Raw genomic sequence first — 144,179 nt, 5'->3', positions numbered from 1 at the left:
GGATCATTGAAACAAAGAGCTGGTTCTTTGTGAAGATTGAAACAAAACTGACAGACTCTTAGCCAGACTCACTAAGAAAAAAAGAGAGAAGGCTCAAAGACATAAAATTAGAAATGAAAGAGGAGAAATTACAACAGATACCACAGAAATCCAAAGGACAATAAAGAATAAACTGAACAACTTACATGCCACCAAATTGGATAACCTAAAAGAAATAGATAAATTATTAGATTCATACAACCTCCCAAAACTGATTCAAGAAGAAATAGAGAAAATGAACAGACCAATCACAAGTAAAGAGATCGAAATGGTCATCAAAAACCTTCCCAAAAAACAAAAGTCCAGGACAAGATGTCTTCTCTGGAGAATTCTACCAAATATTCAATCAAGATTAAATACCTATGCTTCTCAAACTATTCCAAACAGTTGAAGAAGATGGAACACTTCCTAATTCATTCTATGAGGCCAACACCACCCTGAAAGCAAAAGCAGGCAAGGACAGCACAAAGAAGGTATATAACAGGCCAATATCACTGATGAACACAGAAGCAAAAATCCTCAGCAAAATATCAACAAATCGAACACAGCAATATATTAAAAGGATCATATACCATGATCAAGTGGAATTTATACCAAGGATGCAGGGATGGTTCAACATCCGCAAATCAATCAATGTGATACACCACATTAACAAAATGAGGAATAAAAATCACATGATCCTCTCCACAGATGCAGAGAAAGGATTTGAGAAGATCCAACATCCATTTAGGATAAAAACTCTCAATAAAATGGGTATAGAAGGAAGGTACCTCAACAGTATAAAGGCCATATATCACAAACCCACAGCCAACATCATACATAATGGTGAAAAAATTAAAGCCATTCCTCTGAGAACAGGAAGAAGACAAAGGTGCCCACTCTCGCCACTCCCATTCAACATAGTACTGGAGGTTTTGGCCAGAGCAGTTAGGCTGGAAAAAGAAATAAAAGGAATCCAAATTGGAAAGGAAGAAATGAAACTCTTGCTGTTTGCAGCTGACATGATTGTAAATATAGAAAACCCTAAACAATCCATCAGAAAACTATTAGAATAATCAACAACTACAGCAAAGTTACAGCATACAAAATCAACTTACAAAAATCAGTTGCATTTCTATACTCTAATAGTGAACTAACAGAAAGAGAACACAAGAATACAATCCCATTTACAATTGCAAAATAAAAAAAAAATGTCTAGTATCCCTAGAGGTTAAAGAGGTTAAAGAACTATACAATGAAAATTATAAGACTTTATTGAAAGAAATCAATGATGACCTGAACTAATGGGAAGATATTCCATGCACATGGATTGGAAGAATAAACATAGTTAAAATGTCCATATTACCTAAAGTAATCTACAGATTCAAAGCAATGCAAATCAGAATCCCAATGACATTCTTCATAGAAACAAAACACAGAAACCTAAAATATATATGGAATAACAAAAGACCTCAAATAGCCAAAGCAATCCTGAGAAGAAAGAACAAAGCTGGAGGCATCACAATCCTAACTTGAAAATATATTACACAGCTGTAGTAATCAAAATGGCATGGTACTGGCACAAAAACAGACTCATAAATCAATGCAGCAGAACTGAAAGCCCAGGAAAATACCACACATCTGTGGTCAGTTAATCTCTGACAAAGGAGCCAAGATCATACAATGGAGAAAAGAAAGTCTCTTCAATAAATGCTGTTGGGAAAACTGGACACCCACATGCAAATGAATGAAAGTAGATCATTATCTTCCACCATACACAAAAATTAACTCCAAATGAATAAAAGACTTGAATCTAACACTTGAAACCATAAAACTCCTAGAAGAAAATATACACAGTACAGTCTTTGACATCGGTCTTAGCTGCACCCTTCCCAATACCATGTCTACTCAGGCAAGGGAAAGAAAAGAAAAAATATACAAATGGGACTACATGAGACTAAAAGGCTTCTGCAAGGCAATGGAAATGATGAACAAAACGAAAAGACAGGGCCAGCCCCGTGGCTTAGTGGTTAAGTGCACGAGCTCCGCTACTGGCGGCCCAGGTTCGGATCCCAGACGCGCACAGACGCACCGCTTGTCCGGCCAAGCAGAGGCCGCGTCCCACAAACAGCAACTAGAAGGATGTGCAAGTATGACGTACAACTATCAACTGGGACTTTGGGGAAAAAAACAAAAAGGAGGAGGATTAACAATAGATGTTAGCTCAGAGCCGGTCTTCCTCAGAAAAAAAGTGGAGGATTAGCACGGATGTTAGCTCAGGGCTGATCTTCCTCAAAAAAAAAAGAAAAGACAACCCACGAACTGGGAGAAAATATTTGCAAATCATATATCTGACAAGGGGTTAATCTCCAAAATATATAAACAACTCACACACCCAATAACAATAAAAAAAATAATCCAATCTAAAAATGGGCAGAGGATATGTACAGACATTTTTCCAAAGAAGATATACAGAGGCCCAACAGGCACATGAAAAGATGTATAACATCACTAATTATTAGGGATATTCAAATCAAAACTACAATGAGACGTCACCTTACACCTGTCAGAATGGCTATAACTCCCAAGACAAAAAATAACAAATGTTGGAGAGGATAAGGAGAAAAGAGCACCCTCACACACTGCTGGTGGGAATGCAAACTGGTGTAGCCACCAGGGAAAACAGTATGGAGATTTCTCAAAAAATTAAAAATAGAAATACCATACCTTCCAACTATCCCACTACTGGGTATTTATTCAAAGAAATTGAAATCAACAATTCAAAGAGATTTACTCACCCCTGTGTTCACTGCGGCATTATTCACAATAGCCAAGAAATGGAAGCACCCCAAGTGCCCTGCTACACATGAATTGATAAAGAAGATGTGGTATGTATTATATACAATGGAATACTACTCAGCCAGAAAAAAAAGACAAGATCATCCTGTTTGCAACAACTTGGATGGACCTTGAGGGTATGATGTTAAATGAAATAAGCCAGACAAAGAAATATGCATGATTTCACTCATATGTAGAAGATAAACATACACAGGGATAAAGAGAACAGATTAGTGCTTACCAGAGGGGAAGGGGGCTGGGGGTTGAGTGAAAAAGTTAAAGGGGCACATATGCATGGTGATGGAAAAAAGTTAGACTACCGCTGCTAAGCACGATACAGTCTATACAGAAATTCACAAATAATAATGAACACCCGAAATTACACAATGTTAAAACTCTTTATAATTTCAATAGAATAATTAAAAAAGAAAAAAAATTCATTCCTTTTTATGATTGAATAGTATTCCACTGTGGGGATATACCACACTTTGTGTATCCGTTCACCAGTAGATGGACATTTGGGTTGTTTTCCGTTTTTGTCTGCTATAAATAGGTTGTTATCAACATGTGTGTACAAGTCTGTGTATAGACATATGTGTTTATTTCCCTTAGATGGATTCCTAGGAGAGGAATGGCTGGGTAGACGTATGTAATTATTAAAGACGCATCCAAGCTATTTTTCACCAGCACTCGATGAGAGTTTCAGTGACTTGAAATCTTCAACAACAGTTGCTATAGTCAGTTTTTTTAATTTTAGCCATTCTCAAGTGTGGTGGAATCTCATGATGACTGTCACTTACATTTCCCCAATGACTCATGTTGTGAAGGAGAAGGCAAGTCACGCACAGATTGGGAGAAAACATCTGCAAAACATATCCCTATAAAAGGATGTGTATTTATAATATATAAAGAGCTCTTACAACGCAATAAGAAGAAGACAAGCAACATGTCATGGCTTACGAGGAGACAGCAGATCAGGCCTGTGATGAGCACCAGGAGTCCCGCCAAGCAGATGAGGATGAGGGCCCAGAAGGGGAGGTCTGGGGAGACAAGTGGTGAGGTAAGCCACGTCCTGTCATCGCCCAAGGGCTCCTGGTGAACCCACTGTGCCTCAACCCTCCTTGACAAGGGTTGGCCAACATTCTTCATCATCCAAGACACTGTGCACACGGTTCTCTTCAATGAGACATAGCATCAACATACTCGTCCCCTACCATGGGCTGGGGCTTCCTGCAGGTTTACCAGGCTTCCGAGTCAAGGTATCATCTCTGTTGGGAGAATATTCTGGAAGTGAATGAAATGGAGAATGCATGTGAGTGTGTTTCACTCTTGTTAATAAAACTTTTTAGACACAGAAAAATAAAGGGAACAGTCTCATAAACATCCATCATCTAGATTTAACAATGTATATTCCATCCAATTAAAACAATATTTCATCAATGTATAAATTATTAACACTTGCCACCCTTGATTCATCCCATGTTTTCAATGAAATATTAAAGTCAAGTAGACATCATGATGTTTCACCCAATTTTAGTTTTCATTTCTAAAAAGTGAGCACACTTTGCTACAAAATCCAAGACCATTATCACAGAACAAAAGTGTAATAAATTAAACCAAATTCATACCTCTGGGCACAGAGGACTGAATTTGGGCTGGACTTTCTTAGGACGGTCGGGGGGAAAATGGGTCATCACAGTTGGCAAGCCTATGGGATCTCTCTAAATTTGTAAAATCCCACTCAAAAGTGTTCTTCCATGCCTGGAAACACATCATCCCCTTCTCCTTTATCTATTTCCTTAATATTCATTTTCTAGGATTAACATACAATGTAATATCCTGCAGAAAGTCTTCTCTGAATACCGCCTCCAAGTATGAGTTTGTTCACATCAAATAATTGATAAGTTTCAATTCTCTATTCTTGTTATTGCCAGCTACAACATAAACTCCAGGAGGGGAGGACACACAGCACTCAGTGGGCATGGGGGGAGGGGTGCAGGCCCCCCTACTTGTACCTCTATCCATACAAACTCTTAGAGGTGTGCTGTCTGATATGGAGCACAAACAAGTCTCTTTTTGAATTAAAATTAATTTTAGTTAAATAAAATGAAAAATCTGGTACCTCAGTAACATTAAAAATCAGTAACAATAAAGACCAGTCACAATACCATCCTTCGAGTACTCAACAGCCACATGCGGCTATGCACTAGAGAGCACAGATATAGAACATTCCACTACTGCAGAAAGTTCTAGTGCATTGGTGCTCGTCTAGAGTGGGACTTGGCAAACTATAGCCTGTGGATCAGAAACCACATGACACCCAAACCTGTAAGACTGCTTCACACAGAGCTGGAGGCCCTCACTGACCATCTGGCCCAGTGGCTTTCAGTGGAGAGATAAGGAAACAAAAGTCCAGAGAGGGGAGGTGACTAGCTTGAGGTCACAGAGCTGTCTAGGAGAAGGTGACGGCCTCCAATATTACACTGGTGTCCTTGTCTCTCTCTCTATGGTGGGTAAAGACTGGGGGACTATGCCACCTCCTGTCAGCCTGAGAAAGTTCAATGCTCTCTCAGCCCCAGGCATCCAGAGTCCCCAGAAAAGCCTGACTTCCTTTCCCAATGACTAGGGAGCCTTAACCTCCCCAAGGACACTCTTCCTGTCCAGGGTCAAGTTCTGCAGCTGGGTCCATTCTGGGTCAGACACAGGAATTCCTCATAGATGGCAATTCTGTCCAATCTCTGTGCCAAGGCGGCAAGGTACACAAGGAGTCCACTCCAGTGTGGTTACTGTGGGGGACAGACATGGAAGGGCACAAGGGATGAACAAGGGTGTCTAGAATTCTACCCTGATTCTAGATTCCCTGCTTCTGTGTTCTGTCCAAGATAACTTTCTGCAATAATGTAAACATTTGTCTGCACTACCAAATACACTCATTATTAGCCCCATGTTGTTATCAAGCACTTAAAATGTGGCTAGTGTGTGTGAGTGAGGAACTGAATTTCTCATGTAATTTCATTTTAAGTAATTAATTTATAAATAAATAACCACAGGGAGAACATTTTTGAAACATTTGAGAAAGGTTTTCTGCAAATGCATAAAAACAATGAGAACACTGGTAAAAATGGTCAAAATCAACTTTTCATAAGTCTAGAAATTAATCAACGGCTTGTAAGAATCTGAGGAGGGTTTAGTGAAGAAACATGGTGGAATCTTGATAACGGGAGCAAACTTTGTGGCATTATAACTTGCACTATTCCCATCCTGCTCTCACAATATCCTCCATAACTTTGAAAACCATCAGTCTCAGAACCATGGTAGCTGAGACAACCAGCAGCCAAGCAGCCATAATGGGTTTAGAGCTCTGAAAAGACCCATCCCCATCGAACTGTCACTAGCTGACCTTCCTGGCAGCTCCCTGAAAAAGCCCCATGTTCAGAGCTTGACGTTACTTGAGTCAGAGCTTGCCCAGGGAGGAAAGTCTGTCCCCAGGGCACTTGCTAAAAATATTCAGGGCTAATTGTTTTCTATTGTAGTTGCCTGAGGGAGTGATACCAGCTGAGGCAGGCAAGAGGTGAGCCATAAACTTAGAAGAAAAATTGGGGGCATGAGATGTCCACAGGTGGCTTTGAAAAGCTCCAGTGTATTTGCGGGCATCTTGAAGGCCACAAGGGCTCAGGGCTGTGGCACGCCCAGGAAAAACTTGAGAACATCTTAACCTCTCACCTCTAGTTGAAGGGTTGGCTTAATATCTGAAAACTTGACTATGTGTTACACAATATTAATAGAATAAGGGCCAATAACATGCAATCTCGACCCCATATACAGAAAAGAATTTCACAAAATATAACGCCCTTCATGTCTAAAAAAGAAAACACTCAACAATTTAGGAATAGAAAAAGCTTTCTCAACCTATATACAGCATCGATGAAAAACCCACGGCTAACACCATATTCAATGGTGAAAGACTGAAAATTCCCCCCTAAGACCAGGGACAAGACAATGATGTCTTCCCTTATCTCGTATGTTAATCACAGATACTAAAGGTTCTAATGAGGGTAATTAGGCAAGAAAAAGGAATAAAAGAAACCCAGATTGGAAGGGAAGAGGTAAAACTATTTGTTTTGCAGATGAGAAGATATTGTATATAGAAAAACCTAAAAAATACACTCCTCTCCACACACAATATGTGAATCGTATCCTAATAGGTGTATAAAAAATTTAAATTGCCCCATGTGGTTAGTGGCTCCACTATTGGAGAGCACAGTTAGACTGCTGATATTTGTTGAAAGTCTCCAGAAGAGGAGGAGGAGCAGGATGCTGGAGGTTGGTGGCACCAAATGTTAATGCTTTTCTCATCCCCCGAAAACTTATGGAAGGAGATGTTAGGATTAGCTGACAGGGATGTGGGGCAGAATGGCCACGATGTAAGTGACTTCCAGATCAATGATGTGTCACGGGAGATCAGAGTCATCAGCCACCAGCTCAGCCAATGCTTCCAATCTCCTCAACCTACATCAAGTTTGTGACCAGGCAGGAGTGGAATATGTCTCAAAGCTGGCTGCCGCTGTAGAGCGTGGTGACCTAGAAAAAACGCGAGGGAGAGTGGGTGAGATGAAGGTCTCCTGGGGATGCAGGGGGCCACTGGAGCCAGCGAAATATCACAGACCTTGGGACAAGGGAGACCTGACTTCTAATCCTGGCTCTGCCCCTAACTCACTGTGTGACCTTAGGCACAATACTCCCCTTTCTGAGCTTCAGTTTACCCATGTGAGAAATGGGGAAGGCAGATAGGACAACACCCCTGGGGACTGAGAGAACCCAGACATGAAGGGAAAGTGAAGGGTTGAAACAATCACATAACAGATGTAAGTCAGATGGAGGAATGACGGTGCCATCAGGGCAAGGAGAGACGGGAGTGGGAGACGCCACCTGGTCTTGGGTGTCTCTCAGCAGGGCGGAGTACTCCTAAGATGTGGGCTCCGAGATGCTGAGGTTCCAGCTGATGATGCGGAAATGTAGCTGGTGCTCTCTCTTGATGGATAAACTCTGGGCTGCAGAGCCAGGAGCCACCGAGAAGAAGAGCAGACAGGTGGCGACACTCAGCTCCCAGCACAGAGGCATGGTGTCCCACGGGGTCAGGGTGGTGGGTGCAGACAGCGTCCACACAGGTGGCTGACCCATCCTTCTCAGGCCTGGGGAGAGAGGGATGTGGGGACTCTAGAGAGAGGTCCTGAAACCTCTGGGGGTGGGGGCCAGAACAGGAAAGAGGAAATGGGAGGACAGTTGGGAGACAGAGAGGGGTGGTCACATAAGTGGTCATTAGGGGCAAATGCTGAGGGGAGGGTCTCACCTGAGGGAGACCAGTCTGCAACTTGAGTAGAAGGGGCCCAGGCTGCTCTTCTTGAACAATGATCCAGCTGGGGAGGAAGGAGGAGGAGGAGCAGGAGGGACAGGGGTTGGAGGAGGGGCTGGGTGGGATTTAACCCACCAGGAGCTGCTGGAACCAGGGTTTCACCAGGCTCTGCAGGACCCTCTCAGTGAAGTTGAACGTGGCCTAGCCATTGCTCATGTCTGATGAATACCGGAGGGTGGAGATGGTGACGTTGACTGTGAGGGTCTTCAAATTGTGCCCCAAAGCTGCAAGACGAGAGGGAGAGAGATGGCCATCTCCGAAAGCTGGCCTGAGACCAGCCCAGAGTCCTGCACTCATTATAATCTGTCGTCTTCTGTCCCAGTGGCACCACCACCCACCCGTGTGGTCACCCAAGTCAGAACCAGCATGTCTACTCAGCTCCTCCTCCCTCCCAGTAACACCCATTCACCTTGCACACTGGTCCTCACATACACTCCCTCTCTCCATCCCTGTCCTAGCTCAGGTCTTAACTTCCTTCACCCGGACAAACACCCCAGCAGGCTCACTGGATGCTCTGTCTAAAGGATGTTCTTCATGGACTACTAGAAGAATCTTTCTGAAATGAATACCTCACTAGGGCCACCACTGCTCTAGTACCACCCATGGCTCCCTATGGCCTTCAGTGTTTAGTTCAACCTTCTTGACCTGGCACTCAAGGCTCTACTCAATCTGGCTCCTGCTGACCTTTCAGTCTCATTTTATCCATCTATTGACGGTTAAACATTATGCTTCATGCAACCCAAATTCGTTTCTATTCTCCCCATATGGCATGTTGTTTCTGGCCGGAGCCTTTGCTCACGGAATCCTTTCTGCCAGGAAAATCCTTCATCCTCTATTTGCCAGGGTCCCTCCTACACATTCTTAAAGACTTCTGGTGTAACTTTCTCTAGCAAGCTCCTTCCCTCCAAATTATGCCAGGTGCCTCTCCCCAAAATATCCCACATTGTATTATAATGGTGTGTTAATTTCACAAGTCTAGGGGCTCTCTGAGAGCTGGCTTTAGACTGAATCGTTGGTATAATCTTTGTGATCAGCATGATTGTCCTAAAACCAGAATTTCATACCCTGGCTTCCCAGCTCCTGGATCACACCTGGCTCATGGGGAGTGGGGCCAGAGAGCTTCTCTTGGGAAGGAAAAGGGGCACCCAGATACCTGTGGTGGCTTCTGGTGGCACAGGTGATGATCAAGTATGCAGGGACGTGGTGGCCGGCTCGGGAGCTGTGGATAAGGCTGTCATCTGGGAGGGACAGAGTGGGAGGAGACCCGAGGCTCACATGGGCTCCAGCACTGGCTGTCTCAGGACCACCATTCACAGGTGAAGCATAAATGAGAGTGAGGGGACCGGTGACTGTGTGAGTAGAGGGATGAGCAAGCCTGTGGATGAGAGGAGCCCAAGAGAGAGTGATAGGTGAACAAGAGTGACTGAAATCAGAGGAGAGACAGATAGGCAGAAAAATGGGCAGATGGATGGGATACCTGGAAAAGGAGGACCAAGAGCGGGGCTTTAGGAGAATTAAAGTGAAAACCATGTGGGGTCAGAATGTGGTGGAGAACATATTTGTGTCTAAGGCTTTCTCACACTGGGCTGGGACTGTCCACCAGAACCCGGGAGGGAGAGAAGGGATGAATTAGGGCCCTTCCAGGTCCTTCCCTCACTAAGGACAGCAGGTGAAGGAGAACAAGTGCTCCCAAACTACAAATGCAGATGGGACACAGGAGATCAGGGTCAGGAATACTCACTGGTGGTAGTCGGGGCCACGGCTCCATAGGTGTAACCTGTGGAGAGAAGGCGAGAGGAGCTGAGCAAGAGTTGGGGTGAACATAAAGAATTAAGGGAGAGAAAGGATGTAGTGACCTTTGTGGGAAAAGCAGAGGGGAAAGCAGAGGGGACGAGTGGAGGGGTGTTCAGGGGGAAGGCAATAAGTTGAAAGGTGGATGGACCCAGTGATCACACAGTGATGAGAAGACTGAACCCAGAGCAGGAGGATAGAGAGATGGATCATAGCTCACTTTAGAGCAACGGAGGGAACACAGAACAGACAGCATGGCTGTAGCACAGCCCCTCACCACTGAAGTAGAGGCTGTCCCAGTCCAGGGTGAAGGAGGCCAGGTGGGTGATGCGCTGAGTCTCATGGCTCAGCTCCCAGTAGAGTCACTCTCTGTCCAGCCCGGGACCTGCGGGGGTCAGAATGGAAGGTGCAGATGATGTCCAAGCCAGTGGCTACCCCACCCTTCTCAAGCCTGGGGGAGGAAGATCATGGGGATGTGGAATACTGAGCAGGGGTCATTCTGGGTGTGGAAAGTGAGAGAGGGGAAGGGAGGAAGTTGATGGAGATGCTGAAGGGGCTGCTCTGATGCCTGCAGGGGCTCTCCTAGGTGTCTCCCGTGTGAGACAACCCCCTCACAAGTAAGGCCTGACTTCTTTTAGGATGTGGAGGGGGCCTGTGAGTGGCAAAGAGGGGTGAACACACAGACCTGGGTGAGGGGGCACCCGCAGGTCTGCACAGACAGCAGCGAGAACAGTCAGTGCTCTGTGCCATCCGACACATGCAGGCAAGAAAGTACCGTTATGTTCTCTCGGTTCTACACTCCATGGTCTATTCTTTCTACTTCTTTCCTACTCCACAGTCATCACTCAGGCCTAGGGAACAATCATCTTATTCCTAATCTTATTTCCAGCACCTCCCATCTTGCCTATTAAGTCTTCATTCTTAACCATGAAGTCCATTTTAACCCACATGCTTAGACCAAACTCTAATCACATCATCCTTCTACTCGCATCTCTCCAGAGTGTTCCCACTGGACTTAGAACAGAGTCCCAAGTCACTCCTGATCTGGTCCTGCCTGTCCCCCCCCGCCAGTGTGGCTCACACCCCTCCCCCTGTGTTGACTCGGCCCAGCCATCTTTATTCTCAGTTCATGGACACACCAGGCTCTCTGCTTCAGGGGTGTCCTCATGCGGGTCCCTCTGCCTGAAACGCTCTCTTGAACACACTCCCACACCCTCACTCCAGTCTAACCCTCCTACCAGCTAAATCCAGTCCCAACTCTAGCTCTCAAGCTAAATATCAGTCCTTCTCAAGAGGGCTTCTCTGCCCCCTCAGGTTGATTCCCCTTGTGCCATACTCCCACATCACTCTCATCATTAACTTCTCAAAATCCAAATTCCCAAATACAATGTAAATTCCATGGAGGTGGGACAAGGTCTCTCTGGTTCTCCAGGTCCCCATGCATGTGTCCCAGGGCCTGGCTCATGAGATAAGGAATGATCCCGGTTTGTCTAGGACTGCCCTGGTTTGAACACTAAACGTCCTGTGTCCTGGAAAACCCCACTGTCTTGAATAAATGAGGATGGTTGGTCACCATTAATTATACACTCAGAGACTATCTATTGCATGACAAGCACACATTCCCCTGAAGAACATCACAGGAAAGCTAGAAGGAAAAAGGCACACACACATACACACACAATTAGTAGAGGCCAACAACTAAATACAAAATTACTAAACAAGATTCTCTGCAACGTGAATCACCAGACCGTTATTTCAGAAAAGTTTCAAGAAACAAAGTTAATTCCCTTTAAAAGGCAAGGTGGAGAGGACAGTCTTTTTGGAGACTAGTGCCCTTCCCTTCAATCTACAGTGTTGCTTAGTACTCCTCCAAATGATTTGAAATGTCATAAAGAAAAAAATACTCAAAATAAATCTGGATACTGGCAAATTCAATTTTAAATTTGTTATTAATAGAAAGAAGTTCAAATCATCTTCTTCCCTGAATGCTCCTTTATTTGAAATTTATGTGGAGGATTCATAGGACTTTAGAGATCAAATTGAATGGGTCTAAGGAATGTTGTTGAGTATCCCTGCTAATATTTCATAGGATGTCTTCTAATACTACATACACACACAAAACATTTCTGTATTTATATTATATATAAATCCTGACTTTTGAGTATTATGCAATGCAAGTAAATCTATATTTTCTACTATAATACATATTTGCAGTTATTTACGTTTGTTTCATGTGTTTTTATTTGCATATAACTGTACTTACTGAAATATTTACCACACAGAACCACACACAGCTTACCATCTTTCCATCCATCAAATATCAATAATTTTTCTCAAGATACCTTCACTCTCAGTGACTCCAGGTGGTGACAACCCGAGCCCAGGAAAGCTCACTAGCAGGTCTTCTGCACAGCGGAGGCTGCCGGAACCTGTTGGTACCAGGTCCACAGGGTACTCACCTGGTCACACACAAATCCATGGATCAGCAAGGACAGGTGGACCCTGAGCCTGGTTTCACATCAAACTTGAGCTCCACGGATGCTTTTCATGTCTGAGGGGGGATAAAAAGCACAAACAAGCTTTTGAGGCCTTTTATAGGGTGTTGGATGGAAAGGCCAACCCCATTCACTTTTCTATTTTTGTATTTACTGATTTAACTGTAACTGTTGGTTGTGGCTGGATTTTCCCGATTCCTGTCCAGCCACCTGCTGCTCCCTGAGATGGGAGAAAGCAGCTTCGTGCTGTGTGCACTTGAGTCGCTCAACTCACTTGGCTGGAAAGAGACTTTTTGGTGACTCTGGACCCTTTAAACAAGCTTGTCATTTAGGGACCCTGTAAGTGACTCGCTGACTTGTCAACAATTTCCACACTTCATTCAGGGCTCGGGAGATTTTCAGGCCCTGGAGCAGGTTTCCAAACCTTGGCACAACAGATATTTGGAGCTGGATAATTCTCTGTCGGGCCGTCCTGGGCCCTGGAGGATGCTGAGCAGCATCCCTGCCTCCCCCCCTAGATGCCAGGAGCGCCCCATTTGTAACGACCCAAACATCGCCTCCAGAAGAGGCTAAAGCCCCCTGGGGACAAAATCACACGGAGGACGGTGACGGGGAATCAGAGTAGGGGACGGCGGCACCCGGAGCCAGGAGGAACAGCAGCCTCGGGGGCCCTGAGTGAACAGCCCAGGGGGAAACGGGGCTGTGGGGGGATGGAGAGACGCCGAGCCCTGACGGGGCTGCCTACGGCCCAGGCCCCTGGAACGCGACTGGGGCCGGGACCGCCCGCTGCTCACCGAGCCCCGCCTCTGAGGGCGAACGTCCACGGGAATTCGCTCCACACGGAGAAGACGGAACACACCGCGCAGAACGCCCGCTCCATCCACGGCTCCTACCGCGCTTCCGGTTCCGGTCTCGGGCGGGCGTTCGGGGAGGACGAACGTTTGGGGGCTGCGGGTTGAGGTGGCGGGCGGGGCGAGGCCGTGCACCCCAGCCTCGGGGGAGGTGTCTAGTTTCTAGAGTAAGTGAGAAGCTGGAAAGCGGGCTGGGTCAGGCATCAGGGACAGGGACAAAATCTAGGGGCGGGGCAGTGTGCGGGAACATGTTCTAGGGGCAGGCTGTGGGCGGGGACAAGGCTGTGAGTGACAGCAGGCCGGGAAGGCAGTTCTATGGGCGGGAACAAGGGTGCAGGCAGGGCAATGAACCGTGACCAGGCTGTGGGCGGAGGCAGGCCAGAACGTTGTGGGCTGAGACCAGTTCCAGGGGCGGGAAGAGGCGGGGGTGTGTCTGGAATAATTCAGGCAGACTTTACAGGGGGAGGAAATCAACTCCAGGGTCTTGGCTGGAGGCGAGGCTTTCCGTGGACCCCTACACTGTACAGGTAGCTGGATGTTGAACAGCTGTTCTTCATTCCTTTCCCCACCTTTACACAGCCTCATAGAATGATGTGCCCATATTTAGAATTCTAAATTTTTTGTGCGTTTCCTGTTCTTAATTTCGTTAAAAAATCGGATCATATATTCACATTTCTCTACAACTTGCTGTTCCAAGCCAGTAGATAAGGATATAACGCTATTTTAATTTTAAAAATCTGGCGGGAGGGAGGCCTACGTCGTAGGTGCACGTATAAGAAAACTTCAAATATTCTCACTCTACCACTGTCTCCCGGTACTTTTGCACAGAGATAAACATCCTTTCCTCCTCTATCCTTCCAGACATACTGTGTATATGTGGGACTGTGTATATGTTCAAGCCCAAGAGGGATGTCCGCAAGCAAAACCTGAAGCCTATGAATTGTCTCATGCCTCAGAAATTAATGAGAAGAGATTTAATTTTCTGGTGGAAGGAGATGAACCGGTGATGAATCCATAGGAAGACAACAAAGAAATAAGAGAATTTTACCATTTAAAAAGTCAAAGGAAAAAGTGAGAAAGAAAATGTATTCATACTATCTGACGTAGCACATTTCTGGATAAGATTCGTATGCTATAAAATGGTAAAGACTGATGTCATAAAACAGTAGACATTGAATTTTGATTTATCCTAATTCATTAAATAGTTATATTGGGCAAGGGGAATTATGTTTTTACCATATGTAAGAACTCTTTGTGCTGATTTTTTCAGAGGAGAAATAAACTATAAATAGTCAAAAGCTGAAAAATGAAAAAGCTGTATGAGTAGCTAATTTAGAAATATAGATTTTAAACCAGAAAATTAAAGAAGTTGTTTTTGGAACCAGAGTCAAGCGTGGGAAAAGTAGCTTTTCATTATAAGCCTTGGAGTATTATTTGAGAGATGTGCGTATATATACACACACATGCACACACACGGAAGCCTGAATTTGTATTCCAAAAGGATCTAACTCTACAAAGAGTTTGTAAAAAGGATTCACTTTACAAGAGTAGAACGCATTTTGAAAACTACAGACTTCAAGCATTAAAAAAGCTGTCATCATCCCGATGGAAAAATGAATGGGGCATCACTTTCCAACCCACGTGTTGATAAGCATTTTACATACATTACTCTTGAGTATTCTCACAGCAACCCATAAGGAAGATGGTATTATCTATCTCCATTTTGCAGATGAGGAAATTGGTGACAGCATATAGTTAAAATTTTCATATAAGTTCTCAATAGATATTGTTTTATGTTAAAATTGTTTATTGAATTTTCTTTTCATTAATAAAATGATATGTGTCACTCTTACAAATAAGCAAAGGCTGTGTAAAAACAATTTAGCAAAACTACAGTTTTCTTTAGATATAATTAAATATAACAATCACTTTATAATTTTTCTGCTGTCTGCCTTACATCTACGAAGATGCTTTGTATACCAAAGGCTTACTAGAAAAATCTACTAAAAATCAAGAATCAGGGAATACCCATATTATGCAAGGTTCCTGAATACATGCAAAAAAAGCCATTAGAACAAATTTTTGTACAAAAATCTTAGATCATGCATGAACTGATAACGACACAAATCATGATTAGGCAAGGTATTTCTGTAGAATGACAAATATTTAAACTTTAGACATGTAGAAATGTTGGTCATTACAATAACGAATGTGTATAAGAATTTTTTCAAACTCACTAAGTGCCAGGAAATAATTTGACAAAATGCACTGCAATATTATTCACAATAACCAAGAGATGGAAACTGCCTAATTGCGCACCCGTGGGTGAAAGGATGAAGAAAATCTGGGGCATCTATACAATGGAATATTAGTCAGCTTTAAAAAGGAAGGAAATCCTGTATTCACAATTGCTTGCCTGGATAATTTCAGTAGCCATGGGCTTTCTTCCTTAGTCCCTTCTGATCCATTCACCAACCAGGAACCAAGGTGATCCTTTTACAATGTAAGCGCCACAACTTCTAATGGATCCCTAAAAGAGATTTTGGAGGTGGACTGCCTGGGTACCAGCTGTGTGACCTTGGTCAATTATATAACCTCTAATGTTCCTCATCCATACAATAGAGGTTAATATTATTGTCTCCATGGCATTGTTATGAGCATTAAATGAGTGAATATATGTCAGATGCCTAGAAAGTGCCTGGCACATGATAAGGCATCATGAAAAATTTAACTGTAATTATAATCAAATTAAATATTGTGATGGCCTATTAATTAAGTTGAACCATATGAAATTTCTAATATTCAACCATTTTGACCCATTATTATTGTTGAATAAATGATAAAAGTCTAGGCAGGTTTGTTAGAGTCAAAAAGGATTGGATAAATGAAAATATTATTAGAAAAAATGTGCTGAAATAGATTGCTTTGTAATTTACAAAGCAGTTTCTCATACTTTGTTTCATTTAATCTCTATAGAATGCTTTTCAGGGTATTATTAGCACTGTCTCTGAAGGAGTAACTGACTTTCCCCAAATCACACCACGTTAAATAACACAATTAGAGTGGAAACATCATTTCAAGTATAAATCCCATATGATATCTTTTTCCCCTTCATAATATCATTGATCCTCTCAAGAAAGTGATGAAATAATGCTGATTCTTAGGAACTTAATCTTAAAGAGACATACTCTCAGATGATAAACACCATGTCTTTGAAACAGGGGTGTTGTGAGACGAAACTTGGGAGCCATGCTTTCTGGGGTTTTCAAGTCCATGATTAGACTTCTGGTAAACAGTCAAAGAAGGGAAAGGGTGAATAATAGTCCAGAATGAAAAAAGTTTGATGTATATGTAACTTTATTGATCACCTCCAGATTCTCTTTTTGTTTATGGTCTGTGTCACCCTACCAGAATATAAATGCTCTTAGGGTAGATCACTGCTATCATGCAGCAAGTGGAAGGCACTGAGTAAATATTTATTAAAGGAATGAAAGTGGCCTTGAATACATTTGCTCTTTACTCACCAGAGAACAGCCCCATAGCAGGCAAATGGCATCATTAACAAAATTTTAAAAATCATATCCTTATTAGCTCGTAACCATGGATACAAGGCTCCCATTTATTTCATACTTTCTAAGTACTTAAGCATTCTGGTGTATTAGGGAGTGTTTACACAGCCTTGCTGTAACATAAAGCAAGACTTTTTGGCCCATTGATTGCTGTTTCCAGCAGGGCCCATCTCTATACTTACCTCTAAACAATTAACTATAGATTTGTTATCCCAATGAACAGTGATTTGGTATGGAATCTGTTTTATCAGTGTCATGCGAAAGTAGACATTTGATATGTCTTTAAGGGGTGATATGGATAATAATGTTGATGCAGAAGAAGACAACTAAAAATTCTCTCTGGTCTTTGTCAAGTGCATGTGGGTGAAGGGTATCTTGATGTCACTGGATTTCAGAACTCAAAAAGACTCGTCCAACTCTTCATGTTACAGGTGAAGAAAATGAGGTCTAAAGAGGTTGAGAGATTTGACCAAGACTAATTCCTGGGACTAGAGAAAGATCCTCTGATTCTCAGCTGGCCACATTGTCATAATATCTACAGCTCCAAACAGCCAAGAGAAACAATTCTGTTGATTTCCAGGCAGAAATGATTCCCCTTCACGTTTTTACTTTTTCTCCCTTAGATGCCTGCTCTGCCCTGACAAGGAATTTATCTGATGTTTACCCTAAACTTAAGAAGAGGAACGTGCTCCTGGCAAACACTACTGTGATTCAGTGTGGCAATGGAGAGCACAGTCATGAAAAAATGAGAATCAAAAGAATAAGAGGTAAATAATATTAGAGAAGAAGAGAAAATCTATTATTTTAGTGGGACATAACTTATAAAATTTAGAACTGGTATATAAGTGCAATAATGTATAAGGAAGCTCGATTCCTATATGAAACATCGAAAATACTGTTACATGAGCAAGAATTAGTTTAAACATGTAAACAATTATTCCATTCCTAAGAGCAATGAATTATTTAAGATGAGTAGTTAAAATAATTGGAACTACACATTAGTTATATGAAGAAGTTTATAAAGAGATACAAAGCGTGTAAAAGCTCTGATTAAATGGAGAGATATACTATACTTGTGACTGAAAACAGTGTTTCAAAGATATCAATTTTCCAAACATTATTCAGATTCCATGTGCTTCAAATCAACTTTTCAAGTGATGTAGTGTTTGTTTTATAGACTAAAAGATATCCATTTGTAAAATAAAACACTGGACCATCAACTAAAATTATTCACAAGTAAATCATTCCAAATGGATTACAGGACTAAAATTAAAAGTAAAAATCCCCCGCGTATAACAGTGGTGGATGACAATATAGAAGAATATCCATAATCTTAAAATTAGTGAAGATATTCATAATATATATGCTTAAAGATGTCTGGTTGAAAAGAGGAAGGAGAAAAAGTAAAATGGAACGTGATATGGTCTCTGATTTTCTTTCAGAGACTTAATCTAGAGAATAATATTCCAGTCTATGATATTGGATAAAGAAATAGAAATCTGTGATAATTACACAAATAATGAGAGAACATATATAAATGGTAGCATAATGTATCAGTTAGCTTCTGCTGTATAACAAACCAACCTAAAATTTGGTGGCTTCAAATAAGAATAGTTTATTTTTTCTCAAGATTCTGTGGGCTAACTGGGCAGTTATTTTGATCTGGACCTATTGGTGGCTCAGCTGGGATTGGCTGGTCTAGGACGGCCTTACATATCTGATTGTTGACTTGAAGTCACCTGGAGTAATGGAGATGTGCAGTCTATCTAGACTCATTCACATATTGATGGCCTCAGGCGTCCCAAGGGCAGAAAGAGAAGGACAAGTACCAACAATGAGCAAGTGGTTTTCATGCCTTTGCTTATGTCATTTGTTAATGTCCCATTGGCCAAAGCAAGTTACAAGGCCAAGTCTACCCAGAGTCAACGTGGGATGCTACGACCAAACAGAGAGTGGGAGAAGACTAATGTGTGGCCATTTTCGCAACCTTTCACACATAATTTTAGAGGAGAATTAGTATGAATGTTTTTGTATTTGTTCATTTGAATGCCCGAGGAAAATTGTACAAAGCCAAAACAAACGTAAAGCAAAAAATTAAGTGGAGATGTAAGATAAGTTTAGTTGGTACTTAAAGTGGATCTTCAAAAATGTGGTAGTTTATTTTTCAATTGTATGCAAGCTCTTGTGACCTATGAAAATAACCTACATTTCGATTATTTTCTTGCTGAATGTGTATTATTCGTTAACACATTTGATGTGTTTCTCTCTGGCCTTAGGAAAATAACGTAGCACTTGGGAGAAAAGATGCAGCCGAATAGCCCCACACTGGATGCCAAGATGGAGAAGACCTCCACGGCCACCATGACCTTGCCATTGGTGCTGTGGTAGATGGGGAGGAAGGTGACCCAGACACTGCAGAACACCAGCATGCTGAACGTCAGGATCTTGGCTTCATTAAAGGTGTCAGGCAGGTACCGGGCCAGGAAAGCCACAGTGAAGCTGCCCAGGGCCAAGGATCCCAGGTATCCCAGGACACAGTAGAAAGCAGTGACCGAGCCCTTGTTGCACACGACGAAGATGTGACGGTGTTCAGAATGTGCCTCTGTGTCAATGAAGGGAGGAGAGGTTCCCAGCCAGATTCCACAAAGACTCAGCTGGATAAAGGAGCAGATGGGAATGATGAAGTTAAGTTCCTCTGACACCAACCACTGCCTCATCCTTCTCCCTGGTGCAGTGACCTTGAAGGCCACAGCCACAGTCATAGTTTTGGCCAAGACACTGGAAACAGCCACAGTAAATACAACTCCAAATGTGATTTGTTGAAGAATGCAGGTGGCTGTCTTGGGACGACCAATGAAGAGTAAGGAGCAGAGGAAGCAGAGGGTGAGGGAGATGAGCAGGATATAGCTGAGAGTCCGATTATTGGCCTTGACTATGGGAGTGTCTTGGTGCTTCACAAAGACCCCCTGGACCACAGCTGTGAGGAGAGAAAAGCAGAGAGCTGTTTAGGCCAGGACCATCCCCAAGGGGTCTTCATAAGCCAGAAAAGTCACAGCTTTTTCGAGGCAGCAATCTCACCCTCTGTTGGCATACTGATGATCTGGACACTTCACACACTGATCCATGTCTGGGGAGAGATGCAAAGTGTCCTCAGCCCAGGTTCAGTCATTCTCTCTCATTCGCATGCCCCCAAAGAAGACATTGGGTAAGTTTAGAAAATTGTCTTCCTTTGTTGCTGCAGGCACCAAGTAACAGAATGCTCTGCAGAGAACCATTCCCAGTTAATACTGCCCATCTTATTTATGGTTAAGTAAACAAAGCTATTATTCTTCTCAGTATTTATCTTGCATATTCAGGAAAGCACTTTTTTCTCAGCAGAAAACCAAATGTCCTCCCTGTCTCTCTGAGCTATACCCCTGTAAGCTATGGCCTAGATTTACTCATTCAATGAGCAAGCAGTTATTGGAAAACCTCCATGAGCCAGATAATATGCTACATTCTAGGGAAACAGAGATGACCAAGTCATAGACCTCACTCCTTGGGAGTTTCAAAATGAGACCATTTCTACCCTCTAAAATGATCTCCAAAACATTTCATCTTGATTTCACTTCCACCAATTCTGTTACGATTTTAGTCACTTCTCTCCTATGTTATCATAAGATCTTTTTACTCTGGTTCCCTGCCCTTGTCCTGCATCACAAGTGATACTTCTACATGTAAGTGGGATCATGTTTAGCCTCCATTAAAAAATCCGACAAACTCTTAGGAAGACCAAAAAGACTGTATAATCTTGGTCTTGCCTACCTCTACTACCTCTGCTCTGATTTTTAAGATTCCCAAATCTTCATGTGGTTCTGAAACTGTTCCGTTCCCACTCATCCTTGCAGGTATCAATACATGATTTTCCTTTTACAGGGGCATTCCTCCTTCCTCTTTATGTCCCTTTAAATTCTCTCACTTTTGACATTTAGAACTACAATCTGCCTGATAAGGTTTTCTGTGGATGGTGTGAGTTAGGGTTGGCGAGTCATTTTCTTCTTCATGAAGACAGCCAATTTACCCAACATGGTTTATTGAAAAGTCTTTCATTTTCCCACTCCTCCTCAGTGTTTCCTTGTAAATCAGACTTCTATACGTGAGTCCCTATATGAGCAGCTTGTATCTGAACTTACAATTTGGTTCTGTTGATTTTCTTGTTTATCCTCTTGATGAACCTCCTCTATTGTGATGCCATAATACCTGATGTCAAGTAGAGTAAGTCCTCCCACTCTATTCATTGTCTTCGAGATTTTCTTAGCTAAGTTTTTCCTTTATCATTTTCATAAGAATTTTATCAATTGTAATTTCCACAGAACGCGATATCATTTTAGCTGCAATTTTGTGGAAGCTGTAGATTAATTTACACAGTTTTGATATCTGTAGAATTTTGAGTCTGTTCAGTCACGAATTTGATTTATCCCTCCACTTCTTTCAGTCTTCCTCCATTTTTCTAAATGCTGTTCTATAAATTTTGGACAAAAATCTTTTGAAAGTCTCATTAAAGTTATTTCTATGTACTTCATACTTTAAGATGTTGTAAATGTCATTTTTTAAAATTTAAATTTTGAATGCTTATGATGGGTAGATGGAAGCAAAACTTTCTATATTAACCTTGTATTCAGCCGTCAATAAACTCAGTTAATACCTTAATTTATATGGTTTTTACATTTATACCATAATAGCATCTGAAGATAACATGAATTTTACTTCTTCCTTTGAAGTAAATTATTCCTTTTATTTCTTTTCCTGCCAATATTGTATCAGGCAAGACCTCCAGCCTAATGGCTTATAGAGACAGTGATGTTGAACATTCTTCTCTTATCCTTGCTTTCAACAGTGTAAGATAAAGTTCCATTCTGTGAATACTGTGTATGGGAGTAAGAGAGTTTCCTTCTGTTTCTGATTTGGTAAGTGTTGTTTCTGTTTTTGTTGTTTGTTTTAAAATATGAATAGGTGTTTAATTTTACTAGTTTTTCTTAAAGTTATTGAGATTATTATTTCTCTTTTTTCAGAGATTAGTGTACTGAATTACATTGCATGAACCTAATTTGGTCATGATATGTCCTTCTTATAAAATATGGCTAAATTGGGAACCTTGATTTGATTTGATTTTTTTTTTAGTATAAATGAATTTAATCCAAGAAAGAGAGTGGCCTGTAATTTCCTTTCCTGCAATGATTTTGTTAGATTTTAGTACCAATGTTAATCTCGTCTCTCAAAGTGAGTCAAAAAGTTTTCAGATTTTCCTATTCTTTGGAAGAGTTTGAGTAGATGTATATTATTTTTTTCTTGAATATTTGGGCAGATTCATCAACTTTGTACCACATAAATAGCTTACAATAAAATTTTGTAGAAATGTTATAAGGATGGTCTCAATTTCTGTAATAGGTATGGCAATATTCAGATTTTTCATTTTTTCTTGAGGCAGTTTGGTAACTTTAATTTGCCTAGAAATTTGTGAATTTCCTCTAAATTTTCATTGTATCAACATGATATTTATGTTTTCTTCATGTTAAAAATTTTCCATATGATCTGCACAGTTTACTTCCTTTTCAGCCTTGGCATTATTTTGTTGCAATTTTTCTCTTTTTTTGAACACTAGTACTAGGATTTTATTGAGAATATTTGTCATTTATTAGAATATACTTTAGTTTTATTTATCCTTTGATGTCTGTCTTTTATTTTGTTAACACTTCCTCTAACATTTATCATTTTGTGTTTTCTCTTTTCCTTGTGTTTACTTTTCTGCTCTTTTTCTAGTTTGTGATGAATGCTTAGAACTTAGAAATTCAACCTTTCTTTATTTAAATATCCACTATAATATATAAATATATATAATCTAGGATTATACATTTCTCTTTAAGGATAGATTTAATTCCACCCCATAAGATTTGATGAATAGTATTTTTAATTGGAAATACATGCCAATTTCCATCATAGTTTACTCATTAATCATCGATTGTTTACAAGTGTATTTATTAATCTCCAAGCATGTAGGAATTGAAGTTAGTGGATGTAGTGTTCTTTAGATGTGCATATGGAACATATACCCAAACTTACCACACGCCAAATGTGCACGTGGAAGCTTTATCCAAATTGACGATATGCCAGACTATATCATCAATCTCAGTACATTTCAAAAAAATCTAAATTATACAAAAGATGTTGTGAAATTAAGCCTCATATCAATCACAAAAATAAAATTAGATAATGCCACCATTGGGGGGATTCCATCATTGCACCGTTTAATATCATAAATCTGAGTAATTCCAAGATGTTAATTATTGTATGAAAAATCTTCAGTATTGGTTTTCTGTCCCTCTTCTACTTCATGACCCAACTCCCAAACCCACAGTGTCTGTGTTCTAGTCATGTTGAACCTTTTCTCAGCTACCTAGAATATTAAACGCAGGGCTAATTTACCAGTTTCTGCCATTTCTGAGAATTCCACCAAGAATTTAATCCGCCTTCATTAGTCTGATATAATACTAATGCTACTGCCTCTATGAAGAAGACCATGACACTTCCCTCCCCACAAACATGTATACTATCACTTATTTCATCCTATGGGTCTCTGCGTACCTATATTGCAGCCTTATGTCACCACCTTGAATTCACATCACTGCATGTTGTCTCCCCTACTCACCTGTGAACTCGAGGAGATCAGAAACCAAGCTGTACCATAAGCTCATTGTACACCATGGAAATACTTACTTCTTAAATCAAACACAACCTTTCTGATCTCCTGCTCTGTGCCAAGAACAGCACCAGACACTGGAAAAATAAGGATTTGTTCAATGTGATCTAAATGTAGCTTTAAAGAAGATGAAAAGTAAGGACTTACAATACCATGTGTTAGATTCCATGAGAGAGATTTAAGTTAGTTACTGTGGAGTGGTCGTAAAGTGTTTCCTTGAGATCATAATGCCTGCAATGATGCTGAAATGAGACAAGCAATCTAGTTCAAGGTAGAGAGAGAGAGTATCATTTTGGGAGAAAATATTATTGGCTATAAAAGTTGAATTACTAAATGGAGGAAGGCAACATTTTGACCCTGCAGTCCTCATCAGAGCTTTTCCGTTTCTTTGGGAGAAGGGTGCATACAAAAAGAGGTGGAGAGCCAGCCCTGATAGCCAAGTGGTGAAAGTTCAGTGCTCACCACTTCGGTGGCCCATGTTGGTTTCCTGGTCATGGAACCACACCATCACTCTGTGAATTGCCATGCTGTGGTGGTGGCTCACATAGAAGAACTAGAATGATTTACAACTAGGATATACAGCTATGTACTACAGTTTTGAGGACAATAATAAAAGAGCAAGATTGGCAACAGATGTTAGTTAGCTCGGGACAAATGTTTCCCTTCAGAAAAAAAATAGAAGTGGAGAACGTCGCTGCAAGGCATATACTCACCTATCTCATTGCAAATCACATTCTCTTGGCTGGAAATGCAAACAAAACAACAGGCAACATTGCTCTCTTGAGGGCTCTTCCTGAATCCCGGATTGCAACTCTCACTGCCTACAGAGTGTGGAGTCTGGAGAAAATCAGATAACACTTGGTAACAGCTGTGACTTTTACCTAATTTTCAAGAAACTAGAGTGCTTTAGAGTATTGGGCCTTAACAAACTTAATCTTAAAATATATAAATCCAATTCATTGTTTGGACGCCATGTTTATTGTATGATATAAAACACTAGTACACCTCAGAAATACTGTGGGTTTGATTGCAGAGCACCGCAATAAATGAAATATTGCAATAAAGTGAGTCACACCGTTTTTTGATTTCCTAGTGCATAAAGAAGTTATGTTTACACTATACTGTAGTGTACTAAGTGTGCAATAACATTATCTCTAGAAAACATGTACATAACTTAATTTAAAAAAAAATATTATTCCTGAAAATTACTAACCACCTTCTGAACCTTCAGCAACTTGCAATCTTTTGCTTATGAAGGTCTTGTTTCCATCTTGGATTGTTGGCAAATTAAAAAATTACTTCAGTTGGAAGTGAATTGTTAAATTCCCATATGTGGCCCTTTATGAAGCTATGAGGGGACACAAAACCCCAACAAGATTTTGGTTATTCATGTGTGGTATAAGTAATTGTGACTGGGTTCAACCTACCTCAGTAATTCCTGTGTTCCACTCAATCATTTTCTCAGATAAAGACAATTCTTGACCACGTGGAGCATGTTGGGAATATTCTCCTACATTCACCTTAAGTCCAAGACCTTCGGGAAATTTCCAAAAGTTGAGAATGGTGTACTCTGAATCTGATTTTCCTTCATCAACCAAATTCACTGAGTCACCAACAGGGTTGTTAAATTCTATGTTCCTCAGAAAGGGGTGCAGCTAGAAGTGACACATCATCCTGCGGTGAAGTAGGCCCAGATGTTAAAGAGAAAAACCCTGAATTGGGGACAGCCTTTCATTGTCTGTAATCCTTGCTTCATAATGTACCTTTATTACAAGTATCCAATGAAGTAAAGCAAATGAAATCATATGGAGAACTAAAATATCATAATGTTTCTAAAATATCAGTTAGTTTCAAGAGAAAATGCCTAAAGACAAAAATATTAAGATGATCAGTGGTGATAGGATTCAGACAAATCTCGAATACAACGTCCAATCTAGCCACCCTCATGCACTCTCTGAATTTTTCCATACCATCAATCTGCAAAATGATGTTAGCAATAACTAAAGTTGTTGCAGAATTAAATGAGATCATTTTTGTAAAGTATTCACTATGATGTTCAGCCCCAGATAGCCACATAAAGGACAAGTTCTCTTCTTCTCATTGAGGAGATTCATGAGAGAAGACAGGATATTCCCTATTGAAACGTTAGGCAGGCAGCATGTTGGGTTCCTTTGTAACACAAAGCATTGATATTGACTCATAGCTCACTTCCTCGTTGCCACTAGAAACTTCTTGTAGATGACTTACTACCCAGGACTAGATATACCTCCTAGAGAGTGAAATAAGTATAGAAACTCTTGTGCTTTTCTTGGAGAAAGAATCCTAACTGCTTGGTTTGAGCACCTGTGGAACCATAAGAAAGTCACTTTTACGAGTGTACATTCTGTTAAGTCGAAGAGACTTTACCTGCCAGGGACAAAACACCAGACCTTCCCCACTTCACGTTGGCTTCATTTCTTCATGTTGAAGAAACATCTTGTGAAGGTTCCAGGCCAGAGCATACACAGCATTTTACATACTGTAACTCCATTCAGTCATGCTTGTGTCAAAAATCTGACAAGGCAGCCATCCTAAGGAGGCGTTAGGTGGACAATTCTCCAGTTTTTTACAGTAAGACTCAGAAATCGTGCAAGGAATAAAGGGAAACCACAACATAGTGAGGTAAATGTCTTCTGGACATTTGGAAGGGTTAACTGTCTGGATAAAATTTTCAAAGCCAGGGACCTCACTACGGAGGTGTGAAAAAATGAGAGTCCCATGGACTGAGTCAAGGATGAAATCTTTCTCATTGTGGATAAAATCCCACTCTGATGTCGTGACTCAGACTTTCCATATCACTAAATACTCCCAAGTAGAGAAGCTCAAGAATATGAGAAAGTTGACATCGCCATAAATGATAATCATATTCCCTTCTGTTTCCTATACTTGCAAATCGTATGGCAATATCCTTGAGGAATATGACCTTTCAGTCACAGGAATCATTTCAACAAAGGCTGCACAGATTCCATTCCTGTCCATCTCTCCTCTCAAGTCTGAGAGAAACACAACACCTTTCTTGTCTTCCGAGATGACCAGCCCCACCCAGCTCCAACTGAAATGAAGCAGCAAAGAGTCCATGCCAATGGCTAGAGATGTGTCCCTGGGGGCCATCTAATAGAGCGATGGAAACTGCTCATCATCATTCAGGGTAAGATCAAAAGGACCAAAAGGAAAAGACAATTGGAAGCAATATGAGGAAGAGGATTGACAAAAATCACACTCTCAGTCCTGAAGGCTGTTCAGCAACACCTGGAGTGGTAGAAGGGGACAATTACTCATTTGATTTTCTAATCATGTTGCACTCCCTGAAAGCTTTCTATAAAATAATATCAGTCAGAGATCCAAGATACTGCTTTGTCTCCTTCCCCCTTAACCTTCTCTCTACTCCAAATAAAGGAAATGTCATACTCCATCGAGGTCCTGTACGCGGACCCTTTGAGATCATATCCGTTGAGAGATGCACAAAACCAGTCTCCTCCTCTCTTCCTTTTTAGGCCCCTGAGAATGGCACCAAAGAAGACGTGGTTTCATCTCTCCCCATCCCACCCAGTCTTACCTGTGGAAATTTGTACAATTCCAGCAGTGTTCCAATCTGGGCAGAAATTGCCCAGGTGGTTCCTGTAAGGACTGCTAGATACTTACTCTCTCTCCTGCAGTCGTAATTAGGGATGTCCTTGCCCAACCCTGAGAGCCAAATTAGGGAACTCTCCAATGTCCTCCTTTCACTGGGCAGATGATTATAGAGATCAAACCCCAGAGACATATTGGGCAAGATATGAGGGTTCCTGTTGATTTCCTCAATGGCAAAAACCAAGGACAGAACATACTGATAGTTCTTGTACTGAAACCTGCATAGAGGGATAAGGATCCTTAGGGAAAATACTCAAAATGATTTCCTTCAAATGCAATACAATGACTTATTTAAAATGAATTTGCTATTGACTCGAATGTCTGTGGCAACAGATGGCACTCCTGAAGCCTTAGAATTTATAACTAAAGAAAATAACATGACTCCAGCTGTGGAACGTCCTTACTGAATTCCACACTCATGAAAGAAACTGGTTAAATACACAGAAGAAAGTACAATGAATGGAAAAACAGATCACATTCAGAGTAGACTAATAAATGGCTCTTTTGTTCAGGATCCAAAATGCTTGTTTATATGAGCACACCATTAAATCTTTCCTAGAAGAGCAACAATATTAGCATGAGATTGGAGAAATCCCTGGGGAGGAAGAATAATTGCAACTGAAAGATACGTGACAAGCATAGATGCATGACATGTGCACATTGAGAATGGTGCAACAGAAGGCTGTCAATCAAATTGCCTAAACCTCTGTCCCCTCAAACCTGTCCTTCTGCCACCATCAAAACCAGGAAACTAAGGTGAACTTCAGAGATCCAATGAAGGAGGAATCATCAACAGGCAGGAACAATTGAAAGAATCAAGAAGTACTGAGGGACTAGAAACACTTAGGAATCTAAGAAAGAGAGCATTGTAAAGTTTAAAAAGCTTCTCATCCATTTCTTATTTTAAAAATATAAAATTAAAATTACTTATTAACATCTTAACGGTACCTGTTCCTGATAGCCCATATTGTCTTCATCTTTTCTACAGATTTTCTAAACACAAATAACACCTAAGCCAAGGAAAATTCTCTGCATTTCTATCGCCTGGGATTTATAATAGCATCAAGAATAAAATAGAGCAGTTACTTGTACTTATTTCAAGTGTTCTATTATTTGAGGATTGATTAGTACCCTAGTTCATGCTCACTGCTTGTTAATGCTTTCCGTGTCCCTGTGAAGAATAGGTGTTCTTCGCTTGTTGGGTATAGGGTTCGATGTGTATCCATTAAATCAAACTTGCTAATTTGCTTTTCAAATACTCTATTATTAGATATATGTTTTCTTTGTCTCAGAGGAAATTTGAAATTCTTCACTATGATCATATATTATGTCTACCTCTCCTCTTCTTCTGCCTCCTTCTCCTGTATTCCTCCTCCTCCTCCGACTTTTTCATCTTGTTTTCTCCTTCTTCTCCTTCTCCTCCTCTTCCTTCTCCTCCTTCCTTTCCTAGTTGAGGCTATATTATCGTCACATGACATCGTGTGTAGTATAACGACTATATCTTCATGATAAGTTGAACTTATGTACCATTGGGGATTAACCACTTAATTCCTAATGATGATTTTTTCTCATCTGTTTTATCTCATATTATTATAGCTACCCTGGGTTGATTTTTGATTGATATACTCCTAGCATATCTTTATATCTTCTATTCTGTTTTGAATTTCTAGTTTTCCATGTTTATTAGTTTTCACAAGTCTCGTAAACAAGATACAGCTAAATTTATCATTGTCGCATCAAATTTAACAATCTGTATTTAACTGGAGAATTTGTTCCATTTACATTTTTTGTGATTATTTATATCCTTGTTTTGCTCCCACTATCTATATGGTTTGCTTCTATTTTTTCCACAAGTTTTATTATGTTATTTCCCTTTAAAATTTATTGATTTATACTTGTTTTCCATATTCTATTGTATCTCCTCTATTTGGGTGAGAGTTATAGTCTCTACTTCTATTTTACCACCAGTCCACATTGCCTGAAGTGGATATAGTTTCTCATCTCCTGAGAAATTTATAGACCCTTTAACTTTCAGTTTTACCCTCATGACTCTCTTGTTTTTGTTGTACAGTACTTTATTTCTCCTTTTTCTTTACTCTCTCTTCATCTCCATATCTAAATTATCTTTCATGTTTTTTAGTTCCTTGTCTTTCTATGCTGCATTCTATTTCCTTCAGAATTCAAATTTGGTTTTCTATTCTCTCTTCTGTTGTAGAACCCATCTATGAAGTTTTAAAACTCAACAGTTATGTATTTTTCAGCTCTTAAAGTTCTATAAGGCCCTTTGCCAAATATGACAGATCATTTCTAGAGTCTCCTGTTTGATTTTGTATTCCATTTCTTGTTGTTCCATTTTTTATACACAGTTATTTTATATCTTGACGTTGGTAAGTCTAATAGTGAAGGTTTTAGTGTTTAAATCTATGGTTTTTTTTTTAATTTTCTTATTTCTTATGACTCTTATCGACAATGACATGTATTCCTTATTTGTTTGGAGAACTTTGATTAGGAGCTCATATTTGTCTGATTTTAATGTGTATAGAATGTAAAGCTTTCGTTTAGATTCTTTCCTCCAGAGAAGAATGTCACTGGTTTCTGCTCACAGTCATGTGAGATGACACCAAGCTAAGTGCCTTTTTTGTGTGACTCACAACTAATCTGTGACTCCCAGATTCATTCCCTCAAGTCACTGGTGACTCAAAGACAAATCCTTTCATTAGAGGATCATACGGGCCTTTGACCACTGGGTGAATCCAAATTTTTCTAGCGCTTACAATTTCCTTCTTCTGACCTTTGAGACTTGGCTTACATCATGTGAACTCAAGAATGCAATAACATTATATTTTATGGAAGATAGTGTCATGTGGAGGGAAACCCCTTTGAGGTATCTAGTCCTCTATACTCCTAGTATTTCATTCTTTTGGATACTTCTTTGCATTTCTTTCTTTTAATAAAAATTCTTTCTTTAACTGGAAAAGAAAATAAATTTTAAAATCAAACGTGTGATCTTGGGGTATAGAAATAATTTACATGCTATTCAATAAAATAATTTTAAGATATAGAAAATTTACAGTAATGTATGTATGCATTAGGTACATTTAACTGAAACTAAGAACCTCTATTTAGAACATATTTAATCAAATTTTAGGAGAAGAATTATTGAGATGCACACTCCAGGAACATTCTGTTTCTGTGAGGTGCACACATAGTACACATATACCTGATCGTCATGTGACAAGCCATGATATGGCCAACTTTAGTTCAACTTAGTTCAGGTGTGATATGATCAATTAAACTTGAAGAAGGGAGAGTGTCCAGTATTCCAGATGCCCCATGTGTTTCCAATGTTAGAGTATTAAATACTGAGAATAAGGAAGAATGGTGCAGGTGTTGTATAAGTAAATTTCAATGTCTAAAGAGCAGAGAACAGCATCCACATTAAACTTATCGCAGACGGTGTCACATTTCTGAAAATAAAGCACCCCTTTCAGAGGAAAAATGAAGAACGTTTTTGTGTCAGTTGGGGCCTCCAAATGCTGAGGTGGAGTTAGGAGTACAAGAAGATTATTGTGGCATAACACCTGTGAAGAATCAAAGGATTGGGTAGGGACAGCTCGCACACTGAGATACGGATTTTACTGCCTCTGAAATGAAAAAAAATAAGGAATGTTAGGCAGAGGAGCTTTGAATCACAATGTGGAGATGCTAGTCTCTACCCGAGACATACTGAATCATAATGTTTGGGGTGGGGTACAGCAAACCTTCTGTGTTTTAACAAGCCTTCCAGATAATTCAGATCCATAATCAAGTTTGACTTTGACGGGTTTCAAAAAAAAACACCGTACCAAGGAAGAGAACACTGACAAATTAAAACAATTGTCTCAGTAATTTGTGTTAATGTGATTTTTTAAAAAATGCAAAACACAAACTACTTTAAAGAATGTGCATAAAATTTAAAACCATCTTTAACCAAGAGCTTAATGTTTACCTAGAGACACTGGATTTGGAGAAAAAGAAAAGAAGTAAAATACTAATTAATTTTTCATCTAACATTGAGGAGGCAGTGAGGCAAGACTTCAGATTCTGGGTTCTTCTTATTTCTCAAATTAAAAATATTGTAAAATAGGGGCCACCCTGGTGGCATAGTGGTTACGTTTGTACGCTCTGCTTTGGTGGTCTAGGGTTCATGGCTTCGGATCCCGGGTGCAGACCTCTGCACCGCTCATCAAGCCATGCTGTGGTGGTGTCCCATATAAAGTAGAGGAAGATGGTCATGGATGTTAGCCCAGGGCCAATTTTCCTCAGCAGAAAAAAAAATTCTAAAATAGAATGTGAAAAAGATGTATATATCCAACATCATGGAGAAAAGTTTATTAAGGAAAATTACTTTAAATGGAGCAAAACAAGGAAAAAAGAAAAAAAGCAAAGTACAAAATTTAAAAATAGAACCACAGAGATAATGCTACATATAGCAGTTATACTACACTGAAGTTACTTAAATCACTTTTTCAATATTGAGTGTAACTCTACATTCCACGAAGACATAGGAAATTAAAACTGAACATAGATGCTGAAAGAAAGAGGATTGTCAGTGATATTCCATACACGTGCTCACAAAAGTAAAGCCAGAACTAATATGAAACTTTTATATGTGAATGTGTATAATTGTACACATATCTGAAGGCAAAATATTTAGGGACTAAAAGGTGGTTAGCAGGCAAAATGTATATGTTCAATTATAGTATCATATATTTAAAAAAGGATTTTAAAAATATGAAGTAAAGTGAACCTAACTACAACCAAAGTAAGAGTATTCAATTAACTTCTCAGTATTTGTCCAAAAAAAGTCAATATAGGAATCATATATATTGTTAATCTTGATTTATCACTAAATATGTTTGGAGCATACACACACACGTGCCCACATATAAATATCAAACTTCCTACTCCTAAGCAAAGAAAGCATATTATTATAAAATTAGGTCCTATCCTTGTCCAGCAAGCAATTTCGACATAGCAATCAATTCCTGAAGCCGCCAGAAGTGAGGTAGATGGCCAACCACAGAAATTCTGACTCAGTAGCTCATCAGAGGAACGGGCAGATTTGAAATCCAGTTACTAAACCAACTTGCACGCAAAAATGTTCATTAACTTCCAACATATCTTAAACAAATCAGACAATTTATAAGCCAGTAAAGACTCTCATGAATAACTGTTTGGTCAAGCAGGAAATCAAACCAATGATTAGAAAGGAGTGGTGATGGTTTGTAATTGGTATTTGAGTGGTGAACACGATGTAATCTATGCAGAAAAAGAAGCATAATGATATACACTAAAAATTTATACAATGATGTAAACCAATGTTACTGCAATAAACAAAAATTAAAAATAAATAAATAAATAAATGAAGGATTAGCAAGGAGCCCTGGAGAGTGAGGAGACAGAAAGGAAGAAGATAAGAAAAAGGTCTGCTCTGTGAGAAAATATCTGAGCAAGGGAGGGGGAGAGAGAGGGTGAGGAAAGAGGGAGAGAGAATCCCCCTCTGCCCTTTCCCTGCAGATTCTTAGGGCTGGCCAAATCCTTAACAAGACAGATTGGCTGGAGAAAATCAGACACATCTGAAGAACATGTGTCCATGGGAGAAACCCGGGAAACTGAGTCAATCCACACAATAGCAGAGATTCTCATCTTGCATCCTCTCCTGAGCTAATGACAAAGGTGGATGTCGTTGGTGGGCCTGTGTGATGGGAGAGGGGATGAAGATGATTATTATGCAGAGACACAGATAAAGGTTTGTCCAACCCGTTTCCCCTGCACTGGGGTCACGTCCGGAAGGAAAGGCATGGAGGTGACCAGGAACCGAGATCTATGTGGTGGGGCTGGCCCGAGGGCGGGCGTGGGTCTGATGACTAGAAGTAGGATGGCTTGTGAGTTGGCACCAGCCAGCGGTGGAGCCAGAGACTTAGAGGTCAGGGATCTCTCTCTCTCTCCCTCTCTCTCCCTCTCTTTCCCACCCTCGGGGACCTGAGGAGAGTTAGGAGGCGCCACCTGCCCACCTCGCCTACCTCTCCCATGGGCCCTTCTTTCTCTGGTCGCTCCGGGAGCCCTGCGGGCTTGGGTTCAACCCTCCACACCGCCGCAGAAGCCAAGTTCTCATGAGCGACCGCCAGGGCCTAGGGTTGGCCTCGGGGGTCCTCAGTGAAGGCCCCGCCCTCCTTCCAGGATTTGACCAGCTGGCGCCAGCCAGCTGCAGCTGTTCCATCACTACCCTTCTTGACTTGGTTTCAGCTGTTGTCTCCCTCCCCTCCCCCACTCCCACTCAGCTTGAAGGCTGCTTCTCTGCCTTGGAAGCATTGCTCTGGCCCTGATGGCCACAGGCATACTGGGCTTCAAGGTCAAGGCTCTGCCTGGGCCAGCTGCTACATCCAGGGGCTCATTTCTTCCTGGAAAGACAAAGCCATGGCCTCACCCCACGCCTGCACTTTGCGACTGCAGCCAGGCCAGGTGTAGGAAAGGCTCTGTGGAGTCAGAAGTGCTGAGCCAGGCAGCTGACACTGCAGGTCTTGGCGGCCAGGACCCTTCCGGCCACAGGTTCCAGCCTCCTCCCTGGAGTCAGGAAGGCCTGGTCTTCCTCGTGCTCAGGCCATGGTTCTGGGGAGAAATCCGCCATGAAGGACACGCAGGAGGCCCTCTGCCTGAGGTCACAGGTGTCTCGCCAGGACCACTGCAAGCCTGGCTCGGCTTGCCTGCTTTATCCAAAGGAGGCTGGCCAACCAGCCGAACCTGGCACCTGGGCCAGGCCCCTTCCAAGGGGACGAGTTCTAGAGGATATAGACCTGGGGACGGCTGCCAAGTCTCCTGGGCCCTGTGCTGGGCCCCCGTCAGAGGAGGAAGCAGCCTGGCAAGCGGTGTGCCAGACCTGAGATCTGGAGGCCTCCCACAACCCAGTCTCTGTCCTGCCCAGGCATCCCCAGGGAGGACCATGGTCGTGGAAGTAGCTAGCAGGGTGGGGCTGGTGCCGAGCCTGCCCTTGGATGCCCCGGGAGAGGGCGCGGTGGGATGGGCTGCCTCTGGCCAGGTCTGAGGGACCGACCCAGCTCGGGGCTGTCGGGGTCCGAGAGAGAGTCGCCCTCCGCCCTTTCCCTTCAGGTTCTTATTGCTGGCCAAATCCTTAACAAGACTGGTTGTCTGGAGAAAATCAGACCCAGCTGAAGAACATGTGTCCATGGGGGAAACCCGGGAAACTGAGTCTCCCCACACAATAGCAGCGATTCTCATCTTGCATCCTCTCTCGAGCTAATGACAAAGGTGGATGTCGTGGGTAGGCCTGTGGAATGGGAGAGGGGAGGAAGTCTATTGTCATGCAGAGGGACATGTAAACCCTTCTCTGAACATTTCCCCCGCACTGGGGTCAGGTCCGGAAGGGATGGAACAGAGGTGACCAGGAACCGGCCTCTCTGTGGTGTGGCTGACCCTGGGGCGGGCGTGGGGGTTGTGGGTGGAAGTGGGATGGCATGTGAGTTGGCATCAGCCAGTGGTGGAGGCAGCGACTCAGAGGTCAGGGATATCTCTCTCTCTCTCCTTCTCTCTTTCTCTGTCTTTTTCTATCTCTGTCTCTGTCTCTCTCTCTCTCTCTATCCCTCTCCCTCGGGGACCTGAGGCATGGACCACCTCTGACATCCTGCTCTGAGCCTCCCAGACCACCCCCCTACCAGCCTGGTGATGTCTCCTGGCCCCTCTGAACAGGGCCTGCTCCAGGCCGCTGCCCCGCAGATATGTCTCACCGTGGTCCTCATGAGTGCCGTCCAGAGTGGTCTGTATTTTCTCAGTAGAGCCAGGGAGAGGGACCTGGACAGGCTGTGTGACCCAAGTCCTCTGTTAGAAAGTGACTTGGCCAAGCCCTCAGGGGACCCAAGAGTGCCCCATCTTCTGCCTCAGAGATGGGGCACTGTTCTCCTTGACACCTCCTGGAACAGGCAGCTTCTCCTCTCCTGGTTCTGTCCTCTTCTCTCTCCTTGTCGCAGCTCACGCCCTCCAGCTGCATGTCCTGGGTGACAGAGATCTGGACACAGGCTGGGGCTGGGCTGGTATTCCCTGGGGAACACTTCCGGTGAAAGGGAGCTGTGAGTGTGCGTGCATGTGTGTGTGTGCATGTGCGCACATGTATGTCACTTATAAGCATGCCTAAGCCAGCAGTGGCACACAACACACACACGTGCTCATTCTGAGGGTGGACCCAGTCCTCCTCACTATGCCCAGCGTTTCCCACCGCCTTGACTGTGTCTGCCAGCTTCAGACAAGTGCAGTCAACCTTCAAGAAGGAGAGAGAACTTGGGTCCCATAGCTGCTCTCGAGGGGACCAGGATGCAGACAGTTGGAGCAGAGGCTCTGCACGCATGTTCCAGGAGCGCCAGAGTGTGGCAAGTCTGGCTGCTCCCCACTCAGGAGCCACATGGCCGGACCAAGTTCTTGAGCAGCTCCAGTCACGGCGTCGCGTCTGTATGGGGGGCAAGCACCCCCACAAAGCTCGTGTCCTGGCTCTGAGTCCCAGCTGTGGCGTGGCCAGCAGAGCCAGCAGCAACCCCCTCATCTCCTCCCACCGTGTCACCCTGTCAGCTCACCAGGACCATCGGACAACCCCATAGGGTCTACAGGGTCACAGTACTGTCAACGCTTTGTTGGAAATGGGGAAGCTGACCCTCTGAGGTCACTGATGGCGGAGGTGGCTCTGCATCTAGGATTCCCGTGGGCCCCATGTGTTCATCTCAAGCTGGACCCTGATGGCTGCCCCGCACCAAAAACGGAGAGGAATCCCCACTTCCGGGAGGTGGTCAGAAGGGGAGGTGGTGCAGGTGAAGCACGGCAGGAGCGTGTGCTCGATGCACGGTGGCTGCTGTTACAAGATTTACTGTCTTAACAACAGTGTGTCAGGGTTCTGGGGCCCTGCCACCCCATCCACAGGAACTGAGTGTGCAGGTGAGAGCTCCAGCCCTTAGACCATCACCTGAACACCGAGCCGGCCAGGACCATGACCTGCACCCGTTTTCCTGTCCTGGCAATGTCCCTGGCTGGGCTCCCCGTCAATTCCCTGCTCACCCCCGCCCTCCCATGCTGGAGCTCTCCACCTCCTCTCAGCTCCAAACCCAAGACCACAGCCCTTCACCTGGCACTCGGTAGGAAAATACTGCTGCTGTGATCCTTCTGGCTAGCGTCTGCCCCTCTCTGGAGACGCACTGGGCGTGCCAGGGGCCGAGGCTGGATGGGAGCTTGTTAATGTTGAGTGAAATGCAGTCGGATCACAACGCTCCTGGCACAACACTCCTCGGTGCCCCAGCTCCTGCTGCCTGCAGAGTGAGGACCACCCTCCTTCCGTGGCACAAGGGGGCCCCCCAACTTCCCTCAGGTGTAACCTCCTCTGTCTTGACCCTCACCCATCTCCCTCTCACCTGGCGTCTGTTAACACGACTATTTCTGCTGAGCTGTGAGGCAGAGACCAGACTGCTCAGTGGTGTGTCCTTGGATCCTGGGCCCACTCTGACAAGTGGGCATGGTGTCAGGCTGACACTGAATGACTGGCGGGTTGATGGGGATGATGGGGGAGAAAAGGATGTTGGCTTTATTTTTCCCTAATGACATAGAAAGAAGGAGGGGGGGTGGCTTCTGGGCAGGAGCAGACAGCTGTTCTGAGATGGGGACTCTGAAAGCAGAATAGACTCCAGCTGTCCTCTCCTCTTCCCTCCTGTGGTAGCCGGCCACAACCCTCGTCTAGTGCACCCATGGCTATTCAGGGGTTCCGTTCACTATGCTGCACTCATGTCCTCTGGAAGATGGTAATCTGTTCCTCAAGTCCCCTGCAGTGAAGCTATGTCGACCTTTGAAACAGATGAAACGTACTCTTTTTCCAACTGGGACTCAAAGGATGTGGGGTTCGTGCACAAGGCAGTTCTAAAAGTGGACGGGAAATTGCTGGTTCTGCTTCCTGTAATGATTTTGTAAGATCACGCCACACTGCCTCCCCCACAGAAAACAACTAGAAAATCTGTACATAATGCAACCAGGAGCCGCTTGACGGCATTGGGGAGTGAACAGCAGCAGACAGATTCCGGGGGAGTAGTTTGAAGTGAATTCCTGTGGCTTCCAGTCTGGGTCCATGTGCAGTCAGAGCAGGGCATGGGAGGCAGTGGCTCTGGGAAAACCACAGTCTTCACAGCCCAAGAACGAGATAAATGAAACTGGGGGGCTGTGGTTGTTACCGAACCAAGTGGGCTTGTTACCAAACCAAGTGGGCTCAACTCCTGGTGAGTTAAATAAGACTATACCAGTGGAAGTTGTCTCACAAAGTAAACTGTATTTGCAGCAAATAGGAGGCCATGAGGAATCATTTCCAAAGTCATGGCGTCCCAGAACTAAGGGAAGCAGGAAATTTTATTTCAGTTGGGGAATAATATTCAAAAGGGAGCGGTGGGTATTGACTTCCACAGGCTCAGTTCGAGAACATGCTTCCACATAATGAGGGCTAAGCTTCTCCTGGAGCGATCTTTGCATTAAAAATAAAGCAAAGGTCATGGGCATAGATCTTGTGGTGTGGCTTGGTCAGTTTCAGGATAGCTGGTGGTTACATCTCCTTAACCTACAAAAGGAAAAGAAACAGCTTGGAAAAACAGTTAATTGCTTCCAAACCCACCTTTGAGTTTCTCCAGGCACCTAGTCCCGGACATGGTCACTGAAGAGGGAGGGGGATTGCAGGAGGGGAAGAAATGTGCAGGGGAAACTTCAGACTCTGCCCGCACCTTTCTGATGGACTGAACTATACATGCACAAGCCACCCGCTAACAACAGAAGATCTGAACTGAGGCTGGAGCTGCAGCAAGGAGCCAGTTTGGGGTTCAAGACCAGCTGATATCACTACCTGCTGAACCAAGAGACACAGTCATTGGTGGAAAATAACAGAATCCAGAATTTCCACCACACCACATTCATAATGTCCAGGACACAGTGCAAAATCACCCAACATCCAAAAATCAAGTAAATGGGACACATTATTAAGAGAAAAGAGGATCAACTGAGATAGATCCCAAGATGACCCAGGTGTTGGAACTGGCAGATAAGGATTTTTCTTCATGTGCCATGAAGCTCGGTTATTAGGTGCATAAACAGTCTGTATTATGTCTTCTTGATAATGGACCCTTTTGAATTTCACAACGACCTCCTTTATTCCTGGTCATATTCACTGTGCCTGAAATCTGCTTTATCTAGTATTAGTATAGCTTCTCCAGCTTTCTTTCAACTAGTGTTAGCATGGCATGTTTTTTCAATCTCTTTATTTTAAATTTATTTGTGATTTTATATTTAAAGTGGGTTTGGGGTAGGCAGCATATAGTTGAGTTTGCTTTCTTATTCAATCTGACAAATTATGCCTTTTAAATGGGGTTTTTAGACCACTGTCATCTAATGTTACTGCTGATAATAGTTAGATTTGAATATATCCTGCGATTTGTTTCTTATTTGACCAATCTGTTTTTTGTTTCCTTTTTCCTCTTAGACTGCTTTTTTTTTTTGGATAATTTAAGTATTTTTTATGATTCCATTTAATCATCGTTTTTGGCTTATTCTGGATAAGTCTTTGCTGTGTGTGTGCGTGTGTGTGCATGCATTAGGGTTTACAGTACACATCTTTAACTTATCACAGTTTATCTTCAAATAATATCAGACCACTTCATGACCCCTGAACAACATCACAACAGTGCTCTCCCACCCCCACTGCAGCCTCCGTGTCCATGTTGTCACACGTTTTATTCGACGTGTTATATACCCCACAGAAAGTGCTCTCTATCCCTTTCTTCACATAAGGTTTCCATATTGTGTCATTTTCCTTCAGCTTCTCTCAGCGCTGATCCGCTGGTGACCGTGAATTATCTCAGCTCTTGTGTGTCTGAGAAAGTTGATATTTTATCTTATTTGTACCCTTTGTTGCCAGGCATAGAATCATAAATTAGCAGATTTTTCTCTCAATACTCTGAAGACCTTGCTCCACTCTGCTCTGGCCTCAGTTCCAGTAAGAGATCTGCCTTCATCCTAACCTTTGTTCCTCTGCACTCAGCAGGTCGTTTTATCTCCTGTCTCATTTCATGATTATCTTGTTATCACCCTATTTAAGCAATTTAATTATGATGTGCCGTCTTCATACTTCTTAGACTTGGGGTTCATTAAGTGTCTTGGATATGTGGGTTTATAGTATTTTTTTAATAAAATATGGAAAATTGTCAGTCATTATTTCCTCAAATGGTTTTTTCTGTTTTCTTCTCTTTCTCTTTCTGATTACAGATATTTTAGGTCATTTGAAGTTGTCCTGCAGTTAACTTTCTGCTCATTTTCTTTGGTCTATTTTCTCTCTGTATTTTATTTTGAATGATTTCTATTATATGTCTTCAAGTTCATTAATCTTTTGACTAATTTGCTCTTAATATCATCTAGTAAGTTTTTCATTACAGATGTTTAGTTACAGACATTTCATCTCTAAAAGTTTTTGGGTCTTTTTCATATCTTCCATATTTCTACTTAACATCATCAGCCTTTTCTTTTTTTTACTGAAGTATTGACATACAATATTATGATAGTTTCAGGTGCACAACATAGTGATTTGACATTTATATACATTATAAAGTCATCACCATGATAAATCTAGTTCCATCTGTCACCATACAAAGTTATGACAATATTGTTGACTGTGTTCCCCATGATGTAATTCCATCCCCATGACTTATTCATTTTATGACTGGAAGTTTGTACCTCTTATCCCCTCACCTATTTCATCCACTCCCGACCCCCTACATTGTCAGTCTTCTCTCTAACTTCTTGAACATGTGGAATATGACAGTAATAACATCTCATCTTTGTCTATGAATTACGTCATCTGTGCTATTTGTGGTCAATATCAATTGACTGACTTGTCCCCTCATTACATGATGTGTTTTCCTGCTTTTTTGCATACCAGGTAATTTTTGGTTGGCTGGTAGACATTGTGTATTTTTCCTTGTTGGAACCTCGATAGTTTGTACTCCTAAATATATTCTTGAGCTGTTTCCTGGGACAGAGTTGTGTTATTTTGAAACAATTTGAAACATTCAGGCTGATTCTAAGCTTTGTTAGGTGGGATCTGAGTAAACTTTAGTCCAAGGCTGACTGTGTTCCACCACTGAGGCCACTCTGAATACTGGACACAATCTCCTGTGAGTTATGGGGCTTTCCTAAGCTATGTGTGGACTGGTTGAACCCAAACCATTCCTGTCTGTGTGAGCTCCAAGAATTATTTCCTTTAATTTTTTGGTGTTTGATTCTGTAGTGTTGGGTAGTTTCCTCACATGGGTGCACTGGTCAGTACTCAGTGGAAGATGCAGTGGGCCCACTGAGAATATGTGATGTTCTCTCTTGCTGCAGTTCTCTCTTCTTGTGTGGTCTTCTGTATGTGCTCTAGTCACCTCAGCCTCCCAGGACACCCAGTGCCATCTCTTAACTCAGAGAGAGCTCAGGGGTCCACCTGGGTTCTCCTTTCCTGTGCTGGAGCCTGGAATTCTCTCTCCAGGCAGCAGGGCCATCCCAGGGCCAACCTTGTCGGTTCCAGGTCTCTCAGGGATCACTGAACTCTGCTGCCTGAGACCCACTGTGTGAAAACTACTGTTTCATATATGTTCCCCAAAATTTTCAGTTGTTGTGGGAAGAAAGGTAAATTTGTTCCCTGTTATTTCACCTTGGCTGAAAGCATAAGTATTAAACAAAGATCTTAAAGTGATTGTCATAACTATCCTCCGTGAAGGTAAACAAATATGCTTACAACAAATGAAAGAGTAAGAAATGTCAACAGAAAAATTTAAAAAAGAAAATTTTAGAATTGGAAAATACAATATTAGAAATAACAAATTCTTTACATGGAATTTAAGTAGAGCAATAGAAATTAACATGGAAAATAGAATGAAAAAAGGGTGGAAAAATAACAGAGCCTCAGTCACTCTTAGGTAAGATCAAACTTTAATACACATGTGGTCTGCTTCAAAGAGGAATGGAGAGAGAGAATGTGCAGACAAAAATACTTGAAGAAATAGTGGCTGGAATTATCCAAGTGATGGAAGATAAACATTTGCAAATATGATGCTCAACTAACACCAAGCAGAATAAAGACAGTCCCACATAGAGACACATCAGATCTAGCAGCTGGATACCAAGGCTGAAAAGCAAATGTTGGAAGCAACAGAGAAAAATGACACTTCACACAGAGTGGAGTAATGATTTGATTAATAGGTGACTTCTCATCAGAAACTATGGGGACCAGAAAAGAATGAGGAAAGAGATTTAAAGTGTTGAGAGAGAGAATAAAAGGTCTGTCAATCCAGAATCATATATCCAGCAAAGATATTCTTCGAAAATCACTGTTGAAAGACAACATTTTCAGATTTAGAAAAACTAAAAGAAATTATTACCAGCAAATCTCTACAATAGAAGATGCTAAAGGAAATTGTTTAGGAGAAGGGAAATTATACCAGAAAACGAATCTCAGATCCTCAGAATGGAATAAGTAGCTTCAGAAATGGTAAATATCTAGATAAATGTCAAAGGCTACTCATTTTTTCTGCTTTCTCCTTCTAATTTTTGTATAATACACACAACTTAAAGTAAAAACTGTAATATTATGGGGAGGGTAGAAGGATGAATAGGTGAGCATAGAGGGATTTTAGGGCAGTGAAACTATTCTGTATGACATAATAATGGTGGATACATGTCATTAGACATCTGTCCAAACCCACAGAATGCACAACAGCGAGAGTGAACCTGGTGTAAACTGTGGACTTTGGGTGATGATGACATGTCAGTGCGGGTTGGTCATCTGTAACAAATACACCATCCGATGGGCAATGTTGATAGTGGGGGGGCTGTGCATATGGGAGCAGGGCATATATGTACCAAACACTCAATTTTGTTGTGAAACAAAAACTGCTCTAAAAAAATAAAGTCTTTAAAAAATGATAATATTTTCTTCTGAGGTTCAAAAGATATGTAGATGCAGTACATACAGTTACTACAGTATAAAGGATGGGCGGGGTGGCCCAATATGGCTGCAATATTTCCATATTTTACCTGAAGTACTAAAATGTTCATTGTAAGTGGAACAGGAAAAGTTAGAGATGGAGATTGTGAACCCTGGATAAATGACTGAAAAAAAATAGCCAATAGGACAAAATTAAAACAATGTAATCCACCACATGACCAGATCAAAGAAGAAAATCATGTGACATGCAGAAAATGCATTTGAAGAAATTCTACATCCATTTATAAAAGTCCAGGAAAGTAGAAGTAGAGGCAACTTCTCTAACTTGATACAAGGCATCCATGAGAACCTACAGTTATCACAGACAGTAAGACTAAAGGCTTCCCCTGTAAGTCAGGATCAAGGCAGATATATCCACTCTCATTGTCTCCAGTCAACACCACACTGGATTCTTAGTTGGTGTGAAATAGCAAGAAAATCAAATAAAAGGCATACAGATTGGAAAGGAAGAAGTAAAACTGTCTTTTTTCACAGATGACATGACTGTCTGCGTAAAAAATCCTTAAGAATATAACAACAAAAAGGCTACTGGAATTCATAAATGAGTGTAACAAGGTCATAGGATACAAAGTCAACATACGAACATCATTTGTATTTCTATACAGTGGCAATAAATGATTGGAAATTGACATGTATTTTCTTTTGCTTGAGGAAGATGGTCCCTGAGCTCACACCTGTGCCAATCTTCTTCTACTTTGTAGGGGATGCTGCCACAGCATGGCTCGATGAGCAGTGTGTGGATCCATGCCCAGGATCCGAACCCGAGGACCCAGGGCCGTGGAAGTGAAGTATGCGAACTTAACAACTGTGCCACCAGGCCGGTCCCCAGAAAATGACATTTTTAAAGTGCAACTTACAATAGCAACAAAAATCATAACATATTTAGGAATAAATCCTATAATATGCCTGTAGAATCTCTATGCTGAACACTACAAAACACTGATGGAAGAAGTAAAAGAAAACTTCAATAAGCAGGGAAATGGTCTTAGTCTATTCGGGCTGCTATAACAAAACCCACAGACTGGATAGCTTATAAACAACAGACATTTATTTCCCACAGTTCTGGAGGCTGAGAGTCCAAGATCAAGGCGCCAGCATGGTCACATTCTGGTGACAGCCCGCTTCCTGGTTCATAACCGGTGCCTTCTTGCTGTGTCCTCACATGGTGGAGGGGACAAGGGCTCTCTCTGGAGCCTCTTTTGTTATAAAGGCACTAATCTTGTTCATGAGGGCTCGACCTACATGACACAAGCACCACCCAGGGGCCCCACCTTCTAACACTCTCAACCTTGGGGGTTAGGATTTCAACATGTGAATTTTGGGAGGACATAAGCATTCAGACCCCAGCAGAAATATACTGTGTTCGTGGATTGGAAGACTCGGTATTTTAAATATTAATTCTCCTTAAGTTGATCTATACCAATTACAATTCCAGCGTATTTTTGGTAGAAACTATGAAGTTGATTCTACAATTTATTTGAGTAGGCAAAGTAATTAGAATAGCCAAAACAATTTTGAAAAAGAAGAACAAAGTTGGAGGCCTTAAACTACCTGCTTTCCAGGCATATTATAACATTACGATAATCAATAGTGTGCTGGTGAACGAATAAACACACAGATCAGTGGAACAGAAGAGAGAATCCAGAAACAGAACCATACGTGTATGAGCAATTGATATTTGACAAAGTTGCAAAAATAACTTAGTGGAGAAAGAATGGTATTTTCAAAAAGTGGCACTGGAAAAATTGAATATTCATACGCAAAAATATCCACCATAATATATAACTCAAAACAAAACAAAACCCCAAAATCCTTGGACCCATGTCTCACACCACATACAAAAATTAACTCAAAGTGAATCATAGCAGTAAGTGTAAAATCTAAAACTATAAATCTTCTAGGAGAAAATATTCATGACCTTGGATTAGGCAAAGATTTCTCAGGTGTGAAACCAAAAGCACACCCATAACAAATTTTGTTTAGTTAAACTTTATCAAAACTAAGAACTTCTTCTCTTCAAAAGACACTGTTGAGAGAAGGAAAACAAGTCAAAAACTGGGAGAAACCACTTCTGCAACACATATCTGTGAAGGCTTTTTATTCGGTATATATGAAGAACTCTTAAATCTGAATAACAAAACAAACAACCTCCTAAAAAATTGGCAAAAGATTTGAAGAGGCACTTCAGCAAAAATGATACACAAATGGAATGAAAATACAGGAAAAAATGCTCAACATCATCAGTCATCAGAGAAATTCAAGTGAAAATCACAATGAGATACATATGTACACCTTTCAGAATGGCTTAAAAAATTAGCAACAATATCAAGTACTGGCAAGGATGCAGAGCAACCAGAATGCTCGTACACTCCTGCTGGGAAAGCAGAATGTTTCAGCCATATTGGAAAACATTTTGAGAGTTGCTTGTAAAGTTAAAGAAATGTTGACCATGTAATCTTTCTGATCCGGTAATCATATTCTTGGATATATGTCAAAGAGAATCAAAAAGTTACGTCCACACAAAAATCTGTATGTTGATGTTTATAGCAGACTTATTCACAATTTACAAAAACTGGAAACAACCCAAACAGACAATCTGTGGATATAAACGGTCTTCAGCTAGTAAATAAGTGGCACATCCATCCAATGGAATATTATTCAGTAATGAAAAGGAATAAGCATTTTATATGTGAGACGAAATGGATGAATATCAAATACAATCTGCTAAGTAAAGAAGGTAAATCTCAAGAAGTTGTTACACAGTGTGTGATCCCACCCCTGTGAGATTCAGGAAGAAACAGAACTACTGATAGGGAGCAGATCAGTGTTGGCTAGTGGGGAGGAGGGTCTGCCACAAGGGGCAGATGGGGAATTTTGGGAGCAGCAGAGCTGTTTTCTGTCTTGATTTCTGTGGTGGTTTATGAATGTATGTGTTCATAACAAATAGTACTGTAAAATAAAAAAACTTGACTTTTATGGCATGTGAATCATGCTTCCATTACTTCCTTTGAAAAAACCAGTAGGAAAGTTTTAAAAAGACAAATAAAGGGGAAAAAACTCGAGGAAGCGAATAGAAAAAAGAAATAAAATTACAGAGCCAAAACTATGTCAATAGCTATTTATTTTTAATTTTATATATTTTTAATAAAAATTATATATTTGAAAGTATCCAATGCTGATTTGATGTACATATACTTAGTGAAATAATTAGTGCAGTCAAGCTAATTGACACCTCATCTCCTCACACAGTTACAATTTTTGTGTGATGAGAGCACCCAGCTACTCTTTTAGCGGATCTCAAGTATTCAGCACAGTAGTATTAACTGTGGTCATCGTGCTGTATGTTAGATCTCTCGACTTATTCAACCCATGTCACTGCATCTTTGTACCACTGACCACCATCTCCCCCCCAACCCCAGCCCCTGGTAACCGTTCTAATCTCTGATTCTATGAATTCCATGTGTTTTTTTTGTTTTTTTAGATTCCACGTATAAGTGAGATTATACCATATGTGTCTTTCTCTGTCTAGCTTGTTTCGTTTAACATAATGTCCCCCGGGCTCGTCCGTGTTGTCACAAATGGCAGGATTTCTTTCTTTCTCATGATTGAGTAATATTCTGTTGTGTATATGTACCACTTCTTCTTTATCCATTCATCTGTCAACGGACACTTGGGTTGTTTCCATATCTCGGCTACTGTGATTAATGCTGCAGTGAACATGGAGGTGCAGATATCTCTTTGAAATACTGATTGCATTTCCTTTGGATATATCCCAGGAGTGGGATTGTTGGATCACGTGGTAGATCTACTGTTAATTTTTTCCCTTACGTTCTTTTATTTATCATATATGTGCAGATCTGTTTTATGTACAATGATTGGTTCTATCAATCACACCAAGGTGTTCTATTGATACTATTGCTAATTATTTGAGGAACCTGCATACTGGTTTCCACAGTGGCCACACCAATTTACATTTCCACCAATGGTGCACAAGTGTTCCCTTTTCTCCACATCCTCAACAAGACATGTTATTTTTTGTTTTTTTCGATCATGGCCATACTAACAGGTGTGAGGTGATATCTGATTGTGGTTTTGATTTGCACTTTCCTGATGACTAGTGATGTTGAGCACCTTTTCATGTATCTGTTGGCCATTCGTATATCTTTTTTTGAGAAATGTTTATTCATATCCTTTGCTCATTTTTCAGCTGAGTTACTTGTTTCTTGCTATTGAGTTGTATGAGTTCTTTATATATTTTGGATATTAATCCCTCATCAGATTACAGTTTGCAAATATTTTCTCCCATTCTGTAGGTTGTCTCTTCACTCTGTTGATGATTTCCTTTGCTGTGCAGAAGATTTTTAGTTTGAATGCATCCCATCAGTCTACTTTCACTTTTTTTGCCACTGCTTTTGGGGTCATGTCCAAAAAAAGCATTGCCCAGACCAATCTCAAGTTTTTCTCCTATATTTTCTTCTAATAGTTTTATGGTCTCAGGTCTTAAATTTAAGTCTTTAATCCATTTTGAGTTAATTTTTACATACGGAGTGAGGTAAGGGGTCAGTTCTTCCATGTGTGGAAAACCAGTTTTCCCAACACTATTTGTTGAAGAGACTATCCTTTCCCCATTGTGTATTCTTGACAACTTTGTCAAAGATCAATTTACCATAAATGCATGGAGTTATTTCTGGGCTCTCTCTTCTGTTCCATTGGTCTGTGTGTCTGTTTTAATGCCAGTGCCATGCTGTTTTGATTACTATGGCTTTGTAGTATATATATATTTTTTTTGGTGAGGAAGATTAGCCCTAAGCTAACATCTGTTCCCATATTCCTCTATTTTTGGTATGCAGGGCACCACCAAAGCATGGCTTGATGAGCAGTGTGTAGGTCTGCGCCCAGGATCTGAACCTGTGTACCCTGAGCCTCCGAAGTGGAGCAAGCGAACTTAATCACTATGCTACTGGGCCGGCCCCCATAGCTTTCTATTATATTTTGAAGTCAGGAAGTGTGATGCCTCCAACTTTGTTCTTTTTGTTCAAGGCTGTTGCTGAACAACCTGTATTGGAAACTCCTATCCCACCATCTTGTTTGCTCATCATTTTACACATTAGTGGACCGAAGAGTTCAGTTAAAGGCCGAGATTCTTGGGATGGATATAAAAATAAGACCCAAATGTATACTATCTACAAAAATTACACTTTAAATATAAAGGCACAGACAGTATGAAATAAAATAAAAATAAAAATCACAACAATTGGAAATGCAGTAGAAATGCCTCTTTATGCAGATAGAATCATACATGAGGAAAATTCCGAAGAAACCCACAAACAGTTAGTACAGGTGCTGGAACAACTGGACACCCACATGCAAAAGCGTGAAGCTGGACCCTTACCTCACACCATCCACAAAATGAGTTCAAAATGGATCCAAGGCCTACATAAAAGAGCCAAAATTATAAAACTCATAGAAGAAAACATAGGAGTAAATCTTTGTGACTTGAATTTGGCAATGATTTCTTAGATATAACACCAAAAGCACAAGCAACAAAAGAAAAATTAGACAAATTGGACTTCTTCAAAATGAAAAACTTTTGTGCATAAAAGGAGAATATTAAGAAGGAATAAAAGATAATCCACAATCCAAAATGGCAGAAAATATTTGCAAATCCCACATCTGATAAAGGTCTAGTGGCCACCAGGCTAGCCCCCTCTGCCTGGCAGGATGCCTTGAGTGATAGAAGTCTCGACCCCACAGCACCTGGACGCTGGTCATCTTCCGCATTGTCAAGGAGTGAGTGCTGGACTGTTCTGACTTATTCAGAAACAGTGATGGAGCTCAGATTCCTTTCACAATCACCCTAAAGGTCAACAGCTTCAGTCTGCTCCTGAAGAACACACGGTGTTTGCGAGTCTGAGAACCAAAAGAATTGTCTTCACTTTTCTGAAAAGTGTGTCTTATTATTTCACATTAGTGACCATTTTCAAACTGGCTCCCAGTGGTGCCCTCCTACTTTGTTTATTTCTCTGAAAGTGGTCATGGCGCCTTGGCTGTTCCCTGTTCCCAACCCCCACGGTGTGACAAGGTTGATGACATCCGATTCCTGGGATCCTGACCTAGATGTAGATTAACTCAGCCTCAGCCTGTGATGGGAAGTGATGGTCCCAGCTCTTCCTCCTCTCCCTCCCTTGTTCTCATCCTCCTGCTCTGCACAGTCTCAGAGTCGCCTGACTTCACCACTGACAAGTCCTGCAGAGCCCAGAGATGTCTCTTTGAAGAAAAGAAATACTCTGGAGAAATCAGAGGGATAAATAAGGAATGCAGCGATTTCCTGCCTTGTCCTTCTCCCAGACTAATCCTGCTGATGGCCAAGAGGTTGAACAATGAGAGAGAGTGGTTTCTCTCCTTAGAATTTTAAAATCCTCCAAGTAATGGATCGTTTTGGAGCATCCTGTGTTTTCCTGCTTGTCCCAATAATATGTTATTACTAAACTTGAATAATTTTAATGGGGGAAATTCTTTATCTCATAAAAATGCTGAGCAGGGGATCCATTTAAAAAAATGTTATCAAGGTAACTCCAGGGGTTTACAAGGAACAAGGAGCCTACACCCCTGTGTTCCAGACATCAGCTGAGACATTCTTGCCAGGACCCAGGGCCCTTGGAGGGAGGGGTGGCCATGACCCTCCTCCAGCAGGGTGGGCCTTTTCAGGTGCGTCCCCCCACATCGGCGCACACACCACAGGATCCTATTTTGGCCAGTGGCAGGCAACCAGCTAGGGATATGGGAACAAGCGAAAACTGCTCACTCAGACTGGGACATCCCTGGGCTAAACTCAGGAGCAAGGTGTGATCGAGGCCTGTAGACCCACAAACCTCACCATGAGTTCTTTCCAACTGGATACGGCAGTGGAAAGGAGAAGGTGCTGGGCGGGGAAAAGCATTACGCTGAAAAGAGCTCCTGCCTCTGCCACCCGCCTGGAGTTTGGTCTCCAACAAGCGTGGGTTTTCTCACCTTTAGAGAAACGAGGGGTGGAAGCCATCGAGTTTCCTCAAGTGCTTGAGGGGCCTCATTTTCAGAGCTGCTCAGATCCCTTCCCTGCCCTCAGTCCATCCACGAGACCCCAGCCCATGGACCCTCCCTTCGGATCTTTCCCTTTGGAAGCTTCAGATGTGCCCATTCAGGAATCTAGTGGTTTGTGGTCCTGAGATGACGCAATTTCAATGAGTTTCCATCATTTCCAAAGGGAAAAATGGGAGGGAGGTGGCTTGTTACTGAGGCAGATAGCAGCACACCTGGAAGGACAGGACACTCATTTCCATTTACCTCGTCTGATGACCCTCCAGTTCCATCAGTGGTTGAGTGAACGCGGCCTGTTCTTCCCAATCACGGTGCAAGTGTGTAATTTCTCCCAGTGGAATTTGATTTTAATGAGAGGCTAGCTCATAGGAGAGAGTCATTATTTAGATAGCATGCACGCGTCAGGTTAATTTTAAATCAGCTTTTAGGTCAATCTGTCTTAATTATTTCATTAACTGTTTTCGACTAGCAATTTCAATAATTGTTTTAGCGTAATACTTGGCAGTGTAATTGTTTTTTGGATTCTGTTCATTGTGATGTCAGAGTCAGATCCTGGGTTCCCTCCCTGTGCCCGAGTTGTGTGTGTGTGTGTGTGTGTGTGTGTGTGTGTGCGCGCGCAGGTACAAGCATGTGGGGGGTGATTCCTCTGATTATTAATGAATGCATTTTCACGAGGCTCATTGATGTCAGGTAGCCCTGCCTTTATTTTTAAAAAATTGTTAAATAAAATTTTAATGTTAGAATAGTTTTAGATTTACAGAAAATTGTGATGATAATACAGAGTTCCCATGTAATTTACACCCAATTTTCCCTGTGATTAGCACCTTACATTAGTATGGTCCCTTTGTCACTATTCAAAAACAGTAGAAAAGATCAATGAAACAAAGAGCTGGTTCTTTGAGAAGATAAACAAAATTGACAAACCTTTAGCCAGATGTACTAAGGAAAAAGGAGCCAAGGCTCAAATAAATAAAATTAGAAATGAAAGAGGAGAAATTACAGTGGACACCACAAAAATGCAAAGGATTATAAGAATACTATGAAAAATCATATGCCAACAATTTGGACATCTAGAACAAATAGATAAATTCTTAGACTCATACAACCTTCCAAAACGGAATCAAGAAACGATAGAGAATCTGAACAGACCAATCACATGTGAAGAGATTGAAACAGTAATCAAAAACCACCCAAAAAATAAAAGTCCAGGACCAGATGGCTTCTCCAGAGAATTTTACCAAACATTCAAAGAAGATTTAAAACCTATCCTTCTCAAACTATTCCAAAAAATAGAGGCAGATGGAATACTTCCTAACTCATTCTATGAGGCCAACATCACTCTGATACCAAAGCCAGGCAATGACAATACAAAGAAGGAAAATTACAGACCAATATCATTGAGGAACACAGATGCAACAATCCTCAACAAAACATTGGCAAACAGAATCCAGCAATACATTAAAAAGATCATACACCATGATCAAGTGGGATTTATACCAGGGGCACAGGGATGGTTCAACATCCGCAAATCAATCAACGTGATACACCATGTTAACAAAATGAGGAATAAAAACTATATGATCATCTCAAGAAATGCAGAGAAGGCTTTTGACAAGATCCAAAATCGCTTTATGATAAAAAGTCTCAACAAAATGGGTATAGAAGGAAAGTATCCCAACATAATAAAGGCCATATATGACAAATCCACAGCCAACATCATACTCAATGGGGAAAAACTGAAAGCCATCCTTCTGAGAACAGGGACAAGACAAGGGTGCCCACTATCACCACTCTTATTCAACACAGTACTGGAGGATCTGGCCAGAGCAATTAGACAAGAAAAAGGAATAAAAGGAATCCAAATAGGCAATGAAGAAGTGAAACTCTCGCTGTTTGAAGATGGCATGATTTTATATATAGAAAACCCTAAAGAATCCATCAGAAAACTATTAGAAATAATCAACAACGACACCAAAGTTGCAGGGTACAAAATCAGCTTACAAAAATCAGTTGCATTTCTATACTCTAATAACGAACTGACAGAAAGAGAACTCAGGAATACAATCTCATTTACAATCACAACAAAAAGAATAAAATATCTAGGAATAAAATTAACCAAGGAGGTGAAAGACCTATACAATGAAAACTATAAGACATTGTTGAAAGAAATCGATGATGACATAAAGAAATGGAAAGTTAACCCATACACATGGATTGGAAGAATAAACATGGTTAAAATGTCCATACTAGCTAAAGCCATCTACAGATTCAATGTAATTCCAATCAGAATTCTAATGACATTCTTCACAGAAATAGAACAAAGAATACTAAAATTCATTGGGGCAACAAAAACCCCAAATAGCTAAAGCAATCCTGAGAAAAAAGAACAAAGCAGGAAGCATCACAATCCCTAACTTCAAAATATACAGCAAAGGTATAATAATCAAAACAGCATGGTACTGGTACAAAAACAGACGTACAGATCAATGGAACAGATTTGAATGTCCAGAAAAAAAAAACACACATATATGGACAGCTAATCCTCAACAAAGGAGCTAAGAACATAGAATGGAGAAAGGAAAGTCTCTGCAACAAATGGTGGTGGGAAAATTGGACAGCCACATGCAAAAGAATGAAAGTAGACCATTATCTTTTGCCATACACAAAAATTAACTCAAAATGGATCGAACATTTAAAAGTAAGACCTGAAACTATAAAAACACTTAGAAGAAAATATTGGCAGAACACTCTTTGAGATCGGTTTTGGAGGGATCTTTTCAAATTCCATGTCTACTCAGACAAGGGAAACAAAAGAAAAAATAAACAAGTGGGACTTCATCAGACTAAAGGGCTTCTGCAAGGCAAAGGAAATGAGGATCAAAATGAAAAGACAACTGAGTGATGTCAGCATCATGGTGGAGTGAGCTTCCCCCACTGAACTCTCCCCCTCTAAGACACAACAAAAAGGGCATTCATATTCCAACAGAAGCTATTCACACAACACAGGCGACATCTGAGGCACTCAGGCAGCCATACACCCGAGGATGGAGGTGCTGGAATCCCCAGAGGAATTAGAAGGAGGGTAGAGGAGCTCCTTTCCTTCCCCAAGGACTGCGTCCCAGAGACTGAGACCACGCAGCTCTCAGAGGAGGGGGAGGGGCGGCTCACCGCGTGAAAACTCGGAGCTCTCCAAGACCCCTCATGGCCTGAGGGGACCCCCCTACGGAGGGAGCTGAACTGTTGCGAGGGTAGTTTCAACCAGCTAGCCCCTCAGGAGAGCAGAGAGTGACAGCGAGGTGAGAAACCTCTGAGATAGGGGAGGAGAAAGTAAGCGTCCCTCCCCCACCCGGCCCACCCGACTGGTGCTTCAGCACAGTGATGCTTCAGCTCAGCCCCATCCCCAGAATCAGCAGCCCCCAGGAGCCCAGGCCCCACCAGCAGGGGCAGTGTGACCGTGCCCCACCCCCACAGGCAGTGGTCCCCAGGTGCCTGGGCCCAACCACCAGCAAGGCGAGTCTGTGCCCCTGCACCAGAGGCAGTGGCAGCTCAGGCCCCACCAGGCCACAGCCCCAGCTGCTCTGGCTGGACCAAGCCACGGCCCCAACTTTCCTGGCTTCCCCATGTCACAGCCCCAGCTCCTTCGGCTGGACCGCCCCCCATTCCCTGGCTCCAGTGGCTTTGGCTTGGCCTGTGCTCAGACTCCAGCTGACTTGGCACCAGCAACTTTGGCCCACAGAACTCCAGTTGCAGCTTCTTTGGCCCAGTGGCACCCCAGCCCCTGCTTCTTTGGCCAAGCGGCACTTCAGCTGCAGCTGCTTCAACCCACCTGCACCCAAGCCCCAGCTGCTTCAGCCTACCTGCACTCCAGTCTCAGCTGTTCCCACACTCCAGCTCTAGCTGTTCCCACACTTACCCCCTCAGCAGCCTCCACTCAGCCATGCCTCAGATCAGCCAGGGGTGACGAGAGTGCCTGCAGATTGAAGCAGGCCAGAATACACGGCCCTTGACTCCCAACCAGCAGCAGCAAGAGAAAACTGCGACCATATATTTTCACTATGACGGAAAGTAAGCCAACACTGACAAGCACCATGCAAAAATATATTAAATCTCCAGACCAAAAGGAAAATGACAAGCACCCAGAAGTCAACCCAGAAAGCACAGAAATGTATCATCTTTGTTTTATAATTTTATTTATTTATTTTTTGCCCAAAAGCCCCAGTAGATAGTTGTATGTTACAGCTGCACATCCTTCTAGTTGCTGTATGTGGGACCCAGCCTCAGCATGGCCAGAGAAGCGGTACATCGGTGCTCGCCCAGGATCCGAACCAGGGCCGCCAACAGCAGAGCACATGCACTTAACCGCCAAGCCACGGGGCCGGTCCCAGAAATCTATAATCTTAATGGCAAATAATTCAAAATAGCCATCATAAAAAAGCTTAATGAAATACAAGAAAACACAGACAATTCAATGAAATCAGGAGTTTCTTCACAAAGAAGATTGAAACCATAAAAAAAAAAATCCAATCAGAAATCTTAGAGATGAAAAATACAATAGAGGAGACAAAGACACATCTGGAAACCTTAAGCATCAGAGCTGACAATATAGAGGAAAGAATTAACAATATTGAGGACAGCAATGCAGAAATGCTCCAGATGGAGGAGGAAAGAGAATTAAGACTAAAAAGAAATGAAGAAACTCTCCGAGAAATATCCAACTCTAGGAAATCCAACATAAGGATTATAGGTATTCCAAGGGAGAAGAGATGGAAAAAGGAGCAGAGAACTTGTTCAAAGAAATAATATCTGAGAACTTCCCAAACCTGGGGAAGGAGCTGGAAATACCAGTGAATGAAATCAATAGATCTCCTAAATTTATCAACACAAAAATACCCTCTCTGAGGCATATAGTAGTAAAGGTGGCAAAAGTCAATGACAAAGAAAAAATATTAAGGGCAGCCTGACCAAAAATAAATAAATAAATAAATAACATACAAAGGATTTCCTATCAGGATCTCAGCTGATTTCTTGACAGAAACTTTACAGGCTAGGAGAGAGTGGAACGATATATTCAAAATTCTGAAGGACAAAAACTTTCAGCCAAGAATACTCTATCCATCAAAAATATCCTTCAGATATGATGGAGAAATAATAACTATCCCAGATAAACAAAAGCTAAGGGAGTTCATTGCCACAAGACCCCCACTACAAGAAGTGTTCAAGAAGGCCCGCATACCTGAGGAAAAAAAGAGAAAGGGGATTCAAAGTTTTGAACAAGGAGGAAAATAGGTCAACAAAACCAGAAAAATTGCAGTCCTCTATCAAAATAGATTAGCAAACACTTCAATATAAAACCAAAGATCAGGGGCTGGCCCAGTGGCGCAAGTGGTTAAATGCACGTAATCCACTGCAGTGACTCGGGGCTTGCCAGTTCGGATCCCGGGCGCACACCCACACACCGCTTGTCAGGCCATGTGGCCTGTGGCAGGCGTCCCATGTAAAGTGGAGGAAGATGGGCATGGATGTTAGCCCAGGGCCAGTCTTCCTCAACAAAAAAAGAAAAAAAAGAAGATAGGCAGATGCTAGCTCAGGGCCTATCTTCCTCAGACACACACAAAAAAGATCAAGGGAAGGTAAGCACCAAGCATAAATATAACCTCATCATGTTAAACACAAACTCACAACACAAGAAGGAATATGATATGATAGCAATAACTTAGAAGGGGAAGAGGAAAGGGATCGAATCAACTTAGTCTAAGGGAATAAGAGTCCATCAAAAAATGGACTATCACATACAAGTTATTTTTTATACGAACCTCATGGTAACCACTGATCAAATAATCAGAACAGAATCACACATGATAAAGAAAGAGAAAACTAAGGGAACTCCCATACAGAACTACCAAACTAAATTGGTAGTCTGAAACACATGGGACAAGAAACAAAAGAAATGCAAAAGAACTAGAAAAAGAGTGATAAAATAACAACAAGCCCCCATATATCAATAAGTACCCTAAATGTAAATGGACAGAACTCTCCAATCAAAAGACACAAAGTGGTGGGATGGATTAAAAAACAAGACCCAATAATATGCTGCTTCCAGGAAACACATCTCAGCTCTAAAGACAATCACAGGCTCAGAGTGAAAGGATGGAAGACAATACTCCAAGCTAATGGCAAACAAAAGAAAGCAGGAGTTGCCATACTCATATCAGACGAAGTTGACTTCATGATAAAACAGGTAATGAGAGACAAAGAGGGGCAATATATAACGATAAAAGGGACACTCCAACAAGAAGAAGTATCACTTTTAAATATATATGCGCCCAACACAGGAACACCAAGGTACATAAAGCAACTATTGACAAACCTAAAAGGAGATATTAACAACAACACAATAGCAACAGGTGATCTTAACACCCCACTCTCATCAATGGACAGATAACCCAGACAGAAAATAAATAAGGAAATAATGGACCTAAACAAAATCTAAATGAGATGGACTTAATAGACATATACAGAGCACTCCATCCAAACACAGCAGATTACACATTCTTCTCAAGCGCGCATGGAACATTCTCAAGAATAGACTATAGTTTGGGAAACAAGGCATGCTTATATAAATTTAAGAAGATTGAAATCATAACAAGCATCTTTTCAGACCATAATGCCATGAAGTTAGAAATCATCTACAAGGAAAAAACTGGGAAAGTGACAAAGCTGTGGAGACTCAACAACATGCTACTAAACCACCAATGGATCATTGATGAAATTAAAGGAGAAATCAAAGCATAGCTGGGGACAAATGAAAATGAAAATACACCGTACCAACTCATATGGGACGCAGCAAAAGCAGTCCTGAGAGGGAAACTCAAAGCAATACAGGCCCACCTTAACAAACAAGGAAAAGCCCAGATAAGCAACCTCAAACTCTGCCTAACAGAATTAGAAAAATAAGAAGAAACAAAGCCTAAAATCAGCAGAAGGAGGGAAATAATAAATATCAGAACATAAATAAATGAAAATGAAATTTAAAAAACAGTAGAAAGGATCAATGACACAAAGAGCTGGTTCTTTGAGAAGATAAACAAAATTGACAAACCGTTAGCCAGACTCACCAAGAAATAAAGAGAGAAGGCTCAAATAAATAAAATTAGAAATGAAAAAGGAGAAATTACAACAGATACCACAGAAATACAAAAGATTATAACAGAATACTATGAAAAACTATATGCCAACAAATTGGACAATCTAGAAGAAATGGATAAATTCCTAGACTCATACAACCTTCCAAAACTGAATCAAGAAGAAATAGAGAACCTGAATAGACAAATCACAAGTAAAGAGATTGAAACAGTAATCAAAAACCTCCCACAAAATAAAAATCTAGGACCAGATGGTTTCTCTAGAGAATTTTGCCAAACATTCAAAGAAGATTTAAAACCTATCCTTCTCAAACTATTCCAAAAAATAGAGGAAGATGGAATACTTCCCAACACATTCTACGAGGCTAACATCACCCTGATACCAAAGCCAGGCAAGGACAATACAAAGAAGGAAAATTACAGGCCAACATCGCTGATGAACACAGATGCAAAAATCCTCAACAAAACATTGGCAAACTGAATCCAGCAATACATTAAAAAGATCATACACCGTGATCAAGTGGGATTTATACCAGGGACACAGGGATGGTTCAACATCCACAAATCAATGTGATACATCACATTAACAAAATGAGGAATAAAAACTATATGATCATCTCAATAGATGCAGAGAAGGCTTTTGACAAGATCCAACATGGACTTATGATAAAAACTCTCAACAAAATGCGTATAGAAGGAAAGTACCTCAACATAATAAAGCCCATATATGACAAACCCACAGCCAACATCATACTCAATGGGGAAAAACTGAAAGCCATCCTTCTGAAAACAGGGACAAGGCAAGGGTGCCCACTCTTACCACTCTTATTCAACACAGTACTGGCAGTTCTGGCCAGAGCAATTAGGCAAGAAAAAGGAATAAAAGGAATCCAAATAGGCAATGAAGAAGTGAAACTCTCACTGTTTGCAGATGACGCGATCTTATATATAGAAAACCCTAAAGAATCCATTGGAAAACTATTAGAAATAATCAACAACTACAACCAAGTGGCAGGGTATAAAATCAACTTACAGAACTCGGTTGCATTTCTATATTCCAACAACGAACTAACAGAAAGTGAACTCAAGAAGAAAATCCCATTTATAATTGCAACAAAAAGAATAAAATATCTATGAGTAAATTTAACCAAGGAAGTGAAAGACCGATACAAGGAAAACTATAAGACTCTACTGAGTGAAATCAATGGTGACATAAAGAAATGGAAAAAGATTCCATGCACTTGGATTGGAAGAATAAACATTGTTAAAATGTCCATACTACCTAAAGTCATCTATAGATTCAATGCAATCCCAATCAGAATCCCAAGGACATTCATCACAGAAATAGAACAAAGAATACTAGCATTCATATGGGGCAACAAAAGACCCCGTATAGCTAAAGCAATCCTGAAAAAGAAGAACAAGGCTGGAGGCATCACAATCCCTGACTTCAAAACATACTACAAATTGATAGTAATTAAAACAGCATGGTACTGGTACAAAAACAGACACACAGATCAATGGAACAGAATTGAAAGTCCCGAATTAAAACCTCATATCTACAGGCAGCTAATCTTTGACAAAGGAGCTAAGGACATACAGTGGAGAAAGGACATTCTCTTCAATAAATGATGCTGGGAAAACTGGACAGCCACATGCAAAAGAATGAAAGTAGACTATATTCTTTTGCCATACACAAAAATTAACTCAAAATGGATCAAAGACCTGAAGGTGAGACCTGAAACTATAAATCTCCTGGAGGAAAATATAGGTAGTACACTACTTGTCATCAGCCATAAAGGGATATTTTTGAATTTCATGACTACTCAGTCAAGAGAAACAAAAGAAAAAATAAAAAAGTGGGACTTCATCAGATTAAAGAGCTTCTACAAGGCAAATGAAACCAGGATCAAAATGAATAGGGAAACCACCAGCTGGGAAAAAATACTTGCAAACCATAAATCTGACAAGGGATTAATCTCCATAATATATAAAGAACTCACACAACTGAATAACAAAAAAACAAACAACCCAATCAAAAAATGGGCACAGGAAATGAACAGACACTTCACCAAAGAAGATATACAGATGACCAACAGGCACATGAAAGGATGCTCAACATCACTAATCATCATGGAAATGCAAATTAAAACCAGACCAAGGTATCATCTTATACCCGTTAGAACGGCTATAATCACCAAGACAAAAAGCAACAAATGTTGGAGGGGCTGTGGAGAGATGGGAACCCTAATCCACTGCTGGTGGAAACGCAAACTGGTGCAGCCTCTATGGAAAACAGTATGGAGATTCCTCAAAAATTATAAACAGGGCTGGCCCTGTGGTATAGCAGTTAAGTGCGCTCACTCTGCCGCTGGCGGCCCAGGTCTGGATCCCTGTTGTGCACTGACACACTGTTTGTCAGGCCATGTTGTGGCGGCGTCCCACATAAAGTGGAGAAAGATAGGCATGGATGTTAGCTCAAGGCTGATCTTCCGCACACACACACAAAATTAAAAACAGGAATACCTTATGATCCAGCTATCCCACTACTGAGTATCTACCCAACAAACCTCAAATCAACAATCCAAAGAGGCTTATGCACCCCTATGTTCACTGCAGCATTATTCACTATAGCTAAGAAGTGGAAGCAACCCAAGTGTCCGTCGACAGATGACTGGATAAAGAAGATGTGGTATATATATACAATGGAATACTACTCAGACATAAAAAAAGACAAAATCGTCCCATTTGCAACAACATGGATGGGCCTGGAGCGTATTATATTAAGTGAAATAAGCCAGACAGAGAAAGACAAACACTGTATGACTTCACTCATATGTGGAATATCAACTAATACATGGACTGAGAGAACAGTATGGTGGTTACCAGGGGGAAGGGAGTTGGGGGGTGGAGACAAGGGGTGAAGGGGCACATTTATATGGTGACCGACAAATAATAATGTACAACTGGAATCTCACAATGTTATAAACCATTATGACCTCAATAAAATTTTTTTTAAAATGATAGAGTAACTAATCAATATATTATTGCAAAAGACTGTCATAAAAAAGGCCTTTTTCTGGAGATTCAAAGCATTATAAAAAGAAACAAATTACAATGGAACAATTTTTAGAGTTTATATTTATAGAAAACAATTTTAGGACAAAAGTTAAAAAATTCAGCAAAATAATAGTAAATTATATAACAGTAAATTATATGCTACCACATTATAGGAATTATGTAAATTGCATAGCCGTAATTCTTAAATTTCGATGTTATCGGATGCCTTACCAAAAGTATTATGTTATTGGAAGTGATATTTAGATTAATACTTTACATACATTACTTTCCTCTAAAAGATATTACAAGTTGGAGGTACTTCATGAGGTAACATTTTAAAAAACTGCTTATCTTTCCAGATACACCTCACTACTTACGAGATCCGGGTACCATATTGGTGTTATTTACTTGGTTGGAATTCCAAAGCGTCTGGACATGAGTGTGCACTAGTGTTGGTAAGATGGCACCCCTACAACATCTCCTGGCTCTGGAGTGTTCTGGGTAAGGGACAGGTGCCTTAAGTCCCCATGCTGACCAGAGGCAGCTACGGCAGTGTGGCGATGGCAGGGGTGGCAGCAGTCATGGTGGTGGTGTGTTACATGAATGAGAGAGGGAGATGCAGAAACCTCCATGGGTCTGAAGTCTGTCAGTGGTATTGGTTATTCAAATATCAAGAGGTCCAAAGAAATCAGTTAGATAAACCAGAAAGAAAAGACAGTCTAGAAGTAGAAAGTGGGAAGAATGAGGAATTGGCCTGTTAATGTCTTCCTTGTTCTGTTGCTTAGAAGCTGAGCACTGAACGTGGGGTCTTTTGTCAATCCAAGTGGCTGCAGGCAAGGAAGGCTGGGAGGCCTTGCCACAGATCACCCCTGATTCTCCCGGGGCAGAGTGGAGCCAGGAGCCAGTTTGCAGGTTCCCGTCACAGGTGAACACCTGTGGGGACCAGTCAGCCCCACTGAGGCTGTTCTGAGAAGTGTTCATGCTGTCACACAGGCTGCCCTTGCACTATGGGGCTGGGGCAAAGTGCAAATAGAGACCACGTACCATATAGATAAATGTTCCAATATATATACATATAAATCAAGCAACAAATGGTTGAATAACATATGTCACTCCTTTTTCTCTGGATAAACTAACCCTTCACACTGACCAGGAAGGCCAGATGCAAATGTAATTCTTAGGCTCCTTGGAGTCTTGCACCAGACATGGTGAGAGGAGGGGAGCCGACCCGGCTAGCTCTTTGCCCCTTCTCTTCTCACTCTCAACTCTTTCTGATACTGTGAAGGCCCCACCTCTGGGTTCAAATCTGTCCACACTCCTCAAAACTGTCATCACCTGGGCCCACGCAAGCCTAGAGAAACGCACTCCTTAGTGGCAAGATGTCACGCCTCACGATGGCAGACTCGGGGAAGAGAAGCCCTCACAGGCCTACTCTGGGAACGGGGCTGAGGCTGTTTGGGCGTGGAATTCTGGACTTCTTGGTAGCTGGGGCGTGGATTAGAAGAGGGGTCAAGCAAATTGACTCATGGGCCAAATATGCGCCCTCCACCTGTTTTTATAAATAAAATTTTATTTGAATATAGCCGTGCTCATTCATTTACACATTATCTACGGCAGCTTTCTTGCTACAGTAGCAGAGCTGAGTAGTTGTGACAGAGATCATATAGCCTGCAAAGCCTAAAATATTTACTCTCTGGACCAAGTGGGAGTGGGCAGGCTCCAATGGGCTTGCCTCCTTGGCTCCAGGCTTGAGAGATGTGGCTAGAGGAAGGCCAGAGTGGAGTTCCCTAAAGGGTGGAGACCCCAACCTGAATCTGACCTTGAGGAAACATCAGACAAATCCAAACTGAAGGAAATTCTGCTAAAACAATAGGCCTGTGCTCTTCAAAATGCCCATGTCATGAAAGACAAAAAAGGGTTAAGGAACTATTCTCGATTAAGGAAGAGTAAAGGGACATGACAACTAAAAACAGTGAGACGACTACAAGACTGGATCTGGGAGCAGGGAAAAAATATGCTATAAAAAAAACAATATTGGGATAACTGGAAAAATTTTCACAGGTCTGTTAATTAGGTAATAGCACTGTATTCATTTTAATTCCCAATTTGAGAATTATGCAGTGATAATGTAAGTAGATGTCTTGTTTTTAGGAAATTCACAATAAAATAATAAGGATAAAGGGATATGATGGCTGCAACTTACTCTCAAATAATGATAATAAAAATGCATACATGTAGAGAGAGAAAATAAAAATAAAGCAAATGTGGAAAAATGTTAACAGTGAATCTCTGTGAAGTCTTTCTAGGAGGTCTTTGTATTCTTACAACTTTTCTATATAAGTTCGAAATTATTTCCAAATAAAAAGTGGAAAAATAAAATATAGGGACAAGGCATTCAGTCTCCCCTCCTCACCCACTGCACCCCTCCTCCCACCCTTGTGCTCACTATCATTCAACAAACTATAACAAATAACAAATGAAAAGGACATGAGTATAGTTATGGAAAGGAAAAAGAAAAAAAAAGTCATTTTTGGCAGTGGCTGTAATGACCTCTGCAAGGCCCACAGCGGTCTTCTTAGGCTTTGCTGACTCACAAGATGACCCAGGCCTCCTCGGCGCAGCTAGAAGGCTACAGGGCAGGAGCTGCAGCAATCACAGAGCAGCCTCAGGTGTTCTTTGCAGCGAGGTCCTTGCTGCACTTCATTCAGTAGGTGGAAGGAGTCGAGATCCACAATGGGGCCTTTATGAGAGCTGCTTTGATGTAAAGCCCCATGCCTCACAGAGAGGATCTCACAGTTCCACAGGCGTAGCTTCCAGGGTCTCTGCACGGGTCGTGCCCAGTTACAAGAGTTTCACACGCAGGAAGCTCAAAACAATCGTTTCCCCATCGGGTAGTTAGAGGTTCGCCAGTCCAGATGCAATTTACTAATGATCATTTTTACTGTAAGCAATGTTGCCTAGCTAAATAGTTGACACATACTTTCAGGGAGATAACCTAAGGTTAGATTCTCATGCGGAACTGTTTGTTAACCCTTTGCCCATAGTCCACCTCCACGTCTTTGGCTGACATTTTCAACATAGAAAAGGACAAGCTATCACATTTTGTGATCACGAGGATTTGTATTAACCAGTGGGGTAAGGATGTCCCCTCCATGTCCTGTGCAACCGGAATAGTCTTTGGCCATCTGTCTTTACAATGCCTAAAATACCCCCTTTATTCTGGGAATTCTAGGCATTTTATATCAAATGATATTACACCATAGTTTTCAGCAAATCAAATATACTACAATGAAATTTATTTAACCTTTTTAGAAAAAGTGTAGTTTTTCCCTATACACTAAGTGCAAATCAAGAGTTTTATCCAGTCTAATAGTAGAGCTTAGGCCTTTACAATAACCAATGATTGCTTTAAAAATCTGCGTCGCTTTTGAAAATGTTTGCATTCCCATAAATTTTCACTCGATGGCAGCAGAGGACACTGCTCAGGCTCCAGTGCAGCCTTAAATTGACTCAAGCATTCTCGGTCCAAAGCTGTTGTCAGACTCCAGGATGCTGTTTAGGTGGCCTGGGGTTACCCTTTGCCACACATGGAGAGCTTTCTTTAACCTTGTATTGGTGACGCCAAACCATATTAAACTGCTGTCATTGTAGCTCTGCCTGGACCTGCTGGCCACTGCACAGCCCTTTGTCTGCTTGGGTGCTTTCAAACCTCTCTCCATGTAGATTCAAGTTTGAGTGGAATTGCAGTCAACTTGGCAGTTCCGCCTGCTTTATCAGGTGGCGGCCCATCACAAGCATGGGGTCTTCAGGTTCATTCTTTTGTCTTCGCAGCCCCCCTCCAATCCTCCCAGCGAGACATTAACCTATCCCGGTAGCTCAGCTGCAGTGGGTTTCGGCCCAGGTCCCCTTCATAAACAGTGAGCAGTGTCTCCTCTTGGTATGAATCTGGTTTTACTCCAGCCCGCTTCTGCCCTAATCTCTTGTCATATGCCGCAGAGTTTTCAACTTCAGAGAACAGGCAGATGGACTCTCCCTCTCAGACATTTAATGCCTTGTCAGCTTTCCTTCCCCACCCCTCTATCTCACAGTCCATTGGTCAAACTGCATCGAGGGTCCGAAAGTCTATCCCACTGCTCCACCACTCTGAAATGCCCATGGGCATGGGTCTTCTTAGATTCAACTAATTCAGATTCACAAGACCACTGTGGGCCACATACCATCCTGGCCTATTCAAGGCCTTAGGGCAGGAACCACACATGCTAGCAAGGCAGTGTAGATATTCCTAGCAGTGGGAATCTTTACTGCAGTCCACTCAGCAGACAGCTCAGGTGCAGGAAGACAAGAGCTACACCAGGCAGTCACTCTGATTTAAAAACCTCATGCTCCCAACCCCCGCGAATATAACTTTGGTGACAATTCCATAGGCATGGTTTCCAGGGTCCCCACAAGGGACTTGCGGGTTAGAAAAGGAACCTCAGGCCATGGTGACTCCCAGTCCAGACAAAAGTTACAAACCAGGAGTCATTTTTATTATAAGCAAAGTTGCCTAGTCACATAGTCTACACATACCATCTTTCTGTTTTCAGGAAAACATAGTTAGGAAACTAATCAGAAGTCAGATTCTCATATAAAGGAGAAAAGATTTTAATACATTTCTCACAACCTAGAAATTAAAAGAATCGAATGGAAAACTCCTAAAATGAATGAAGGAGTTCAGCAAGGTGGCCAGATAGGGGGAAGAAGAGCCTTTTTATATACCAGCAATGATTAGAGAAGTAATGGGACAAATGTTTCTCCTATAATAGGAACAGAAACCATAGTGACTTAATATACATCATATACATAATATACCAAAACATGTTCTAGCCCTACATAAAGAATAATTTAAAACTTGATTGAAAATTCCTGAATAAACGAACCATGTTGATTGGATGGAAAGAGTCAATACTGGAGAGATGTAAGTGCTCTTCAAATAAACTACAAATATCGCATAATCCCAATAAAAATCCCAGTAGAATTTTTCTAAGGAATTTGAAAAACTGATCCTAAAGTTTAGCTTGGAAGCATACAGGTGCAAGAAAATTTTGGAAGAAAAGACTTGAACTTATTTTGTAGATATCAAACCTACTAGAAAGTTATAGTGATCAAAAGTGCAGCTTTGGCTCAGAAATATGTGTACGTATCAGCAGAGCTGAATAATTATGTTCAGAAAAAAACACTTCAGTTTTCTTTTATGTTGACATAACGTCTATACATAAAACACATAAATCTTAGGTGCAGAGCAGTGAATTTTTACATGTGTATGCATCTGCTTAGCCACCACACAGATCAAGGTATAGATCATTTCTGGTACCCCAATAGGTTTGCTTGTGCTCTCTTCCAGTCATTATCACCCCCCCCATCAAAAGTAACCATGGGTTGGTTTTGCCTGTTTATGAACTTTATACAAATAGAATCATACAGATGTAACCTTTTGTGGTTGGCTTATTTTGATCAACATTGTATTTGTGATATTCATCCAAGTGTGTGCATGTAGCAGTAGTTGTTCTTTTTCCTTGTTGTAGTATTCCATTCCATACAATAGTATTCTATTATATGAATATAACATAATATAGTTATCCATTCTAATGCTGATGGACATTGGAGTTGTTTTCAGTTTTTGATCATTATGAATAAAACTGCTATGAACATTCTCATTCATGTCTTTTGGTGGACATAAGCACTCATTTACGTTGGGTATATACCCAGAAATGGCACTGCTAGGTCGTAGGATGAACATGTAAGTATAGCTGTAGCAAATACAGTGGGGGTTGAGAGTCTTGGTTTGTAGTGGTATCTCAATTTTGGTTTTACTTTGCATGTCCTTGATGACTAATGATACTGAATGACTTCTCATCATGCCTTGCCCTTTGGCTATCCTCTTTTGTAAAGGTCACTGCAAGCCTTCTGCCCCTCCTCTCTAAAAAATTGATTCAGATGTTTTCTTATCAATTTATAGGAGTCCTTTGTCAGACACATTTCGCAAATATCTTCTCCTGGCCTGTCATTTACCTTCTACTTTCTTAACGGTGTCTTGATGAATACAAGTTCTACTAATTTAATTAATGTATAAGTTAATCCTATTTAATTTATAAATTAAATTGAATTAATTTGTTAACCTTTTATAGCCACTGTTATTTGTGTCTCATTTAAGAAATCTTTGCCTGCTCTTACAATTAACATTGTCTTATGTTTTCTTTAATAGTATTATTGTCTCATTTTCCACATTCAGGTCCATGAAGGTTCTGAAATTAATTTTTGTGTATTGTGTGAGACAGGGGTGAAGGTTCATGCTTTTTCGTATGACTATCCAATTGACCCAGCCTCATTTATTGGAAAGACCATCCATTCCCGCACTGAATTGTACTGGAGGTTTTAGCTAGTACAATTAAGGTAAGAAAAATAAATAAACTGTCCAGATCGAAAAGAAAGAAGAAAATGGTCTTTATTCACTGATGACATGATTGTCTACGAACAAAATCCTATAGATTGTATAAAAAGCTACTCAAACTAATGAGCGAGTTTAGCAAGTTTTCAGTTTGTAAGATCAATATACAAAAATCAATTGTATTTCTATATATTAGCAATAAACCATTAAAAATTTATAAGTAATGCTATTTGCAATAGCATAAAAAGTATGAAATAATTAGAGTTAAATCTGACAAAAAATGTGCAAGGCCTGTACACTGAAACTGAAAACTACAAAACACTTCTGAGAGAAATTACATAATACATAAGTAAATGCAGATACATACCATTTTCACAGATCAGAAGACTCAATATTTTTAAGGTGTCAATTTTCCCTAGGTTTATCTATAGATTCATTGCAATCTCAATCAAAATCTGTGCAATTTTTTTTGTTAAAACTGGCAAACTGATTCTAAAATTCATTTTGAAATGCAAAGGGTATAGGATAGCCAAGCCAACTTTGAGAAAAAAGAACAAAATTGAAAGATTTAAATGACCTGATTTCAAGACTTATTATAAAGCTATGGTAATCAAGACCATGTGATATCAATGCTAATACAGATAAATAAATCAATGAACAGAATAGAGATTCCATAAATAAACTCACATTTATATGATCAATTGATTTTCAAAAACGTGGCAAAGGCAATTTGGTAGAGAAAAACTAGTCTTTTCAACAAATGGTTGAAACAACTGGGTATCTACATGCAAAGAAATTAACTTCTACCCATATCTCACACTATATATGAAAATTAATACAGCATAGATCGCAGACATAAATTTAAAATTTAGAACTATAAAACTTCTTGAGAAAAAGTGGACAGAATCTTTGGGGCGTTGGGTTAGGAAAAAATTTCTTAGATATGGAGTCAACAGCACAATCTATAAATAAAAATTAATAAATTAAACTTTATCAAAATTTAAAAAGTTTGCTTTTGAAGTATTTAAAAAGTCTGCTTCTGAAACACCTTTTAAGCCACAGACTGGAAGAAAATATTGAGTCACATAACTGGAAAGACATATCCCGATAATGTAAAGAACTTTCAAAACTGAATAGTAAGCAAATGAAGAACCATGTTGACAGCTTTGTTTGTAAAAAAAAAAAAACCAGAAACTGGAAACAACCTAAAAGTCCAACAATGAGTGAATGGATAAACAAACCGTGGTATATCCACGTAATGGACTACTATTCAGTGATAAAAAGGATATGAACTATTGATACACTCAGCAACACTGCTGAATCTCAAAATAATTAAGCCCGACTCTCCTCCTCCCAAAAAAGCACACAGTAAACATTCATAATACAATTCTATAAAATGCAAACTAATTTATAGTGACCGAAAGAAGATCTATGGTTATCTGAGGAGTGGTCATGGCAGTCTGTGACTGGGAGGAGGAATTGCAAATAAGCAGAAGGAAACTTTTGGGGGTGGTGGCTACGTTCACTCTTCATTTTGGTGACGGTTTCAGGGGCATATACATACATACATAAAAATCAAATTGTACACTTTAAATATGTACAGGCTTTTTGTAAGTCACCTCAATAAAGCCATTTAAGACAAAAGGTATGGAGGAACACAGAGGCCACATACGGTGTTTTAAATGGCCCAGGTTTTGCCATGAGACAAAGCTGGACTGACAAGTCACTTAGACTCCTCTGTAGAGATAATACCGCCCTCGCAGGGCTTAAGGAACAGCGAAAACTCAGGTAAAGCCCACGGCACTTGGCTAGGCACTCAACTTGGGCGCGCCACGCGAGGTGGAAGGGCTGTGGCAGGCAGCCTGCAATCAACTTCAAGCTGGAGCGCATTTTGGGTCTGTGACTTGAAGCAAGTTCTTTCACTTCTTGGTTTCACTGTCTCAGCTGCAGAGGTGATTAAACCACACGATACACCTAACCAGCCAGGCGCCAGGGACACAGGCGAGGAGGCGTCACGGCGTTCTCCGAAGGAGCAGGTGGACGTAGGCTGACCGCGCGGGGGAGACTCCAGCTGGTTGCTGGCACCCGATGCAGGCGGGCGGAGGGGCGGCAGGAGCGACCAGAGTTGGGCGCCGTGACGGCTGGAAAGCTCAAAGGATCGGAACAGGAGGGGCGGCAAACACCCTGTAGACCCACATCAGCACCGACCACCACGGGGGCACCACCTCCCACCCTGCCCCGCGCCCTTGGGCGCAGGCACAGTGAGGTGGGCGGGGGAAGAGCCCAGGCCCCTAGCCATGCCTCTTCCTAAGCCACGCCCCTCTCCCCGCCTCCTGGTCGGGGCCGCCCGGGGGAGGCGAAGGGGCCGGGCTGTGAGCTGCTGTGTAGCGGCAGGTGAGGGGCCCCAGGTTATTTGCACTGGCTTGTTTGCAGGAAGGGAAAGCGGGGCGTTGCTGGTGCTGAGTGGGACGGGGTCCGCTCACTTAGGACCGAGCCCCCAAGTCCCGTCGGGAGTGGGACAACGACGCAGGAGGTGCTTCCTGCATCCTTGCGCCGGCGTCACGGGCACTTGCAAAACCAATGCAGCCCCTGGGTGGTTTGCTTCTTCCCGGGTGGAGAGTTTTCCGTTTAAATACAGTTTTTGCTTCTCAAGCTTGTGAAAGATTTCCTATTTTAAAGTTAAAACAAAGTCCCCAGTCCCATCTAGAAATGACTTCTTAGGGGCACCTCCATTAGATTGCCACAGTAAAGGTATGTTCTTGTATTTTTTCTTGAAGCAAAACAAAATAAAATACATTCTTATCAAAGTATTGCTCTACTACTCAGTTTCATTTCTGAAGACCCTTGTAAAATGTAATATATGAATGCCAATATAGTGTGTGAGCACATGAGGGAACAGGCACAGAGAAACAAAGTCGCCTCCCAAAGATTTCACACCTATTACGGGCAGAGTCAAGGTCGGAAACTCAACATTCCAGCTTCAGAACTCTGCGCTTCTTGCCTGTTCAATATTGCCTCCAGGCTAGGTTCTTGTCAAACTATGGTTAGACATTTATTTACTTCAATTGCTTTTTTTTTTCATAAAGAATAAAATGGCTGGATCCTGGATACTAATTTGCCTCACTAATAGATGAGGCAAAAGTCACTCAGGGTCACCTGATGTGTTCCATTCATACCTGAATTTAAAAGACATATGTTAGGAAATTATTTTACTTGCGATCACGTTATGAAAAACTTACTTACTATTGAAAACACTCATCTATCTCATTTTTGTCTTAAGGTAGTCAAATCTGTGTGTGAGAATACTTGCAGTTTTATAGTAGCTTTTGTCCATTCCTTAGAGTTACAGTGGCTCCCTTAAAGAGGAGACCCGTCTTCACTGCGAGCTGGCCCACAGTCCTCTCCAGGGCTGTACGGTGGCTGCCAGCCAGCTAAGTAGACTCATAAGTGGCCGTGACTGTCAGACTCTCTTGATGCTCGGCAGGCTGCTGAGATTTATTTCCCCACCATAGCAATATCAAACACTATAGGAACAAGAATAAAAGCTCTCCATAGATGACACACCAAAACACAAACTTTGCTTACAAAATAATATTACAGCTTTTCTTCTGTGTAGGCAAAGCCTTTTAGGTGAACTTGAGACGTTCTCTCTGTGTTTAATTTCAGTGGGGTGTGTTTCACATGTTGTCAGGAACAGATGCACAGTTTTATGGATGAGTTGTCTCTTTCCCTCCTGTCTAGCAGTTTTATGGTTTGATAGTTGCCATCACGTGTTGTCCTCCGCCTCCAGCCCAGAACCAGATCTTATGATATTTTGATGCTCTGTTCTGTGATCATATTTGGGAATCTCAGACCCAGTTTAGTTCAGATTCTGTGTTCTTCGCCTCCCCAAGCCCACGGCTTCCTGTGAGATCAGGTCACCTAGCCCCAGTTGGTAGCTGTCTTTTTCAGCTTCTTTTTAAGAAGGGCCTCGAGCCTCAAGTGTGGCTTGAGACTATTGTCTTGCAGAGAGCAAGACTCCTTTACCCCATAGGAATTGAGTTATGGCTGCCAGTGCTGGGCTCCATGCCTAGGTCCCAGTAGGCGTGGGGCTGCCCTCCTGCCACCACTGCATACATGTGTACCTTGTGCACTGAGACCATTTTTTAATTCTTGAACCCAACTGTGGCTTATGGGCTTTTCTCTTTTTATATTTTATCATTCATTGTCAGCTCCCAGAGGACAGGAACTGTTAGTTTTGTTCATCAGTGTAACTCTAGCATGCAGAGTGGAACCTGACACATAGTAGATATCCAGTAAATATTCATTGGATAAATAAATATTCCTTGCAGTTTTGTAGGACAGGAATTCAGACAGAAGACAATGAGGAAGATTCATTTATGCTCCGTGATGTCTGAGACCTCAGCTGGGGCAGGCTGGGCATCTCTCTCTATCGTGTGGTCTCAGGACCTCCCTACGTGTGTCCCTAGCACGGCGGCCTTAGGACAGTTGGGATTTTTACATGGCGGCTGAGGGCTCCAAGAGCAACTGTTTCAAGACACAAGAAATGGAAGCTGCTTGTCTCTTAAGGGCTGAGCTTGGAAGCTGGCACAGCATCACGCTTGAAGTATTCTGTTGGTCAAAGCAGTTATAGAACCTGCCCAAATTTAAAGGGAGGCGACATAGACCCCACCTCTAATGGGAGGAGTGTCAATTTATGGCCATCTTTAATCTGCCACCTTGAATATTAGAAAAACATCCGTGTTAGAAGGCATCTCAGAGGTAATGTCTTCTCACCTGCCATGCTCTGGACATTTCTTTTATAAATAGCAGCCCCAACAAAGGCAGTTCAATTTTTGCTGAGATATTTTCAATGACACGAAAGTAAGCTTTTGCTGGGATGTTAGACTAGCCTCTGACGTTAACTTTGAGATAAAGTCAGTCATAAAAATGGAGAGTTGATTTGATCACTGGGAGTCCTCATTTTTAAGCTAACCTTTTTGAAATTTTTAATACAAAACTCCAAGTAAAGCAACAGTTATAGTGCTACCCAGGGATAGTGGGAATCTCTGGGATGCTGAAATCTGAACCATGCAGGATGTTAATGTGTCGGGCGTAAGCCCTCTAAGTTGCATTTAAAGTGGAGAAAACCGGTTGAGAGGCAACGGCCGTAATTAAAGAGGGGTGCTACAGTCCTGACGTTAGAACAAGGCAGCCAGTCAGCTCGATGGATGCTGTTGAGGCTAAATGGGAAGGACTTTTGTGTCACATCTGGTGTGGCTGATGAGGGGTGGGGAGAAATGGTGCCTCCAGGGTTTGAGTCTTGGTGGCTGGAGTTGGACTACTTTCACTGAGGCATTAAAGGAGGAGGATGAGCATTTGTCACTGAACTGAGATGATTATGAAATCCAGGCTATATGCTTGAACCTGACACATAAATACATAGTTCATCAGACAGAATATGAGACTGCCAGGTCTCTACTTGGGGACCAGACTACTTCGGACATGAAATCCGTTGGGCATGCTCACAGAATAGACTAGGTAGCTGTTGCCGTGTTGTTCTGCCAGGAGTTTCGATAGTCTTTCACAGGTAGTGTAAATCTATTGAAGAAAATTTTAGTGAGAGAATGACATAATAAATTAGGAATTTTAGGAAGATCACTTTATTGGCATTGTAGGGAGTCAATTAGGAAAGGGTAAGTCCAGCTATAAGTCTATTTCCTTAGTCCAGGGGTGTAAACTAAGCCCAGGTCATTAGTAATGGAAATGAGGTGACAGATTTGAGAGCTCTCTAGGAGAAGGATTCCAAAGGGTTTGGCGATAGAGGGAGAGACAGTGGCAGGAAGAGGGAGAGAGAAGTCTAGGATGAATTGGGCTTGAAGAATACTAAATAGGTGGTGATGTGTTAACTAAGATAAATGGTAAGAGGAAGAGGTTTGGAAGGAAAAAATGATGAGTTTTATTCCTTATCCTAATCAGAGTATAATTTGCATATAGTGGAATGCATGGATCTTAAGTGTACAATTCAATCAATTTTGGCAAATGCATATACCCTTGTAACTCACAGTCCTATCAAAATATAGAGCATGTCCATCAGCCCCAGAGAGTTCCCCTGTACCCCTTCCCAGTCAGTTCCCCCTCCAAAAGCAACCATTACTCTGATTTCTATCCCTATAGATTACTTTTGTCTGTTAGAATTTCTGAATGGAAGTATGTACTAATGGCAGCGTGTACTAGTCTGTGTCGGGCTTTCCTCATTCAGCGTAATACTGCTGAGATTAATCTATATTGTTGTGTGTATTAATAATTCAATCCATTTCATTGCCAAGTAGTTTTCTGTTATATGACCATACCACAGTTTATCTCTTCTATTGATGGACGCCTGAGCTGTTTTCAATTTTGGCACTATTGTGAATGAAACTCCTACAAGAATTCTTGTACAAGGCTTTTTGTGGACGTAAATTTTTGTTGCTCTTGGACGTATACCTAGGAGTGGAATTGCTGGGTTTCAGTTAAGAAACTGCCTAACAGTTTTTTAAAGTGATTGTACCATTTTACACACCAAAATATGAGAGTTCCAGTTGTTTCTCATCTTCACCAACACTTGGTGTTGTCGGTCTTTTTCATTTTAACCATCCTAATGGGTGTGTGGAAGTATCTCATGGGGTTAATTTGCATTTTACTGATGACTTATGATGTTGAAAACTTTTTCATGTGTTCACTGGCCATTTCATCTTTCTTCACTGTCTACTCAAGTTTTTTGTCCTTTTAAAAAAGTTGGATTGTCTGTTTATATTGAGTTGTAGAAGTTCTTTATATATTCTTGACACAAGTCTTTTGTCAGATACATGTGTTGAGAATATTTTCCCCAATCTGTAGCTTGCCTATCGATTTTCTTGATGAGTAAGTGTTGAATCCTGGATCCTAGGAAAGAGCTTGCAAATGGATCAACTCTCCCTTATTCAACTTATGTTCCAGTCCTCTTGATCAAGCACCCTAGACTCCAGTCTCACACACGCTCTCCTGACTTATGCTGGTCCATGCTGGGTAGGTTTTGTAGCTCCTTGGGGCACAGTCCCTTTGCTCCCTTGTGAACCTCAATGTGTCAGCAGCTGGCTTATGTTGTGACTTAATCCTAATTTTGAGATTAAATCACAGTCATAGGGATTAAAGTCCTGGTGGCCAGGAAGGGCAGATCCTGAATATCCACACCCCACTGAGATGGAGGTGGGTGTTGACACGTTTCATTATACGAAAACAAAACAAAACAAAATACCATACAGTGCTTAACACTACCCCCGACCTATCAGAAAAGTCTTACATAGTGGAAAGCTGTCAAGCTCTTTGTATCAAGTGTAAGTTTTCCATAATTTTGGCTGAGAGCTTGAATTTTGTCATTGTCAACAAATACCGTCAGTTGTTTTCCTTGAAGTGATAGGCTCTTGGAGGTAATTTTTGAGAAAATGTGTGCCAAATACCCAAAACTGAATAACCCCAGTTTGTCAGTCGTTCTTCTAAGTAAAAATGACGTTCTATCAAGAGCGGCTAGGTCAGCTCAGATTGTCACACAAGTGCTTCTCCTCAAGACAGCCATTGTCCTTCAGTGCGTAACAGAAGTGCTTCCCGCCTACTTCCCATTTCATCACATACTATGTATTATATCAAAATATTAAAAAGAGGTATATTCAAGGTCAAGATTTAATAAAGTTAATAACATATGGGCCGGCCCCGTGGCATAGGTGTTAACTGCGCGTGCTCCGCTGCTGGCGGCCCGGGTTCAGATCCCGGGCGCGTACTGAGGCACCGCTTCTCCAGCCATGCTGAGGCCGTGTCCCACATACAGCAACTAGAAGGATGTGCAACTATGATATACAACTATCTACTGGGGCTTTGGGGGAAAAATAAATAAATAAATAAAATTAAAAAAATGATAATATTTACTGCTCCATCAAGAACGTTCTTTAGGGGCCAGCCCCGGGCGCAAGAAGTTAAGTGCCTGTGCTCCGCTGTGGCGGCCCGGTGTTCGCCAATTTGGATCCTGGCATGCACCAACGCACTGCTTGTCGAGCCATGCTGTGGCAGCATCCCATATAAAGTAGAGGAAGATGGGCACGGATGTTAGCCCAGGGCTGAACTTCCTCACAAAAAAAGAAGAATGTTCTTTAGTAAAACTGGCTTTTTTTTTTTTTTCCAGCGTGAGGTCATGCCTGTGAAGACTATGATGACTCTAATATAGTTTGGTGCCACCCCCTTGATTTGTGCTGAGGCGTCATCTCTCTTCAGTCATATCTGCTCCCCTCCACCTGGGGGCAGATGACCTCTGTCCCAACTTCCAGTGGGACAGATAAGTTTTGCCTGTTTCTGAACTTCATATAAATGAAATCATAGAGCATATACTTTTTCGTGCCTGGCTTCTTTCACACAGCATTATGTTTGTGAGATTCATACGTGTGAAAGGCTACAGTTTATTCTCATTGCTATTTACATTTTCCTTGTAGAAATATTTGTCCCTTCTGTTGTAGATAGATATTTGGGTTATGCCCATGTTTTTGTTTTTGACTCGTGTGAGTAGTGCTGCTCTGAGTACTGTACCTGTCTTTGATGAGCATATGTGCATGTTTCTCTTGGTATTTACTTAGGAGTAGAATTGCTAGGTTGTAAAGTATGTGTATTTCAGCTTAGCAACTGCTGCTGGTTGGTTTTCTATGATGTTATGTTTTTGAAATCATGAAATTAGATTGGACAAACAACTGTGATTTATATATAACAAAATAAAAGATGGGAAAATGTGTACTAGATTGGAGAGGCTGTTTGGGGCCACACTCTTTGGAGCTTGAATGCCATGTGAAGGCAGAGTGGGCCGGGTGGTACAGTGAAGATGGGGCTAGGTTGAATCCACTCCTTACATTCTGTGTTACCTTGGCCAAGTTACTTAACCTTCTTCAACATTAGTTTCCTCATCAGTAAAACGGGGATAGTACCCACCTAAAAGTTTTGTTTAGAAGATGAAATAAATAATGTATGAAAATTTCTTAGAAGAGGGCCTGGTACCTAAGACATCCCCCAAAGTATTAGTTTATTTCCTCCCAAAGGATTTTATTTGGAAATATTAGGAGATATTGATAATATTTGAGCAGGAAGATACATCATTAACTGTTATATCCTTTAAAGTGTTTAATAAACTAAAGGTAAGTCTGAGACTGAAGTGTTGGAGTTGCAATCCCCCAGTTTTCTGCTGGCGGGTATATTTTATGTCTGGCACAGAATGGCAGTGAGTGCATTTTGAGATTCATTCTTAAGATATTGTTCTACGGAATGCACAGACCTGCCCCTAGATCTACAGGGCTTTGAAGAGTAGAACTAACTTATTGTCATCACATAGCAAGAGCATTTCAACATTTTTCTTTCTGTAGCATCTGCCCCGGAGGATGAAGCTCTAAAAGAGAGACCAAGGATGCAAATATTGGTCTTTGTCTCAGCTGTAAAGAGATGACCATTGCTGTCATAGCCAAAGAAAGGCAAGGCCAAAGGAGCTGAAGTCCCAAAGTCTTAGGACTTAATAGCATGAACAGTGACGTCAGATATAAGGAGAAGGTAAGGAACAGCATCAGATGAACCTGACTGGAACAAAGGGAGGTGGCCTGGAGATGCTGGTGTTTTGTCTGGATGTAGGGGAGGAGGGAGCAGAGTGGAGGGCACCTCCTGCTTTCCCAGTGGACACAGGCTGAGTAAAGACTTGTCTTCTTCAGTCTCATCATAAATGTGTCAGCCTGTGATTTAGTTATCTGTGGTCTCTTCCAATTAAACAAGATACGTGCAGCCATGACCATCCTGGAGATGCTCATCCAGAAACTGTTGTTGGAGGATAACTGTTCACAAAGATTATGTAAAAAAAAAATGAGAGCTCCCTATAGGGAGGCTGAGTGGATTAGTGGCATCTTCCTCTCATCCTTCAGTCACACACCATGCCAGAATAATCTTCCTAAAGTACCACATTGATCATGGGAAGCCCTACATCGAATGCTTAAGTGGCTCTCGTTGCCTATAAAATCAGTCAGACTTCTCACCCTGGCATTCATGGTCCTTGCTGAGCTGACCTCATTCTGTTGTGAGCCTTCTTTCTGATGACTCAGTAAAACATAATTTCTTCTTTAGGAAAACTAGTTTACTTGAGCTTTTATGTCTGTTTAATTCTTTGTGCTTTTATAAATCCTACTCATTCTTCAGGGGCCAATTTAAATTTATTTTCTGTCTTCCCTGAAGTTTTTTCTTTCCAGTCCAGCTTCCAGTATTTTCCTTCCTGTGAATTTCTGTAGCAAATAATTTGTTCATATTTAATTTGGCAACTAATCTTGTTCCATCTTGTGATGATATTTTATGGTGGAGTGTTGTTTACACCTTTTTCTCTTTGCTTACATTTTCATTGTTTTATTTTGTTCTCCAACCAATTCATGAGCTCCTTAAGCCAGATTCCCTGTTATCAAGTTACTTTTTAAAAGAATGAGGTTACTTTTTATGTCTCACTATATCAAGCTAGTGATTTACAAGTAATAGGCCCTTAATGAGAGTTTCTGTGTGTGTGTGTGATTATATGTGTCTTTTGACAGTAAAAATGAAGATAAATAAAACTATATGCCAGAAAACATCAAGGATATCTTACAAAACCAAAGATTTTCATAAGAAAAACAGAACTGAATTTTCCTGGATCCAGACATGATGAGATGTTGCACAGAACTGAGGATGCCACGTCTACTGTGCAGAGACTGGATTGTTGGAGGCAAGTGTGGAAGCAGAGAGATGAGTGAAGAGGCTGTTTCACTCATCCAGGGGAGAGAGAATTGTAGCATATGTCACTGTGTTAGCAGCGGAACTGCAGAGAAGTTGATAGACTTGATGTGTAATTTTTGACAATACAATTGATAGAACTTGTTGATAGATTAAATGTTTGGGGAGAGCTAAAATCAAGGAGATGAGAGAAAAATCAGGGATGCCTTTTGGAGGTGGTCAACGTTGTAGAAAGAAAAGTAGGAAAGTGTTGGGTCATGAAAGTTGAATATAGCCAGGAAATCAGCTAAGATGAAGAGAAGAGCATCTATTGGATTTAGCAACGTGGAGCCCAGTGGCGATCTTAGCAGAACATTTTGGGTGTGTTGTAGGAACAGAATACACATCACTGTGTGTTGAATAGTGAATGAAGACTGGGAGGGGAAGAAGTGGAAACATGGTGATGAGAGTCTTTGGAGAAGCTTGTCAGTGAAGGAGAGCAGAGAGAGAGCCATCACTGAAGGAGGCCAGAAGGTCAAGGAAGCAGGAGATAAGACAGGCTTACTAAGCAAGTTGGTATTCTGTGTCAAGGACCCTTTGTGGGCAGTGTCAGCAGAAACATGTGGACTGATGATGAGTAACGATGGTTTCTCCACCTTTGTCCTCCATGCAGATACATACCATGGCTCCACAGAAGCCCCCAGTTGAGGACACGGTCCCAGGGCCAGGGTGGACTCAGGCTCTGAATTGAAGGAGATTATTTCTGACACCTAGAGAATGGGGGATCCTAATAGACTTTAAGGTCCCAAAGAAAAAAAGGCAATGGCATGGTTTGCCACCTGAGCGTGTGCACTGAAATTTGAAACCATTACACTTCTGTAGTGTTCCCAGTGGTATTCTTCTGTTATTTCTGCTGCCTGGACTCCTCCCCAACTTACATCGCCCCTTCTCCACTTTCTGTCATTCAAGAGTCAGCTCAGTGGCCCCAACTTCTGGGGTAAGAGTACCCCTCCATGCTCCGATGGCACCTGGGTGCCCACTTCCATCCGACTTACTGTGTTGGGTTGGGATGGCACCCACTTGTCTGCCGGTGTGCATTCTCTTTCTCTCTATGCCCCATCATGAGCCTGAAACCTGGAAGCAGAGCAGCTGAAACACAGTTGACATCTGGCAGTTAAGAAGGAGCCCAAACTCCCGAGTCATATTTGAGCGTCACCATTTCTTGACTGTGTGGCCTCAGGCACATTATTTAACTTCTCTGTGTTTTGTTCATTATCTGTAAAATGGGGGATACTAAAAGCACTTACCTCATAACACTGTTGTGAGGATTAAATGAAATAATACCTATAAAGCAGTAACAGTACCAGGCATATAGTAAGCACTCAATAAATGTTGCTATCATTATTAAGACATGGTAGATATTGATACATTTTTTATTGAAAGAATAAGTGAGTAAAGGGAAGAATAAAATCTGATGTAAAAGGAACCAGAACATGTGTCAGCCTGTTTTTCAATGCCTCTTCTGCCAGGCCGACTTAAGTACATCTCTGGTGAATTGCATAAGTTCTCTGAGCTAATTTTCAGGCCATGTACAAGGAGGAGTGAGAACAGACAAGCAGTGGTTTTCTGGGGGTGCCTGGAACCTGACAGAGCCGTCTGGCCAGTCTGATCAATGAGGATCAAAGGAAAGCTGCCTCTCCATGAGAAGGACAGTATGACTCATGACCTCTCCCTGCTTTCTCACTCCTGGTACCTCCCAAATTAAGTATCTATGTACAAGACCTTGTCTCCAGCTCTGCCTTTATTGATAAAGCTGAGACACAGATTGATAAAGGAGAAGTATGTAAATGTGATTGTGTTAATCAGCGTTCTCCAGAGAAACAGAACCCCTAGGAGACATAGGAGTGCCATGACCTTCCGTCTGCAAGCTGGAGACTCAGGAAGGCTGGAGGTGTAGTTCCAGTCTGAATCCACAGGCCTGAGAATCAGGAACAACAGTGGTATAAGTTCCAGTTCAAGGGCGGTAGAAGACTGATGTTCCAGCTCAAACGTTCAGGCAGAGAGAGAGAGAGAGACAGAGAATTCAACTTTCCTCAGCATTTTTGTTCTATTCAGGCCCTCAGTAGGTTGGATGAGGCCCACATACAACAGGGAGGGCAATCTGCTTCACTTAGCCCACCAATTCAACTGCTAATCTCTTCCAAAAACACTTTTACAGACACCCTCAGAAATAACGTTTAGCCAGCGATCTGGGCACCTCATGGCCTGGTCAAGTTGACCTATTTAACAGCCTAACTAATGATCACAATTATTAATATAGTTATGGGATATTTACGTATTTATGAAATGTGTATACCACTTTCAACTGTTCTTTGATAAGCAGGACTGTCTTCTGATATGAGTTTATGGCCTTTCTGATTTCTTGGTTTTAAATAGCTGTTCTTTTACAAACTGGCAATGATGATAGATAGTAGTCTCTTAAAAAATCTTGACTTGTCCGAATTAAAAAATCCATAACCCTACTTGGGTCTCTTGTATTTCTAAAACATTTAACTTTGAAGGGATATCCAAAAGATAGAACTCTTTGTTTGAGATTTGGGGGCAAAAGGGTATGGTGATGAACCCTGCAACGGGAAGCAGAGCCATGAGGTGGTGATGCTGGCCCGTCAATTTTGTGGCTCTTTTTCATGGAGAAACAGGCTAAAACAGCCTCAAAGCTGGTTTTGGCCAATGAAGAGGTAGATTTAGAGTGACAACTGGGCTTTTCTGTTTTATTTTCAAGACCTGGTTGGTTTTATATCTTGGCTGTATCCTGGTAAATACTTGCACTTTTGTCCCAAGGTTTGCATGGCAAAGATGGTCCTACAGCAAAATATCAGCTCCCCTAATGTGTGAAAAATGTCTGCTCATGTTAGCCAAGCTCAGTTGTCCCCCACCTATGCTGACATTTTCCTGTGGACGTTCTGATTTCTTAGTTACTTTGGGGTAGCTGAAATTCTGTAGTAGGAAAGAATGAACTTAATTAGTCTTATGTATTTTAATTTCTCATTATACAAATAATATATGAAGCGGTACCTTTGTAAAACATTAATTAATTAAAAGTTATATATGGATCAAGCTAAAGGCTCCTTTAACCACAGCCCCACATATATCTGTTGCTGTAGAAAAAATATTCTTTTCTTTTTGTTTTGTGTGTTTAAAGAAAATGGTATAAGATGCACCTCATTCTGCAGCCTCCTCTTTTCACCCAAAACTATATGGGAGATACTTCTGTAACAATTTGCTTGGATCTACTCCATTCTTTGTCACTCTGACACGTTACTATGTATAAACTACGTCTTGTTGAACCATTCTTCTTTTGGTGCACGTTTGGGTTGTCCCCATCTTTTGCTATTACAATATTATGAAGAGTATTCTTATACATGTTTCTTTTGGCATCTGTGTGAAAGTATCTCCTGGGCAGATACTAATAAACAGAACTGCTGAGTCATAGAAAATGCTCATTTGAAAAATTCAACAGGTATTTTCAATTTGTTCTCCAAAAGTTGTGCTTCAGTACTGTATGAGTGGATTCATTTTTCCATGTAACCAACACCTGAAACAAACTTTGTAAATGTTTGTCAATCTGATATCGAAGGCATGTCTCTTTGTTGACTTATTTCGTATTTCTGTCATCTCTGGGAAGGTTGAACATTTCTTGGTTACTGGCATTTCATATTTCCTCCACTGAGAATTGTTTGGCTGTTCGTATCCCTTGCCACACTTCCACTGGATGGTTTGTCTCTCATTAGTTTACAGGAGTTCTTCGTATAGTCTGCAGAGAAAACCTTTATTACATGTTGGAGTGTTTTCTTCTGTTTTTTTACTTAATTTACGGTGCCTTTGGTCTTACAAAGTTGTATTTTGCTGTAGTTAGTTTTATGAATCCTATAAACTAGAGTTCTGTTTTCTGAGTCTCATTTAGCAAGACTGTCTACTATCCAAGATATAAAGATGTTCTATAATCTTTTTAAAACAATCTAATACTTTTAATATTCATTACACTTTTATTGTTTTTTATATTCAGATTTGGAGTTGATTTTTAAGGAGTGGTATGAGACTAAATAGAATATTTATTAATATTTTGTCAAATGAATATCTGATTGTCCCAAAATAATTTACTGGCTATTCCCAGACTTTATTAACATACATAGTGAATAGTTATATCAAGTGCTGGTAGATCAAGTAAATCACAGACTGACAAATGACTGTAGGATTTAGCAATGTGGTGGTCACTTGTGACTTTGGAAAAAAGAGTTGTAGTGGAGTGGTGGGGCTTCATTGGAATGGGATCAAGAGAGAATGAGAGAAATCAGAGATGGTGAGTACACACAGCCATTCCTGAGGTCAATCAGTTGTTCTTTTAAACCAATCAGAAGATGTTTTTTGACATTTTTAACAAATGGCTCAAAACAATGAAACTCTTCATGTAGATTTTAAAGCAGATTAGAAAGCATTCCATGTTTAAGTTCTGAAGTATGAGTTTCATACACTCATTGTTTTTGGCAACAGAACAGAGTCAATCCTCCTTATTCAGTAATTTGATATTCGTGAATTCACCTAGTCAGTAAAATTTACAGGTGAATCCAAACCCAACACACACTGTGTTTTCCCTGGTAATTCCTGGACGGGTGCAGAATGGCAGAAAGTTGGAGTTGCCTGAGGCGCACATTCCCAGCTGAGGTAGAACAAGGTGACACTCTTGTTTCAGCTCTCAGGTCAACAAGTGTCCTTTTCCTGGTCTATTAAATGGTACATTTTTCACCTTTTTTGCTTCTTGCTGCTGTTTTTCCTCTTTGTAATGATCCGCAAACATAATGCTGAAGTGTTGTGTAGTGTTCCTAAGCACAAGAAGCCTGTGATGGGCCATATGTAGAAAACACTTGTGTTAGATGAGCTTCCTTCAGGCATGGGTTATGGATAGTGATATTGGCTGGGAGTTAAAATAATGTGTCTACAGTCTATACTAAATAAGGTCTTTTCAAAAGAGACAAACATAAAACAAGGCTATGCGTTGATAGGTTCCCAAACATGTCACAACCAAAGGCTGCAGAAACCTAACCTTGTCCTTCCCCTAGGAGAACTGGTTCAGTCTGGCTCATGCAGTGTTTGCTAAAAATTGATAGAATGTAACTCTTCCAAATAGGGAGGATCAATGGTAACATGATGGAGATATTTTCAAACCTCTCTTTTAAAAATGATGTCTAAAAAGCAGGTACTTTCTCAACTAATGGTTGACTTGTCATCTTTACTTTGAAAGGACAGTGTTTTTAACAACATCTGCTCAGAAACATATCTTTGATAGACACATAAAAAAATCTCAGCAAATTGGGGACAACTGTCTTTTTGCAAAAGAAAATGTGTATGGAATACATATATTAACTTCAAGACAGTAGTTACCTTTGGGGAGGAAAGAGAGAGGAAGAAGAACGGTGCCTTCCACTGTGTATGTAATATTTCTTAAAAAACGACATCAATAAGGTGTGCTCTGTTAAATCTGAGCAAAGAATAAATGGTTTCTATTATGCCATTCTCCTTCTAAGTATAGTTAAAATAAATATGTAACTAGAACTGAGATGAAATAACACTAATGTAATATATGTTATTTGCTGGAGTGCTTCCACCATCTGATGGACAGCTCGTGATTGGTTGGTGATGTCACTAACCCCATCCAAATGTCACGACACGCTGTTTACCAGCTGTGGAGCTAGAAAAGGCTTGGTCACCAGCAGCAGAGCCAGAGTTACCTCGACCTACAAAGTTAGAGCCAAATAGCACCAGATCCTGCTCCAGCTGTGGACTAGTGACAGCTCTGGCACCAGCTCTAGAGCTCAGTTGCGGCCAGCTCCAGAACTAGAGCTCCCTCCAGCTCCCACACTTGACCAGCTCCAGAGCAACGGCCATTTCCAACACTGGCTCTTGCACCAAATCTGTCAACAATGCAGAGCTAGAGTCGGTCTCAGCACTGGAGCCAATTCCAGAGTCAGGTATATCACCATCGCCTGAGACAGGCCCAGCTCCAGCCCGAGATCAGGTCCAGCTCCTGGGCCAGTTGCACAGACAGAGCTGGTGGGATCTCCAGCATCAGCCAGAGCAGTGGCTCCAGCGCTAGAGCAGCTGCAGCACCGCAGTCATCGCCAGCAACTAAGGCCCGCCCGGCTTCAGCCGCACCCCAGAGCTGTCCCTCACCTTGCCTGTGAGGGGAGGTTGTCTTTTCCCTTTTCTATGTTTTATGATTTCTTATGTTTTATGTGTTCCAATTTAGATTCAATAAAGTTTAGTGTTTTCATCACTTAAAGTTGTACAATTCAGGGCCGACCATTAACTACATCCTCTATGCTGTGTACCATCACCGTTATCTAGTTCCAGATCATTGCATCACCCCACCAGGACCCCTGTACCCATGAAGCAGCCATGCCCCCATATCCACTCCCCCACCCCCTGACAAACACTGATCTGCTTCCTGTCTCTGTGCATTTCCCTGTCCCTGGTGTGGCTGTCCTGAGCACAGCCAACCCTCCTTTGGCCCCTCCCCCACATGCTGAAGACCCCTGAGGATGCCAATGTGTTCAGTGCCATGAACCCGAAGCCTAGTATGACTTTGACCTGAAGAAGCCCACCGTCACCAAGGGGGTGAGGTCAGGCATGGAGACAGTTCAACCCTGCTTCACATGAAGAAGAGGGACTCGATATTGCCAAGGGCAACTTCCCCTCAGTCCCTAGTGCTGTTCAGCCACAGGGCCACCCTCCCCAGGGTCTGGCTAGCTGGGGATACAAGCAGGTACAGACTAGAGTGACAAAAACCAGGTGGCTATCTTTTCTGTCCAACCTGCTGCCCCAGGCTAACCAGGAGCAGTTTCACCCTGAACCTCTCCTGCTGTAGACCTGATACCTGCCAGTCAGCAGGCTGTCCTGGCCTCCCGTGGACGACTGGCATCCTAAGTGCCTTCTGCCCTCTAGGGTTCAAAGGACTAGCTGACATTTGCCAAGGAGTGCTGCCCATGGGCATGAAGCCCTGCCTGCCACTGAGGCACTGCCCTCTGTGCACCTCCGTCACAACTTCCCAGGTGTGGGTCACTTGCATCTGTGACTTCAGGTGTCCCAGAGTCCCCACTCACCCAGTGGGGGTGACCTCTGCAAATGCAGCCCTTCCATCCAGCCTCCAAGCCTCCAGGCCCCAAGACAGGCTTCAGGACCAGGGACAGCTCCCACTCCAAGTGCTGGGACACCTCAGGTGGGGCCAGGACATCAGTGGCAGGGACATTGTCCAATGCTCAGAGAGCACTTGGCTGGTACCTCCAGCTCCAAGGTGGAGGAGAGCAACATGAGTTTTGACCCAGAGTCCCCTGATGGCAAAGAAAAGAAGGTGGCCTCCCTACCCATAATCCCTGACAGCCCATTCCCAGTCCCTTCTTGCCCGGGACCAGTGTTCCCCATCGACACCTACAAAGGGGCCAAGAAGCTCAGGAGCTGGATGCCGGCCTAGGGTATCCTGCGGGTCCAGAGACTCTGCTGATCATGCCAACCCCCACAGTTATGGAAATCAACCGCCCCCTGGTCCCCGATGGTCTCTGTTTTCATCTTGGCCTCCAGCAACACCTCTTCCTCCTCAGCCTCCACCACACCCGTGGCAGCTTTGGTCACACACAAGCGTTGTGTCTCAGGCTCTTCAACCATAGCTCCTCGCTGGCCCTCTGCATCCAGCCAGTGGGTGATGCTGCATCATCCCTGTCCACCTGGAATAAACAACAGCAACATGGACAGGAGCGTCTTGTTTAGCCCACTGGTGGGACATGCCCTTGGTCCCATCACTCAGAGCTCTCTGAGCACAGATCTGTCCTGAATGGCTACTTTGACAAGAAGCCCTCTCTGGCCCCTCCAGGCAGCATGCCCAGCCCTGGGAGGAGGTAGGTGACTGCCACAGTACCCACTGTACATGGGAGGAAATGGAGGCAGCCTTCTCGTCCTGTTGGTTCTTAGGGATCTGGGCTTGAGTGGAGGTGGATAAGGTGCCCACACCAAGCTCCCTCCAAATCTAGGTTCTAACCGCCAGAGGCTCTGATGAGACTGCTCCTTCAAGTCCACCCAACCTGTAGTGAGGCCCGACTCCTTGCCTGAGTCACGGCCCTCTGTGATCTGGTCCAGACACCGTGCCCAGAGTGCACCCCTCACCACACCCCAGCCTCCCTAGAGCCTTCCTCCCCAAGGACCCTGCCAATCCCCTGCCCCCTTCAGAGCTCCGAGGCTACAGTGTCCCTCCCCCGAGCCCCCATCCAGGATGGACTCACCTCTGTGCTGGGCTCACAGGCCACCTCCTCAGGCTCCTGTGCTAGCAGAGCCTTTAGGGTCAGATTGACCTGGGGTCAAACCCACAGCTGGGTCACCTCACAGCCCTGTGACAGGCAAGTTCATGTGGTGTCTTCTCGGAGCCTCAGTTTCCTCCATGAAAAATGGGGTCAGTGACTCTGACCTCAGGAGGGTGTGTTGGGATTCAAGCAGGGAGAAGAAGGTGCCCAAAGTGCTTGGACACAGGAGGTCGCCTGGCTGGGGGAGCCCCAACGCAAGACAAGGCCTCGATGGTCAATGCTGGGCTCAATGGTGGTGAAAAGCAGGGATTTCTAGTCCCCTGTTCACGTCTGGAATTGGTCACTTAGAGCAGAGTGACCTTGAATGCTAGGACCACTTGTCATCTGTAAAATGGGGTGCAATCACTCAGCACCCAGGGGGCTCCCTAATGACAGTAACTCGCTCCAATAGTTGCCCAGCTGGGCTCCCTTCAGCTCCTCCTACACCCGCCAGGGCTGAAGGCAGGGACTGGCTGGACCCCATGTGGCCAGGAAGGGGTGTAGAGGAGGAGGGAAAAGGGTGTCCTGGCCTTCTCCCTATCCGAGTCTGCGTCCACCACTGTCTTCGTGTCCGCAGGACCAGCCATGCATGGAGCTGAACCCTGGGATGCAGTCTGTGGACCAGGACAGTGAGGTCGGTGTATATTCAGTGACTTTCACGTCCCCAATGTCCACCTACTCAACTGTGCACCGTGGGGGCCACCTGGCTTGTGTGGCATGTTCCCGGGACGTAGGAGATGTGAGGGTCACCGAACAGTTGGCTGGGGAGGGGACAGACGAAAGCAGCCATGTCAGGGGACCGTTGTGTTACACGTGTGTGCTGCGGGCTGTGTCACCCAGAAGTGCTGTCTGCAGGGCCCCTCTGTGTGCCTGACCGTGGACAGGAGGCCTGGTTGCCCCACAGGAGAGAGGCCTGTGAAACCGTGAGGGTATCCCTGCCACACTCATGTGGGCAGAGATCCCGGGCCATGTCCATGCTCATCGGGGCTGATGTTGCTCCATGTCCAGCCCTCATAGGACAGTTGGGAAACTGAGGCCAGGAGGAGCAGGGACAGGCCCTCGGCCCACGAGGTGGGCAGAGTCCAGAGGAGAAGAGAACATTCCAAGCTCTTAGGCCAGCCTCAACACTTCCAAGGGGTTGGCTTTGGGAATGAGAGCTCCTAAGTTCCTGGGGGACCCCTGCCAACGTCCCCCATGTAGGGCCCTTTCCTCTATGCATCCCCACGTGGACGCACTCACACACACAAGCATACACACACACTCTGACTTCTCAGCCCTGTGTCAGTCGGGAAGTGCACACTGGGGAGGTGACAGGAGGAAGGAAGAAAGAGGTTGGAGGCAGCTCTGCCATGGGGCAGGATCATCCGGTCCCCTAGCAACATGCCCAGGCCCATAGCATGTAGGGGAGAGATGCCAGACGGGTGGGCAGGGTGTCCCCAAGGTGCACAGGGGGATGCAGGGGTTAGGGCCATCCCTAGAGCAGCCTGCAGAGAACCAGGTCTGGCGTCCTGTGTCCACCACTCTGGGCACCGGGAACTAGGATGTGACCCACTAGGGGGAAGGGGCTAGAGGAGAGAAGGCCTGATCTTCGGCCTCTGTAAATTGGGGAGTATAGATGGGGTGACTCTAAGGGTCCCACAGGCTTATAGAAGAGTCTATTGACCTTCGTTCTCCATCCATGACCCACTGTTCTCTGAGTCCTTGTAAAATGCATTCCATTCCCTCGAGGTCTTGCTGAGCAGAGGGCAGCCTGAGAGCTTGGGGCCTGGGGACCCAGGCAATGCAGAACATGGCAAAGCACTTGTCGACTTGTCTGGGGACCAGGGACAAGGCTATCCTTGTTGGAGCCTCGGGGTCCTCCTTTGAAAGTGAGGTGGAGTCATTGCCCTGGCTGGGGTGAGGAGGCCTTGTGAGTCAACGGGACACGCCAGGGCCAGTGTGAGGAAAGCGAGGAGCAAGAGAGGCTTCTGAGGTCCCTCACGTCCCTCCTGGAGCCCGCAGGTCCTGTTCATTTGCACCCTCGGCCCTGGTGGAACCACTACCTTGAGGACCCCAAACAAAGAAAGGTGTGTGTTTTGCTTTCTGCTTTCCTGCCTGGGGCTGCAAGGCTAGGGCTGACCACCAGGGGTGTCCTGTGTCCACTCGTGCTCAATGGAGCAAGTGGAGCAGGGACGCCCAGGCCTCGTTCTGGATGTTCCCCTGTCCAAAGCAACCTTTGATTACTGGCATCCACGTCCACAATGGGAGCTGCTCAGAGGCGGGAGGGTTCTGAGATCCTCTCATGATTCTTTCAGCTACTGTGGCCCCAGCACTCACCCTGAGCAGGGCCCATGTTTGTCCTGAGGGCAGTGCTGAAAGCACCCACATGGTCCCTGTCCTCCAGGAGCTCACAGCCTGGAGGTGGAAGGGACAAAATCATGAACAAATCCATGTGAAAAAGAAGAGCAGGTGCTACAGGGCAATGAAGCAGGGTGCTGGAGGAGGGAGGGCCTGGAACCACTAGCTGGGTGTAAAGGGCCTCCTTGGGGACATTTGTGCCCTGAGCAAAAGGACAGGAGGAACCAGCCCTGCATCTGTCTGCAAACAGCGTGCTGGGGGGAAGCTCAAAGGCACAGAGACTTGGAGTCAGATGAGAATTTGACGAGAGAGGAGGTGAGAAAAGAGCCAGTGTGGCTAGAGTGAGCTGGGGAGGAGAGAAGTGAGGGACAGAGGATGGCAGGGCCAGACCCAGGCCTGGAAGGAGGTACTAGTTGTCTATGCTGGGTGACAGCATTAGCCTCACTTAGCACTTACAAGACCTATCATTGAGCATCTGACAGTGTCTCTACCAGGGTCCAGGCTCAGGTCAGCTGGGATGCTCCCCATCAAGGTCTAGCAGGAGGCTGGGGCTGTGTTCTCAACTGAAGCTCGATAGAGGCAGGAGCCATCTCAGAGATCATTCACAAGTATGGGGGCAGTGGTAGGATTCAGTTTGGATGGGGGTTTTCAGGCCTTTTCTGTCTGTGGACAGGGACCCTCTGCCAGTTCTTTGCACTTGGGGGTGTCATCGGGATGGAAGTTCATAATATCTGATCTGGCTTTTCCTGAAAAGTGGATCAGAGAGACAGAAAGAGAGAGAGAAAGAGAGACAGAGACACACAGAGATAGAAAGATGGGGAGGAGAGACAAAAAGAGGAGACAGAGACAGTGAGAGAGAGAGGAGAGACAAAGAGAGATACAGAGAGACAGGGAGGGACCAAGAGAGATACAGACAGCCAGAGACACAGAGACAGAGAGAGACAAAGACAGGGAGAGAGATAGAGACAGAGAGATAGAATGAACACAGGAAAGACAGAAGCAGGCAGAAGTCACAGACTTTTCATTAAACCGACCGTGGAAGTGACATCCCATCACTCGGCCCTATTCTGTTGGTTAGAAGCCAGCCACAAAATCCATTCTCCTCAAGGAGCGGGGATTACATAGGAAGTGAGCCTAGTAAGTGGGAACGCTGGGAGCCATTGTGGGGGCTGCCCACCACATAGGCTGAGATGACCGCCACTCAGGCACTTGGACCTGAGTCTAAACATAACAGGAGGCCCTGGAGGGTTGCGAGCCAGAAGGAGATGATGTCTGAACGTCATTTCATTTCGACCCTCCCTAGGGACACTGAGAAACAGGCAAGAGGGGAAGTGCCTTTCCCAGATGATCAGCAGACCCAACCTTCTTTGAGTTGTATTCTCTGCCACAGCCAGCCGTTTCTGTCATCCTTGCACTGCAAAGTCTGTGCAGGAGCTACTTGTGGGAGCAGCCCATGGTTTCACAGGCTCTGAAGGGATCTCTAGGTCTATACACCTGATGACATCCCTAGGAAGTAGATACTAGAATGACCCCCACTACACAGACAGGGACACAGGGGAGGGCCTGAGAGGCGCAGGGTTGTCCAGGGTGACATCACTGGCAAGAAGCAGGAGCGGGACTGAATTCAACTCTGTGTCCTCAAAGCTGGGGCCCTGGTTGCATCCAGACCTCCCCAGAGTCTGTGGGTTGGACTGTGTTGGTGTGACTCTGTCTGGACAGGGTGTGGAGATGGAGAGTGAACAGTCAGCAGACCGGGGGGCCCTTAGGAAAGGTCTTGTGTGAGGAGGAAGCTTAGGTAAGGGGATCCCAGGAAGTGACCTCACAGAGCCCAACAGAACTTGGAACCCTGATAACTAGGCAACGACATTCTAAACACAGCCCCCAAGTGAGCTCACTTGTCTAGCACTTGTCTAGAAGGAGCAACATGTTTAGTTGCTGCTTCCGATACCCAGGGGCGGAGCCCCAGGAAAGCCCCCAAACACCGATGCAGATGCTGGTGCCCCTCTCACGGCCGACGGCTGTGGCCATTTACCCGGAAGGATGGAAAGGTAACATCGGGAGGCCCAGGGAAGGCCATTCCAAACCAGGATACCACTGTGGTCCCATCAGGGCAGCCCTACATCCCCTCCCCATGTGTGCCTGGAAGGGCGGGTTCATGTGGGTAGACCACCGTGAGCAGGAGCAGTGGGTGAGGTGTTAGAAGCCTGGGGAGGGGTCAGTCAGGTTCAAAGCCAAGGTCAAGGCCGGCTGGGTGGGACGTGGAGTGCTGGGGTGGCGCCCTTCTGCCTGAGGTTTATCACAAGCCCCTGAGGTGTATGTCTCTCCTCAGGTGTGGAATACTGTGCAGACACAGGTGTGTGCCTGATCTGGGAGAATTAGGTCCAGAGGGCAAAAGCAGCAGCAAGGACAGCTGGGCAGGGCTCTGATGCCTCTGGGACGGAGCCAGGCACTGTCTTTGCAGAGCTCCAGACAGGAGATCAGCGTGGAGCTGGTGGAAGGGGATATTCCATCCATCTCCCAGATGGAGGCGCCGTTGTCCCACAGGACTGGATCAGCAGCTACCGGGAGAGGGTGTGCAGTGGCAATGATAAAACCCTCAGAGCCACCAGAGGACCCAGCTTCAATCCCGGGAGAACAATCATATCCACCATGTCCTGCAGCAGACCAGGAGGCAGCTGAGGGCCGAGCTTCCAAGCAGTGTGCGCCATACCCTGCACAGGCTCCTGTAGGATACCAGGAGGCAGAAGAGGCCCAAACCTCTGTGCAAGGAGAGCCATCCCCTGCACAGCCTCCTGCAGGAGACGAGGAGGCAGATGAGATGCCTGCCTCCATGCAGGGAGCGCCATCCCCTTCACAGGCTCTGGCAGCAGACAGGGAGGCAGCTGAGGCCCCAGCATCCGTGCAGGCAGAGCCATTCCCTGCACACGCTCATGCAGGAGAACAGGAGGCAGCTGAGGTCCCAGCCTCTGTGCAGGCAGAGCCATACCCTGCACAGGCTCCTGCAGGAGACAGGGAGGCAGCTGAGGCCCCAGCCTCCGTGCAGGGAGAGCCATCCCCTGCACAGGCGCCTGCAGGAGACAGGGAGGCAGCTGAGGCCAAATTCTGCGGCCTTGGAGATCTGGCTCGCGAACCTCCCTCATTAGCACCTCCAATCCCACCTGTTCCACCTGCTCCGTTACCACACATTTCCTTCTCCACCCTGCTTATTGTATTTGTTTCTTTCTTGGTTCCTTTCATTGCTTTGCTTTTATTGATTATAACTTGAATATTTAAAATAAATTTAACTTTCATCTTTTAACAATTTATTGTTTTTCATTTACACTTCATGAGCATCAAGTACATTCACAATGCTGTGCATCCATCACCGTTGTCTGGGTTCAGAATATTTCATTCTCCAAAAGGAAACCATGTTCTAAAAGCAGTCATTCCCGATTTCTCACTCAGGCCCTGGCAACACCTAATCTGTTTTCTGTCACTGTTTTTTTTTTTTTTTAATCTGTTCTGGATGTTTCCTATAAGTGAAATCATGCCGTAGGTGACCATTGTGTCTGCCCACTCATTTTCACACGGCCTGACAGCTTTTCATTTTCTGTTTTTATTTGAAATATAATTTCTCTAAATTGATAGGAAAATCCCAGATGAGTCTAGACTTGATGTATCAAAGAAAGCCCTTTTGGTAAATATGTGCATAATCTTGGGGTACAGACGGTTGTTCTAAGTGGGACACCAGAGCCAGAAGCCACACAGGAAACGCGTTGCTTTTCGTGCGGCCAAAGCAAAAACAAGAAAAGGGTTGAAAGCTGGAAAGACAAACCATAAACTGGAATGTATCCTCATAACACAAGGCCAGGGAAAGGTTACGCCTACTTGTGGTCCAAAAAAATGCTTGAAAGTCAGAGTTTTAAAAAGAGATAAAGAGCAAACTCATTCTACGCCAATGAGAGGTGCTACACAGGGGCAGCATGTGTCAGAGATGCTCGAGCTCCCCGAGGAGGAGACGCGCACATGGAGACACTATGGAGAGGACACTGGGCCCCATCAGATGGGCAGGGCTCCAGTGTGGTGACGACAAGCCCTGGTGACAATGTGATGAAGCCGAGGCCCCAGTAGACCCCTAGAGACAAGTGTGAAAGGACAGTCCTCTCTGTGGACCAGCCTGCAGGACCCATCGCTGTCCCCAGGGGCACGCCTGTACTGGCGGTGCAGATCCCAGGACTTCATCCCACAGAAATTCCTGCCCAACTTTTCAAAGATGTATTTTCCAGACTAATTCATCACAGCACTGGTTGCAATAGCAAGCAATTGGAAGGAACGCTACTGTCCATGGCGAGGCGATGGGATCCATCCGTCTCAACTGTAAGACCACTTATATGTGATATCAGCTGGGAGACACGCATCTAGGAAAATGAATCTGTGTGTGAGCGAGAGACAGAGACAGACAGACAGAAAGAGAGAGACAGAGCCAGAGAGATACGCACCAAATTGTCCATGGGGTTCACCTCTTGGGATGGGAATTGCCACTCGCTTCTCTTCTCCTTTAGGGGCCTTCGTGATGTTTCAACTTGATAGAATGTGCCACCATTCCTCTTATAATTCTAACAGGATTAAAATCACATGATTAATGTTATCCAATTATCATTCATCTTTGGACTGAAGCATATTATTTAGTTTTTCTTTGTGAAGGTTTTTATGACAAAGACAATGAACTTTTATTTTAGTAAAAGAATGAATTCTAAGGGAATTAAGAATTAAGTGGAAACTGAGGAGTGCCCTTAACAGGCAGTATTCACTGTTTCAGTCCTTTGCCTTTGTATGCACGTGTGTGTGCACGTGCCCATTCAGCTGTGTGCAACTGTATGCACATGGGTATGTCTATGTGCAAGTGTTTGGGGGTGTGCACTTGCGGCTATCATGTGGGAAGGACTGCAGGGAGTGTGCTCTTCCGGAACCTGATTTCCCCAGGGCTTGACCCTGGCCAGTCAATCCTCTTCCTCCTCTGTGTCGGCCTCAGAATTTCCTAAGAGCCTCTGCTGGACAACACGGATCATTTCTGGTTTTTCACTCCCGTCATCATGCTGAAAGGAACACCTACATCCATAAATCTCTACTTCTTTAGGACCGATCCCTAGATGTGGAGATTCTGGCACATAATGTAAACGTGATGTTAAGGTGTTGGTCACAGCCTCTGACACCCAAGGTCTCCTTCTGTCCTGTGATCTTGTTTGGGAACGGGGAGTCCAGAAACCCTGAAACAGAGACCTGAGGGAGGAAGGGAGAAGGAGGAGCAGCTAGGATGCAGGGGATGAAGGTACCTGGGGTGACCTACCCAGCTGGAAGGCCCCGCTCCTGTTCCTTCTGTCCCTACCGCTCCCCTCACCCCTGGCCCCGCCCCTACCACACCTGACCCCACTTTGGCCTTGCTCATGCCCCTCCTGCTCCCTAACTCACCTGAGCTGAGCAGCCTGGCCTGCCATCCAGGACAGATGATGTTGAGGGTCTGCACATTTCTGCCTGCTTCCTCTCCCTCCAAACAGAGAGCCCCATCCTCAGTTAGGAAAACACATCTAGGGCAGTGCAGTGAGTCACAGGAACCTCCTTGAACATGCTCACTCCAGGGGGAGTTCTCAGTTGCAACACTAGGACCCACTTGAGCTTGTGTGAGCAGAAGTGACTTTTACAAGACAGAGTGGAGGTGTGATAGAAGGTGCCAGAAGGTCAGAGCACAGGGCTGGAGGCTTTGGAGAAGGTCATCATGCCCAAAGCACACCTCAGGGTCTTCCAGGAGTGATAGCTGCCTCAGGCACTGTGCCAACCCCAGCCCACATATCCAGCACATTCAGCCTCTGCGATGGAGGGGCCCTGCTCATTGGGGATGAGGGAGAGAGCCCTGGTGACCTCGGAGAGGCACTGCCATTGGAGCCTCGGTTTCCTCACCTGTGAAATGGGGTGGCAGCCGACCTTTTGTGGTGGTGTCAGACAAGTTCGCTGAGGCTGCACCTGGAGTGCCCTGCACCTTCTCAGATCTCAACAGCGACTAGCTCTAATGAAGAGGAATCACAGGACGAGAGATGGGGCTCGGTCCTGGATCCCCAGATGGCTGGCTGACTGCCGTGGGACGAGATGGGGTGGACAAAGGCATTCCAGAGGAACAGCGGAGTCAGAGCGAGTAGGGTATGCCTGGTGGGAGATCAGAGTGGGCAGAGGCGAAGGGCCCCAGGGGGCTCTCAATGGGGTGACATCAGCAGGAACTGCTCACGGTGATGAGCACTTACCGGGGCCTCTGTTCTCCTCTTGAGCTATCTCCTTGACGCCTCCCCACAACTCCTTGGGGGAGGAGCAATTATTGTCTTCATTTCACTGATGAGGAAACTGAGGCTCAAAGAGACTTGTCCCCTCTGTGCCCTGCAGAGTGGCAGAGCCGGGATTTGAACCCAGTGCCTTTTATACCCTGTGGGGACTGCCTGAGAAGGGCTCCCCCATGCTGAGGGAGGGACCACTTTTCCCTAAAGTTCTGACAATTTTTGGTCCTGATGCCCAGAGAGACCTCACTCTGCGGGGGGATAGGCTGGTCCTTGGTACTGGGAGAGCCCACAGCGCCCACGGCTGGCCATTCCCTGTCCACCATACCTAGCCCCAGGCAGACGGAGTGGCCCTGTCCCTTTAGTTCAGTGATGGCTGGAGGCCAGAAGGGTGCAGGCCCCAGGGAGACCAGGACCCCTGAGCCCGAGGAGGCCGCAGTGCAGGACAGTGGTTTGGAATGATCCAAAGTCAGAGAAACAGGGGTCATAGTCCCTGCTCAGCCTCTTTCTAGCTGATGATGCAGGTGAGGCTCTCAGCCTCAGTTTCCCCATCTGTACAATGAGGAAATAACTTGGCCTCCTGATGGGCTGTTGGGAGACTTCCCTGAGGAATGGCTTGAGAATCTCTAGCCTGGTGCCTGGAGCGTGTTAAGAGCCCCCTGCCAGGCTGTCACAGTGGTCCTCTAGGGCGCAGGATCTGGGAAGTCCCTCCTCAGGTTTCCTTCCTGCTGCCCCGCTCCCGGGAACATTCAGCATTGTTTGAGGAGGAGCTGAAGATGATCCAGGACCACACTGTGTTGCAGGTGACGGAGGCTCAGCGCTGGAAGGACAGCTGGACATGCTCCATGCCACCGTCCAGGGCTTGTGCTGTGACCCCCTGTAAGCCCGCCACAGATAAAGGCTCCTCCTGTGTGGATCCAGCTTCTGTGGTTTACTCACTTATTGCTTCATTCACCCAGTCATTCCTTTACTCATTCCTTCACTCACTCACTCCTGCACTCATGTACTCATTCATGATTTCGTTCATTGTTTCTCTCACTCATTCAGCCAATACGCTCTGGTCCCTGCCATGGGCCGAGCACTGTAACTTCCCCAGTGAGTATGACCCGACGTGGTCCCTGCCCACCTTGAGCTCTCATCCACTCTGTGACCTGAAAGAGGGCTGTCCTTCGGGTTAGCAGGTGTGATGAGCACCAGGAATTCACTTCTGAAAGTAGAGGCCACCCATGCAAAGAAAAGAACGAAGAAAACTCATGCTTGGCACTTCATCGACAAAAAAAATAATTAAAAGTTAATAAAAATAAAGATATCCTATATTTAACAAAATGTGGGTTCTAATCACAAGTGTGCACTCATTCCTACAACCAATGAGAAGTAATCCAGAGTGGACTGGGTATTTGTAGCACATTCTTCCAGCCAATAATAGCATTTCAGTAAACCTGTTCCGGGGCCTCACGATTTTCCTAAGGCCTCTGTGATCCTCCAACACTTAAATCTTTCTCCTTGGAAGCCTCTGTCCTGTCACCCTCCTTGTCGAATGGCTCTTCCACTGTTGGGGGGCCTACCCTGCACGGCCACACTCGTCCGTGACTCTCCACGTTGTTTGGACAGGCTGCCCCCATTCCTCCCTCAGCCTCACGAGCTCCTGTTTCTTTGGCAAGGTTGGTGTTTTCACTGGGTGATCACGTGGCATTCTTCTTTGCAGTGGTTTGCATCTTCCCACACTGTGTCTCCTCTGACGACTCCGGAAGGCAGGCATTTTGTCCCCATCTTACAGGTGAGGAAGCTCAAGTCCAGAAGGCTGGACGACCTGCTCCAAGTCACAGCCAGCGTGGAGCCTTAGCAGAGTTTGGGCCCCAAAGCAGACAAGAATGTAGGGCAAGTGGTTTGTTTGCAGGTGATGGAGGAGGCCTGAGGGAGGCCACGGGGAAGGGAGCCTGGAGGAGGAGAGACAGTGAGGGGCCTGACGAGGGCGCACTGAGGTGAGCATCCATCCTAGTCCTGTTGGGAGACGAGATCCCACCCGGACTGGCTCTGTCCCCGTGGATGGAGGGTTTACCCCGTGTCATGAAGGCTTCTGTGTTACAGGCTGGCACAGGCTTGCAGGAGAGGAAGCTCCCGGTGCAGGAGAGAGCCCCCAGACAGAGAGTGGATGCAGGTGCTCCAGGGGGACATTGTGGGCCTGCTGGGGACTGGCTCCCAGGGACTGCAGGGACTCAAGTGGGCTGAGGGAACTGAAGGGCAGCAGCAGCAATGTCTGCAGGGGGGATCTGCACACATGTCCCACACTTATGCCCCCAGAAATGCTGCTCTGCGTGGCATTTCTCCTCCCAGATGCGTAGTTGGCCCAAACCGCCCCTCCACTCCACACCACCAATTCCTTTCCATTCGTCTCAGGTTACTAGAAATTCAGAATATTTTAGTTGATGTTGGAGCCCAGAGACTTTTGTTTGTCCTGCCCATGTTCTAACATTGCTGGCCTTTTAAAGATCTCAGGGCTTTGACTCCAAAACAGCAAGATGATGAGGATCCCAGAGAGCATTCTGGAAGCAAGACTTTATGCTTTGCAATACTGCCATCCCACCAGCTCTTCTCAAAATACCTCCAGGACACAGACTCACAATCTTGGGTCCTCAGATTTCTGAAAGGATGCGCCTTTAGAAAGTGATCAGGGTGTGGCGGCAGGACACACCGAATGGTTGAGTGAGGAATTCAGCCGATCCTCTTCCCGGAATGCCATGATCACACCGGACGCGCTGTCAGAAAACAACCTCTGGGAAGAGACCAAAGACATGCAACCAACTGAGGAGCATTTGAAGCTGAGATAAGAACAGTGAGAGTCGTGGTGTTTTTGCCCGGAGCAGGTCCCGTCCCCACCCCCTCAGTGTGACGGCCCTGTGAGCGGAGCAAGCCTGAATGGGGGTGGATTCTCTGTCAGAGGTTGCCCACTTGATGTCGGCATGGGTGGGCAAAGCCCGGCCCCTAAGCATTTCTGGAAACAGTAGCCATCTCAGTGGCAAGCTGACGTGGAAGGGTAACTTTGCAGCCACCTGAGGTTGGATCTAGAACAGAGCAGCGAATCAGCCAGGAAGGTGAGACGGACAACCACACAATGAGACAGACACAGCGGCCTTGATGGGCTGCACATAACCCCAGGGGCTCTGAAAGTTTGTGTGCTTGTGCAGGCCTGTGCCGAATCAGGTGAGACCAGGAAGATGGGCATTGTGGGGATGCTTAGAGACCTGCCACCAGCCTAGGCTCTGCCCCCAGGTGTTGCTGCCTCCCAGCAAGTCCAAGTTGACTGAGGGGACAATTCCCAGCCCTGTCGAAGGTACCTATCCACTCTGGGGCTCCCATGGAGAGAGGCCTTCCCACCTGGAAACTTCTCCCCAGGTCTTCTTCAGAGGCTGAAATGAGGTGCTCTCAGAGCAGAGAAGATGATGAGCAGTGAGGAGAGGCTCCTGAGGAGTCGGCCCTCCTGGGGAAGGAAGCAAACGAGCTGAGAGGGTGGAGTGGTCCCTGCTTGCTCTGGCCTCAGCCCCTTCAGTGTACATCTCCCTCCTGGAGGGGACAGGAGCCCAGGGTACCCGGGAGAGCACACCCGGGCCGCGATGAGCAATGCTCCCAATGAGGAGGATCTGAGCTCAACGCAGGATCAGCCCAGGTAGGAAGGGAGCCTTTTGCCACCAGGACACTAGAGTCAAGGTCAGCGTGCCCCTGCAGGGATGATCTCCCTGCCTGTTTTACACGTCCCTGTGGACAATTGACTGCTTAGGGACTGGCTTCTGACCAGCAGACCCAGCACAAGTGACAGGACGACCCTTCCCAGATTCCATCACCGAGGCTGTCATTCTCTCTCACTCACTCTCTTCTGTTCCCTCTTCCCTCTCCCCTTGTTCCACTCTCTCAGTCTGTCTAACCCCTGGACCTGGGGACATACATGGACGTCCTGAGCTCCCCTATGCATAGGCCCACACAGAAGAAAACCAAGGGAGTGCCCTGGCCAACAGAGAGAAAGGAGCCAGGCTCTCAGTGAAGCTGATCCTGACCGAGCCCACAGGAGTAAGCTTGACAGCACATCTCACCCTGGTCCAGCCTCAGTGGAGGCCACAGCCCCAAACGGAAGTCGTCATGAGCAGAGGCTCCAACTCAGTTGTGCAGGATTCCTGGTCCACAGAGATGGAGAGAGAGTGAATATTTGCGGTTTAAAGATACAGGGTGGGGAACAGTGTTGTCAGAGAGGAGGAGACACCTCACACCATCTGCCAGTTCCCGGGTCTGGCCTGCCCTTCTCCCTCCTCTCCCTTCCAGGCTCTCTGCAGCCACAGTGTCCACCTCTCTAACCTCCTCTAGCCAAACTCACTTCTGCCTGGGTGTCTCCACACCAGCAGTGCCTTCTCCCTGGCACGCTGATCACAGGTGAGTGCAGCGCTGGGTCCTCATTTCACTCTGGTCACAGCAAATGTCACCTCAGTCAGGCCTTTCAGACCCTCCTACCCAGTGAGACCCCAGCCCTCCCTGAAGGACACTCTTTATTTTCATTGCAGTTCATGCTCTTCTCTTTCACGTGTCTCTGATTTTGTGCTTTTGTCCATCTGCCTCCAGACTGAGCTCCTGGTGGGCAGGGACCACTGAGTAGATTTCAGCACCACCCTTAGGCCCACCAGGACTCCCGGCCCAGGGTGATGGCTTGGCATATAGCTGCCGAATGAACAAATGGGGGCATCTTGGATCCTTCCTTCCTGCTTTTGCTCCACTCAGATGGTGAAGAGGAACACTACTAATAGAAAGTGGGTCCAGAGGCAAGCGGAAGGTCAGCATGACTTCTGCATGAATCCTCCTTTCCCCAATTGCTCCAGCAAAGCTCAGTGGGCACCACTGACACAGGAGGCTGCCACCTGATGGCCAGCACAGGAACTGCAGCCTCAGGCAGGGACAGCACAGCACCAGTCAGGCATGTATTTCTTGTGGAGAAATGCCTATCCAAATGTATTGCCCATTTTTCATTGTGCTATTTGTATTTTATTGTTGAGAGGTGACAATCTATTATATATTCTCAATAGTAGACCCTTATCAGATATGTAAAGATCTGTAAACATATTCTCCCCTTCTGTGAGTCGTCTTTTCACTTTCTTGATCGTGTCTTTCAACACACTCAAGTTTTACTTTTGATGAAGTTGAATTGATCTGTTTTCCCTTTGGTTGTTTATGTGTTGGGTGCCATAATTACAAAAACATTGCCTAATCCAGGGCCATGTTTTCTTCCAAGAGTTTTATAGTTTTAGGTCTTACATTTACATCTTTGATGGTAAGAAGATGTAACATTTTTGTATATGGTGTGAGGTAGGGGTTCACCTTTATTCTTTCACATGTGGATATCCACCTGTCCCACCACTACTTGTTGAAAAGATTATTCCCTCCTCATTGTCTTGGCATCTCAAATAATTCTAGAATCTGTGGTTGTTGCAGGTGGTGTGACTTAAAGTTCCTTAGAGTTTTTTCTTTACACGAAGGTTGCTGTTCTCTGGCCTTGTGGACTTTCACCCACTGCATATGTAGACTGATCATTAGCGAAATAATCATATCAGGTATTTGGACTAGTTTTTTCTTTGCTTGCGGTGGGTATGTAAGTCCACACCCTGTTACTCCCTGATGGCTGGGTGGACCACATTGCACCGTTGTTCTGGCCTGGATTATCGCTGTATCCTTCTAACTGGTTTCTCTGCCTCTATATTTGACCCACAATCTATCCTCAATACGCCAATTGGAGTGACCCTTTAAACCCAGATGTCACACCCTGACATTGGGAAATCTCTCAAGGGGCTCTCCATTTATCTCAGGGGGAAAGTTCAAGTCCTTATGCTGGACCTCAAGCCCAATACAGTTGGTCTCACACTCTCTCTGACATCATCTTTGGCCAGTTATCCCCTGTACCATTTGCTCCAGTCCTTCTGCCCTCCATTATGCTCCTGGTACATGCCGGGCACTCTCCCACCTGTAGACTTGTTCTCTATGTTCCTTCCACTTGGAATCCTCTTCCACATGATGATTTCATGCCTCATATTCTTTACTATCTTTAATTCTGTGTTCAAATGTCATGTTGGTGAGGCTGTATTGACCGTGTCATTTAAAATATAAACTATCCTTTTGTCCTGACACTCCCTATCCAACTTGTTCCCCTTTCATTTTTCTCCTTAGCACTAACACCCTATAAAATAATATATAATGATAAGAATCAGTGTTCAATTAGGACACGGAAACCAACCAATAGATTGAGCAGGGACAGTTTATATAATGAGCAATTAACCATAAACCTTTAAAGGGAACTATAGAGAATAGCCCAGAATTACAGTAGAGTAGTTAAGAAAGAAATAAATTTGGGAGAGGACCACCTCGCCAAGGCTGCCTTCAGGCCTTGTTGGAGAGGAATATTTGCAGTACAGGGATGGTGGAGAAGATTGTCATGATTCCCAAGACCAGTACCAGTCCAAGGTCAGGGCAGAGCTCAGCAAGTAGGGAACAGCAGGCTGAGACTGGCAAACAGGAAAGCTCTGTCCCCTCCCAGGGGCAGGTAGGCTGAGGTTGGGATGCCTACTTGATTCACTGGGATTCCACTTGCAGCGGTGCCACTCATTCTCCTTATTAAGTCATCCAAGGGGATCCACTGAATCCACTGTGGATCACCCACTGTGGGTGAGTCCCTGTAGACACCCCTGAATTGTGCCACTGCTGGTTTGTACTGCAGGATAAAGAAAAAGAAAAGAAAAGAAGCACCCTGGAATTAGGAAGGAAGGCCCTTTGTCCTAAACCTTCTCTGACAAAGCTTAACCCCTGCCAGGTGCAAAAGAGAAACGTCTACTGGGTTCAGCTCCATTATTGCAGAACAGATAACAGAGGACAACACTCTGATGTTGTTACACAGGGGCAATCCATTGATAACTGACACCATAATTCCCTTATTATTTTGTTTATGTATTCCATGCTTTTACTTCCAACTTGCCTCTATTGCTTTATTTGAACTAAGATTTTGAAGACAGCATATGGTTGTATCAAGGTTTCTAAAAAAAGGTATTTTGATCCCCTCAAATGCCATTATTAGATCAAAACAACAGAAGAATTAAAAGTACAATGTAGCTGTACTATCAGTATATGCCTTAAGTAAATCGTTTACTGTCAAATTCCTCTTATATGAAAGCACCACGCAGTTTCATTTTAATGATGTTAGCTTCAATAATCTAGTATAATAATACACTCCTTTGTAATGAGTAACTATGTAAAATGAAGTTACAATAATTTACAATTTATGTCTCTGACATGACCCAACTAATCTCTACAAGCACCACTGAAATCTTGATTGATGCTTGGCTACCTTGTTCTACTAGAACTAACGGGAATATTTCACTGACAACAAATTCTGTTTACCTGCTGTGTAGTTTATAAGGGTTGAATTCTTCTCTACTTGAAAATCACCATTTTCATCTCTCCATATGGATACCTGTTTATCGGCAGATAGCTTTGCAGTCAGTATAGTTTTATTCAGGAGAGTCTTATATAAGAAGTCATAAAAAATGAGTATAAATAACTTACACTTCGGCAATTATCTTTTTCTTTTTTTTCCCCTGCTTGGAAAGATTTGTCCTGAGCTAACATCTGTTGCCAATCTGCCTCTCTTCTTTCTCCCTTCCCAAAGCCCCAGTACATAGTTCCATATTCTACGTGTAAATCCTTCTAGTTCTTCTACATGAGCCACCGCCACATCATAGTCAATGAGAGACGAGTGGTGAGCTTAACACCTGGGAACTGAACCTGGGTCGCCGAAGCGGAGCGTGCCAAACTTTAAACGCTAGGCCATCAGGGTTCGATCCAGGAAATTTTTCTAGAAAACGTTGGAATCAAGATGTATGATTTATTTCTAAAAATATCATAACATACTTTAAAACATGAAATGCTCAACATGTTTAAAAGCACTTTACCACTCAGTTTACCTTAACAAAGATATAGCAAACATTTTGAGAAATATACTTTCAACAGGAAAGTCCAATTGTAGCTTTATGCTTTTGTAGACCGCGCCCAATAACGTGGCTTAAAAAATATAACTGTAAGATTCTCTCAAGAAAATGTATTTCATTTCTATAAAAATCGTTCTTTACAGTGTCTCAATGTTTGTTTCCTACTAAGCTTCTCAATGTTCTTTAGGCTTAACAATATAGTAGAATCAAGCTCCTATAATCTAGCTTTTAATCCCACAATCCGGAAAGCTCTATCTCAAGGTCATCAATGACCTCTTAAATCAACGAATAATATTATTCCCATTTTATAAGTGCGAATGCTGGGTTTTAAAGAAGTCAAGTTCATGCCCAATATTGTTTAGCTAGTAAGAGGCAGAGCCTAGATATGACTGACTCCTGCTGTCTGATTCTAAAATCCATAAGCATAACCTCTAGGTATACAGCCAAACATAACATTCTGTATTCTTGCAACAGAATAAATGCATTTGCTTTTTCCTTAATGTCTGTAACACGGTTCTTAACTATTCCAATACATTGGTTTCTCCCTTTGTGTAAATGAGAGTGTTCTTCAAAGTACCTTCCTTCCTCTCCGCTCTTCTCTATACATTCCCTTGACTCCCAGTTCTTGAATTCATTTAACAAGCATTTATTTTATTGAGTCCATACAATTCCAGACCCCATGGAAAAACAATGAAAAAAAAACCAGTCCCTGGCCTTGAAGGATTTACAGACTACTATGGGAGAAAGCCGTATAAGCAAGTCCAATACTATTTTCAAAAAAAACAAAAAACAAGTTTGAGTCTGCACAAACACAGAAGGCTATCTATGTCACACAGCACGGGTTTTCAAGCCTTTTCTTAGGAGGACTACAGTTTTTTAAGAAATAGTGTTTAAAATTTCCAAAAGAGCACGCAAGACCTACAACTTCCCTGATCCACTGTCCCCTTCCCACTACAAGCCATGTTTTTTCTAAGACTCTTAAGAACATCGTTTGAAAACCACTATATTCTAACATCTTAATAGTTTTGCCTTTCATGCCTAGGTCTTTTATCTACCTGGAATGGATTTTTGTGTACGGAGTAAAGTAGGGTTCCAATTTGAATTTTTTCCACACTGATATCTAATAGTCCCAGGACCACTTAAAGAAACGCCCCTCCTTTGCCCTCTGCTCTGTAAGAGCACTTCTATTAAAAGAAATCAAGTTTCTGGATACACGTGGAACTGGATTTGGGTTCTCTACTGTTTTCCACTGGTCTAACACTGTGCTGATACCAAAGTGCTTTAGTTACTATAGCTTTATATATAACAAATCAGGATATCTCATAGATCAAGTCTTCTCACCTTGACCTGTTGCTTAAAAAAGATCTTGGCTATTCTTAGTCCTTTGTATTTCCATATGTATTTTAGAAAACACACGTAATTTTGAGCTCTGTAATTTCCTGGCAAACTGGTAAAATACCCACAAAACAAATCTAGATCAGTGGTTCTCGACCAGGGCAATTTTAACACCCCCACCTCCCACCCCAGGGACATTCAGCAACGTCTGGAAACATTTTTGGTTATCACAAAGTGGGGGGTAGGTACTACTGGCCTCTAGTAGTATGAGGCCTGGGAGATGCTGCTAAACATCCCACAGTGCACAGGACAGCTGCCACAACAAAGAATTATCCCATTCAAATTTTAATAGTGCCACATTTGAGAAACCCTGTCCCAAATAAATCAAGGGGCAAATTTGCATGGGCCCATTAAAGGCCAGGTAACGTCTACCAAAAACAATAATTTAGTTTTAGAAAAACTGAACTGCCATGTGCCAAATGAGATTTACTCCAATTCATTAAAAAAAAATCATATTATTTGGATAGACCAAAATTCTTATCTTCTTGTTCTCTATAGCAGGGACATTTTCAGGAAGCTTATTGGAGGGGTTAAATTTTTAAAATACAAAGTTATAAAGAAACAAGACATAGCCAGAAGATACTAAAAAAAAAAAAAAAAAAACTCATAGAAATCAGTAAGAAACAATCCAATAGAAATATGGGCAATCTAAATGGGCTATTCACTAAAAGGAATATTCAAATGACCAATAAACATATAAAAAGATGCTCAACCTCATTAGTCACCACAGAAATACCAATTCAAACTCACGAGAACACCATCCATGCACCAGAATGGCTAAAATTTTAGAAGACTGGACATATCAAGTGTTAACAAGAATGCTGAACAATGTAATTCCCATATACTACTGGATGTAGGGAAGGGGTTACATAAACTGGTTCAACCACTTTGGAAAATGTTGGCAGTCTCTACTATAGCTGAACATATCCATACACTATGACCAGCAATGCCATTCCTAGGGATCTATCCAACAGAAAATACTTACCTATTTGCAAAAGCATGAACAAGAATATTCATAAAAGCATTAAAAGCCTAAAGGAGAAACCATCCAAATGTCTAATAACTGCAAAACGGATTAATAAACTGTGATATGTTCATCGAAGGAAATAATATACCACAACAAGAACTACTACTATATGCAACAGCACAAATGAATCCCCAAAATACAGTGTTAAGCAAAAGTACGCAGACTCAAGAGTACAGATATCACTCCATTTCTATAAAGAGGCAAAACTCATCAATGGTGACAGAAGGGAGAAGAGCAAATACCTGTGGAGAGAAAGGATAGTGACTAGAAAAGAGCATAAGAAGGGGCTGTAGGGTGTTGGTAATGTCCTATTTTTATCTAGGTGGTAGATACACGAGTGTGTTTACTTTGTGAAAATTCATCAAGCTATACACTTAGGATTTGTATGCTTTTCTGTATTTAGCTTATATCTTACTAAAGAATTTGCTTAAAAATATAAATAATACAACCCTCATTTATCATATCTGATGTTTCAAGAGACTATTCTAAACAGCCCAAACTCACAATGATGCTAAAATGCAAGTTGTGTATATATTGACAACTGATTTTTTACCAAGGCACAAAGGCAATGCAGTGGATAAAGGATAGCCGTTTCAATAAATGGTGCTGAACAATGAGATATCCATAGGAAAAATAAATGAACTTGGATCCATACCTCACACCATATACCAAAAATAACTCGAAATGGATTTTAGACCTAACAGTAAAACCTAAAACTATATTTTATAGAAAAATTCTTGTATTCAAAATATATAAAGAACTATCAAAACTTAACAATAAGAAAAAAAAACAGGCAAAAGTTTCGAACAGACATTTTATCAGAGAAGATATACAGATGGCTAATAAGCACATGAAAAGACACTCAACATCATAAGTCATCAGGGAAATGCAAATCAAAACCACAATGAGATACCACACTACATGACTATTAGAATGGCTGACAAGACTGGCCATACCAAGTATAAGCAAAGATGTAGAGAAATGGGAACCCTCGGACACTGCTGGTGGGAATGTAAAATGGTATAATGTATAAACACTTTGGGTAACAGTTTGGAAGTTTCTTAAAGAGTTAAACATAAGTGATTCACTCATTCTACTCTTATGTATTTGCCCATAAAAAGAAAAGCACATGTCCATAACAAAAACTTACATACAAATGTTCATAGCAGCTTTATTTGTAATAGCCCAAAACTAGAAACAACTCACATATACATCAACACCTGACTGGATAAACAATTTGTAGTATATCCATAGAACAGAACCTTAATCAGCAACACAAAGGAACAAACTGTTCACACACAGAACGTGGATGAATTTCAAAAGAATTATGTTAAGTGACAGAAGCTAGACAAAATCAGTGTACAAATTGTCTGATTCCATTTATATAATCTCTAGAAAATGCAAACTAATCTATAGTGATAGAAAGCAAATCAGTGGTTGTTTGGGGAGAGTAAGTCACGGAGGGGTGGGAAGGAGGGATAACACAGGCGCATGAGAAAACTTTTGAAGGTAATGGATATGTTCACTATCTTGACACTGACTGAAAGTTTCATGGAGGTACACCTTATGATGGAGGCCATGACTTATCAAAGCGTACCATTTATTTTATTTTTTTTATTTATATATTTTTATTTGGAAATGTTTATATCAGTACAGTGAAACTAAATTTTAGAGACACTGGATGTCATTAGTTTGGATATCATTAGTTTATTATAAAAGAGAGACATGGAAATTATTTACATGATGAAAGATTTCAGTACTTCAGTGGAATGGGTAGCTTGACGTGATGCCATTTCAATAGTGATTCATTTCAGTCTACATACTTTCCAAGAATGTCACCATCTTTAAATAAGTAATAATCCTTGTCGTCTAGAGCTACTTTGGTGCCTCCGTACTCTGGGAGAAGAACTTTATCTCCCACTTTCACACTAACTGGTTGAATCTCTCCATTCTTTCCTTTAGAGCCCGATCCAACAGCTACTACTGTTGCTTGCAATACTTTTCCTTGAGATTTTTCTGGAAGCATAATGCCTCCTTTGGTTACAGATTCGGCTGCACTCCTTTCAACCAAAACTCGGTCAAAGAGGGTAAGAAACTTTCTAAATGCCTGTCCTGCCATGACTCCGGCCGCCGCAGCCTACGCTCCGCTCTAGCGCCGCCGTCGCAAGCAGAGACCCGCAATCCGACCCTCGAGACAAGTGAACTTGGGACAAGGCACCCGGCGCGCAGGCGCGCTTGCCCCGGACCCACGCCCCTCCCCGCGCGAGGGGGCGGCCACAGCAGCACACGCTGCGATTCGGCAGGAGGGCCCTGCCCAGGCCCCGACGCTAGGACCCCAAAGTGTACCATTTAAATAAATGCAGTTTGTTTTCTCAAGTATATTTCAATGAAGCTTTTCTAAAAAAAATACAGGTTGTATATAAATATTATAAACCAAATTTTCTATAATTAGCTCAAAATCAACTCCATTCATTCACACAACAAATATTTATCTAGCACCTACTATAAGCCAAGCACTCTGCTAGGTTCCAGGGTTACAGTGGTAAGCAAACTGACATGGCTCCTAACCTCATGGAGAACACAGTCTGCTAGGGGAAGCAGAGATTAATAAAAGATGCACACAGACACATGGATAATAAAAACTTCACAGACAAGTGCTGCCAAGGAGACAAACACAGTGAGATGACACAAAATAACAGGGAAACCAAATCTGATCTAACGGAAAGGTCAGCATGGCTCCCTCAAGGAAGTGAAATTTAACCGATACCTAAGAGAAGAGGAGGATAACAAGTTGAAGATGTAACTTTCCTCAGAAGAGACACTAACACAAGCAAAGGCTCTGAGGCAGAAGAAAGCATGACCCTTTGAAGAAATGGAAAGAAAGTCAAAAGGGCTAAGGGTCAAAACAGTGTAGACAACACTATTGGTCACCTCTCCAGTAACTATTCCATCTCCTCTTCCTCACTCCTAACAGAATCACACTTGGGTTCCAGCAGCCACCCTCCTCCACACATAGTCATGTGCTTTAGAGGAAGATGACTCTATTCTTGATTTTAGGAATTGGATATGTTGAGACTTAATTCCGTCATGGCCACCTCTTTTCTCCCTGCCAGTGATTAGTTAAAGAATGGCATGAGTGAAAGCAGGAAAAGAAGTTATTGCATGCTCTACACAAGAGATGGTAGTTTGGACCAGGGAGTTGTCAATGGAGATAGAGATTTGCACGGAGAAATAAGGTAGAGCAACGTGTACAGGGTGTCTCCTAGGTTTCTGGCTTAGGCAAATAACGATCAATCTTTTCCATATAGTCAAAACCAGAGAAATATCTTTTAAAAATTAAGAGTCTTATGTTATTCTTAATATATTTCTCTTAAATAAACTAAATTAGAACTTGTCAAGGATCATACCTAAAACATATCTCATCCTCATGCAGGATACTGGCTTCAGAAGTTCATGCAAACTTATCAAGAATGAATGAGGCTAACTAGATTTTGTCTAACAATACAAATCAATGTTTTCTAAAATTCTAACCTATAATTAACAATCCTGCCTACAAATAACATCAATTTCTGAATATCATTTATTTTGCCTTGCCTGCTTCAAAAAATGATTTAAGCAAGCAAAATGTCCAAATCAATTAAAAGCCAAGCCAAGAATAAAGTAGTCCAAGGATTTCTGACCACTCTTGTGTTATCTAAAAATAACTCCAGAGAAATTAGATGGAGGTACCTAATCAATTATGCTCATCAAATTTACCAACCTAGGTCTCATAACAACAGTAATGGAGGTTCCTATTACAGATACCAACAGACCCAGGCAAAAATATAAGCTACCTTGACAAGTTGATGAAGTGCCATTTCTTTCAGAAGGTGGTGTACTTGGACTGTAGAAATGATGTGAAGTTCCTCGGTCCTTGCCATCGTTTGTAAAATTCTTTGAATGGCACGTACAACGACGTGAAAGAAACATATGCACAGAGAGACATGTGTACACAGGCATACCCACATGCACACAAACACACAAATGCACCCACACATGCACAGGAGCAAGATGATGCCATTTGCATTTGGTAGAAAGTTATGGGAGCAGAATAGAGGAGGAACGAGGGACAGGGAAAGCAGAGACCACTCAGGGTGTGTCAGTCAGTGCAGTCACCTCACTACTCATAAGTCTGGAACGAGGGAAGGGCAGCAGTAATAGAGGGAGGAGGTGGATTAGGGGCGTGTGCGGGGCCAGCAGCCCTGGTGGTATGGGTAGCAGACATGAAGGTCAATGTGATCTCCCAGTGTCACTGGGGGCACTGATGGGAATACAGAACACAGGAGCCAGGGTACATTCGAGTGATAGGAGATCAATTCAGCCTGCAAGGGGTGAGGGGGCTGCAATGGGAGCCATGGGCATCCTGGTAGGGACATTTAGAGCAGGCTGGACACTTTGCTTTTAGTTCAATAGGTCTGGTAGGAAAGTGCGGGGTGGAGCCATCAGCTCCAAGGATGGAGCTGGAGCCTGGACTAGGACCAGCTCTCTCAGGGGAGCTTGGAGTGACGGGGGCTAGTCCAGGATCCCTGGGGTTGGGGCAACAAAGACCATGGGAGTAGGGTGGTACATACGAGGAAGCCATTGCTTTATCTTGCTAGCTCTTAATGCAGAGGTGTACTGCTTCACATTCTGATAACATTCTCCCTTCCAGATAAGCTTTCTCAGAAGAAATCATACCCAAGAGTAACGATGGCTAATTATGCAAAATTAAGAACATAAATTCACAGGATACCCCCCCAAAATGATTTAGTCACCACCTACATGGCAAAATTAGGGGCCTTTATGAAGATGAGGGAGGAGAAGTATCCTATCTCCAGGTCAACCCAGGGCCAGACAGGTGAGCAGGGAGCAGGTGTAGGGTCCCCCACCCAGCCCTGCAGCTGTCCCTTGTGACTGCTGGACTGAGTCTGCTCTTCATGCTGTGATCTGAGGGACCCAGTTTATTCCTCCCCACACTCTGGAGGTCATTTGAGAGTCTCTGGGAGGGCTGGGCAGTGGGCATGTGTGTGTCCCAGGTCAGGCACCTGCACTGGGTTAGGGTCTCAGTCCTGTTGTTCAGAACCCCAGGTGGACGTGGGCCAGAATTTGCTCTCTTGTGTATTTGATGGTGTCTCCCAGGCAGAGCAGGACACCTTCCTGCCCAGCAGGGGAGAGGGGGACTCAGTGAGGCCTTGGACAGATTTCCATCCAAAATGGGTCCCTGCTAACCCCTTACTCCTGGTGAAGTTATAGCCAAGTCAGGTAGCCTTTCTAAGACATAGTTTCCTCAGAGGCCAAAGTCATGGTTTGGAAGAAACTTTGCATATTTTAAGCCCATCTCTAAATGTGAGGACTGTTGTCCCTATTATGTGTTTATGTTTTGCAAGACTATTGCGCTGGGGTTGCCATTAAAAATCAAACACATTTTTACAAAACGTGTTATCAACTTCAAATTCCATGGTGCTGTTGGAACAATATTTGAGGTCTGCAAATGTTTAGATGCCACCCAGTCCCTAGTCATTACCCCCCCACAGGGGTCGTCACATCCTCACATCCTTGGGACCCCTCTGTGCCTCTTGTTGGTACTTATGTGACCTGGACATCCCTGACACTCTGGCCTTGGCTCCAGGCATCCCCAACTGTACAGTAAAAGGTTCCTGCCCCCTGTCTGCCCACTTGCCTCCCTATGCCCACTGTCCCTCTCTCGGAGCTGGTCAACTTGCCAGCCTCAGTCTTGTCCACCCAGGCCTCAGGACCCAAGTTCCCCTCTCTTTGCCTTTTCCTTGTTAAATGCCCATGTCTAGGTCCTCCCTCTCCCCTACCCCTGAAAAGACTGGTCTCATTCAGTCCTGAGAGTTGTCCTCAGCCTCTCAAGGAAAGTGATTCCCAGCAGACCCAGGAGTGAGGTGGGAGCTGGTGCTGGGAAACCAGATCCTGGCGATTGGTCACACCCAAAACCTGGGGAATATCATGCAATGTGTGCTCATCATCAGAATGAAACTGTACGTGATTTCAGGGGAAACGGTTTGGCAATAGTAATGGTTAGAGGACCTGAGGCCTTCAATGGTGTCAGGACAAAGGAAGGTCTGGACACATAATCATCATAATTTTCATCCCATGTTCCTCAATTAAATGAATGGTCGGATGGATGCTGGATGGATGGATGATGAATGGATGGATGAAAGGGTAGTTGATGCAAGGATAGTGAGTGGATGGGTGAATGGATGGATGGATGGGTGGGTGGATGTGTGGTTTACCGTTGGATGGATGGATGAGGGATAGATGAATGGATGAATGAATGGTGGATGGATGGATTGTGGGTGGATGCATGATGGATGGATGGATAGATGGATCGATGGATACCTATGAGGCCAGGATTAATGAAGCACACATGGACACCTCTAAGGTAATGAGGTCTAGATCCACTTGACCATCACTGTGAGCTCCATGCACACTTGCTCCATCCTCTCTTCTTACTTGCTCACACCTTCCTTGATCTGGGTTGGGGGCATGTCCAGTTCTGAGAGGTATCCAATTCCTTTTGGAGTTCTCCTCTCAAATGGCCCATTAACTGCGCCTCCCCTTCAGGATCTTAGGGCCATGGCAGCTCCTATGGAAATCTTACAGGACGTTTCCTATTAGTGTCAGCTTCCTCTGCTGATCAGACGGGAGGGTGGACCCAAGCGTGGGGACACATGGCTGTTTGCCTCCCACAACTCCCTCAACCATTTAATCTCTCTTTCCCTATTTCACCCAACTTCGCAGTCCATATTCCCTGAGCTATGGACATCTGCTCCGATGTTAGTCATTTTAGAGACATCTGGGCTCAGTTCTTTCAGTCTTTTACATTATTCTGCCTAAAGCCCTTATTACAGACATCCCTTTATTCCAGCTTTGAGGAAAATGATATAGAAAGCCCTGGGCTAGACCAATAACCTCAAGGAAAAGTGGCATCAGCCCTGCAGCCCTTCAGCTTCACAATGAACTTCATGGTCATTTGGAGTTCAAGATGCACATCATGGGGGTTTTCTTCTCTCCCCTCCCACTTCCAAGCTCCCCAATCCTGAGCCTGGGGTCCTGGAAACAGGCCTCACCCCCCACCAGTGCTCTGCAGCCAGGCCGCAGCCTGCCAAGTTGATCCAACATCCTCTACATTATTAATGTGCTGGTTTTTCTAGCAGACGCAACACAATAAAGATGGTGGTGATGGTAACGAACGTAATGGTGAGTCACCATCGTGTACTGAGAACTAATTCTGGGGTGGCTCTCTGAAAAATGCTTTACCCGCCTTACCTCATTCACATCTTGCAAAAGCCCTGTGCTGCGGGCGCTTGAGGAAGGGGAGTCTTTGTACTTCTCATGTGAGCTAGAAATTCAATAGATTGACAGGTATTGGTGATCTCTGAGCCTGGAATATAAGCTTTGGACTGGTTTCTGTTGAGACAAGGAACAGAGGTCTCTTGTCTACAGGACAAGTGGGCAAATGGGCAAGGGGCAGACAGTACCACAAGTCATCCTGCTGGAGCTGGTGGGCCCCAGGTATGCTCACCTGTCGGCTCAGGACTGTAAGTGGGATGGGCGGGGGCGATGGTCTGGATATTCCCCACAGTAGGCTGACAGCCTCTTCAGGATCCTGTTGGGCACTGTCAACAAGATGAGCTTTATGAGTCCTTAGAATAGGCCTGAGGGGGCAGTTCTGAAAGTCTGTTAATGAGAGGCAAAAATTCCCATCCTTCAGGGGCAAGAGGAGGTAGTCAGGAGGTTGAATGTTCCGTAGCTCATTCCTTTCCGCCCACCACACTTGCTGGGTGTGGTTTTATAACATCCTCATCTCTGGAGACACAAAGAGAAATAAGATGGAGTCTTCAGCCCAATCTTCATTGTCTCCTTGAGCAGCAGATGGACGAGCTTGTCCCAATAGGAGCGACAGTCCTGCCATCTGCAGCCCGCAGCCTCATCATGCTTGAGATGGGAGGCCTTCACCAAGGAGTGTGTTCCAGGCTGAGATTGGGGGAGGCGGAGATTGCAAGATTCATTGGACAATCTCCTGACCATTCATTCTATGTGGCCACATTGGTACTTCCTGGGGACATTGGTGGGGGAGGTCATGGAGGTCCGTGAGCTCAGAAGATCATGGCAGTGGAGGCTGATGAGAGGTGATGGAAGGGGCTACAGGATTGACCCTATCGTTTAATTTTGTTGGAGTAAAGATGGTGCAGAACCCCACGCCAGGCAGGGGCTGGGCCAAATGGATAGGCTAGTGGCACTTCCCTGGGTTGAGGGGAGGCAGGATGGGCGTTGAGTGAAGAATGAGGAGGATGCCTTTTGGTTTCAACAGTCGGGGCTCACCCCCTGGAGACCTTGGGATGCTTCCATCACCAGACCAGGGCTCCAAGGTGGCTTCTGTTGTCCAGGAAGCCCAGCGGATACAAAATATTTAAAGTGTCCTTTGTGGAATCATCACCTTGAAATTCAAAGCCTGTAAGTGGCCACTGGCTCAGCTGCATGGAGGGCCTGGGCTTCCAGGGGGCAGCATTTCTGCAGGAATGTGCCAGGTGACCACCTAGACTGTGAATTTGGATGAGGACTCATGTGATAGAGCCCCCCTCCCCTGCCCCTTGAAAACCTCAGATCATCACCTAGGGACACAGTTTTTCCTCTACTGCTCAGAGCCATCAGTCATCCCGGCTGGTCCCCACACACAGCTCGTGTTCTTTCCACACCATATCCACGAACTGACTTTCTCCAGTTTCCCAGAGCCCAGACACACTCTTTGCTGGACACCCCTCCAACTGTGAGCCTTTCTCACAGAAAGTGGCTCCATGCCCAAGGACAGGACACCTGTGCTTCCCCTAACTCACAGGGTCATCACCCTCAGGGGACACGACACCATGCTGAAACAGTTCCATCATCTTCTCTTATTCCATCCAGAGAACCAGTAAAGAAATTTGGGGTTCAGGTCAGCTGCTCCTAAGCTCCCTGCAGCATATGGAACAACTTATGAAAAGAAGCTTCAGGGAGCCTTGGCTGATGGCAGTGATCTGAGGCCAGCTGAGAGACCTAAGGTGGACAGCATCCCTGCCAGCCACCAGACACGTCTACTCTGTACTGCTGGGGATCTGAGCCTCCATCCCTCCTGACCTCGCAGCTCTCTGCACTGGGGCCTCCCACAACCTGTTTTCCCTCCTTCAGGCATTAAGACCCTCCCCAACTGCTTGAACCCCAACAAGTCCAACATGGCCCTATCCCAAGTCATTTCTAGGGTGGAGATCCATCATCAACACTTGGTTCATCCAGGAGAGGGACCATGGCATTGCTTAATTCCAAGACAAGATGAATAACCGGGACATGCAGATGATGAAGTCTTCAGTGGGGGTCTCCACAGGGCAGGAGGGGCCTTAGAGGCAGTGGTGTGGCCACACAGAGTGGGCTGTCTACGTGGGCCAGCACATCTAGCAGCTGCACTGAGCCTTTGAGCCAAACTGTGCCCTGTGCACTGATGGGGAAGTGTGTATGTGTTCATGTGTGTGTGCACTGTGAGGTGTGGGTTTAAGCCTGCACTGTCTGTCTCTCCACCACCATCGTGACTCGACCCCTTTTGGTCACTCTGCATCCACCCAGATGATCCTTCTGACATCCTGGACCCTCAGACCCTGTCCTCTGCCCACCTTCTCTCAACTCCCACCACCCACTGCCCTGGCATCACTCTGCGCATTTAACCATCTCCACCATGACAGACACCCCCATTTATGGCCAGCCCATTTAAGCCAGTACCCACCAGTGTCTCTCCAGCCAACACACTGGGGGCTCCCTCCCCTGATGAATCCTCAGCCCACTGGCTCTCCGTCTGCCAACCTTGCTCCACGTTCGCTTTCCTTCCCCTACGTCACGTCCTTCCTTCCTCTGCACACACTAAGCTCCAGGACAGCCCCACGCTCCTATCCTGCAGCTCTGTCCTGTTCCTTCCATGATCCTGGCCAGGTGAAATCCACCCTGGGACCCAGCTCTGCACCTTCTCTGCACATGCCCCAGCTGTGAGAGGGTCAGAGGCTGGTGCAGAGTGAGGGCTGGTCCCACCTTCACATCATGACGGCAGACCACAAGGCCCCTCGGTACTGACAACACTCCTCTCAGTGTCCCTGGGTCACCTCACTCCTCCACGCTCTAGGTGCATTTCACATGTCCCTTCTCTCCTCACCATCCACCCCTGCTTCCCTGTGCAGGACAAACCTTTACCGCAACAAGGCTCAGGGCACGGATTGTGCACACTGTAGTGTGCACGGCTTGGTGGGGCAGCTTGTGGGTATGGTGTGCACACATGTTGCTGGCTGGGAGAGGGCTGAGGTGTAGCTTCTGAGACTCATACTCCCCCAGGGAGAGGTCAGGCCCAGGCAACTGGGAGGGGCAGACACCCTGGAAGGGAGAAGGGTCACATCAAGGGACTGTCCCCTCTCCAGGATGAACATCTCAGGGGGCTTCAGGTTCTAATGGGCCAGGCTGGGAAGATGGGACTCCACTCAGGAGGGGCTGGGGGCTGATTCAGTTGAGGGGGAAGAGAGTGTAAGGTCACTGGCTCCTGGAGGCCGGGCATTGACAGCCTGAGCCCCCTCCTCTTGGTGTGGTCCCCCCTGCGAGCCATCAAATGCACGGATGTCCCTCATGGAGGGGCTGTAGCAGGGTGGAAAGTGCACCCCTGAGTCCAGGGAGTTCCACACCATCCCATCCACAGAGGACAAGTCTCTGCTTTCCAGGGCCAAGGGGCCCCCTTTCATGTGGAGACTTCAGATAAGGGGACCACCCCAGGGGCCTCAGCCACCCAAGAGGCTCCTTGGCTCAGGTGACTCCTGTCCCAAATAGAAAAAAGTACAATGAAGAATATAGACAGGACCCATAATACCAACACTATATCCACCTCCCCTAACTCCCAGGTCTGGTCCTTTGGATTTAAGTGTGGATCAAACTGGGAAATTTGCTTTTGGCTTTTCATGGCATTTCCATCACCCTCCAGACTCTCCAATGTCCTCGCTGGAAGGACTAACCAGCTAGAGAACACCTGGTTAGTTAATGTCCTGTATTTATAGAGGGACAGGAACTGAGATGGGGAAGGAAGGAAGAGCCCCAGGTCTTTGACCCTTCCTCCTGCACCTCAGCATCAGCTCTGCTCTGTCCCCTCACCCTCACCTGGAGAATGTGTCTTGACTGGATCCCCATCCTGCTCCTCCCTCCGCCACAGGCCATCGTCCACCAGCTCCCCAGCCCAAAGAGTTAAGGATGGCAAGAACAACTACAAGAGCCATTATTTATGGAGTTCTTGCCCTGAGCCAGCAAGGAGTTAATTATCTCACTGAGTAAGAGAGAGGTTCCAAAAGTAACCCATTTTACAAATGAAGAAACTGAAGCCCAGAGAGTTAATCTCATGGCCAGGGTCTCTGAGGTAGGAAGAGGTTACATCCAGGATATGAATGTAGACCCATAAGTCTGGAGTCTTGCACTAACACGTATGCTTTGGGACTAATCAGTAAAAAAGTTTATAATCATGAGATTGGATTTGCAAGTTGGAGCATAGCATACATACCAGCAAGTACAGAAATCATACTTGCATTGATCCGTGAGTTATCCAAAGGGAACACCACCGCTAACCAGTACCCACAAAAATAGAACATGACCAGCCCTACAACGGCCCTCTTATGTGCCCCTCCCAGGTCACTGACCTCTCTCTCCCAAGGGGAACCAATACTCTGACTTCTGAATTTGTTTTTCTTGTCTTTGAACTTGATTTAAATGGAAATATACAGAGTGTCTTCTTTTGTGTCTGGCTTCTTTCATTTTGCTTGTAAGATTCATCAATATTCTTGAATGTGGCTGTAGTTAATTTTTATTTCTGTATAGTATTCCACTATAAAATATATAACCCATTTTATTTATCCATTCCACTACGGATGCGGAATGGGTTGTCTACAATTTGATGATATGCCAAAAAAAGCTCCTCTAGACATCTTGTACATCTTTTGGTGAACATATGAACATATCTGTGTTGGGTATATACCTAAGCATGGAATTGTTGGGTCATAGAGTATGTATACGTCCACCATTAGGAGATACTACCAAAGAGTTTCAAAGTGGATTAAACAGTTTGCACTCCCAGCTGTGTATAAAAGTTCGAGTTGCTCTGCATCTCCACCAATGCTTGGTGCCGTCAGAGGTTTGATTTTAACTGTGGTGGTGTATGTGTATTGGTAGCTCATTGTGGTTTTAATTTGCATTTTCCTCCTGAGTAATAACGTCGAGCCCTTTTCCATTTCATTGTTCCCATTTGGTTATCTTTTTTTTGAAGTGCCTTTGAAAATCGGTCCTTTTTTTTTGGTGGATTGTCTGTAATATTTTTATAAATTTATGCGAGTTAGTTAAATATCCTAGATAAGAGTCTTGTGTCAGATAAATGAATGGAAAGTGTTTATCCCCTTTGTGCCTGCCCTTTTTCCTCTCTTAAAAGTTTCTTTTCACTGAAAGTTCTCATTTTTAATAATTTCCTGTTTATCTTTTTGTTCCTTATGTTTACTATCTTTTGTGTTCTGCGAAATCTTTGCCTGCCCCAAGATCCTGAAACTGTTTTCCTAAGGTACCTACTATAGAAGTTATTGTAAAAACCCCTGTTTAGATTTAAAATCCAACTGGAATTGACTTTTGTTGGTACAGCCAGTATGGAAAACAGTGTTTTCTCAAAGATTAAAGATCAGAGTTTTCTCAAAAGATTACAAATGGAACTCTCATATGATGAAGCAATCCCACTACTGGGTATAGTTCCGAAGGAAATGAAATCAGTATCTTCAAGTGATATCTGCCCTCCCATGTTCACTGCAGCACTTGTCACAATGTTACCGAACCAAAATGAGTTCCCTATTTGGTGAGTTGAAATCAAAGCCTTTGCCAGAAGTAGTTCTCACACAAAGTACAATTCATTTGCAGCAAATAAGGGGACCATAGGGAATCGCTTCCAAAGCTTTGGCTCTCTCAGAAAGGGAAAACAAGTGCCTTTTATTTTTGGTAGGGAATAAATATTCAAAAGGAAAATTTCGTCATCACGTATAGAGGTGGGTATAAGCTAGCCCAGGCGTAGTTTGAAAACATGCTTTCACCTACATTTCATGTTATGCTAATAAGGCTTAAGCTCCTCCTGCGGTGGAGATCTTAACATTAAAATGAAGCAAAAGTAACTTTGGAGACTTCTTGGCCCATCTATGCGGGCGTTGCTTTTGCAGTGGGGTTTGGACTGGTTCAGGGTGGTTGGTGACTGCGTCTCTTAATGTAACTGAGAAACAACTTTGAGAAAGAGTTAAGGGGCCGACCTGGTGGCATAGTGGTTGGGTTTGGGCACACCGCTTCAACAGCCTGGGGTTCGCAGGTTAGGATCCCTGGCGCCGACCTATGCACTGCTCATCAAACCACGCCGTGGCAGACGTCCCACATATCAAAAAGAGGAAGATGGGCACAGATTTTAGCTCAGGGCCAATCTTCCTCAGCATAAAGAGGAAGATTGGCAACAGATGCTAGGTCGGGGCTAATCTTGCTCACCAAAACAACAAAAAAGAAACAGTTAAGTGCTTTCGAAACTGCCTTTGAATTACTCAGGGCAGATAGTTGGTGACAACAATAGCCAAGATATGGACACAACCTAAGTGTCTGCTGATGGATGAATGGACTAAGAAACGCTACATGTATCTACAATTAAATATTATCCAGCTTTAAATATGAGAGAAATCCTGCCTTTTCTGACAACACAGTTGAAATTGAGGACAGTATGCTAAGCGAAATAAGCCAGACACAGAAAGACAATCACTGCATGATCTCATTTACATGTGGAATCTAAAAACGTCAAACTTGTGGAAACAGAGTGGAATGTGGCTACCAGGGATGGAGGTTGGTGGGTGCGAGGGGAATGGGAGATGTTGGTCAAAGGGTACAAACTTTCAGTTATAACATGAGGATGTTTTCAAGATCTAATATAGAACGAGGTGACCAGAGTTAATAATAATGCATTTTATACTCAAGAGAATTGATCTTAAGAGTTCTTAGCATTAAAAAAAGGGGGAGTTATTACAGGAGGTGACGGAACTGTTCATTAGCTTGATTGTGGTATTCATTTCACAATGTGTACATACATGAAATCATCACATTGTACACCTTCAATATATACAACTTTTCTTTGTTAATCATACCTCAATACAGCTGGAAAAATATTTGTGCAGACTTCAGAAAATGCTTACGAATTAATGTGAATGAGGAAAACAAGAAGTGAAAGCACAAATGCAGCAGGGCCTGGGAGAAAATTTGCCAAATGTTACCCGTGGGTGATACTGGCCTAGAGCAAGTTGACTCGAGGGAAGCCGTGTTGTAACTTAGAGTAACCTCTGACTAGCTCACTCAAGCTCTGTGTGTTTTACCTTGCACATAGCCTAGGAGATAAACAGCTCTGGGAAATAATCCTGGCTGACACACGTACCTCCCAAGAGTGATAGATGATAACTTTATTCTTTTGAGTTTCTTAGGAACATGACGACCTCCTCAGGAAGAACATCTATGCTGGCATCCATCATCGATGACAACTGAAAGACCTGGTGTGATGTCTCCAGTCTCCGATGCCAGATGGTCAATGTTCCTGAGCCCCCTCACAGCCCACTAGTCCCTACAGAACTGCCTCTGATTATGTGCTTGTTTAAGATGGTCTCTGGGACATGAGTCCATCATCTTCCGATTTTGCTAACTAATCGAGTAAATTCCTTTCCTGACCACTGACTCATCTTGTGATTGATTGGCTTCAAGGTTGCAGCAAGCAGAAGGAGCCTTTGCTCGGTTACATGGGCAGGGATTTGCAGTGATTATTAATTTCTTCTTTACAACTTTCTCAATTTCTCACGTTTTTTAAAAGCACATTCACTTCACCAGGAGAAAATCAGCAGCAATTGTGAGTCACAACAAAAAGTGGAGAGATGAGAGTGTGCACCCCTAGCCCTACTGGCCCCAGGAGGGCTTGAGGGAGAACAGTGGGCAGTGCAGGCAGCCCTGACCCTGTTTGGCCCAGGGTCTCCTTCCCCAGAGCCTTCTAGGTGTCCACCAGGCCCCACCAGTGTGGCTGCAGAGCTCCTGCTGCAGGTGGCCCCCATCAGGGTGAATCCCAGCTGAGTGGTGGCCTCTGAGTGACCAGCAGGACCTGGTTTGTGATCTTGGTCACAGGTGGGCAGGACCTAGGAGGGTTGGTGGTTCAGTTGGAGAGGGGTGGTGGGAGGGTGGACAGGGGCTGGGGCAAAGTAGAGCAAGGGCCTGGGAGGGAGTCCCAGCAAAGGAACCAAGGGTTGGCCAAGGGGCAGGGCTATGTCTGAGAGATGCTGAGCAGCACGGGGGGGGGTCACTGGGGCTCAGGGAAGCTGCCCACGGCTGACAGTGACAAGAGTCTCCCTCAAGGTCACACAAGGCCCCTGATCCTGTGGCCTTCAACCCAGCGCCCACCTTGACCCCCTATCCTGTCCTCCCTACAGCCCTGTGAACTCTCCTCTGGGCCATTCATGGGACCAGGGAGTTCTGGGACTCAGGGCCAAGATTTTCCCGGAGATTTCTCATCTGGGTGGTGTTTAGGGACATCCCCGCTCCCTTCTGCTCTGTGCTTGGTGCAGGACACCTGGGGCAGCCCTGAGCTGGACCATCAGTGATCTGAGGCTGTTCTCCTTTACTCTGCTGGGCTGACAAGGGGACCTACATCTGGCAAGCTCAGCCATCTGCACGGGGTGGAAATCCCAGGCTGCCACTGCCATTTTCTGCTTCACGTCTCGAGTCTCCTGGGCACCGCCATCTTGCATGACCTTTGCCCTCACTCCCCAGTGGAAGAGCCCATGGCCACGTTTACTACTGGCTGAAGGCAAAGGCACTGAGGGCAGCCAATGGCTCAGGGAAGACTAAGGGGTGCGTCCTGTTGGTGTTGAGCATCTCTGAGCCCTGGCTGGACAGACAGGTGCACGGCAGGGCAATGGTGTTTCTGGGCCAAGCTGCCGAGAGGCGGGGTGAGTGACTGGAGCCCCCACTTGGGATCCCGGGTGTGTCTTCCCCTCTATGCCTCTCCCTGGTGAGAAAAGCTCACAGCCTCTGCACCACCCTCACGCCTCGCCCCTCCCTGCCCCATCCCTAATCTATCAGAGACTAGCAGTGCCACTTCTGAACCTCCTTACCCCACGGGGGTCTCCAAAGCCCCACAGCAGGTGTTGCCCATGCCACTGCCCTCAGCCCAGGGCACACATCTGAGCTGGAGAGGCATGCAAAACTCTCATCCCCAAGATTCAGGGGGTCCAGAGCCCCTCAAGAAGCAGCAATCTCTCCCTCCTACCAACTCCAGGCCGCAGGCCCCTTGAGGGGAAGGAGGGAGCCAGGTGACCCAGAGCTGCCCACTGTAGTCTCCCCCACCAGGCAGCATGGACTCGGGGACTAGTGTAGTGTCCAGAAGAAGATGAATGGTCTTGTGGGGCTTGTCCCCTCTGAGGGGACAGAGAAGGCCATGGAGGTCAGGAGAGAAGGCTCTGGGGAGATAGGAAGGGTCAGGCCCCCACCCCAAGCCAAGGCACCATTTGCCTGATAATCAAAGACGAACCGGCCCACCCCACTGGCAGCATTTCCCTGGAAGAAATTTAGGAGACCCACGGCCACCCTGGGCTGCCTTTCTGAGCCTCTGGATCTGGATGTGGGGACAACTAGGGCCCTTGCCGGCCCCAGATAAGAGAAGAGCCTTGGGAAGCACCCACATGACAGCAGAGCACTCCAGCCCCGTGACTGAGGAATTTTTGATGCCACTCTCTGAGTGGACACTGGACAGGGGTAGGAAGAAAATGCCCCTAATATATCTGTGCCTACTGTATGCCAGGTCAGGGAGCAGCCAGTCACTTCTGTCACATTCACGGAAAAATGAAGTTAGTGTCGCTTAGTGAGTAGAGCCTGGGGGAGGTTGATGGAGTCTCCCAGCAGTGGAAAGACATGAGCTTTGGCCTTTCAGGTTCCTGGATACTGTGCTGAGGGAGGGGCAGCAGCCCTCCATTCACAGAGGCCTCCTGGGAGTGGAGAAACAAGGGTGGTGGATGGTGGTCGACCCAGCAGAGGGCAGGCTTAGGAAGAGTGGCGGGGTTGTCCTGAGGGGAGTGGAGCCCTGCTGAAGGACAGACCTTTTCATACCTCTTGGAGCTCATCAAAGTAGAGCAGGGGCCTGGGAGGCAGTCCCAGCAAAGGAACCAAGGGTTGGCCAAGGGGTGGGGCTATGTCTGAGAGATGCTGAGGAGCACAGGGGGGTCACTGGGGCTCAGGGAAGCTGCCCAGGGCTGACAGTGACAAGAGTCTCCGTCCAGGTCACACAAGGCCCCTGACCCTGTGGCCTTCAACCCAGCTCCAAGGCCAAGGAGATCCTTTCTTAGAGAAAGTGAAAGGACCAGAGCTCTCTGGGGCTCTACGTGTTTCAAAGTCTTTATTAATATGCTCCAAGTGCAGAGTGCCCATGCCCTCAGGGACCAGCCACCTGTGCTGATTAACAGCACTTTCTTTATCCCCAGTGACCAAGCGAGGCCAGAGCTAGAACGTCCTTCCCCTGTCTTCCCAGGGGTTCTCACCTCGGAACCCTGGGTGTGGGTTGGGGGTGGCAACAATTTTTCAGTCTGTGGCATGTTTTGCCCCCTTAAATGACAGTGGTCTCCCCCGTTCACTGGAATAGCCCAAAGAGCCTCCACACATTTCCCAAAACCCGGGATACACGGTGTCACCCAGGGCAGGGTGAGAACCTGGCCAAGCTCAGCAGGTAGAAACTCCAGGAACACTTTTCCTGACCCTGAGTTCCACACCAGGTGTACTTGTTAGCTGAAGGAGGGCATTGGTGACACTTTCTGCACCTCCAATTCCCCATATGACATGGGGACAAGGCTGCTACCTGGGTGGGAATTCTGTGCCATTGAATGAGATCAGTGCACGTGGAGCAGGCAGTGCAGCGGTAGTTGTCAAGGTGAGTAGAATCAACACAGGGATGGCAGATATGGAGACACGACTGCACCTGCTCCTCCAACTCTCCTAAGGATAAAATGTGGTAAAATTCATGCCTTCCCACTCATCTAAAATACCAGCGCCCACCTTGACCCCCAATCCTGTCCTCCCCACAACCCTGTGAACTCTACTCTGGGCCATTCATGGGACCAGGGAGTTCTGGGACTCAGGACCAAGATTTTCCCGGAGATTTCTCATCTGGGTGGTGTTTAGGGACGTCCCCGCTCCCTTCTGCTCTGTGCTTGGTGCAGGAAACCAGGGGCAGCCCTGAGCTGGACCATCAGTGATCTGAGGCTGTTCTCCTTTACTCTGCTGGGCTGACAAGGGGACCTGCATCTGGCAAGCTCAGCCATCCGTGCAGGGGTGGAAATCCCCGTCAGCAAAATACCAGGGCTGCCAGTGCCATTCTCTGCTTCACGCCTGAACTCTTCTGGGCACCGCCATGTTGCATGACCTTTGCCCTCACTCCCCAGTGGAAGAGCCCATGGTCACGTTTACTACTGGCTGAAGGCAAAGGCACTGAGGGCAGCCAATGGCTCAGGGAGTACTGAGGGGTGCGTCCTGTTGGTGTTGACCATCTCTGGGCCCTGGCTAGGCAGACACGTGCACGGGAGGGCAATGGTGTTCCTGGGCCAGGCTGTGGAGAGGCGGGTTGAGTCAGTGACTGGAGCCCCCACCTGGCCTCCGGGGTGTGTCTTTGCCTCTGTGCCTCTCCCTGGTGAGGAAAGCTCACACCCTCTACACCACCCTCATACCTCACCCCTCCCTGCCACATCCCTGTACATTCCAGATTCGTGAGAGCTCAAGGAGGGGAGAGTGAGGGACGGGGGATCCCTGACCACCCCTTGTCCCTCACCCCCAATTAGAAACATGTGCTCTGGCTCAACCGTCAGCATGGCCTCCACTGGTTCCCAAGAAACCCCTTTCTCCCTCAGCCACCAACACTAATCCATCAGAGAGATGTGCAGTGCCACCTCTGCACCTCCTTCCTCCATGGGGATCTCCAATGCCCCACAGCAGGTGCTGCCCATGCCACTGCCCTCAGCCCAGGGCACACATCTGAGCTGGAGAGGCATGCAAAACTCTCCTCTCCAAGATTCAGGGGGTCCAGAGCCCCCCAAGAATCAGCATTCTCCCCCTCCCACCAACTCCAGGCCACAAGCCCCTTAAGGGGAAGGAGGGAGCCAGGTGACCCAGAGCTGCCCACTGTGGCCTCTCCCACCAGGCAGCATGGACTCGGGGACCAGTGTAGTGTCCAGAAGAAGATGAATGATCTTGTGTGCCTTGTCCCCTCTGAGGGGACAGAGGAGGCCACGGAGGTCAGGAGAGAAGCCTCTGGGGAGATAGGAAGGGTCAGGCCCCCACACCAAGCCAAGTCACCATTTGCCTGATAATCAAAGATGAACAGGCCCACCCACCTGGCAGCATTTCCCTGGAAGAACTTTAGGAGTCCCACGGCCACCCTGGGCCGCCTTTCTGAGCCTCTGGATCTGGATGTGGGGACAACTAGGGCCCTTGCCGGCCCCAGCTAAAAGAGGGGCCTTGGGGAGCACCCACATGAGAGCAGAGCACTCCAGCCCCGTTACTGAGGAATTTTTGATGCCACTCTCTGAGTGGACACTGGGCAGGGGTAGGAAGAATATACTCCCAATATATCTGTGCCTACTGTATGCCAGGGCAGGGAGCAGAAACTCAATGCTGTCACATCCGTGGAGGAATGAAGTTGGTGTCGCTCTGTGAGCGGAGCCTGGGGGAGGATGACGGAGTCTCCCAGCCGTGGAAAGACATGAGCTTTGGCCTTTCAGGTTCCTGGATACTGTGCTGAGGGAGGGACAGCAGCCCTCCATTCACAGAGGCCTCCTGGGAGGAGAGAAACCAGGGTGGTGGAAGGTGGTCGGCACGGCAGAGGGCAGGCTTGGGAAGAGTGGAGGGGCTGTCCTGACGGGATTGGAGCCTTGCTGAAGGAGAGCCATTTTCCTACCTCTCAGACCTATCCAGCTCTTTTCTTTCTTTCATTTTCAAGTTAGAGGCAGCAAAAGGACAAGCTTAACTGTCTCTCATCCCCTTTCCATACCTTCAGCTTTGATGTCCACCCATCCTATGATGCCTGCTCTCTCGGGAAGGTAAAGGCAGGAGCTGGTGGCTGAGGCAGCCTCTGTTCTTGAGCCTGGCAGCACCAGGAGCGACCGGAGTGGAGGTAGGAGCCTGCAGCCCGGCCCCTGGCGTCTGTGAGCAGCCTGGTGGTGAGGGAGTTTGTGGCTTTTGCTTCAAGGTGGTGGGAGGCTGTGAGAGTCCGGAGTGCAGGGTGGCCCCTGCCCTGTGGGCAGGACAGTGTTCTGTGGACGGCCACACGTGTGTTCATATACACACATGTATGTGTGAGCATGTGCCATGTCATCCACATTAGTGTGTGTGCGAGAACACGTGTGTAGATCCCAAATCCTAGTTGACGGACTGACCCATCCAGTATTTTGAGGCCTCGGTAGCATTCTTACCCGGGGGCCACATGTGGAGTTGACGGTGGTGTGGTAGGCCTTGCATGCAGGACTGCCCCAGCCCACTTGACTGTGTAATCCTGCTCTGTGGTGGGGGCAGAGGTGTCCCCAGTAGGGGCTCTGCTGTGCTCTGCGAGGCCTGGCAGTCCATGAAGCCCAAAGGGCCTAGGCCTACTGAGCCGGCTCTTCAGAAGCATGCAGTCCTCAGGATACTGTTCATAGGGAGAGGTTTTGGGTGCTGGTGCCCCCTCACCTACTGGGGCTCGTCCCTGAAGAGGGTCCAGCAATGTTGGAGAAGGGGTGGGAAGGGGGTTTGCAAAAGAGGCCAAGTCGATGTCCCAAGTCACAGGCCAAGCCCAGTGTTTCTCCCTGTCCCCTGCCTCAGTTTACCTTTGCAGGAAATGGTCCAGGGAAGAACTCAGCAGGGTGGGCTCCATGCTGGGTTCGGGGAGTAAGAAACAAAATCCCACGCCCCCCTCTTGCACTATGCCAAGATCATTTCCTTTATCCTGAGATGGGGTGAGTGGATGTTGGGGGTAGAGTGGGATTCTGGGGGGCCTTGCCCTGCCCAGGACCTCGTCTTCGGGGGTCAGGCCCTCACCTGGCCTGCCCCAGGTCACCAGCTGTAGCAATGGCACTTACATCTGTCCCAAGGTCTGGAGAGGGGAGAACTGGACAGCCTTACACCCTGGTGGGGACATTCACTATTTCTTTCTTTCTTCAAGAAACACGAAACCCTCAAGATTCATGTATTGTGTGATGGAGAGAAATAAATACCAAATATTCCCCCCAAAAGAGAATGTATTTTGTACTTTGTAAAGTGTTAATTAAAACGGAGAAAAATATCATGTTGGTTGAGGCCGTCTGATTTTGTGCTGCTCCAGGGCCACATCTCATCTCTTTTCTTCTCCATTCCGTGGTCGAGGAACATGGCCAGGGGCTGGGAGGAAGGCAGAACAACCTTCCCGTCCACACCGAGCAGCTGAGAGAGGACACATCCCCAGAGCGAGAGGGATTGTATTAGTTACCTGATGCAGGGTAATGAGTTGCCCCAAACGCAATGGATTGAAATGATTGTTTACGTGTTACCATTCCTGTAGGTTAGGAATTCGAGAGCAGTTTGAGCAGTTGGGTCAGGGTCCCTCAGGAGGCTGCGATCATCTCAAGTCCTGGCTGGGACTGCAGTATCTACTTTCCAGGTGGTTTATTCACAGGGCTGGCAAGTTAGGCTCAGCTGTTGGCAGGGAGTCTGTTCTTCTCCACATTGACCTCCCCATGGGGCTGCTTGAGTGACCTTACAATACAGTACCCGGCTTCCCCCAGAGCAAGGGATTCAAGGGCCAGTATAGGAGGCAAAATGGTTTTTTGGCCCTGAGCCTCAGAATTCACATGCCTCTGCCTCCACCATACTCTGTGAGCATAGAGCCCCGGTCTGATTTGACACAGGAGGAGAACACAAAAGGGTGTGAAACCAAGCGGGCAAGATCGCTGGGGCCATCTTGGAGATCGACTGCTATGCCCATCCATCCTCCCAAACATCTGGCTTAGGTAGGCCTGGGGGTCAGGGGGCCTGCAGAGCAGGACAGGGCCTTGCTGGTGGCAGGCAGAGGATCAGGGGCTGGATTCCGGGCCACAGGGCCTCTGGCCCAAGCCTGGAGCCCTACTGTGGATGTCACACTCCCAGGAAGGTACCTGGTGCTAGAAGTCCAGGAGGTGATGCCTCCCGACAAGATACCCTGGGGGCACGAGAGAGGGCTCCATGCCCAGCGTCCCTCCTACAAGGGCTCTGGCATTTGGTTCCTGTCCTTTTGGCAGGTAGACACTTGGGATGCCCAGGCAGGATGCCCAGGACCCAGGCAGAGGTCTTGGACCTTGGACACCCTTCACTGTCCCTCTCTGACATTTTCCACAGAGGGCCAGAGTGACCAGGACAGGGCTGAAGACCTGAGCCTGCACTGAACCCCACCAACCTCTATCCCCACCCACCTCACCCCCGCCCACAGGACAAGCAGACCTGGGGTCTGAAGGGAGTGACAATGGGGCTGAAGCACTCTCACCACCCTGAGCCCAAGAAAGTTCTGGATGCTGTGAATGCTTTCCCTTCTGGGGTTCTCAGACTACGTGCCCCTCATTCCTTCAGAGACCCAATTGGAGCTAGGACATCCACAGGGACTCTTGATGTCCCCCAAACTCTCAAAAGTTACAAAGGCCTCCAGAGCCCGACCTCCCTTTCCCACCACTCATTCACAGTCGCTGTCACTCGGGCGGTGCTGGACCTTGTGCCAGGTGCTGGGGACCCCGAGGAACCTGCTGTGGCCCCTGCACCTGAGTCTCTCTAGGAGGTGAGAAGACAGGGAAAGGAGCTATTCCAGGGAGTGCAGGGCCAGGCTAGACCACAAGGGTGTGCTGTGCCCAGGGGTAGGGAATGACCACTGTCCAGCAGTAGGGGGCAGACCAAGAAGCCAGGACATTAGGGTTGAGCTTGGTAAGATGGGGACCCAGCAGAGGGAGGAGCAAAGACACAGAGGGCCAGAGGGAACCTTTGCTGGAAGGGAGGAGTGCAGCGGGGGAGGGAGGAGTGGATGGGGCAGGTAGGGGATGAGGCTGAAATGCAAGGTGGGTTCTCAGGTCCGCCAGGGGCCTCACCCTCCTACAGGTCATGGGGATCCACTGAGGACTTCCACGCAGGGGACAAAAGTTAACATCTGAGTGGGGGTCTACCTTATGAAGAGGGCTGATAGGAGGAGGGAAAGGGTACTGCCAGCGTCCTGGCCTCAGTTCTCAGGAGGGGTCCCTGGCTGGTTCAAGTGTCTTTTGTGTGCAGACTTGGGGTGGTGGGGGCAGTGGTGCATGCAGGGAACTAGCAGATGTGCAGCCAACCCTCAGAATCATGACTTTGCCCCCCCGCCCCCAACCAGGGCATAATTCCTCCTGGAGCAGCTCTGGCTGGTCCTTGGCAGGTTCTCACCACAGCTCACATTCGGGTGCCCAGGGGGGTTACCCATGCCAAGACTCCACCCCCAAGCATCTGATTCAGTTTCTCTTGGAGAAAATAACGGTTTAAAACTTCCCCCACCCTCTCTCAAAAGGTAACATAAAGAACTCGGCCACAGAAGAAAAGAGCAGCTTCTGTGGTCACATGGCCCCCCTGGTTTTATTATGTGACATGCCACTGGGGGGCAGGGGGGCTCATGATGGTGAAAACGAGCTCTCCAAAGGGAATATGTGGGATGAGATGGTGGGGGTGTTGTACCACATAGACAATACACTAAAACCACTGAACTGTACACTTTAAAATGGTCTTACGTTATGTGACCCACATGTCAATGTTTTAAAAATATCGATGTCATACAAAAAGCAACAGGAATGGATGCTGGGCGTGAAGGATGGCCAAGAAAGAATGTGAGTTATTCTGACACTCTTGAGGGTTAAAGGAAGTCCCTATCAACATTGTGGAGGCAGCACAGAGAACGAGGAGGAGGACGGAGGCAAGAACCCAGAGCTCCCACCTTGCAAATGTTGGTGGGGGAGCATCTCATTTGAGCTGTTTTTCCAGGAGCTCTGGACCTGAGCTGATCCAGCGGGAAGCTGTGCAGCGTCAGCAAGACCCAGGCCCATCTGCCACCCTGATGAACATGGGGCACCGGGAGGGTCCTGATGTCCAGCGAGAACCTCGGAGAGCAGGCAGAGCCTCTGAGGAGCCCGTAGGGAACAGCCCGTGTTGTCTTCAGGGCAATTAATACTCGGTGTCTTGGACTCAAGATCACCGAGCGTGTCATGAAATATGTGGTAAAAGTGTCCAAACTTAAAAAATTAAATGAAGGCCCCAGTGATCCCACTCCTTATGTATACACTCAAGAAAACTGAGAACATGTTCATACAGACACTTGTATGTGAATGATCCAAAAAAATAAAACGCTGGGCCAACGTAAAACTCATACATGAAGTTCTGGCATTATTCATAATTGCCAAAAATTGGAACCACCCAAATGTCTACCAACTGTTGAATACAGTACATCAAAACAATCAATCAGTAACCTCCTAGATGATTCTATCACACAGGCACGGTTGTGAGGCCCAGGGTGAGGCGTAGAATCTGCCCAAAGGAATCCCCTCATGAACATGGCCTCCTTCGCCTGCTCTGGGGGCAGGCGGCCTCATCTTGATTTCCTAGTTTGAGGCCAGACTCATTAGAGGCAATCTGCCGCCCTATGCACCAGCTGGAATGAACGCGTCCTTCTCACCACTGCATCCCCTGCACCTGGCAACTCCTGGCGTACAGTCAGACAGGAACAGGGACCCAATCAGGCCTTTGCTTCATCTTCCGTGTTCTCCCGCTGTAATGAGGGTGGATGACTTAGCTGTGGAACAGCTTCCAGTCATGAGCCTGAGCCTGTTCAGTTTCTGTCTCTGAGGGTGGACTCACACGAGGCATTTTTCTGTTGGGCACAGATTCCTGTGTTCTTCTCTGGCAACAGCTGGCACCACCCTACCAGAGCGACAGCAAGACCAAGTCTCTCTGCTCCTCATGGGCAGCTCCCACACCAGCTACATCCCACCTGTTTGCCTCCCTAGCAAGACAATGGACTCCTGGTTCAAGGAGGTGACCACACTCCCGGGATTTTTCCTTTTAAACTTGACTGCTCAGCATGCCCTCAGTGTGGCCCCAAGAAAATCACAACGAGAGGGACTCCAAGCACTGTCTCCAGCTCAAGCTCAATCTGGGCTGTTCCGTGTGAAATATCAAGGTTTGTGTGGAAGAAAGGCTGGGTTTCTTGGTCGCCGCAGCATGAGCACCTGAGGGTAGCTGGGTGATGCACCCTGGGAGAGAGAAGGCAAGTGTGGTCTCCTTGGGGGAGGGGATACATTCCTGGTGCTCAATCATGGGGCAGGGCAGGCCCCAGGAGAATGGAGGCCTCACAGAGCCACCCCAGTCCTGGGGGCCACCCCCAAGGCCATCTGAAGTGCTCTCTGGGAATGTCAGGCAGCATGGTTAGGCAGAGGCACCTGAGCAGCTCCCATGCAGCCCCTGCGGGGAGAACGGCCCTCAGAAGGTGTGAGTAACTCTGCTGCTGGTCACGAGGTGCTGGGACCTGAGTGTAATGTGAGAGAGAACAGTGTGGATCTTCAGAAATGCAGCCCGAGTGTCTACCCTGTGCCAGGTGCTCAGCGAGACTGTCACCTGCTGTGCCAAGTCAGAGCACTCTTCCTGCCGTGTGGTGCTCAGCGTCTGACTGTGTCACATGAACACAGTGAGTGCACAGTAGGTGTTTCCTGACCTCGTGAAAATGTGAGACAACCACATAGTCAAGAAACAAGCATGATCAGGACAGGACTCTCCTGAGTGAGTCAGGGGTAGACCTGACGAGAATGGCAGGCCAAGTGTTTTGGATTCACTGATGTCAGGGTATGCCTGCCAGAAAGCGGGGCCCCGTCCCCGCCAGAAATAATCATTGAGTGGCAGCCTGTACGCCCGGCATGTGGTCAGGGAACAGAAGACCGAGACCTAGGCCCCTGGGAACGGCTATCCACTGAGGGAGATCGTGGTGGCCACTGTATGATGAGAGTCCCTCCACCTTCTCAGGCCACACCTGCCACTCGAGCTCTGCACTGCCCTCCTCTACAGACCCCAATACATGCAGAAGTACAGAGCCTGAGTGTAAGAAGTCAGGACAGCCAGAGGACACGTCGGAGTGGCCCGTGGTCACTGTATTCAGGGTGTCTTCACACACTCACTGAAGTGACAGGAGCCCGGAGCCTGCAGACAGACTTTTCACAGGGAAAAAAAGGATAAATTATGGCAACGAAGCTAGTGGTGTAGACAGTTTCTGTGTGTTTGGGCCTGCCAAGGTCACAGGGAACCAGGAGAGCCAGCGGCAGAGGGAAGGCCCGATGGAAACAGCCCCTGAAACACCAAAGTGCCTCGAAACACTCTGCAGTGGGTTTTTGAAAGATAAATCCTTATTGTATTTAAATTATACATTTCTTTTGCATTTTTACAAGTGTTTTTTAAAAATGCTTTTCACAATTTCAAAAGACATTATTAAAATCCAGCCTGCAAAGGAAATACTTAGGCCTGTGTGTGCACACGGTCGCATGCGCACACACACGCTCTCTCCACAGTCTTTCTCTGGAGGGAACATGAGAACCAGAACCGGTGGTGCCTCTGGGACAAGAGACGGGAGACTTAGTTTTCATAAGACACTTTGTACCAAGTACATATGTTCTGTGTTCAAAAATATCAATAGCTTTGTTTAGAAGAACTGACTTAGTAAACCGTAAGATAAACTACAATTTAAGAAAGAACATTTTAACTCTGAAATGAGCCTTTTGGTCTAATTGCATCCTCCCCGTTGTGAAAACCATTATTTTTCACTTTGGTGGCTGCGGTAAGGCACTCTAAATATTAAATGTCCTGCTTTCTTTTAAATGCGCTGTAAACCATTCCTCCAAACGGGCCTCTGCAAACAGCTCCTGGCACGCCAGCTTTGTCATTTCAAATCTTTCCCCCTTGGGAGCCCCTCTGGGCCTAGTGGAGCCCAGCCTGTAGCTTCTGCCTCAGTGAGGTCCCGGGGGGCCTTTGTTTTCCTGCTCCATGTGCCCGTGGACAGCCTCTGACGAGGCCTCTTCCAGGGCACAGGGGGACTGGAACCCTTGGTCAGGCTGTCCCCTGCTTGCACAGACTGCTCACTCACAGCACCAGGAAGAAGCTCAGCACCAGGGAGCCTGCAGCCTGAGAAGCTGCTGCTGGGCGCTCGCTCTGGCTCCTCACCACTACGCGGTCTCTCCTGATGCCCTGGCAGAGGGTGCGCTGGGGCAGGAGGAGGCCAGCTGGGACCTGGGAGGGGAAGCAGTGCCCAGGGACCTGGTCCTGGCCCAGCCACACACTGGACGCTGCTGCCACATCAGGTAGTCTGCTCTGTGGGCACGCACTCACGCCCGTCCAGTCCAGCCTTATGCTCCATGGCAAATACCGGTCTTCCAGGCAACCGATTCCCAGGCACCCTTGGATGTTCTTGCCTCACACAAACAGCTCTCCTTTGTCTGCATAGAAAGGAAAAGGGTGGCTTGGCTGGGCTAGGCCAGGAGCAAGTCACCAAGAAGAGGAAGGGTCATGAGAATAGGCTTTCTAGAACCAGTTACAAACAGAGCCCAATGTTAAACTTCAATTTCTACCAGGCATTAACGCCTCCTTTTGAAAGGAAAGGTATACTATCCCCAAACCAAAGACATGTGCAAGCCCCGAATGACGGTGTGTCCTTCACATGGAGAAGAGCACACACACGAAGCTGTAGGCCCAGGAGGCTCCTGGACACGGCCCACTCTGCTCGCCTCTTATACACACCCCTCACCCATGGTCATGGCCCACTCTGCTCGCCCCTTATGCATATCCCTCACCCACAGCCACATCCGACCACACCCTGCCCTCCACACTTCCCGAAGTCTGAGCACACTCCAGTCCTGGTCATGCCCTGATAGAGGGAGACCTCCATCTGTCATTCCTTGTCTGGGTTTCCACATCTCGGCAGCATTTGGTCAAGGGACACAGGGTGACTGGGCACCTCTTTGGGCCGGGTCGATGTCTGTGTTCTGAGTGCTGGGACAGGACAGTGAGTGACCATATACGGTTCCTGTGCAGGAGCTAGTCAAACAGTTAGAAAGAAACAAACGATCAAACCAATATATACGTGTTTACAAACTGTAAAAAGTGCCAGGAGGGACAAGAAAGGACAGAGTTCTCTAGAGGACAGTCCAGGAGAACAAATCTAGACTGGGCTCGGGAATGTCCACCTCCAGGATGGGACCCCAGACCTCCTGGTGCAGCCTCCCGCTACCCATCCTTTAGATAACACTTCCGTCCACATCAGCTCTAGGCATTCCTTGCCACAGAGGCCCCATGTAACCAACTCCACCTGAGAAGCAGAAGAAGTAGACAAGACATGGAGAAGCCAGGACTAAAATAATCTGACTGATTAATAAGGAATCCTTTTGTTCCCATCTGCCAGAGGCCCTCTGGTCTAACCACCACCCTGGGGCCTCTACCCTCAGATTTTACATATTTAACAGAACAATTCAGTCTGGCCCCCAAAAGGTTAGCAGATCTCAGGGGAAACCAACCAAGTCCAACTCCCAGCTGACCACATGCAAACGCTGGGCACAGAAGGGGAGATATCCAAGCTCTGATGCTCCCTCTACTGAGGACAGTCACGGCACTTGGAGGGTGGCTGTAGGGTCTTGGGGGAAATCTACCAGGGGATTTCATTTCAGTGTGACCCAAAACGTCCACATGGCATGACAGCAAACAGAAAACAGTGTACTCTAGTTGAATACTTTGCACATTTCATACGGATTTCCAAGGATGTGACTCTGCACAGTTTAAGCCATAGATCATTGATACCTCCAGACTGAGTCCATAATGACTCTCATTTTTTAAATCAAAATAGCTTTAGAAGAGTCTGGCACCCTCAAGACATTAGTATATGGAAGTGCTGACTCCGAGTGACGGTGCTGAGGGATTACCCCGGTCATCACTACGACCAAGGGTGCTGTGTACACAGTCACCCCCCCACAGTCCACGCCACAGCCCATGTGTGTTACAGGCCTGAGATCTGAACATCAGAAGACAACTGAAGGGCAGTCAGGACTCTGGGTCAGGGGGCCCTTGGATAGTCCTCACAATAGCGTGGGGCCAGAGAACACAAACGAGGATGACCCAACTCATTGTCCCGGCCCAGACGCCTAAAGAGAAAACAATAACTCACCAGAGATGAGTAATTGAGATTTACAAATTAACATTCTTAAGTGCAAGGAAATAGCTAATTTACGTGAGGATCCCCACAAAATGAACTTAATTTTCTTCAGTCTTACCAGTCAGGTCAATTAAAGACTAGCAGACTGACCCGACAGTTACTGTCGTGGAACGGGAGAGGCAATCAAGGAAAGCGCACATCCGAGGGCGGGAGGCACCTGGGTGTCCGGTGGCTTTGTAACTGGGCAAGCATTCAAGAACAGCTCCATTCCAGTCTTGACTTTGATCATTCTCTCTCGGCACTTTGGAGAAATGGGGCATGTTTTCCTCCACAAAACCCCAGGGCATCTGACAAATCAGCGTCCTGCCGTCCCCCATTGCTGGGTCGGGTCAGGGTTTGGGCTTGGCCAGGAGCGGGATGAGTCCCACACTTTCATTTCCCAATGGCTCTCCCGGGGACTCACCAAACCTCTGCTGGGTTCCCCAGCAACCCGACATCTCGAGGGTCCCCCCCACCACCACCGACTGGCGTCCTCTTGATAAAATTCAATTTCACATGAGCCCAACCACAAACCAAAGTAACCAAAAACAAAACTCCAGGATGAAAAAAGACACACATTATATAACTTCAAGCCAAACAACGTCTGAATGAGCTGCTCTCTGTAATTATCCACGTGGGGCGCCCCTCCACTGGATGGATGGACACTGAAAGCTGCCCACGGCTTGGGGTGAATCCAAGAGAGTGCAGTCGGCCCATCACTGGGGCCACACGAGGTTGGACACTTACTGGTATGGGGAGCAAAGCGGCTGAGTCCACAGCAAATGCGGGAAACCTGGACTTCTGGGTTGAACTCCATCAAGCTGAAGAGAGTGGGTGGAATCACTTCCGGAAGAGCAGTTTCCACTACGTTTGGTCCTTTGCCAAGAATTCCGTAGCCTCAGACAAAAACATGTCCTTCTACATGACAGTAAAAACAGCGGTCATTAAGTCAAACCAAGTGCAGCCCTCCTCACCAGAAATTCAAACTGCACCACCGGGATGATTTAGATCCACAGGGATTGTTTTGTCCTCCTTGCTTGGCAAAAACACATTAATGACACTTGGAAAAGAATCAATTTCTTTTCTCCTCTTTTAAATTCTTACTCTGGGCGTATGTCAAGCAAACTAACCAAGCTCAGAATATAAATTTCCCACACCTGGAGGGCAACCTGGAGGGGCCTAGTCAACAAAGCACCCAGAAACCCCATGTGAAGACAGGAGAGCCTCAGAAGGGCAGTTGTCCCCCTACTAACAGCTCTAAGTTTCACACTGACCAGGAGAGCAAGCCAAGTACAAAACAACTTAGGGCCAGATGCTGAAAACCATCAGAAATTATGTTTTGCTTATAAAAAGTGGAATACCCATCAGTGATGCCAGATGTTTCATCCCAGGGGCAAGGGCCTCAACGTCGAAACCCTAAGGCTCTTCTCCCTCTGTCTCTGTTTCTTGGTGCAGCCTCTCTGGAGAAGGCAGGGCCGGAGTCTCTGGCCCAGGAGACGGGAGGGGGAGAAAGCAGTTCCTTCTCCACTCCAGAGGATTACTACAGAATTACTAAGCTCTGGGCTGGCTATTTGTCTACAGAGAAACCAGGGCTACTATCGTTCTGTCAGGAACATCACCCTCACCCTCTATTAACTGAACTCACTCTAACTAGGTCTTCCCACAGCCACGTTCCCTCCCTCAGGCTGAGGTCTGTGCCTGTGAATCCAACAGACACCGACCCTTCACCATCGACCCCTCTACAGCTTCCCAATGACCTGCCTGTAAGAGGCTCTCACCATTTCATACAGCACAGCCCATGCCCCTACACGCCACGTGCTTAACGGTCCCCACAACTGAGAAGCGCAAGTACCGGGGGACATTCACCCGAGTCACAGGAAGGGTCCATACTGTTAGGAAGACAAACCAGTGAGAACTTGGAAGGATTCTGTTGAATGGAAGGACCAGATAAGTGCCAGATCATTCATTCACTCCACAAATATGTCCCAAACAGCAAACATATGCTAAACATCTAACTGGTGATGGGAACATGAGGGGAAGGAAGAGACCCTGTCCCTCTCTCTGAGTTCAGTCTAGTGGAGGGGGCAGAGGTCAGCCAAAATTAACACCCAATTAATCTGTGCTGACTGCAAGGATGGCAGGACAGGGGCCACTGTGAGGAAACTCAGGGAGCCTGAAGTAGTTCATGGGCAGGAGTGTTCAGGAGGCTTCATTCTAGCCACGCAGTCTGAGGGATGAGTAGGAGTGTGGAGGGCAGGGGAGAGCACGGTATTCCACGTAGGGGAGACAGCACCTGCACAGGGAGGGAGGTGCCATGGCCCACTGAGGGAGTTTAAACAAGGGCTGAGTGGATGAAGCCAGGGGACGAGGGGGAATATTTGCAAAACGCCAGTGGGGAGCAGGGAGGGTAGATCATGCAGGATGCTGTAGATCACGGAAGGGTCTGGTCTTTATTCTAAGCACAATGCGTAGCCGGTAAGTGTTCTAAGTAAGGAGTAGACATGATTCCTAGAGGGGAACGTAAGTGGACATGGCAAACAGTGGAGAAGGAGCAGGCGGGGGACGAGCAGGGGTTCACTTTTGGACCCACTGAACTCACAGTGCTTAGAGATGGCCAAGGGCAAACGTCAAGTGGCACTGAGAGATGTCTGCACCTCCCAAGAGCAGGCTGGGCCTCAGCTGTCAGCTGGAGAGTGCTGAGCACACAGACGGTAACTGCAGCCACAGTGAGGGTGAGACCTTCTGAAGGAGAAGGCAGAGGAAAGGAGGCGAGCACAGTCCTGCCATGGGGACCTCCGACATAGGAGGGCCTGGCCCAGGAGCACAGCCAGGAAATGAGCCCAGAAGGAATGAGAAAGGAAGAGAGCCCTCAGAGAACCCTGTCACAGTGGCGAAAGGAAGACCGCTCTTCACCAAGATGCTCAGCACGTCATAGCCAATGTCAAACGCTGCTGAGAGATCAAGAAAGGGAAAGATTGGACAATGGTCTCCAGGTTCTTTATTATTGTTTTCAGCAACATGGAGATCACCGTAACCCTAGCAAGAGCTACTCAGCAAACTGATAAGGGTGGAATCTGGGTGGAACGGACAGAGGAATGAGAAGGAGATGAGGAAATGGGGACAGTAAGTCAATGCAGCTCCTGAGAAGTCTGGCCTAGAAGTGGAGGCAGGAGGTGAAGCAACAGGTGGGACTTGGGGGAATGGGAGGATGTGGAGGGCTCCACACAGGACCTCTTAAGATGGAAGACACCTGAGTCATGTGAAAAGACTGATGGCGAGGGACGAGTAGAGAGGGAGACGCTGAAGTTGTGGGGAAGAAGTCCCAGCAGATGGAGTGAGGCTTCTGAGGAACGGGGGGAGATGGGATCCAGGGCACAGAGAGAAGCATCAGCTTCAGTAGGAAGAGACACGCTTCCCCCACCGCTATAAAGGGAAGGGACCCAGGGCAGGGACAGGTAGAGGCAAGTGTGCAGGAGTACGTGTGGGAAACTGAGGGCTTTCTCAGCTGACGGCATCTGTTTCCTCTATCAAAAAGGAGGCAGGTTCTTCTGCTGAGAGCGAGAGATGGGAGGGTCAGCGGTCTGGAGGATGAAGTGTGGCCAACTTAGCTTTCCAGCAGGATTTGATCTTGGTGCCTCTGCTGAGGGATAACTTTGGAAAGGCAGATTCTAAGTGCTTTGGAAAGACAGATTCTAAGTGCTTTGTTGAAGACAGCGGAACAACAACAGTCCCTAAGTTGACTCAAAAGGAAAAGAGGGGTTTACTGATCCAGAAAGTGTACACCTAGGTGAGCGAGGCTGGCAGAGCTGGGGCCTGGCCTCTGCTGCCTGGCTCGCAGAGAGCTTCTTTACCTAACTGTGCTCTAGCAAGGGCCACTGGAAAGAAATCACTGTTGTCACTGACAGGGGGAGGCTCAGGCCACAGTCAATATCATGGTTGTGGCGGGCTACTTCTAAAATGGCCCCTAGTAATCCCCATCTCCCGCTGTTCACACCCATGTTTACTCCCCACCCTTGTGTGCGGGCTGGACCTAGTGACTTGCTTCTCACAAGCAGAAGGGCAGCAAAAGTGAAGGGAGGTCACTGCCCAGATTAAATGAGAGAACACCGGCTTCAGTCTCACTGGCACTCCGTCTTACCCTCTCATTTGGTCACTCTGATGGAGCCAGCTGCCATGTTGGGAGCTGCCACATGGAGAAGCCTACATGGCAAGGAACCGAGGAAGGCTTGGCCAGCAACCATTTGCTGGACAACTACCAGCAAGGAATTGGGCCCCCTGCATCCTGCCAAGAACCATCGGTGTGCTCCTGGAAGCAGAGCCTTCCCAGTGGAACCCTACGATGACTGCAGCCTTGGAGAGACTCAGAGCCAAAGACCCAGCTAAGCCCCCCCCAGATGCCTCACCCACAAAATTCAAGTGGTACTTCTACCCACTGCTGCTGGCAGTATCATCTGGTAAAACTTCTGGAAAGCAATTTAACAACACATTCTGACAACAATAAAAATATCCTACTTCTTTGACACTCCTGGGATTTATCCTAGAGCAATAATCCAAACGAAAGAAAAAGTCACCTATGCACACAAGATAAATGTCATGATATCTCCAATGGCCACTGCACTCCGCCTCCAAAGAAGTATGCCACCTGACAACAGGGAAATGCTTACGTAATTATTTAATAAAATGGTTAAATGAATAATTAATTATGATAAATTAAATTGATGCTATATCATACAAATATTAAAAACTGTATCTGTGAAAACATTACCACCATGGAAAAATGCTTTATGTAAGTATAAATGGTAAAACAAGCATATAAAACCACACCTATGGTGTGATTACTGTATACAAATGTGCACACATGGTGTCCAGCCTGGTGGCGGAGTGGTTAAGTGTGCACGCTCCTCCGTTGCTGCCACCCGGGACTCCCAGGTACGGATCCCGGGCGTGCACCGATGCACCACTTGTCAAGCCATGCTGTGGCGGCATCCCATGTGGAGTAGAGGAAGATGGGCACAGATGTTAGCCCAGGGGCAATCTTTGTTAGAAAAAAGAGGATTGGCTTCGGATGGTAGCTCAGGGCGAAACGTTCTCATCAAAAAAAAAGAAAGAAACGAAAAAAAGGGCTGGCCCTGTGGCTTAGCACTTAAGTGCCCGCGCTCTGCTGCTGGCGGCCCAGGTTCGGATCCTGGGCACGCACCAACGCACCGCTTCTCCGGCCATGCTGAGGCCGCGTCCCACATACAGCAACTAGAAGGATGTGCAGCTATGGCATACAACTATCTACTGGGGCTTTGGAGGAAAAAAAAGTAGTGCACATATGAACGAGGACTGGAAGAAAACACTAGACAATGAACAAAGATGATTTCATGTGCTGGTAGGATTACTGAGGATTTCTAAAAGATTTAGTCTTATATTTAATGGCCCTCCCTTCAGACCAATATCAGAAACAAAAAGGTTAAATATACAAGCTTGAGAAAATTTCTCAATCATTCCTCCCTGCATTAATCACATTCTTCCCAAATCAGTGAACATCAAGCTCCTTTTAGGGGACACTTGTTTTATCTTTGAAAGCCTCACACGGTTTCCTGTCTCTGCTGAGAGAAAGGCTCACAGCTCCTCTGCTGAGGGTTGGCTCTAATCCTCTACCCAATCCTTTATCGGTTCCTTTCCATGGGAGCCAGGGGTGAGGGCACTGGGAAGGGACAAACAGAACAGTGGCGCCCCAGGAAGTGATAAGAGAGATAAGAGTCAAATGAAGGCAGGTGGTTCTAGCCCATGAATGAACCACTGCTCACAGCTCCAGACTGCACCATCCCAAGGGGGTGTAAGGTCCACTACCTGTTTGCCCAGCTGCGCTCCAGCCACCAGAATAGAACTCTCCTTTATACGTTAGGAACAGACTATAGTCCTGACCACTGGCAACCTATCAGACAAACAGAGGGAAGGCTGATGAGAAGAAATTCTTGGAAGACCAGTGTCCTGTTCAAGGGACCCAAAGTACGGGAGCATTCCCAACTGCTCCTGAGCACCGAGGGGGTCGGATCCAGGCAGGCTGCCCAACACAACCTCCACTTCTTATTCTTTCTCACTCCACTGCAGCCTGGTTTCTGCCTGCCCCTCCACTGACATGGCTCTTGCTAAAGGAAAGGGCGAGATGTCCTAAGGAGAAGACCCAAGAGCTCCTCCATCCCAGTCCATCCCTGAGGAACCACTCCCTCCTCCACAAGCCTTTCTCTTCCCCATCCCTCTCTTCTGCCTCTCCAATAGCTTCCAGTCTTGCTCCCTAGCTCAGCCTTACTCCTTACCCTTCAGTGTTGGAATCCTTCTCCAAGGTCAGTCTTCTGTCCTCTTCTCTCCTCCTCTTCACACTCCCCTGGGAGGCTGCATACGTTTCCAAGGCTTTCCCTGTCACCTGTACACTGTTATCTCCAATCCCAAGAACTGTACTGAGTTCCAGACCTGCTTTTCTAACTGCCTAATGAAAAGCACCGTTTACTAAATGCTTATTATGCCAGGCACTGTGCTAAGTCAATAACCAAGAACACCTAATAAGAAACCGAATCTCAGAGAAGGTTGGTAACTTGCTCAAAGTCATCCAGTTAATATGTGGGGAAGCAGGGACTTGAATTTGCATCCATGGGACTTTCAAGTCTGTGCAAGAAGCACTATACTCTACTGCATACTAAAAGCAATTTCACTCTCTACCTCCTCCTCGCGTCTCTCTCCCACTCAACCCAAGCCTGCCCCTCCTCTAGGACTCCCCCATCTGGGTTGAGAACATCAGCAGCCACTCATTTGCCAGTGGAGTCAGGTTCCACTCCTTCTAGCTCACTCCCTGGACCTCTTATCAAGCCCCAAATCTGGTCAATCCTCCTTACATGTCTCTCCACATGTCCCTTCTCCCCACACCTTCCCAAGTGGCCTTCATCACCTCCTCCCCCAACCTTAGAAAACCCTGCATTCCTCACTCTCCACCTGTCTTCCAGCCTATGCCACAGCACTCCCCTGTAAGCATACCAAACTCCAGCCACGCCACTTGCTCTCAGCAGTTAAAGTCTCCACCTGCCTCCTCCCCTCTGCCATGAAACCTTTCCTACCACCCATCCCCAGTCTATCTGGTAAATTCCTCTGCCACCTCCTCCACGATGCCTTCTGTCCCTTCCATTCCACCCCCGGAAGACTTAACGACTCCCTTTTGCTACTCTTATAGCACTTTCTGTATGCATTCATTTATGTATTTAAGTATTGATTATAGTTATCTACCATGTGCCAGGAACTGCCCCAGGCATGGGAATAAATGGTGAACAAGATAAAGCCAGCCTGGGACACACACAGCGCCAGGACACACTCGGGTACAGCTAGTTTTTTCAATTGTCTCTCCCACTAGAGTGTTATCCCCCCCAAACCTTATTCAACTTGGTACCCCATGTTCCAGTACTGTACATCCTGGTCTACAGTAGCCAGGCAATCATTTGCATAAAAAAATTTATTAACTCAGAAAATCCCCCTAAGAAATTTCCCATCACCCCACCCAAGTTTCCCCCTTTCAAAAGTGCCCCAGGGTGCAGAATGATTGGCTTTCAGCCCACGCCTCTTACCCGGACCACCTGTCCATCGAAGGTCTGCGTTCTGTGGACTTTGTGACTTCCGCTAATGGCTGAGGGCAATCTGGAGAGAAGCAAGAGATATGGTCATGGTAAGCACTGTGGGGTTCTGGCCTCCCTTCTGTCATTCCTCACTGGTGGCCCCACACACACACATAGTAACTGTTAGGGAAACTCTCTAGGTTAAAAAGAAGGCAGAGTTAGACACAGGTGCGAAGGTAAAATAATACAAATTAAATCGCTTGGTGATTTTAATATGCTGCCAGAGCTGAGACTGGTGTTTAGACCAACCAGCATAACACGAGGAACTAGAGAGAAAATTTTTAAAGACCAACAGAAATATAACTGAAACAGAGGAATTTTTGAAGTTAATCAATTTGGCTAAAAATAAAGAAGGAATCCAAAGAAGGTCCAGGCATCCCAATCAATGCTCATGCGCCCTCCCTCCCACCAGGCTGATGCACAGAGCTCCCCCTGAGATGGAACAACACCCTCCACAGCTCTCCGGGGAGTGCTCACTGATCCTCTCAGGAATGAGGAACCTGGCTTTGCACTGCTCTGTGGCTCTATCACATAGTAATCACTCCAGAGATGTTTAATGCTCAATACAACTTGGGGAGGGGTAGTCCTTGTGGGAACTCACCTGTAAAGTTCATTTTCCACCACCTTCCTTCCACATTGTCCGTAATAGCTGTTGCCCAGGCTGAAGACTAAAGAATACCACCACCAATGAAATCAGTTCTACAGGTTCGGGGAATCTGAGAATGTCAGGACTGGAAAGGGGTCTGGAAAGTAGTCCTAGTCCAACTGCTCACCCAACTGCCACTGGGTTTCCTTCTCCAATATTTCCAGCCAGTGTTGGCACACCTCTAGGCATGCTGGGGTCCAGACATGCTGCAACAGTCTGGGCCACCTGTACTTTCCCTCTGCTTCCCCTCTGGGTCCTCGTTCTGCCTCTCAGGAATTCTATGAGAGGCCAGCACCTCCTGTGATAGGCCTCAGCACCCTCATGTCTTGACATGAGTACAGCCATGTTTGGCCGCTCCATTGACCTACAGCCAGCAGCACAAAAAGAAATATAAAAGCTGCTTTCTGCATGGTGGGAACTGGCCCTTCTCCCATGGACAAAGTTGCAATGTGTAAAAATTTCAAGGCCCTTCGGGCGCCGTAGCCTGGGGCTGACTGGCCATCTGTGCCGGGCTGGAACGAAACCACAAAAACAATGCACGTACACAACTACTGGGCTGCGACACTATCCAGGGGGCTCAGTGCATGTACACCACTGATAATCTTTTGTGCATGGAAACACTGAATGCTTGCTCTGTAAACTCTGTAACTGCTTATATAAACAGCTGGAAAGTGAGGCCTGGTGAGAGTTCTACCTGTGGAAGGGACGCCTTGCCCAGGATGTATGATTCCCAACCAGCCATGTCGATTGACAGGACTCTCCCGACAGTGGGGTGTGGATGTTGCGAGTAATTGATTTATTGTGAAGTAATTGATCTGATGTGTCCTCTTTTCGGTCAACCTGGTGTTTCTCTTTCCCGTTGACTTGTGTTATTTCCCTTCAGTTGATCTGGTGTTTCCCTTTCTGATCGAGCTGGTGTTTTTCCCTCATATTACTTGACCTATTCAGATCTGTTGGAGGACTATCGCCTTTACTATCCTCTATATAATAAAAAATACCTTCAGTCCATTTGTTTGGAGTGGAGTTTCTTTTACGTCTCTGATTGAATCCCCCGAACCACTCATAACACCCCATTCCTTGTACCTGTCACCAGGTTGCCCTCAAGGCCAAGGCCCCTCTGGAAAGAGTTCCTAATCACCACCTTCGCCTTTTCCCACAAAGCACCCTAAGTCAGAAAATGAAATGTGATGAATTTCATCAAGTTGGCCTTCCCTGGAATAACTGCTTTTTTTGAGACGGTCGGGGTTACCCAAGAGCCTGGACTCTGAAAGCCCCGCGTCTTGGAGGAAGCGTTAGCAAACAGGCTTCTCTCAGTACAGTAGAAAAGCCGTTTACACACATAGCCCAGCTCAGTGACTTCACAACAAAGGCAGGCATCGATGAGGCTGCCTGGTGTACGCTGTCATGTTTATAAATACCTGAGATTTCTCAAGAACCACAGAGAGCAGAGAACAGAAAAGAGTCAGCCAAGTCTGCCCAACACAGTCTCTTGAGCCATGCTCCTGATTTTCTCGGGAAATTCCAAAGCTTCACAATCAGATGTGGCTCAATCAAATGGGCCACTTCAGGCCCTATGGCAAGAAAGTGGTCCCCCCACGCTCCAACAATCTTGAACAGGTCAATTCACGTCTTTCACCGTCTTGTCAGGATGAGAGTGGGCTCTGCCGCAGGAGACCTGTAGCACCTGTGTCTCCTGAGGTCTGTCCAGAGGCAGTGGGACGGGTGAGAGCTCCAAAACCCACACGTCTCCCCTCGTTGAAACAAACACAACCAGGGCGAGTGCACTGACGCAGAGTCAGAGCACTTCTAACATGAGAGATGACACTGCCCCACCCCCACATTGTTACACAGTGAGATCAGAACGACTTACTCAAACCACATAAGTTAGTGGCACAGCAAGGACCAAAACCCTGGTCCCCAAGTCCAACCCACTGCACCACACGGCCTCCATGACACACGGGGTTACTGAAAAGCATCCTTAGTCTTATTAAAGAAAGCTCTTCACATGTCATTTCACACCATTTGAATTTTTCAGGAAAGTAAAAGCAATAGCCACTTTCTGCAATAGCCACTAGGATTTCTCAGTACGGTGAAGAACAACACATATTATATGACACCACTTCTAATAAAAGGAAGCAAAAAGAA

General features: G+C 45.1%; 2 long non-coding RNA genes across 2 annotated transcripts; both read right to left on the bottom strand.

The window, feature by feature from the left end:
• Positions 1-7,382: 7,382 nt before the first annotated feature.
• LOC131402715 (uncharacterized) lies at positions 7,383-8,472 on the bottom strand. Its single transcript, XR_009218919.1, has 3 exons — positions 8,207-8,472; positions 7,786-8,048; positions 7,383-7,437 (listed from the first exon to the last, which is right to left on the bottom strand). It is a non-coding gene; the product is annotated as an uncharacterized LOC131402715 (long non-coding RNA).
• A 1,072-nt stretch (positions 8,473-9,544) lies between these two features.
• On the bottom strand, positions 9,545-10,462 carry LOC131402716 (uncharacterized). The gene is made up of 3 exons (XR_009218920.1): positions 10,338-10,462; positions 10,011-10,046; positions 9,545-9,644 (listed from the first exon to the last, which is right to left on the bottom strand). It is a non-coding gene; the product is annotated as an uncharacterized LOC131402716 (long non-coding RNA).
• Between the last annotated feature and the right edge of the window lie 133,717 nt (positions 10,463-144,179).

This window comes from Diceros bicornis, unplaced genomic scaffold (assembly GCF_020826845.1).
Source record: "Diceros bicornis minor isolate mBicDic1 unplaced genomic scaffold, mDicBic1.mat.cur scaffold_240_ctg1, whole genome shotgun sequence".
In the NCBI taxonomy this organism is placed as follows: Eukaryota; Metazoa; Chordata; class Mammalia; order Perissodactyla; family Rhinocerotidae; genus Diceros; species Diceros bicornis.
The sequence above is the reverse complement of the archived record's forward strand: the minus strand, read 5'-3'. Positions and strand labels throughout refer to the sequence as shown.